Here is a 144,179-nt window from a genome sequence, read left to right as displayed (position 1 = left end):
TGTCTGCATCCTCTTGCTGTTCAGCACATGTCAAGACAGGCCCTGTTAAAAAGGAGCAATAATTTGAGTGTTTTAAATAGATGACTGTTTTATCAACAATAACAAAGAAAGTTGCGTAAACGAAGTGAAATATAATGAGGAAAAAATATATATATATATATATATATATATATATATATATATATACATATATATATATATATATATATATATATATATATATATATATATATATATATATATATATATATATATATATATATATATATATATATATATATATATATATATATATATATATATATATTGACTTGTTTTATTATATAAATTAACAATTAACGACAATTATCATGCATTTTGGGTCGACGAAAAATTCGGAGCAACTTGCAAGTGCGCGATCCTTCTATTGTAATTATGTTGCATCATGTTACTAATATTTGAATTTGAATATGAAAATTAGGTTTTTGCCGGCTATAAGATTTGATGTTAATGCTCTTTCTACACTTTAGAAAATATATTTAGAATGAAAACACTTTCATTGTATTTACCTATACTTTGCATGATCTTAAAATGGCCACAGAAACATTTAAAAGGAATCGAATCTATAAAAGAGTTGTTTTTTTCATTCAGCTTATATGTCTATATAAAAATTATTGCAAGTATTCTGTAAGATAATGTGAGTCTGGCTTAAAAAGGAAAGGAAATGTTTATCGATGGCAAACTGCTTGCCGTAATATCTTAAGAAGTGTACTATTTTCTTACTTATATGCGCCACTCGTGAAATATACTTTTTTTTTGATCACTCGAAGAAATATTATCCGATCTTACACTGAACTAAACAAATTTCCTCTTTTTCCTACTATCTGTTATATGTATGTTTGACGAATAATGATAAATATTTTAAATATCACACACCTGTGCCAATTTTGCGACTCCGTAAAAATGATATTGCACGGCCGTGCATATATTTTGACGTGACGTCATTACCATAGTGTCAAGACGCGCTAAATGTTAGCGTTATACTTTAGGCGCGTCAATGAAAAACGACTTTTATTTAATTTAATCGGTCTTTATTTGGGTATGACATAAATAGAATATTGAATTCGTGTAAGTTATTGAACTCGTTGAATAAAATAATATTATGCATGCCAGAAGCTCGCATTATATAATTTTATTCAACTCGTGCATTGAACTTACACTCATTCAATATCCTCTATGTTTCAGAAAGACAATATGCATGTAATATTTACGAACCGTAGTCGGGTGATGTCTCCTCTTCATCAGGGAATAATTCATTGCATGAGCTGTAGCAGTCATCTTCTCCCGATGAACCAGAATTATCTGAATCTCCTAAAGTAAAGAAAGGAAATTTTAGAACTTTATATTAGATTCAACAATCTGTGCCCGACACGCTCTATCAGAGTGCTAGTATTTTTATATTCAAAGGGCCGTATTAAAATTGAAATCCGCGCCAAAAGTAACCGCTTATTTTTTACATTGCACGTGCATTTAAAATTGGTAAAAATACACTGCACTTTATTTTAATCGAAAATATCGTCTAAGAGAGAAAATGTTATGTATCAGGAAGTCTGACTTGCAGAGACACTGAAGCCATTCTCGTCTGCTGATTATTTGTTAAATGTATTCGTTCATTCGAGTCTAGCAATTGGTAAGTATGCTCGTAACATTTTTCAGATTTATTTACTGTTTTATGGCGCTTGTCTATTATCCAAAGAACTGGAAAGAACTGCAATGAGTGAACTAAAATTAAGAGAGAAAATCATCTAACACATCTCTTTTCATGATGATAACAGGTCGGGTGATCACGTGACTTTCATTTACTGTAATAGTTGGTCACCGCTACTGGTATTTCCTTATATTTCTATCAATATTCATTACACGTCCCAAATTTAAAAGGAAATATTTGGTGTTTTGTAATTAAAATGCGCCGTAAAATTTTAATATTAACTGAAAAGGTACATTATGCCTCAGAAAAGAATTTTTTCCTTCTTTAGAAAAGACAAAAAAATAGTTTTATGGCATTTAAAAAAAAATGGATTTAAAGCCTGTGTATTAATTTGCCATAAAAGTATCGCACTGTGAACAAAGAAGTATTTTGACTTCCGAAAATACTTCTTTAACACTATAATTGTACTCACTGGCAAGGGTCATAGGTGCAAAAGATGGCTCCGTAATTGGCCAATTAGTAATTTTTGGAAACTATAACAGGACCTAAAAACAAAATAGAAAATCTAACACAAATTAAGCAATTCTGAGAGCCATATGAGCCTTTTACATGTTTGCCATGTTTATCTTTTCTAACTGACCTTTTATACTATTAATTCATTTCAATAATTCATCATATTATGTTATTTAAAATTTGAAATACTTAAAATTATGCCGACAGACGTCAACCCTCTTACCTGATCGTTTCCAACTTTGTAGTTTGCCAGCACCGAGTATTCTTTTAAGTAATGAAGCTAACTCATTTTTCTCCCCTGTAATTCAGGTGTAAAACATGAAAAGGATGTATAATAAATTGTGACCAAAGTTCTATTTATGAGTAATTTTTTTTTACAATTTTGTAGTCTAAGTTTTAGACACATCTTTATTAAAGAAACCAATGTAATATGAAATTGATTGATTAAAATGATAAAACTTTCGGATCATCTTGTTCAAGTTCGCGAACAAACATGTTTAAATTCAGTTTTACTTAATTTAAATAATATCAAAGTAGAATTGGATAGTAAAAAGTAGAATGAAATGAGTCGTGTCACGACAAAACCAACATAATAGGTTTGCGACCAGGATGGATCCAGACCAGCCTGCGCATTCGCGCAGGATCCATGATGTTCGCTATCAGTTTCTCTACTTGTAATAGGGTTTGTAAGCAAACAGCATGGATCATGATCAGACTGCGCCGATGCGCAGGCTGGTCTGGATCCATGCTGGTCGCAAACCCATTATGTTGGATTTGTCATGACGCGGCTCAAATAGTATAAAGCTATATGTAATGAACACGTTTTATAAGATAATATATAAACGGTAAATGTTTCTATAATCTATTGGTTGATTCTCGCAAATTTTGTAAAATAAAATGCTCTATTATAAAAGAGACGTTGATATGGTATAAAAAAAACAGAATAAAGTGTTCCATAACAAAGTACTATGCTGCAGTGTTAGATAGGGTTGTAGCCGTTTGACAAAGATTTTGTGCATCCATCATTAAAAAATAATTTAAAAAGTTTCATACACGTATTTTTATTGTATTTTTTTCAAAACTCTTATGATAGTTTTATATATAGTTAAATACATCTCAAAGAATTCAATATATTTACCATTCGTTCTCTTAAGTCCGAATTTGGCCTGTCGTCTAGAATGGGCCGTCCTCAGGGCATCTGAAATGTAGAAAAGGTTGACATACAAAAACAATAATGGCTTATAAAAAGGATAGAAATTGTTTTATAATTAATGTAAAACATTCGTGTATAAGAAAAAAGAAATGTGGACTATTGTTTTATTTGTTATGCGTTTTCGCATTCGAGTTTAAATGTTAGTATATTCTCTTTTGAAGGTGCATCGCTGCAGATTGGTAACGGCAAATAACCCCGAACCAATGGTCCCTAATCTGCGTGAATTCGAATCCCACTGGAAAACATGTACATGTTTATTTAAATATACACCTTATATAAAATTTCATATACAGTTATTGGCCTGACTCGAAACCCAACCAAATCAGAGTTTAGTGCTGATATTGTGAATGTTAAAAAGAACTCATTCACGAACGCTGCGGTTTTCCAATTTTTAAGCATTCAATTCATTATTAAGCACCACTAAATATTGTACTATTTTAATTTTTTTTAACAAAAGCTACTTACTTATCCGTTCCGAAAGAGCTCGATCTAAAATGTAGAGAAATATATTTTTTATGGAAACGTACAGGAAACTCCGCTTATAACAATATCGGTTATTATCATATACCGTTTATAAAGAAATAAGTTGCCTCCCGGATATAACGATAACCGGATATATTGATATAATTTTGGCGTTCCCCTGAATATCGTTGTAACACATTGATTACAAATCATCGCGTAAGTGGAGCGATGCTCTAAGTTAACAAAAAAGATCAAATATAGTTTAGTGCTCTAGCCTCCACTTCTAACTTAGTTACAATTAAACCAATTAGTGTTAAGGTTTTACAGATCTATCTAGTACTTTCTGACGACAGTGGCCGAAAATCAACTACTATATTATTTATTTGTGCTTAACTCGAAAACATACGATTGTTTTATGTTTAATTTGGTTCATGGTATCGATGTTTGTGTGTTTAGACTTGACAATAAGTCAATTTTTATTTTGTATAAAATTATACTGCAATATTTGTATTCTTAATGTGTTTAAAGAAGAGAGCGGGGATAGAGCACTTAAAGATCAAATACATTTTATGATGTTATATATCGGTTTACTTTTCTCAAATGTACACGACAAAAAAATGAACGAATTATTGTACAAATTGCGATGTCCATGACGAGCATTTTTGTACCATCTTCATTGTCTGACCACACAAATACATGTAACAAGAAAAAATGCTCTGTTACAAAGACCTTATATTGAGGTACGTTTTGTAGTAAAGCCACCACTAACTGATCAAACTTATGTGGAATTGTCACGTGAATACTGCTTGTGAATGTTCCATTGATGTGATGAAAATCTCCCCAACGTATCCTAATAAAATATATGAGCCGTGTCATGACAAAACCGACATTGTGGGTTTGCAACCAGCATGGATCCAGACCAGCCTGCGCATCCGCGCAGTCTGATCAGGATCCATGCTGTTTGCTGACAAACCGTATAACAAGAAACTGATAGCGAACAGCATGGATCCTGATCAGACTGCACGGAAGCGCAGGCTGGCTTTGATCCATGCTGGTCGCAAACCCATTATGTTGGTTTTGTCGTTACGCGGCTCATATGATATTATAAAAATTACAAGGACATATAACTTATTATAAAGGACATAATTACTTATAAGGACATATTAACTTTTTATATTCTATCTTGGTAACTATTTTATAAAGTTATAACTTACTGTTCAGCGCTTTTTTATGCTGAAAAATAAACACAAAAAAAAACATTATATGTGTTTTGTCAAGGCGCTGGTTTTGTTAATTATTCCATAAGAGTAAAATGTTAATGGTACATAAATTCGATATATAAATAGATTATATTAGAATTTGAGCTGTTGGAATTATATACCCTTGATAAGGGATAATTCTGTTAATCTATTAATTTTATAAAAAGCAGTTTAGTAGTAAAAGTTTTTAAACTTGAAATAGTGTCTAGTTATAGCTATTAAACTTGTGCCTTCACGTGATTCTAATGTTGCTTGGCCTAATTTTCAGTTTCCTAACATCGCAAAAATATATTTTTAGAATAAAATAAAAAGCACACTGTATTATATAAAGAGGAAAGATAGAAAACAAAACATAGGTTGCAATCAGAGGATCTGAAGAATACAATGCATAATTTGGAGGAAAAATCGTGGCCAGTAATTATAGGGGATAAAGTCATTTTTGACGACGTATGCTTGACATACACCTTTCTTTTCGCCTTACCGTTCTGCTCCGTTTATATCATCCCATTTTACATTAATTTAAAGCACCATTGAATTCATTTGCAGGGTTTTTTTATAGATGTTTACTTATAGAATCTCACACTTTAAAATTATCATGATATAGTTTCAATAAATTCATTTTCGGTCAGCATTCTTTTCTTTTCTTTATTGGTTTTAAATATGCATTTATGTTTTGACAATATATACCACTATAATGCGCATTCCGTTATATCTTTCTCTTTGTTATGATTCAATAAAAAAAAGGTGAAGAAGAATATTTAATTTAAGTCTCAGCACTTTATTTCATAGATAACCCTAAAGAACACACGAAATGGCAAAGTTGAAGTGATACAGGCTAAGTTTAATTGAGACTGTTCACAGACGGTATTAGAAAGTCCAAGCTAACGCCCGCGCCCTATATCATCGGCTTTAACAGAAGCGAAAAAGTCAAATTTTGAATTTTGTAACATCCGTGTGATGAATATATTAGGAGGTTATCACGGAACCGTCAATTTGACACATTAGGGCCATTCCAAGAAAAGAGGCGTATGGTCCCCAAGAAAAACAATGCCTGTGTGCTAATTGAAAAATTAATTAGTGAATCTAAATGAAATGGAATTTTGAAAGGAGAAATGAAGAAATTATAGCGGCATAGATAAGTTGTTGAATTTTAAAAAAGAGTCATTCATAGCAATAACTCGCACTAGAGTTAAGATTTTAAACACAAAACTTCACTTATTTCTCAACATACCAAACAGCAAGTAAAAGAGCTTTACATGACTAAAAGCCCGTCCAAAAATAGACGTCGTAATTACGATCCGGGTAGTTATGATAGTAAACATTTCTAATAAATACTCATAATCACCACACAACCATGTACAGTATGTTGTTAATTGCATCAACAAACTAAAACTAAAGGTTGGCTAATGCCAAATAATGTCACAAGCTTTGAAATTAAATTCCTTTCAACCTAGTACAAAATTGTATATTTCATATTTATAATTTTGTATAACAAAAGTCATGTAAAATACCAAAACGTCTTCATAAAAAAATGAAACATTTTATGAAAATATCGTTATTGTTATCGTGCCTCTGTAGTACAATCATAAAGATCCTTTCATGCAGAAAAAGCAGAAAAGAACAGGCACAAACGTTATATCGAAACTATTATGAAATGTAATAATAAGAAGAATAAACTTACATTAAACTGCGATGGTTTTGCAACAGCAATTGCGACAAGCGCAAGTACGAGAACTGCCAACACAATACGCATCTTGATGTCGAAATATCTTTTTTTATGAAACGAAGTGCCCACAAAGAAAATGAAATCAATGTGATCCAAATCTGATATTGGAGTCCTATATAAATATGTTTTTGGAGAAAATATGGATGGTGTCTATGGCAGCACGTTATGTTCATTGTCCGGATTGTCGATGGCTTAAATTATACGTTAATCCTTAAGGCTTTTGCATATACCTAATTAATTTTTTGTACATGTAACATCGACTAACACTTAAATACGTTTAAGTTATAGTTTAAATAGATACAAATTGCATTACTTATGATTGTGTTCAAGGTGTAGGTAAAGTAGCAAATATAAAAACTAATAACTCTCTGTTACTTTCGTTGTATTTGACCCTGGAACCACATTTCTACGGTCATTCGCGCTCTACTTCTGCTCTTGCATAAAGTAATACAAGTTCCTTGCGAAAGAGGCAGTAGGAGGAGTAAAATGGTTAACAACTTGCCCAGGAACAATGCAGTTGAACTGTGCTCTTTTGAATTCTAAGTGATCAAGACTACAAACTACAATAAAAGCACAAAAGGCGCTAGGTTTGTTTGGGTCTCAGAATTTCAGAAATGTGAAGGTTGTGAGATAATAAACCAATTTGTTTTTGTATAGTGCCACCAATGCTGTTTTCCAGTGTTATTACTGTAGTAAATTAGCTATAACGCTAATTGCAACACTGATATTCATATCAATGTTTATTTGGCTTAAAAACTTTAAAAAAAAAACAAAAAAAACATGAGTTGCCTAAATGGGATTTGAACCCTAGACGTCTCGCTTCCTAAAGTGGAAGTTTTGGAATCATGTATTCTTGATTTTGTTTTGTGACTTCCAAAATATAATGTTTTCCGTCTTTACTTATACTACAGTGTGATTTCCAATATCAGACGTTTTGCATTCTCTGATTTCCAAAGTAATGAAATTAATGGAAGCACTGCTCTGTATACTGAAATTATTGGATGCATACTATAGACTGATGGCTGCCATGTGAATGTCACGTGACACTACAAATGATATCACAAAATAATCTATGGATATAGATAACTCTTCTGACGTAATATGTTTTCAAATATACGGCTGCAAGTATAGTCATTTTTTTCCTTTCTGTGCTGTTATTTATAATTGCTATTACTAATCGAGAAATCAAATTTCACATTTCTTTCATCTCAATCTTTTTTTTTGATAAACTTCATCTATGCGGTTTTCGTCTACCTAAATCTTTATAACACTTATAACTCATCTCAAATATAGCTGAATAATTAGTTTTTAAAAAAGAATGAAAAGGTTTTATTTAAAGAGTATATCTCAATAAATCATTTACCTCAAACCAATACTTATTATAATTAAGATAGGCCTTGTACTAGCTTGTGAACCAAATTAGGACAATACAGGGAGGTTCACCATTGACTAAAACGTAAAGTAGTGTCAATAATATTCTATTTCAGTTCGTAACCTCTAGGTGAAAAAATATCTTTACAACAATAAACTTTCAAGTAAGCTCCCGAATATCAATCAGCGCGATCAGCGCGATTTTCTATTGTAAATATTCAATAGCAGTTAGGATAAAAGACTCTTAGTAATTTAGGATGTCATTATTCATGTAAAGAAGTGAATTTGATAATTCTTTGGGAGGAATTGTATAGGGTTAGGTCAACTTACAGACCCCTTTAAAGATTTTTAAGTAGGTTTCAACTACCTAAGATTGTGAAATATTAACGGATCAGGTATTCAAGATGTCACCTGATAATTATTAGAGCTATTACATACGTTGATTTATTGCGTCCAGTCATGTCAAAAACAAAATTGAAAACATGGGTTATTTATAAGTCAGTGACAGTAATTAAAATTGATTGCTGTACTTAAGAAAAAAGTAGTTCAAATTAAAGACAATATCTATATGAGCCGCGTCATGACAAAACCAACATAATGGGTTTGCGACCAGTATGGATCCAGACCAGCCTGCGCATCCGCGCAGTCTGATCAGGATCCACGATGTTCGCTTACCAACCCTATTACAAGTACAGAAACTGATAGCGAACAGCATGGATCCTGATCAGACTGCGCGGATGCGCAGGCAGGTCTGAATCCCTGCTGGTCGCAAACGCGCTATGTAGGTTTTGTCGTGACGCGGCTCATATATAGGTATATGTTAGCCAGTTTCTGTTGTTAGGGTAAAATACCTTTGTATAACAATAACAAATTAAAAATATACGCGTCTTCTTAAATAATGTCATGTACATAAGTCTAAGTCTTACAAAGGGGCCTCATAATTTAAAGTTATTTCAATATAACCATTTTCATTATCCTCCTGACGATATTGTGAAACCGGTAGAGGTATAATTAGATTTAATAGCTCTAAATTAAACAAATTATTATTATAATTTTTACTGTTTTATTTGTCCGCTCATTTATTTACATTATGTTAATGCAGGTGATAGTGTAAAGTCACGTGGTTTTAAAGTCTTTGGAAAAATAGGAAATAATCAAATGATAAAGGAATATTCATATTTTAATGACTATTAAAGGTGCATATTCATTAAACGTTCAGTATATATTATTCTATATTTTTTGCCATAATAATATTTGGGTAATTAAAACGTTACATACTTTAAAATATCATGAAATGTTTTAAAAAGAAAATCATCTCTATAATTTGAGGGTACACATCGATCCGCCCGTTCTAATAGATCTTTTTAACGCTTCGATTCACATACCTATACATTTTATTTTTTGAAATCTTTTTAAATGAATTTAAATGAAATGGAAATTGATGTCAAATTCAATGACAAGAAAACCGGAGGTAAAGTAGGTCAATCGTCAATCGTACGAATATTATTTATTTACCTACTACAGTTTATATTTAGTTTCAATGTCAATGAAGGTTATTATAGCGTCCTAAAATTTGGTCCATAATGTCCAATTATCTACCTGTTTGAAATTGTTTTGGTAAAAGACCTTCATAAATATTTTTTAAAGTACATGTTCCATTATTTAATCATTTTAAAGCTGTTCTACGCATATATATCTTTTAACTCATATGCGGCATTGGTCCAAATATGCGACAGAAAAGCAGTTAAGCACAACTTTAAACATTCGAAATCGTAAAACATCAACTTTTCCCGTTTACTTCGGATAAGAAGTTTCGTATTTACGCACACTCACGTAATTCGCCCGGGTTATAAGAATGTGCGAGAAAGTAACAATTAAACCACATATCCCTTAGTATTTTGAATTTTTCACTTCGTGATACTTGTTTCTATTATTTTTCTCAATTAATATCTTCAATTAGCCATTAGCCTCCTAAATTTTTTATGGACAAGTCTAGCTCCTACTGATCAATTATCAGCATTGGTAATAGCATGTAAAAATTTAAAACGACTCGGCCCTTTCTGTCAGGACCTCGAACTTAATAGTATGAATGCACAGAACGGATGCGGTATTTCGGTCTAACCTACGTTAAGAAACTAATCATGTAAACAAATAGTAATTTAATACTGGAAGTTGTTGACAAGTTTATTTCAAATATTTGTTGTAAAAGTCCACCTAAAATAAGTAAATTCATATAGCTACAAAGGCAAACAATACATTATTTCTATATTTATAATTATGGTTGTAGAAACCGAAAGTACAAACAGCCAATCTGTTGACATTAAGTCGGATTTGTTTAAAATTGTACAATAGAGGGCATATGTAAATTACAAATTGTTGTAAGACATATTTTCAATCATAAGTGTACCAGACAGACTTTACTTTTCTTTTGGATGTCAAATTTATACGTTCGTTTTACATTATCTCTGTTTCTGTTTACATCTGAAACCACGCGGTAGAACTACTTTCACTCCGTATTGTTTCCGAGGTTATTATGTGTCAGGGTTAAATCGTATATAATGTATTCATGCACAGTGCGTCAACGAGTGTGCAGCACTCCAGAGCATGCTTATTGATTGGCTCATTTTTGCTGAAATTTACTTATTGTAGGGACAAAGAAAGGGTAAACGATAGAAATATCATATTCAGATGCTCATTTATTGGTTACTTTTTCTGGACAACAGGGAACGGGTATTTTTTATGTTTAACTGTGATACAAGAGAGAAAGAACATCGAAGCACTCGGCAATCAGATTTATACTCGTGGGCTACGTCCCCTCATACAAATCAGATAGCCTCGTGTTTTGATGCTTTCTATTTCTTTGTTAAAATCTATAGCCGAAACGAGCACCGTGATATGTAATTAAGATAATACATATAATAATAATTTAAATGGGAAGAATTGAATGAGCGCATACGATTGCTGAGACATTCCATTTTAAATGTCATACAAATATCTGCAGGACAGTGTTTGTTTCTCCCGTTCATTAGTATGAATGACGACCTGGCTAGCGTTTTGAAGGCGAGCCTTGTGTTCTGTCGATATAGAATAAAGTATATATGATACATTATTGTTTTGTTTTTGATTCGGTATACCTCAGACATTGCATTGCCAAACTACTCGTGTCATATTACACTGAAAATAGGAGGTAAAATATGACTGATAATTTCTTACAAAGTAACGCCGATTTCTTCGATGATGTACCGAAGTAACACCAGTTTCCTCATACAACTTACCTAAACCAAATTTTATCTGCTTCCTTTTAGTACTAGTTGACACTAGTAGTGTCGCAAAGGTCTGAGGTATATGCATCTGCTATTTGTAAATACTATGTGTTGACATTATTGTATTTATCAAAGACTTCCGAAAATAGCATATGCTCGATTTATCTAGCACTGTCTCATATATGTTTAACATATATAAACATGTACAGTGTACAAAAGCCCTCTAAACAGCAAAAACGCTCTCATTTTACAAGTTTTTTCCGACTAAACAGCAAATAGAAATTTATCAATTACAAGACAATAGTTTAATCTCATCAATTCAAAGGTATCCACATCAACCGTGTGCATTATTTTCGCACTATTTCTTTAATGTTTTTTTCTTCAATAATGCTCATGATGAATATCAATGTCAAATACATGTAAATAATGTTTCTATCAAAGTCATGTGTATAAACCATTATAGAGAGAGCTACACTTTCAAACATGAATGACGCCTAAACTCGTCTTTCAGTTATGACTTTGTATGGTTTATATGAAAGTCCAAAAGCGGCGCCAACACGTGTAAAGTCTGCACACTTCCCTTCAACCATCTTCCATTTATACCGTTGCAAAAGGCTGGCAAATATTAAAAGCAGGTTCGGTTTTGCTACAAACTCTCCGAGACAACTTCTTAGACCAGCGGAAAATGGCAACCAATGCTTAGGCTTTAGACAAAGTTGTCCGTGTTCGTCCAAAAATCTTTCTGGTTTGAAGCGGTGTACATCTTCCCATAATTCTGGATCATGATGCAAACCCCATAAATTTACAGCAACCATTGTTCCTTTTGGAATCTTGTAATTACCTACATAAAATAAATGATGATAAGTGAAGTGAATTAAAAAAAAAACATACACTGTAAACAAATTGTATGTTTGGGTGACTTTTGTAATATCAAAATTCTTTAACAGTCGTGCGGAAACTTTCACTCTACGCAATTTCCTTGCCATTGTTGTCACCCTAATTCAAAATTAAAGATACGTACTATGTATAGGTACTACATGCATATAACAGATAATTCACGTCTAAAGACTAGTCTAGAACAATATGTAGGTGAAACCATTGTGCGCGAATATATATATAAAAAAGTTAGTAGTCACAAAAGGTGGAAAACTCACCAATACTGGTATCACATAAGGTCATGCGCTGTATGCCCAATGGTATTACTGAAGCAAGACGCATGCTCTCATGAAGGACAGCTTCCGAATAGCAAAGTTTCGGTCTATCTTTCAATGATGGAAGACGATCCTTCCCTGAATATTTGAATAAGAATTATTAAACATAGTTAATGGTATTTCAAAGTAAACAGGCACTTCCTGTTTAATGTTGTCTTATTCCCTTTTTATACCAATATAAATGCGGAAATTGAATTTTTAAGAACGTTTTAGAGTTGACACCTAATTACAGGATTGGAATCATGATTGAGCAATTTAAAGGATTTAAAAGAAATTTAAATATTTTTACATAATATTTTAGAGTAATAACGGATGTCGGTTATGTATGGAATTCCATTATTTACTGCTTCCTTAACCATATCGACCGCCTTTTTTCTCCGCAAGGAAGTGCATAATATCCACAATGCCCTTTTTATAACATATTTAGTATCATCAACATAGCTTTTAAATTTTCGAATTATAGCAGAAATTTCTTCGGACAATCGGTCTGGCAGAATAAATAACGATTGGCTGACAAAAATAATTTGCATAATCTACATATGATCTTCTATTTACATACTTATCAGCATCAACCTAGCTTTAATAACAGTAGCAGATTTCATCGGACGGACGGAATGATAGATAAGAGGACGGTCTTGACAAAAATGAAACAAAGTGTATCAACTCCATAAAGTCAGTCCTCTATTCAAAAACTAAGTATCACGATCATGATTCAATACCTTTAATAAACCATTTTGTAAAATAATTTTAGTAAGTTAACGTTTCTCTACTAATATTTTTTCTAAAACTATACTGAATCATTTATTATTTTTGTCCATACTGTATAGTCAATTTATTTATTTTTTCTTTGGACGGATGAAATGTCGAACGGACGGAGATTAAACTTGTAATCCTTGCGATAATACTTGTAGGGGACTTTTTAAAACGTACAAAAATGGTAACAGAGATAAATTAGAAAATAATAAACCCACAACTACACATACATGTTATTTAAATTTCGAAAGATATCAAAACAAACAGTGATGCCGTGAATAATGAATGATTTTATAAATTTTAAAATCATTTCGAAACATTGTCAAGCCGTCTTTAATTTAAAAGATCTATGTGTAAATTCTAATTATAAAGACAATATGCTTTTGTAGATTCTAAACTCAAATTTCATATGTGTTCCAATACATCGCAAAATGTCAACATTTTTTCTTATACCTACAACTCTGTCAATCTCGTCCTGAACTTTATTCTGTATATCTTGGAAAGCAACCATGTGTAGTAAAACACTCTTTAATGTTATCCTCAACGTGTCTGCACCGGCTGCAATAATAAAAAATAATTGTGTGGGAAGTAACTGGTTATGCTTTTTGTCACTTTATTTCCTTTCCGTTTAAATTAAAACTGAAACCATGTAGAAAAACAGTTAACATAAGAGATATACGTGTATACTGACTTAAAAGGGGGAAAATGTTGGTGATTATATAACTTACATACTACCATATGACCTGCTTTTTTTCTTTTCCTTCAACTGTTAGTGTCCCATGATTATACAGTACAATTAAATTGCTTCCATTTGTAATGCAAAGCGCGATATAATCGATAAAGAAATCGACAAGATGATTTAACTAGAAATTGAAAGAAACACCATAGTTTGAAAGCATCATTTTAGTGTCTTTTTATATTTGAGAAACAATAGTGTCAGGTTGAAACATTTCATGGTATTTAAAATTTTCACATAGAGAGCATTGTTTCATGAAAAAAACATGATATATGGTAAACTATCTTAATGCCTATTTGTGCCAACAGTAAATTAAACAGACTGTTTTTGACGACTTTATGAGTGTTTCAACTCAACACGAACGTCACTGAAAATTATTACAAACCAAAGAATACATCGGCTATGATTTGGACCAGATGGTCGTCAGTCAACTCATCTTGTACCAGTTCAGGGTTTTCCTCTTCTGCCTCGAGTCTTGCAAAAAGAAGAGAGTCTCCGACGTGACGAATGTTATCTATAACAGTAATAAATGTGACAATGTTTGTAAGATAATGCAAGATATAGAAACACCTTTAACTTAAACAGTATATTTATCATTGGTATGGCAACAGTTCCCCAAAAACAAATTTAAATGATTGTTATATCAAATACAATGCACTATTCTTTAATACTTAAGCTGGACTGTTATCAATTATCTAAAATCTGGAAAAGAGGCCCTCGCAAGGAATGAAAACAAAATTACATAAAAATTGCAGACTCGATTGATTGAATCTTTCATGGGGAGGGGGGATGGAAAAAGACTTTTATATATACTTCGGTATAACTGTACTATTTTTTTTTGTTTTTTGTTATGTACTACCTTTTTACCGTGATATTCCCGATTCATTCTCGGGAAAAGGTCCAAACTTTCCGGACAACCCACGTATATTACGCTCCTTTATCATGTCAATTAAAAAATAACCTTTACTCCAAAGTAAGACCGAAACAAAAGTGACTGAATGGTAGTGAAATATTCAACTGGTGCTATGGAGAGTATAAATTATGATATAATTATTTAAATGATGGAGGTGAAGTGACTAATAACCGGGAGAAAAATTGATCCCTCGGAAGCATTAAAAACAGCGTAATTACATGAAAATTGCAGACTCGTTTCGATTGAGTCAGTACATGAGGGATAATGAAAAAGTGCAACACCCCTCAAGCCCCCTAGCACAGGCTTAAGAGGTACTCAATTCTCAACACTTAAAAGTGCTGGACTCAATGTTACCGAAGGACAACACTGAAGTGAAGTACGGGGCAACTTTTTACGGCTGCCACACAACACACAACACTTGACACCTGCTGTTGTGGTGTATAAATATCTGGTAAAAAGTTATTCCTCAGAAGCATTAAAAACAGCAAAATTACATGAAAATTGCAGACTCGGTTTGATTGAATCTGTACATGAGGGATAATGAAAAAGTGCAACATCCCTCTAAGTGACTAACCTTTATCAAATGTTGACTGAACCAATTTTAGTTTTCGTCTTATAAAGCGATTCATCATATCGTCTGTAAAATCCTCTAAGAGTTGGAAACCTTTTGTTTTGTACACATACTTGAGACCTGGAATAAAGTCTTCCCATGGACCTATACCATATATTTCAATGAATTTGTCTCGTTTATCCATGACTTCAGATACTTCGTGGTCTTTGAATGCATATCTGCAAGATGTACATTTTACGCTATATATGAACATATCTGCGAATGTTTTTTTTGTTTTGTTTTTTTTTAATTTCATATTTAACAATATTTCATATTTAAGTGAGAGTTCTGCTCAAGCCGGTGCTGAAGGATGTTAATCAATAGGGCATTCAAACAAAGCTTAAACATGTTCAATTTTGCATTAAAGGTTCAAGTACATACGACATTATGAAGGACTATGTTTTATAACAAGGTGAAATAATTTTACTTCAAAGAATGACTGGTGTCAAAAACGAACCAGTTTGTAAATAAAACAAATGTTTATACGTATTAAATCAACTTGCATAACTTATGAATATTTTTCAATGTTGTCGTTTATGGAGTTCTTTAGGGATTCAGTTTTTCTCTATTTCGATAGCAATTACTTTCTTACGTTTTTTTTTTTGTTTTTTTGTTTGTTTGTTTTGTTAGAACGAACAGTCAGAAAGTCGTACAACTTTTAATTGCAAACAGCAAATGAGTTGTGGTTCAGATACGACAAAAATATCAAAATGATATTGCCATCGTCGTAATTTGACAATTTTTTAACGATTTCTGACTTTTAGTATCAATAACTTAATGTACGCTCATCATATTGTCAAAATGTGTTTGCATAATATCCGTCACCAATTGATCATAATATATTATATATCTTACTTTCCACCAAAGCATAAACTAGTCAACATGTTTCCTACGATAAAGTTAATATAATCATGCGGATCAAATTCTCCAGCAATGGCGTCTACTTCTTCGAATACTGTTTTGACGACGTCATGGATCATCGTCTCTAGTGCAGTGCCTTGCATGTAATGCCTGATAAAAAAGATTGCAAACTTATACTATACTCATAGACTAAAGACATACGATGCAAGTTTTTTCATTCGTTACTAGTGATGTAAACCTGAAGCGTTCTTGCGAAAGTACATGTACAATTTTTAACATCAGAAATGTATGAAGATTATATTTATCACTTATCAAAAACGACATGTCAATGGCGTTGTTGTTATTTAAGGTGACGTTGACACTTTGAGGTCCTTTTTAAGTTTAAATAGAAAAAGTGATAAGAATTTGGGGTCCCCTTTTGTTAGAAGAAAAATATGACATAAAGTGTTTCCTGTTTTAGGACACCTTAATATTTTGAATATGACAAAATTACCTTATAGCTTTTGCTGCAATACTTCGTCGAAACACCCATGAAGGGCGATAATTGTCGAAAGCAATGTCCTTTCCTCCGAATGTCAGTTCATTAACTGGTAACAATAGATAAAAAAACATATATCTGAGAAGTCATGACAATGGTATTGGACAATCGGAGAAGAACATAGTGTTAATTAAAGAGTATGAAATATGAAAATCAAGATAAACAAGAAAGTACAGCATTCAGTGAACGCAGGACCACCGTAAAGGAGCCCAGAAGGACACCCGACAGGGCAGGGCACACGGGCAAAATCCAATGACCATACCAAAAGTACTCAATGTCCTTCAGGAAGACAGAGCAGCAAAAATGTCACATACAAGGGTCCGACGAAACAAGGCAAAAGACGAAAATTAAGACAATTCAGTCCCGTTGGGTTTTAAGAACTGTCTATCATAGTCTCCAACTTGGTCCGTTATATGTAATCAGAGAAGAAAGCGTAGTGTCTAACTGTAAATGGGTTGAACACTAGGCATGCGGTATTTCTTAAAATAGTAGGGTCGTAACTTCTTTTGATAAAAAGTTTAATTGTTTTAGTAAAGACGGCAAAAGATTTCTATGACCCAAGATCACACGGAGTTTGTTAATTACATCCCCATAATTATCGAGCTTGCTATATTGAATGCTATAATATCATCTTGTTGTGTATATGGATAGAGACTAAACATAAAGTCTCTTGCATAGCAAAATAAAAACTAGAAATGTCCATAGGACACGGGTGCCCCACACATTCGACCGATTATGTCTCTAGGTCATTTTTTTTTTCTTTTTTGGCTACATGAGCCCAAGTTGAAAACTAAAAATCTTACATTAAGTAAAGGGCAAACACTACAAATACTGAATAAATCCACAAGAAAACCCCAAGGTGCATAAGTCCACATGCGGATCAACATTCTTGTAAACTTTCAGGCCTTCAGGTCAAATACTTTTTGAGTTACGTGCAACACAAGTTGAATATTGTAAATTTTACTAATTTAAGGGCAATAACTCTAAAATTACTAAAGATATCGACACAAAAATACCCAGATGTACAACTACACATGCTGAGCATCATTCCTGTAAGGATTCATGACTCTAGGTCAAATACTTTTTCAGTAACGTGCGACACAAGTTGAAAATTGGAAATTTTTACTAATTCAAGGGCAATTACTCTTAAAATACTAAATATTTCCAAACGAAAATACCCAGCTGCACAACAACACATGCTGATCACGATTCCTGTAAGGTTTCATGACTCTAGGTCATATATTTTTTAGTTATGTGCGACACAAGTTGAAAATTGCAAATTTTCACTAAGTCAAGGGCAATAACTCTAAAATACTATAAATATCCACACAAAAATACCCAAGTGCACAACTACACATGCTGAGCAACATTCTTGTAAGGTTTCATGACTCTAGGTCTAATATTTTTGAGTTAAGTGCGAAACAAGTTGAAAATTAAGTGCGAAACAAGTTGAAAATTGCAAATTTTTAATAAGTCAAGGGCAATAACTCTAAAATACTAAAATAATCAACACGTAAATACCAAGGTACACAAATACACATGCTGAGCAACGTCCTTGTAAGGTTTCATGACTCTAGGTCAAATATTATTTTAGTTATGTGCGACACAAGTTAAAATTGCAAACTTTTACTAAGTCAAGGGCAATAACTCTAAAAATGCTAATTCACACGAAAATACCCAGGTGCACAATTACACATGCTGAGCAACATTCTTGTAAGGTTTCATGACTCTAGGTCAATTACTTTTTTAAGTTACGTGCGACACAAGTTGAAAATTGGATTTTTTTCTGATTCAAAGGCAATAACTCTAAAAATACTAAATATATCTAAATACCCAGGTGCACAACTTCACATGCTGATCAACATTCCTGTAAGGTTTCATGACTCTAGGTCAAAACTTTTTGAGTTACATGCGACACAAAAAAGAGAACAGACGGACGGACGGATGGACGAACGGACGGACGGACAAGGGTAAAACTAAATGCCCCCCCCCCCTTATAGAGGGGGAACAACAATCGGCGAACAGGGGTGGGCAATAAGTATACATAGGAATTGCTATAATTTGTTTCAATGGCGTATTACCAAACCTGAGAAAAATATTATCTAAAGGAAAGCCAAAAGGAAACACTGAAGTGAGGGTTAGAAAGATGACAGATTTTATGCTTACATAACAACATTATATAACACGTGACATTAAGGCAAATGTAACAACTTTAAGATGTATAGTACACTTTTAATTCAAGCATAGTAAATGTTTTTGTTTTTTTTGCTATATGCTAATTAATTATTATAATACGGATTTTGCTGTGAACTCGACAATAAAAATGTTTTTCAGGTCGCAGATTTCGTGGTATTTAACATCATAACTTTTAATATCAATAGCATATACTTGAAACTTTATTGGATTATTACAATTAAACATAACAAAATGCCTTACATACCTGATGGTGTTATCATGCGACCTGCAAAGTCTGTAGACTTTGTTACAAGCACTTCTAACGCTGGTTCAATCTTGTTTACTATTATAAACGGCATTGGTCCTTGAAAGAAACGACAAGTTAATAATGAATGCATTTAACAAAATAATTTTTAATGTTATTACTTTTAATAAAACCATATTATTGTAAAACGTGCTGTATCTAAAGAAAAAGACTTGTTACGCCATATCATTTTAAAACATAATTATTATATTATATTATTCAATATAAACATCCACTGTTAGTAATGATTTCATGTAAACATTAATCTATGCCTATACATGTATAAACAGGTAATCTATGCGTATATAATTTCTTAGAGATAATTCATGCAAATATAATTTATTTTGTGTCATGCATTGGTAAAATCACTTTATAAATACATTTTTACTTAAGTATGAACACTGTTTTATGTTTTCATTAAAATCAAACATTAATATCTTGGTATGCTAGCTTAAGTATGTTTTACTATAATAGAAAAATCATACCTATTCGCACGGTAATCACAGGTCCATACTTCTTCGACCATTCAAACGCTTGCTCGTGTAAATTCGTCATACTTATTTCTAGATAAGACATCATGCTTTTAGTTTGTAATTTTACATATTATAATACTGATTTCATCTTGATATTATTTTCATTATCGGATAAGGAAATGTTCAAGAATTTTACATTAGTGATACCTTGGAAATGGATATATTCTAGTTAACAGAAATATAGGAAATTCATCATGGGCTACGTAATTTTTTATTCCAAATAATTCATTTTCTAAACAAGAATGATAGTTAATGGTATATTGAACATAAGCTATGAAATGGAAAATTTTGAAAGAATAAAGCAAGAGGCAAAATAGAAGTGATGTTAAATAGTTACAATGTATATGGTTTAAATGACCTTTAAGTGTCTTTATTAAATATGTCAACAAAGAAACAAGTCGTTGTTTCCTTGAGCAAGACACTTTACACTCATTGCTGGTTGCTTCCAGGAACGGATTCGAAAATGTGCCTATATGCTTATAGCTTCCTACACAATCGAACTAAAATAAATTCTGTATAAACCAATAAATATTAACATACGGAAAGCATTTCCAAAGAGAGGTAATCCGGGTGGCGATGGCGGTAAGTTGTATTTCCATCTTTTTATTAACCAATAAACAAACAGGCAAGTTACGAGACCAATAGTCACTGTAGCTAATAATGACCCGGATGCAAAGACGTCAACCAACATAGTCGCTTTTCATAAAATAGATGGCCCAATATCCTGAAAAGATTAAATCTGCAATTATTATTATTATTATCATTATTAGCATCATCATCATCATCATCATCATCATCATCATCATCATCATCATCATCATTATGTAAAACATAATAATGTTAATAAATTATCAAAAAATAGATATCATTTTAATTAAGTTTTGTACAAGTTTTTATTGTGACGTCAAGAACTTTTTGCTTATTAGTTTTCAATTTCATTGTACTCGTTGTTATTTACTTTGATACTGCACAGCCAATAAACCTGTTTGTTTACAATTCTTCCCAAAGTAAGACCCCTCTCAACTAAAATCTTTTGTCTCCCTGTGTTGAGGTAGCTCTATATTTTATTGATTTGTGTGTGTTTGGGGTGCATTTTAGTGTTGTTTTTTTTATTTTTTACGTTATGATGATGATAATCATAGCCATCTTTAGACCTTCAGAGATTTGCAGCATCACATCTACTTAAGTAACTAATAACAGTTTGTAAAGACGCTTTCAACTATAACGTTTAATTTTTTATATATTCGGCTATTTATATATTCGGCTGCTGTTAATCTAAAGTTTAACCCGTCAGGAATATTTATAACGAATTAAGAATACTGCAGACTTGACTTCCTGTTTTAAAGAAAAAAGTGAGATTTCTGCAAAAATTGACAGCAGCCCTGTATATTATACTATATAAACGTCACGATTATTCAATGAAAAGCGACGTTACAAACGTGCAGTATTATAATTTTATTAATAAGAAAACCAAAAGCACTTACCTTGTTTATTAACTCAACTGTACATGTAAGATATATAATCTTATCACGTGATCCATATTACCACATATATGTAGCTATGCAGTAAAACTGACCTAAATTTAAAACTAGTGTTTATCATTACATGCACCTTTATCTTTCTTTCGGTTTAATGAACCTAGTTTGTAAATGAATATAAATTGAAAGGCCCATAATTATTCAGATATACTCATACTCTTACTCCTCAAAAGCTTTTTATTAGTGATGTACTTTTATAAGTATCCAAAAAATTACTCAGTGGTTAAATATCAATTTTTTCTTCATCTGTTGCTTTTTTTACAATTAGTACAATAGTAATGATTTAGTTTTATGTATGGATGTCAAATACTACTTTGTTTACATTTTGCTACCTTTATGACAAAGTAAATAACTGCTCAGTTAACATTTAAGTATCAGACATAACAACATACCAGGTGATGTTGTTTGCAAGTGTGAGATACATGATCCGATATCACATATATTTACATAGCAGATGATAAACTGTTTCAGAAAAAAATATTATTATTCAATGTTTTATAGGCACAATATACCTCAGAAACATTTTTTTCCTCTATGGAAAGGGCAAAGATGGGTTTAATAACCTCTGATCCCCTTTCAAAATTCCATTTTATTTAGTTCCGCCCATTGTTTTTCTCGTTTAGGGCACACGCATTTTATTACTTGGGGACCATACGCCGCTTTTCATGGAATGGCACTTACGTGTCACATTGAAGGTTCCATGATAACCGCCGTATGAACACATCTGCGGATGTTTCTAAATTCAAAAGTTTACTATTTCACGTTTAAATGTTGAATTCTGCTTAAGCCGGTGCTAGGGGGCGTGGACGGTAATTTGCACTTTCCAGTACCGTCCATGAACAGGCTCAATCAAACCGAGCCTGCAACATTTTCAATTTTGCCGTGTTGGGCTTTCTTTAGGGATTTTGTGTTTATCTATTTTATGATCACATCCGTGTTGTTTGTGCCGTGTGGCGGCTGTAAAAAGTCTCCCCGTACATTTAATCAATGATGTTATATTTTTTATCCTTGAAGATTGTTCAGCACGACATTATTGTTATGCTTTTGGTATTTTTTGTTTCAACTTTTCGGCATTTTCTAGTTGGGTGGTTCCAATATTCCTACTTGAATAATGTTGAATCACCCTTAGGATATGTTGCCTGCTTTTTAAATTTGTCTTTTGACGTCTTATCTGTGATACGCAGGCTTCTAAACCTCTGATCCCCTTTCAAAATTCCATTATATTTAGTTCCGCCCAATGTTTTCTCGTTTAGGGCACACGCATTTTATTACTTGGGGACCATACGCCGCTTTTCATGGAATGGCACTTACGTGTCACATTGAAGGTTCCATGATAACCGCCGTATGAACACATCTGCGGATGTTTCTAAATTCAAAATTTTACTATTTCACGTTTAAATGTTGAATTCTGCTTAAGCCGGTGCTAGGGGGCGTGGACGGTAACTTGCACTTTCCAGTACCGTCCATGAACAGGCTCAATCAAACCGAGCCTGCAACATTTTCAATTTTGCCGTGTTGGGCTTTCTTTAGGGATTCTGTGTTTATCTATTTTAAAGGTTAAGTAATGGTTTCAGAGCATTTTAGATGCTTATAGTCTGAAGAATGAAGTGCTGATTTTTTTCACATAGAATTAGCAAAATTTAATTTGACACAATAAATCACTAAAACTGTACTAATTACCAAAGAGCAATAAAAGCAAAAGATGGTCCATTAAGGTGGTCAAAAATCTGTTAAGATAGAACAGCAAATATAATATGCTTTTGACTAATGAAATTAAGAGCGTTTTTCGGGCATAATTGGCCTTTAATGAAAAGTATACCTCTAGCATATTTTTGGAAGAAAAGAAAAAAAGCAAACAGAAATACCGTACATGCATATGGCTATAAATATATGCATGGACTATATAAAAAAAAGCTTGTAGGTTACCCCGGCGAAAATCAATCAAAATGTAATACAACATGGCAAATTTTTCATCATAAAATAGAGTCCCAAAAGAAGTTTATAGAACATGAAAATTATAAAATAGATAATTAAACGTGGAAAAACTAAGACCCTAGATAAATAAATGTGAAAAACTATAAACTAAGATAAATAATCTCAAATTCAAGATTATATATAATTAATACGATACATTGTTTTATTCACGCATCAGAACTAATAACCTTGTATGGTATTTCAAGTAAAATGGAAAAAAATATATTTTTGATAAAAACATTCTATTTTCACTTATACATTATGATGCATATTACTGACATTTCAACCAAACTATTTACTTTACATGAACTTTGTCTCCCTGCATATTTTTCTGGTTCTTTAAAAACATAGATTGAATACTGCTTAAACAGGTGCTGGGGGGCATAAGATACATTGAACTTTCCTATATCTTTCTTAAACAGGCTCAAATAAACCAGCATTTTACCTATTTGTTTTCGTGTTTCGTTACTTTTAATCAAAGTATCTTTCTTTTTTTTCAGAATATCTATTTCCTGATTTATCCATCATTTGTATCTTCTGGTGGAATATTTCATGTTGGCAGCTCATTACCAGACATGACATCGTAAATCATGGTAATCAGGTCGTCTTTCTGTATATATCATTTCTTGTAGGGGCTATCAAGATATTACCCATGTGCAGACAAAACTGAATTTGAATTGCAAAATCGTCAGACAATTCATAACACGAAGATTGTGTATTTCCTTATTGGCAACTCATATAAGCTAATGTTAGACAAAAATGGAAAAGAATATCAAGATTCGTAGAAATGACAAACGAACATATCTGACAGTGTAATTTCAGCTTGGAAATAAATACTATTTCTCTAGTTTTAAAAATTGATTAAGAAGGCCATAAATACATATAAATACTAGTGCAAAAAAATAACAATCAGTTTTTATTAGAAGCCACGTGACAATGATAACAATATGACTGATTGAGGGTGGGTCATAATCATACTTTAAACGTTATATTCAATACATGATAAGTATGTTATATAAATATTTATTTCTTCACATTCATTGCTTTAATATATACCATAAAAATAATCTGTCACGAGTCATCAGTCTAATAATCCATCATTGTCATTCATAACATTTTAAAGTCTTTTTACAATGCATAATTAGAAATTGGATTCTAGAACAAATCAGACATTCTTTAAATATTACAATTGTTCAGGTCTTGTTGAATTCAAACGAATTCTAAATTATAAATACCTCTTTGATATACAAATAACGAACTATTTAATTAGTATTTGTTGTAGGACACTGTAAGCGTTCGAAGAAAGAACGCACAAAAAAAGAAAAAAAATGTGTTTTTTTACTGTATTTCATAGAAACGTTTTGTTTTTGTTTTTCATACTATATAGTATGTGTGTAGCAAACCAATATGATGGTCTTCAAGACTATCCAGAATTTGAAACTTTATTAAACATGTAAAATGCAAAAGTTAGCAAAATGCTGCCTTAGTTAAATGTCAAGGAATATATATAACAAACTCGAACAAGCCAAACAATTTCTGGTAAGTTTAAAAGAAGTACAAATAATAAAAGCAGACAAATACAAATTTTGAAGACTTTTTGAATCTAGCATATCAAAATATCGTCATACTTATACATAAAGAAATACAATAAAATATCTCATAAATCGGAGTCGAAAATGTTGTCTGCTAAAGAGTAAATGTTGTAAATTTTGTGGTTCAAACATCTTTGTTCTTCCATTTTGCTTGTGTTATTGACAAAAGCAATCTAAATCACAGACAACTTAATTGTATTTGAATTGTTTATCTTTTAAAAATGAGAAATATCAAGCGATGTCTCTATTTGTGTTGTGTTGAAACTGAAATGTATCAGACGTTCATATTTGTTGTTTTTTTTTAAATATAATAAAAAAAATTTCCGTACTAATCAATTTCACACACGAAACTTATTTTGGCAACAAACTGTCCACTCTTCAAATTTTGTAACAAATATCATACTCTAGACATTTGGAGTATGCCCTATTAGGCAATAAAATAGAGAAAAACAGAATCCCTAAAAATCGTCCAGAACGACAAAATTGAAAATGTTGCAGACACAGTTTGACTGAACCATTTCATCCCCCGTTCATTCCCCCCCCCCCCCCTAGCACCTGCTTAAGCAGAATTTAACATTTAAACGTGAAAATGGTGAAATTTAAATAAAGAAACATCCATTTGTTCATAGGGTGGTAATCAATGGAACCTTCATTGCGACACGTAAAAAAAAGATATATGGCCTAATATGAAATAAAAAATAAGGCTATTATTATTCATGGGTACACCAAATACATTGTTGAAATACTCATAAATATCTAAGCAAACATTTCTATTAAAGCATTAGAAAATAATCAAATTCAAGTTTTGCCAAGAATGCTCTTAAATCAAAAATATGACACCTATCTTAACTAATTTACTTTACGTTTGGTACATCCGAGGTTAACCAAAATCATCTTTCCTGTTTCGGCGCCATATGACCTCAATTGTGTTGGTACGCCGTTAAACAAAACTAAACAACATATTATAACTGTTATTATAACAACTGATGTATTTAATATTTAGATGTGATTCCGGATTGCAAGATCAATTGCTCAAGTTAATAAAAACTGACTATTACCAATGCGATAATTTATAATGATATGATTAAAACGCTATAAATAAAGGTTCTGCTTTGCAATGCACGTTCAAGAAAAGATGATTATCCATCGCAGATTCTGTAAAAGTGTATAAAAGATAACATACACATCATAGTGAGAAATAAATTATTGCAGCGTAACGATACTGGATGCTTTTACTTTTACTTTAGGATTAATTTTCTTTATGGCGAAGAATATACATAAATTACTTTCTTGGCATCAAATATCAAATGGTTATTGTGAATAATAGCCCTATCATAGACATACGGTAAAGGGAGAGTGTATAAAGAACAACTGATTGTCGTAAAAATATCAATTCACTTTACGGCATTATTTTAATATATTTATATCAGTTTTGCATGTCAGGAAAACAATATTTTATATTTCAGTTGGCAATTTGATATAATGGTTATTCACTGATTTAAATATTTTCAAGTTTAAAATTCGAAACAATTACATCAATCATATGCAACCTAGTTTAACTTATATAAGAAATCTATGGTTTTCATGTAAAACAGGTCTGTTTTTCTCTCCAGAAATAAAAGAATGCAAGATCACCATTTTTTACTTCTTCTGCTTCTTTTATTTAGGCCATCCTCGTGCGTTACTCCTTATTTCATCCATTGATATTTATTAAATGTGTTAGATTTTCTTGCTGACGAGAATGAAAACTAAGAGAATGATGTCTTCTGGGTTCAAAGGCGGGAGTGGGTCGGGGCAGGACCCCCAAAGAAATAACGGGGATTTCAAAAAAATTAAGAAAAAAACAAAATTTAATGCGTTTTGAAGGTGAACAATGAATTCAGTGTTTTCCTTAGATCCCTTTTGGTTTTTCATCAGACAAAGGTTTTCTTCTAGATCCCATAATTATTTTTTTCGTAAAATTTTGGTTTTTCCAAAAAATTTCTAAAAACCCTTTATATCAAACAAAGGCGTTCAAAAAAAAAACGTTTTTGTTTACCATCTTTTACACTTTTTGGAAATTTTTTTTTTATTTTTCTTTTTTCATTTTCACCCCGTTTTTTTCATTTTATCAGGACCAAATTGTACACTAGAGACATCTGTTTCGTTCCTATATATGACATGAGTTACTTGCTGAATAACATCTATAAAAATCTTAAGTAAGTAAATATCATATACTATTGAAATAAAATCATAGCTAGGTTTTCATTTGTTCGTCCCTCACGACGCTTTTGTACTGTTTTAGGAGAGTCATTTCTAATAGATGTACGGCCACACAAAACCATGCGCAAGAATCTAAATGGTGGACTAGTTGTGAGTCCGTGAATTGCATGTAATAAATTATGGACCGAACCTTTGATCTCCCTGGTCCGCTCGACGTTTGTGCTTTGAATCTTGATCTTGCTTCTGGCACATGATATGTTTGTTAAATTGTTTGCTTTCAGTATGTCATTCAAATTTTGGGTCGGACACACACAACTGTCTTCGTTTTAGATGGTTTTTGGCCTCTATGTGTGGTCGTAATAACAAAAATATCTAGGACAGCCAACGGCTTCTGAAAAGGTGAAGCAGAAACAGTGTGTCTAAGTCCTAGCCCGGAATAGACATTAGTCGGATAAAAGCCTTTTTGGTCTAGGCTAGACAAAAGAGCGTTGATTTTGAAGTCATCATTATTTTTCTATATACCGTGGCGGTAAATATCTAAAGGCATTATTTATCAAAATCCTAGGAAAAAATGATGTCTCTGGTGAACACTTCCTTGTGTCTCTCTAAAAAAAGAAGGGCAAAAATATAATTTTATTAGTTTCATATAAAATATACACTAGAGAGTATGATTATAGTCAGACGCCTTTATCGGCTTTTTACAGCTTTAAATGATACTGTATATTTCAAACGTCCATTTTTATGATTACATACACGAATATTCATTTCCTTTGTATTTTGCTGTTGCAAATGTAATACCTAATTTTATTCTTGTCCAAAAAACAGCTGTGTAGTATTATAATTCCGCAATGAAGAGTTTGGACATTTGACAATTTTATGTGGCTGTGTCCAAACAGATAAACGTTTCCCTCGCCTTACGGGTGGGATGAATCGTTTAAACTGAGATTGTATTTACTGTCTCCGAAATTGGTGTGTTTGAATAAGAAGCAAAGTAATATTCTTATAAAAGCAAGACAATGATGAATGACTGGCCAGTGTTATGTTTACGTGATTGTAGGTTACTGAATATTCAAATGCCGCAGGATAATATTGCAAAAATACACAGGTGCAAAAATTGTAATTTTAAAAGACAATAATAGCATGTAAATGTAAGGTATTCCCGGTATAAAAAATAAACTGTGATATGGAACATGTACACCCCTAATAAACAGTGTGTCTTTCACATTTTGGTGAGAGCCCTCGACACTTCCATTGTAGAGCCATCGAATAAAAAAAAACAAAGCTGTTGTTTTTTTTTTTGGTTGTTGTTTTGGTGTTGTTGTTGTTGTGGTTGTTTTTGTTGTGATTTTTTTTTCAAAAATCAAAGAATATTATGCTACGTAGAAGACGTTGCTTTAACTTTCAGTAAATATCAACTCGTGTGTTTTCTTTCACGATGAGACTAGTCTTGAGTGATTTCTCTATCATAAAGATAATATTGTTCCACACAATCTTGCATGTAACATTGTGCGTATCTCATCATTGGCTCAACACAAAAATAGTTCAACCTATTTTGAACTTGAAGCTTCAACGATTAAATCTGATTATTCTGGGGCATAAGCTTGGGAAAAACACATTTGCCAAGTTCCGGATAATAACTATTGTTTTGCCTTGAATTAGTTTGAATTTTAGGGGATCAGTTAGGAAATACCAAATTAAGAAGAACCTAGTCAGACTGCACGGATATGCAAGCTTGCCTTGCTCTATAATGGTGATAAAAGCTCGTAACTTTAGATTACAGAAGGGTGAAGGTTAACTGTTGGCTCTGTTGCATTTATACCATTTGTATAACATAAAATATCAATTAATCTACAGAAAAAAATGCAGATTTTTCAAAGCGCTTCTCGTGCTTAAACACATTAATTCGGAAAGCTCTACACATTGCATTTCCGATTTGTATAGAATATTTAACCTTCCAGACTGAAATTGTCATGAGAAAACGATTGGCTTTGTATGAGTGTTACGATTGTATATCGTCAAGAACATGCATATGATAAATCCAACGCTATTGTCTGTTTCCAATATATCCCAAGATACCTTATTATACCAGTTATAAGCAGACGAAATTCGTTGTTTACATGGGCAAATGAAATCATAAATGTTATATGATAACGCAATAAAACTTGTGATAAATAACTTTTGACAGCAATATTGATGTTCACATATTTCCAAACCAAGTTTATATAATAATGCAGATACGCATTCCTTTGAATTAAGTTTATCGTCGATAAAAAAATCTTCAATGTAAGCAAATGATAGGGGCAGATATATAGAACATGAACAAGGTTTCTAATCCTTCTTTCCGTTTCTTATTAGGCTACTCAATAGACAATAGTTGTTATTCCAAATAGCGAAAACTGGGCAAACGTAAACATACAATTATCGAAAAATGACAGAAATAAACATACAATTAACGAAAAAGGACAAAATTAAACATGTAAGTAACGAAAAAACGAAAAAGTTAAACATAGAAGAAACAAATAAGACAAATATAATCATAAAAAATGCGAAAAAAGAACAAAATGAAAAAAGGACAAAACTAAACATATAAGTAACAAAAAATAATATGATACTAAATACTGTTTGCACATATCAAGCTTAAATAATTTCACAGAAGCATTTCAATGAAGAAAAAAAACACATTTTCATTGTTGAAATAACAGTTACATTTGTCAACAATCATCCTGCAACGTTACGGTCATGTACCAATGCTTGGTCAGAGTAGTTTACCTTTTAAAGCTTGCACAAATCTTAACCATATTCATTGTAAATTTTCATAAATGACCTGTAATTGAAAATTGAAAATGAAAACTCGTGGTTTAATCAAATTGTGCGGATTAAAAGACTGGTAATCTGGTTTTGTTTCAATTTTTTCCTAACATTTTTTGCTAAGAGTAAAATCATGGCAAAAAACAAACTCCCATTTGAAATGTTAGCAAATGGTTTTGGCTTTGGTTTTGATTTTTTCGACAGTTTGCGAGGCGACTAAATGAGCGAGAATCTTTCGTCTGCTTAAAACGTCTGGGTTTTTTTTTCTTTTCATTAGACCGAACATATCTGATATTGTATTCCTCTGGACATAAAGACATGATAAAAGAGTAGTTTTCTTGAGTGCCTTTTTGTCATAATTATCAGACGTATACGTTAAAGAAGTGTAAAAAAAGACATTCTGTTGCCATAACGACAGAAACATTATTACAAAAGATTGGTACTTGATATTCTTATAGTCTGATTAATATGTTTTATTACTCAAAACAGTTTTATGATCTTCTGGAAAAACTCATTTGTCATGTTACATCAGATTATTATGTCGTAACAAGATACTGTATTCCTAATTTATGATATTTATGACTATAGTTAAACTTGATTAAATCCATAGGATAGCCAGCAACAGGGTTTGTCATGTTACTGTACTATAACTTTGAATTGTTATACTTAACTAAAAACAACCGTGCTTTGAACAATTTGACACTCACTCGTATAGTATTGAAATGGAAACTTTTGCTGACCACGAAATTATTGTTGTCTTATGTGTACATTTGTTTTGGGTTTTTTTTCTTTGCGGGTGTTTGTTTGTTGTTTGTTTGTTTGTTTGTTTGTTTGTATGTTTGTTTGTTTTTATGGGGGATTGTGGTGTTGTTGTTGTTTTGTGTTTTGTGTTTTTGTTTGTTTGTTGCTTTTTGTTTGTTTTTTGTTGTTTTCTTTTGTTATTATTCTTCTTTAATCGTATTTTGGTTGTTGTGCTCTAATAATATTATAGAAAGGTAATTCAGTAGGTTAATAAATAATAGTTAATAGTATTTAGGACCGTACGATAATATGTTATGCCATTGAAAATTATGTATTTCTGGAAATAACATGAAAGATATGGTGCCTGGATAATGTATTCGATTTTTCAATTTATCTGAATAAATCACTTGCTACGAAATGAGAGTTCAAATGGATTCGATGTATTTCTCTTGTCCCAAAAGTTATCAATTTAATCCAAACCGGAAATGCAAAGTGTGAAGCTTCTAACGTTAATGTGGTTTAGCACTTAAAGCTCTGCATTGTCTTGTCGGGGTTAATTGATGTTTCACGTTATACAAGTGTTTTATTGTAACCGTTGATCGAACTAGAATGATCTGGGAAGATAATACTAGTCTTATACGATTTTGTTCTTATATTTTCCCTGCTTTAACATGAATAACAAGAATATATTGTGTTATCGTTCGTTCGTTCGTTCGTTCGTTTGGAGAGGGGGTTACATTTATGGTATATCAGTCATATACTGACTTTTATGTATACAACGTTTTGTCAATATTTTCAATAGTTTAAACATAGTTTATTTCAAACAAGTAAACATATTTCTAATATGCAAATAAAACTTAACAACAGATGAAAGGCATGAAAACAGATGGTGCTTATACAGTTCTTATCCTAGCATTTATTTGTTAAAGAAAAGTTTAAAAATATATGATGTAAAAAACGTTAACTATCAGAAAAAGAGTAGAAAAGAATGAGTAAGATAGCAGAGAAAAGAAAATGATTCCAGACGGCACAAACTGCACGACATTGATAAAAGAGATTTTACAATGGGATACAAGTATAAATGTTGCTGCAATACAGCAATTGAGAAGCTACGCGCCAAAAATGCGCTCATTACAAATACCTTAAAATATCAGGTCATTGTCTATTTAGATTAAAGGGATACTCAGGCAAAATAATGACAAAAAAATTAAAATGATCTTGTGTACTCAAATCACGTTAAAATAACATTTCTTAAAGTCCAAGCATAAATTTCTGTATTAATTCTACATATTTTGGGTTTGAAGTATAAATATATCTATGTATGTTGAACGAAATCTAGACGCCAACAGAATCACCGAATACTGTTAAAACAAGTCATGTGACTTGAATAAACCATTGAAATTAAAATAACAGATATTGTGGATATTGTATGATTGAAACAAGTCTAACTCATTCATTTTGACATGTTCTTTAACGTTTCCAGAGTTCACTGTGACAACTATTGTGAAATCTTAGCGCTCTAACCTGACCCACGCGGGTCAAATTAGAAAACTACAATTTTATTCTTTATATGGAGAAAAGTTTTGTTCCCTTGACTGCCTAGTGTATTCATTTTGAGGATATTTACAGCATAATGAATAAACAATTCAAAACTAAGAAATGAAAATTTTGCCTGTGTCTCCCTATTTTGTACTAGTGTACATAATAAAAGGGCATCCAAGTAAGAAATGCAGCAATAAATTATTGACGATGACCTAGTAGACATCTGATGACAGATATTCTTATAAACTTTTCAATGGTTAATTGGATTTTACCAGAATATCGTACATGTATATCATAGATGAATGGGCGGACAAAAGACATTGTTCATCATGAACTTTGGAAGGCTTGCTAGAGATAAGAATATTAAATGTATTTTCTTTTGAACATACAAAACAGTAGTCAAAATGAACAAAGTCTGTTTTTTATTAAAATTGTAACAAATAAACAAAAATAATATAAAAATTGCAATAAAATGGATTAATATAGTAATATTACATGCATTTTTTCATGTAAAATTCAGAAAAAAATGTTTTTTTTTTAATACCTGGGAATTAAGATACAGTAGCTATAGTCTATGTCCCAGATAAATACTGGAAGTAGAACACACACTGGAATGAAAATTTGGAATGAATTTCAAAAAAAGACCAAATTCAGGATTTTTTTTGTTATAAGTGTTAACAAAACATGATGGTACATTAAAAATCATTTGATAAAAATGGGGTCCATGGACAAAAAATAGTCAACACAAATAGCCCCGCCCCGCGCCTGTGAGCGCGGAGCAATTACTATTTTTAAAGAGTTTGGCTACTGTTTCATCGGCTTATTTATTGTCGTTTTTGACTAATATTAAAGTATGGCAACAGTGCCAATAAACACTACATAATTACGTTGATATTACATTGTGTTTCACTGTATAAAATATTTCTAAAATGGCAATGATTTGATACCATTTCGTTCGGACATTAAGAAAAGTGATGATGGTAAAATTGATGATGAAATAATTATTGATGATTTCATTATATCATTAATGATGATAATGATGTAGTTCATACCATGTTTATTAAATACTACATTGCATTGCTACAAAATTATTAAATCTTACAAATAATATATCATACCTAAACAAACATATCAATACAACATCATCAAGTTTGTTTGGCCATTCGTGTTAGTTTGCACCATTTTCAAGAATGGTATTATGGAGATCAGTTTTGATTTTATGTCTGTTGATAGGAGACCATATGATATATTGGAAATGGGCAATAGTATTGCGTTTATTATGCTCTTCATGACGCAAACTAGGAAAACTCATTTAAATCCAAGGGTTTTCTCAATATTTCCTCATTGTCGGGGATTTAAAGTCGGAAATACGACGAGTGCAGCTCTCAGAATTAATGCGCTTGACCAAAATATCTGTATTGTCTTCTTTAGATTAATTGATACTTTATGTTATGCGAATGTTTTATTACTACTGATTCACAATATCAATTGGCTTGAAAAGATTATGTTACTTCTAATTTGTTTCATTTTACTACGAGCTGAAAGGGAGATATCTTTCATTTGCATATCTCCACTGTCTTTGACATTGCAATTATGCATGTATGCGTTTTGGATGAAAAGTTGTTATTGACAAAAGCAATCTAAATCACAGACAACTTAAATGTATTTCAATAATTCATCTTTTTAAAATTAGAATTATCAAGCAATGTCTCTATTTGTGTTGTGCTGGAACAGAAATGTATTAGACTTTCTCATTAGTATTAAAAATATCCAAACTAATATATTTCACACTTGAAACTGATTTGGGAATAAACTTTCAACGCAAATATTGTAACAAATATCATACTCTAGACATTTTAAGTATTTTCTACAAGGCAATAAAATATAGAAAAGCAGAGTCCCCAAAGAACGTCCAGAACGACAAAATTGAAAAATTGCAGGCTCCATTTGATTAAGCCTATTCATGGACGGTACAGTAAGTGCAAGCTACCGCTCATGCCCCTAGCACAGGCTTAAGAGGAATTCAACATCTAATCATGAAAAATGGTGAAATTTTGAATTTAAAAACATCCGCAGATGTGGGCGGTCATAGAAGTACAACCTTCAATGTGACACGTAAACAAAGATATATGATCGGAGGGGAAATAAAAAATGATACTTTTATTATATTTGTGTCCACCAATAACATTATTGAAATAATCAACTCATAAATATCTAAGCACAACTTTCTATTTACAGAATAATCAAATTCGGGTTTTGCAAAGAATGCTCTTAAATAAAAAATATCAGTAAAATATGACGCCTACCTTATCTAATTTACTTTAAGTTTGTAACACCGAGGTTAGTCAAAATCATCTTGCCTGTTTCGGCGCCATATGATCTCAACTGTGTTGGTGCACGATTAAATAAAACCAAACCAACAAAGAAATAACATATTATAACTAGTATTATGACAAACGCATTGACAATTCAAATCATCTAATGTAATAAATGTTTTGAAGTATTTCAGATTTTTGCAAGATCAAATTTTGTTTAACATTGAATATTACTATTGCTTTTAATTTATAACACTCAATTTAATTAAACACGCTAAGCTAGGGTTCTTTTGCAATTTATGCTCAAGGAAAGACGATTATCCATTCCAGACAAAAGTTATCAACTACTATAAAAGTGTGCAAAAGATAATATAAATGTCATAGCGAGAAATCAATTATTGCAGCGTAACGATACTTGATGCTTTTACTATAACTTTAGGATAAATTTTCTTTATGGCGAAGAATATACATAAATTACTTTCTTGGCATCTAATATCAAATGGTTATTGTGAGTAATAGCCCTATCATAGACATACTGTAAACGAGGAGTGCATAAAGAACAACTGATTGTCGTAAAAATATCAATTCACTTTACGGCATTATTTTAATATATTTATATCAGTTTTGCATGTGAGGAAAACAATATTTTATATTTCAGTTGGCAATTTAATATGGTTATTCACTGATTTAAATATTTTCATGTTTTAATAATCGAAACAATTATGTCAATCATATGCAACCTAGTGAGACTAATTTCAAGAAATCTACAGTAACTTATACAAGAAATCTATGGTTTTCATATAAAAACGGGTCTGTTTTTGTTGACAGAAAAAAATGCAAGGTCGCCATTATTTTCTTCTACCTCTTAAACTTAGGCTAACCTCGTGCGTTACTCCGTATTTCATCCATTGATATTTATTAAATTTGTTAGATTTCCTTGCTGACGAGAATGAAAACTAACAGAATGATGTCTACTTGGTTCAAAGGCAGGAGTAGTCTGGCAGGACCTCAAAGAAATAACAGGACCTCAAAGAAATAAGAACAAACGAAATAATGCGTATTTGAAAGTGAACAATGATTTCAGTGTTTCTTTAATACATTGGTATTTCATCATGACCTGCATAATTATCTTTTCGTATATGTTGGTTTCCAAACAACTCATAATAACCATATATCAAAGCGAGGCGTCAAAACAACGTTTTCTGTTTGCCATCATTACACTGTTTGGCATATTTTTTTATATTTCTTATTTCATTTTCCCCCGTTTTATTTCATTCAATCAAGACCAAATTGTACACTCGGGACATCTGTTTTGTTCCTATATATGATATGAGTTTCTTGCTGAATAACATCTATAAAAATCTTAAGTTAGTAAATATCATATACTAATGAAATAAAATCATAGCTAGGTTTTCTTTTGTTCGTCCCTCACGACACTTTTTTACTGTTTTAGTACATTCATTTCTAATAGATGTACGACTTCAATTTAAGTAACAGTAAACCACATTAATCAAAAACAGTTATTGATTAACCCACCAGACAAAAAATAACAAACGGTTAATATAATTATATTGGCGCCACACAAAACCTTGCGCAAGATTCTAAATGGTGGACTACTTGTGAGTCCGTGAATAGCATGTCATAAATTATGGACCCCTGGTCAGCTCGACGTTTGTGCTTTGAATCTATATCTTGCTTCTGGCACATGATATGTTTGTTAAATTGTTTGCTTTCAGTATGTTATTCAAAGTTTGGGCCGGAAGCACACAACTGTCTTCGTTTTGATGGTTTTTGGCCTCTATGTGTGGTCGTAATTACAAAAAATCTAAGGCAGCCAACGGCTTCTGAAAAGGTGAAGCAAAACCAGTGTGTCTTAGTCCTAGCCCGGAATAGACATTAGTCGGACAAAAGCCTTTTACATCTAGTCTAGTCAAAAAAGCGTTGATTCTGAAGCCATCATTATTTTTCTATATACCGAAGCAGCAAATATCTAAAGGCATTATTTATCAAATTCCTAAGAAAAACAGAGGTCTCTGGTGAACACTTTCCTGTGTCTCTCTTAAAAAATACGGTAAAAATATCATTTTATTAGTTTCATATAAAATATACACAAGATATTATAATTATATCTAGCCACTTTTGTCAGACGCCTTTATCGGTTCCTCTATTGCTTTGTATGATACTGTATATTTCAAACGTCAATTTTTATTTTTATTACATACACAAATATTCATTTTCTTTGTATTTTGTTGTTGCAAATGTAATGCTTAATTTTATTCTTGTCCAAAAAACAGCTGTGTAGTATTATAATTCCGCAATGAAGAGTTTTGACATTTGACAATTTTATGTATTTGTGTCCAAACAGCCTTGCGGATGGGAAGAATTGTTTAAACTGAGATTATATTTACTGTCTCCGAAATCGGTGTGTTTGAATAAGAAGCAATGTAATATTCTTATAAAAGCACAACAATGATGACTGACTGGCCAGTGTTTTGTATTTACAAGATTGTCGAGGAGGGTATGAACTAATTCGTGATTGTAGGTTACTGAATATTCAAATGCCGCAGGATAATATTGCAAAAAATACACATGTGCAAAATTGCAATTTTAAAAGACAATAATAGCATGTAAATGTAAGATATTCCCGGTATAAAAAATAAACTGTGATATGGAACATGTACACCCCTAATAAACAGTGTGTCTTTCACATTTTGGTGAGAGTCCTCGACACTTCCGTTGTAGAGCCATCGAATAAAAAAAACAAAGCTGTTTTTTTTGGTTATTGTTTTGTTGTTGTTTTTGTTGTTTTTTTCAAAAATCAAATAATATTATGCTACGAAGAAGACGTTGCTAGAACGTTCAGTAAATATCAACTCGTGTGTTTTCTTTCACGATGAGACTAGTCTTAAGTGATTTCTCTACCATAAAGATAATATTGTTCCACACAATCTTGCATGTAACATTGTGCGTACCTCATAATTGGCTCAACACAAACAAATATTTCAAACTATTTTGAACGTGAAGCTTCAACGGTGAAATTTGTTTATTCTGGGGCATAAGCTTGGGAAAAATACATTTGCCAAGTTCCAAATTATAAGTATTGGTTTGCCTTGAATTAATTTGAATTTCAGGGGATTTCAATTAGGAAATACCAAATAAAGAGTCACCAAGAGTATAGAGCCTAGTCAGACTGCACAGATATGCAAGCTTGCCTTGCTCTATAATGGTGATAAAAGCCAGTAACTTTAGATTTCAGAAGGGTAAAGGTTAACTATTGGCTCTGTTGCATTTATACCATATGCATAGCATAAAATATCAATTAATCTACAGGAGAAAATTATTCGAAGCGCTTCACGTGCTAAAACACATGAATTCTGAAAGCTTTACACATTGTCTTTCCGATTTTTATAGAATATTTATATTTATATTTAACCTTCCAGACTGAAATTGTCATGAGAAAATGATTGGCTTTGTATGAGTTTGTATGAGTTTTACGATTGTCTATCTTCAAGAACATGCATATATATGATGAATCCAACGCTATTGTCTGTTTCCAATATACCCCAAGACACCTTATTATACCTATTATAAGCAGACGAAATTCGTTGTTTACAAGGGCAAAATAAATCATAAATGTTATATCATAACGCCTTAAAATGTGTGATAAATAACTTTGGCAGCAATATTTATGTTCATATATTTTCAAACCAAGTTTATATAATAATTAATGGAGATACGCATTCCTTTGCATAATGTTTATCGTCGATAACAAATCTTCAATGTAAGTAAATGATAGGGACTGATATATAGAACATGAGCAAGGTTTCTAATTCTTCTTTCCGTTTCTTATGAGGCTACTCCATATACAATGTTGTCATTGCAAATAGCGAAAAATGGGCTAAAGTAAACGAAAAGTTTTTAATTAAACATACAAGTAACAAATAAGAAACAATTAATCATAAAAATTTGCGAAAAAAGGACAAAACGAAAAAAGGACAAAACTAAACATAAAAGTAATGATAAATAATATGAAATTAAATACTGTTTGCACATACCAAGCTTAAATAATTTAACAGAAGCATTTCTATGGAAAAAAATTTTTACTGTTGAAATAACAGTTACATTTTTCAACAATCATCCTGCAGCGTTACGGTCATTTACTATAGCTTACCTTTTAAAGCTTACTACAATTATGAAAACAAATCTAAACCATATTCATTGAATGTGATTTTTTTTAAATGACCTGTAATTAAAAAGTTGTTGTATAATCAAATTATGCGTATTAATTAACTGGTTATCAGTTTTTGGTTTAATTTTACCTGACATTTTTGACTTACAGTAAAATCTTGGCAAATATCTAACTCCCATTTGGAATATTAGCAAATGGTTTTGGCTTTGGTTTTAACTTTTTCGACAGTTTGCTAAATTAAATTATTGAGAATCTTTTGTCTGCTTAAAACGTCTGCTATTTTTTTTCCTTTTCATTAGATCGAACATATCTGATATTGTATTCCTCTGGACATAAAGACATGATAAAAGAGTAGTTTTCTTGAGTGCCTTTTTCTCTTTCAGACATAATTATCAGACGTGTATACGTTAAAGACGTGTAAAATAAGATATTCTGTTGCCATAACGACAGAAACATTATTACAAAAGATTGGTACTGGATATTCTTATAGTCTGATTAATATGTTTTATTACTCAAAACATTTTTATGATCTTCTGGAAAAACTCATTTGTCATGTTACATCAGATTATAATGTCGTAACAAGATACTGTATTCCTAATTTATGATATTTATGACTATAGTTAAACTTTATTAAATTCATAGGATAGCCAACAACATAGCTTGTCATGTTACTGTGCTATAACTTTTAATTGCTATATTTAACTGAAAACAATCATGCTTTTGGACAATTTGACAATCATTCGTATAGTACTGAAATGTAACCTTTTTTTGCTAACCACGCCATTATTGTTACTTGTGTGTACATTTGTTTTGGTTTTGTTTTGTTTTGTTGTTTTTTGCGGGGTTTTGTTTGTGTGTTGTTGTTTGTTTGCCTGTTTGTTTGTTAGTTTGTTTTATTCTTTTTTAATTGTATTTTGGTTGTTGTGCTCTTATAATATCACAGAAAGGTAAATCAGAAGGTTTATAAACTAGTTGATATTATATAGGACCGTACGATAATACATGTATATTATGCCATTGAAAATTATGCATTTCTGGAAATAAAATGAAAGATCTGGTGCCTGGATAATGTATTCGATTTTTATTTGAATAAATCACTCACTAGGAAATGCAAGTTCAAATGGATTCGACGTATTTCTCTTGTCCCAAAAGTTATCAATTTAATCCAAACCGGAAATGCAAAGTGTGAAGCTTCTAGCGTTAATGTGGTTTAGCACTTAAAGCTCTACACATTGTCTGCATTGTCTTGTCGGGGTTAATTGATGTTTCACGTTATACAAGTGTTTTATTGTAACCGCTGATCGAGCTAGAATGATCTGGGAAGATAATACTAGTCTTATACGATTTTGTTCTTATATTTTCCATGTTTTAACTTACATGCTTCCAAAGAATTATAAGAATATGTTTTATTTGTTCGTTCGTTCGTTTGTTTGGAAATAGTGTTACCACATTTATGGTATTTCAGTCATATACTGAACACATCTGCGGATGTTTCAAAATTCTAAATTTACCAGTTCATGTTAAATGTTGAATTCTGCTTAAGCCGGTGCTAGGGGGCGTGGACGGTAGTTTGCACTTGACAGTACCGTCCATGAACAGCCTCAATCAAACCGAGCCTGCAACATTTTCAATTTTGCCGTGTTGGGATCTCTTTAGGCATTCTTATTTCTTTCTATTTTATCGCCACATCAGCGTTGTTTGTGCCGTGTGGAGGCCGTAAAAAGTCGCCCCGTACATTCAATCAGGGATGTTATATTTCCGATCCTTGGGGATCGTTCAGCACGACATAATTGTTGTGCTTGTGTTATTTTAGTTCTTTCTATTCGACATTTTTCTTGTTGGGTGGTTCCAGTATTCCTAACTTGAATACTGTTGAATCACCCTTAGGATATGTGGCCTGCTTTTTAAATTTGTCTTTTGACGTCATATCTGTGATATGCTGGCTTCATAATCTCAGATCCCCTTTCAAAATTCCATTTTATTTAGTTCCGCCCGTTGTTTCCTCGTTTAGGGCACATGCATTTTATTGCTTGGGGACCATATGCCGCTTTTCATGGAATGGCACTAACGTGTCACATTGAAGGTTCCATGATAACCGCCATATGAACACATCTGCGGATGTTTCACAATTCTAAATTTACCAGTTCATCTTAAATGTTGAATTCTGCTTAAGCCGGTGCTAGGGGGCGTGGACGGTAGTTTGCACTTGACAGTACCGTCATGAACAGGCTCAATCAAACCGAGCCTGCAACATTTTCAATTTTGCCGTGTTGGGCTCTCTTTAGGGATTCTTATTTCTTTCTATTCTATGTGTACAACGTTTTGTCAAGATTTTCAATAGTTTAAACATAGCTAGTTTATTTCAAACAAGCAAGCACATTTCTAATATACAAATAAAACTTTACAACACATGACATGCAAGAAAACAGATGGTGCTCATATAATTCTTATCCTAGTATTTATTTGTTAAAGAAATTTTTTTTTTAAAAGTATGATGTAAAAAAACGTTTGCTATCAGAAAAAGAGACGAAAAGAATGAGTAAGGTAGCAGAGAAAGGAAATTTTACAACAGGATAACACATTTAAATGGACATACTTGGACTTGGACTATTTTAATGAGTTTTTTTCTACTGATTCATTGGGCTCACTTATTGTTGTTTTTTTTAACCAATATTAAAGTAAACTAACAGTGCCAATAAACACTACATAATTACGTTTGATATTACACTGTGTAAAATATTGCTAAAATCGCAATGATTTGATATCATTTTGTTCGGACATTAAAAGTAATAATGATGATGAAATTGATGATTTGAATGAATCATTGATGATGATGATGATAATGTTGTTGTTGTTGTTGTTGTTGTTGTTTTTGTTTTTGTTGTTGTTGTTGTTGTTGTCGTTGTCGTCGTCATTGATGATGATGATGATGATCCTATTTATATTTTTTACCATGTTTATTAAGTACTTCATTGATACAATTAAAATCGGTAAAGCTTACAACAATATATCATAATCATACCTAAACAAAAAAAATATCAATGTGACATCATCAAGTGTGTTTGGTTATTTGATTAGTTTACACTATTTACAAGAATAGTATTATGAAGATAAGTTATGGTTTCATGTCTGTTGATAGGAAACCATGTGATATATTGAAAATGGGCAATAGTGTTGCGTTTCTTATGCTCTCTATTACGCAAACTATGAAACTCATTTAAATCCAAGGGTTTTCTCAATATTTCCTCATTGTCGGGGATTAAATGTCGTCGGAAATACGACGAGTGCAGCTCTCAGAATTAATGCGCTTGACCAAAATATCTGTATTGTCTTCTTAACATTAATTGCTACTTTATGTTATGCAAATGTCTTATTTCTACTGATTCACAATACAATATCAATGGGCTTAAAAAGATAATGTTAATTTTGAATTGTTTCATTTGGTACGAGCTGTAAGGGAGATAACTTTCATTTGCATCTTTTCACTGTCTTTGACATTGCAATTATGCATGTATGCGTTTTGGATGAAAAGTTGTTATTGACAAAAGCAATCTAAATCACAGACAACTTAAATGTATTTCAATTATTCATCTTTTTAAAATTAGAATTATCAAGCAATGTCTCTATTTGTAATGTGCTGGAACTGAAATGTATCAGACTTTGTCATTAGTATTAAAAATATCCATACTAATCAATTTCACACTTGAAACTGATTTGGGAATAAACTTTCAACGCAAATATTGTAACAAATATCATACTCTAGACATTTTATTTAATAAGTATTTTCTACAAGGCAATGAAATATAGAAAAGCAGAATCCCCAAAGAACGTCCAGAACGACAAAATTGAAAATGTTGCAGGCTCCATTTGATTAAGCCTGTTCTTGGACGGTACTTGTAAGTGCAAGCTACCGCTCATGCCCCTAACACAGGCCTAAGCAGAATTCAACATCTAAGCATGAAAATGGTGAAATTTTGAATTTAGAAACATCCGCAGATGTGGGCGGTCATAGAAGTACAACCTTCAATGTGACACGTTAACAAAGATATATGATCGGAGGGGAAATAAAAAAATGATACTTTTATTATATATGTGTCCGCCAATAACATTGTTGAAATAATCAACTTATAAATATTTACGCACAACTTTCTATTTACAGAATAATCAAATTCAAGTTTTGCCAAGAATGCTCTTAAATAAAAATATCAGTAAAATATGACGCCTACTTTATCTAATTTACTTTAAGTTTGTAATACCCGGGGTAAATCAAAATCATTTTGCCTGTTTCGGCGCCATATGATCTCAACTGTGTTGGTGCACCATTAAATAAAACCAAACCAACATGGAAACAATATATTATAACTAGTATTATGACAAACGCATTGACAATTCAAATAACCTAATGTAATAAAAGTTTAGAAGTATTTCACATTTTTGCAAGATCAACTTACTTTTATTTAACATTGAATATTACTATTGCTTTTGATTTTTAACAGTCAATTTAATTAAACACGCTAAGCTAGGGTTGTTTTGCAATTCATGCTCAAGGAAAGATGATTATCCATTCCAGACAAAAGTTATCAACTACTATAAAAGTGTATAAGAGATAATATAAATGTCATAGCGAGAAATAAATTATTGCAGCGTAACGATACTTGATGCTTTTACTATTACTTTAGGATAAATTTTCTTTATGGCGAAGAATATACATAAATTACTTTCTTGGCATCTAATATCAAATGGTTATTGTGAGTAATAGCCCTATCATAGACATACTGTAAACGAGGAGTACATAAAGAACAACTGATTGTCGTAAAAATATCAACTCACTTTTCGGCATTATTTTAATATAACTATATCAGTTTTGCATGTGAGGAAAACAATATTTTATATTTCAGTTGGCAATTTAATATGGTTATTCACTGATTTAAATATTTTCATGTTTAAAAATCGAAACAATTACATCAATCATATGCAACCAAGTGTAACTTATACAAGAAATCTATGGTTTTCATGTAATAACAGGTCTGTTTTTCTCTTGAGAAAAAAAAGAATGCAAGGTCACCATTTTTACTTCTTCTGCCTCTTTTATTTAGGCTAACCTCGTGCGTAAATCCTTATTTCATCCATTGATATTTATTAAATTTGTTAGATTTCCTTGCTGACAAGAATGAAAACTAACAGAATGTTGCTACTTGGTTCAAAAGCAGGAGTAGTCTAGCAGGACCTCAAAGAAATAACAGTACCTCAAAGAAATAAGAACAAACGAAATAATGCGTATTTTAAAGTGAACAATGAATTCAGTGTTTCTTTAATACTTCGGTATTTAATCATGACCATCTTCTTCTAGCTGCATAATTATCTTTTTGTATATCTTGGTTTCCAAACAACTCATAATAACAATATATCAAAGCGAAGCGTCAAAACAACATTTTCTGTTTGCCATCATTACACTGTTTGGTATATTTCTTTATATTTCTTATTTCATTTTCCCCCGTTTTATTTTATTCTATCAAGACCAAATTGTACATTCGGGACATCTGTTTTGTTCCTATATATGATATGAGTTTCTTGCTGAATAACATCTATAAAAAATCTTAAGTAAGTAAATATCATATACTAATGAAATAAAATCATAGCTAAGTTTTCTTTTGTTCGTCCCTCACGACGCTTTTTTACTGTTTTAGGAACATCATTTCTAATAGATGCACGGCTTCAATTAAAGTAACAGTAAAACACATTAATCAAAAACAGTCATTGATTAACTCCCACTAGACAAAAAATAACAAACGGTATATATTTTTAAATTTGCGCCACACAAAACCTTGCGCAAGATTCTAAATGGTGGACTACTTGTGAGTCCGTGAATTGCATGTAATAAATTATGGACCGAACCTTTGATCTCCCTGGTCAGCTCGACGTTTGTGCTTTGAATCTGACACATGATATGTTTGTTAAATTGTTTGTTTTCAGTATGTAATTCTAATTTTGGGCCGGACACATGCAACTGTTTCCGTCTTGATGGTTTCTGGCCTCTATTTTTGGTCGTAATAACAAAAAATCTAAGACAGCCAACGGCTTCTGAAAATGTGAAGAAAAAACAGTGTGTCTTAGTCCTAGCTCAGAATAGATATTAGTCGGACAAAAGCATTTTACATCTAGGCTAGACAAAAAGGCGTTGATTTTGAAGCCATCATTATTTTTCTATATACCGTGGCAGTAAATATCTAAAGGCATTATTTATCAAATTCCTATGAAAAACAGAGGTCTCTGGTGAACACTTTCCTGTGTCTCTCTTAAAAAATACGGCAAAAATATCATTTTATTAGTTTCATATAAAATATACACTAGAGAGTTTAATTATATCAAGCCACTTTTGTCAGACGCCTTTATCGGTTCTTTTATCGCTTTATATGATACTGTATATTTCAAACGTACATTTTTATGATTACATACACAAATATTCATTTTCTTTGTATTTTGCTGTTGCAAATGTGTTGCTGAATTTTATTTTTGTCCAAAAAAAACAGCTGGGTAGTATTATAATTCCGTGATGAAGAATTTTGACATTTGACAATTTTATGTGGTTGTGTCCAAACAGAAAAATGTTTCCCTCGCTGAATCGTTGTATTGTAATGTAATATTCTTATGAAAGCAAGATAATGGTGAATGACTGGCCAGTGTTTTGTTTACAAGATTGTCGAGGAGGGTATGAACGAATTCGTGATTGTAGGTCACTGAATATTAAAATGCCACAGGAATATATATTGCAAAAAATACACATGTGCAAAATTGCAATGTCAAAAGACAATTAAAGCATGTAAATGTAAGATATTCCCCGTATAAAAAAATAAAATGTAATATGGAACATGTACGTCTCTAGTAAACAGTGGTTATTTTACATTGTGGCGAGAGCCCTCGACACTTCCGTTGTAGAGCCATCGAAAAAAAACAAAGCTGAAAAAGGTAAACACAGATTCTAAGAAAAGCCGATTTAAAAGAACATGGTTGTTTTTGCTTTTTGTTTTTGTTCTGTTTTTTGTTGTTGTTTTTTTTGTTTTTTTTTTTGTTTTTTTTCTTTTCTTTTTCAAAAATCAAAGAATAACATGCTACGTAGAAGACGTTGCTAGAACTTTCAGTAAATATCAACTCGTGTGTTTTCTTTCACGATGAGACTAGTCTTGAGTGATTTCTCTACCATAAAGATAATATTGTCCCACACAATCTTGCATGTAATATTGTGCCTACCTCATCATTGGCTCAACATAAAATATATTTCAAACTATTGTGAACGTGAAGGTTCAATGCTTAAAGTTTGTACTTTGGGATAAGCTTGGGGAAAAACACACTTGCCGAGGTTCGGATAATAACTATTGATTTGCCTTGAATTAATTTGAATTTTATTGGCTCTCAATTAGGAAATACCAAATAAAGAGTTACCAAGAGCATAGAGCCTAGTCAGACTGCACAGATATGCAAGCTTGCCTTGCTCTATAATGGTGATAAAAACTAGATTTCAGAAGGGTAAAGGTTAACTATTGGCTCTGTTGCATTTATACCATTTGCATAACATAAAATATCAATTAATCTACAGAAGAAATTGCAGATTATTCGAAGCGCTTCACGTGCTAAAACACATTAATTCTGAAAGCTTTACACATTGCATTTCCGATTTGTATAAAATATTTAACCTTCCAGACTAAAATTGTCATGAGCAAAACGTTGGTTTTGTATGAGTTTTACGATTGTCTATCGTCAAGAACATGCATATGATAAATCCAACGCTATTGTCTGTTTCCAATGTATCCCAAGATACCTTATTATACCAGTTATAAGCAGACGAAATTCGTTGTTTACAAGGGCAAAAGAAATCATAAATGTTATATCATAACGCCTTAAAACTTGTGATAAATAACTTTTGACAGCAATATTTATGTTCACATATTTCCAAACCAAGTTTATATAATAATGCAGATACGCATTCCTTTGCATAATGTTTATCGTCGGTAAAAAAATCTTCAATGTAAGTAAATGATAGGGACTGATATATAGAACATGAACAAAGTTTCTAATTCTTCTTTCCGTTTCTTATGAGGCTACTCAATAGACAACAGTTGTCATTGCAACAGAAGAATTTCTATGAAGAAAAAACAAACATTTTTACTGTTGAAATAACAGTTTGATTTGTCAACAATCATCCAGCAACGTTGAGGTCATGTACCAATGCTTGGCCATAAAAGCTTACTATGAACTATGAAAACAAATCTAAACGATATTCATTGAATGTGAACTTTCATAAATGACCTGTAATTGAAAATTGAAATAGAAAAGTCGTTGTATAATCAAATTATGCGTATTAATTAACTGGTTATCAGTTTTTGGTTTAATTTTTCCTGACTTTTTTGACTTAGATGTAAAATCATGGCAAAAAATATAACTCCCATTTGGAATATTAGCAAATGGTTTTGGCTTTGGTTTTAACTTATTTCGACAGTTTGCGAGGCGATAACTAAATTAGCGAGAATCTTTCGTCTGCTTAAAACGTCTGTTATTTTTTTTTCTTTTCATTAGATCGAACATATCTGATATTGTATTCCTCTGGACATAAAGACATGATAAAAGAGTAGTTTTCTTGAGTGCCTTTTTGTCTTTCAGACATAATTATCAGACGTGTATGTTAAAGAAGTGTAAAATAAGATATTCTGTTGCCATAACGACAGAAACTTTATTACAAAAGATTGGTACTGGATATTCTTATAGTCAGATTAATATGTTTTATTACTCAAAACATTTTTATGATCTTCTGGAAAAACTCATTTGTCATGTTACATCAGATTATTATGTCGTAACAAGATCTGTATTCCTAATTTATGATATTTATGACTATAGTTAAACTTTATTAAATTCTTAGGATAGTCAGAAAAAAGGGCTTGTACTTTTACATTGAATTGTTATTCCTAACTGAATACAGTCATGTTTTGTAGATTGAAACAAATCATTTTGCAAGGATAACTTCACACTCACTCGTATAGCGTTGAAATGCAACCCTTTTTGATGTCCACGACATTATGATTCTGATAAAAACAATGCATTAATCAAAGAGGACATTTTCGCAAGCAATTCAATTGCATAAAACATGTAAATATAATGCCTATAGCACAATACAATTATGGAGCAAAGAGAGTACATAAAATATTCCAGAAAAGACAATAATATGTGTATAAATAAATTGAATTTTAACACAATAATTAATTATGTTTGGTTTACACTATAGTCATATCATACACATAAAAATTAAACGCACTATACATATGCTAGAAATGATGTAGAATATGGTTTGTTATGCGTTTCTTTTTCTCATTGCTGAGTAAATTTATTTGGATAAATCATTCAAAATTTCACTAGATGTTTGGCCAATGACAAAACTATAGTTTTAAACAATCTCAATTCACGATATACTTGTGAAAAATGATATTCATTTTCCACCTGGTTCATATAACAAAAGTAACGCAGTCTGTCTGCTCTTATTAAATTTTCATATTTTTCTTCCTATTTCAATGCGTAATATATGGGACGACGTTCTTAATCTGCAGAGTGCATTACTATATTTATCTTCTTGAATTACACTTAAATACTTTTCTAATTCAAAACTATCTTTAAAAAGTGCATAAAACTGCAGTCTACCAGAGAAATTTATGTCAGAATACCACGTTTGTTTGTAATAATCATATATATTCGTTGTTTAAATATTGGGATTGGAATATCTCAGTAATCCATGATTATCAAGGAGCCGCTTTATATGATATGCCCAATTATTATTATTATTATTTTTATTTTTATTATTATTATCATCATCATTTTCATTATTATTATTATTATTATTATTATTATTATTATTATTATTATTATTATTATTATTATTATTATTATTATTATTATTATTATATGTTCTATTTAAGTCAGCATCTTCTTTAAGAAAACAAAACGCCTCTTTAATTAAAGAAGTGCTATCTTATGCTAAAAGTTTTACCCAGAATCTTTACATATTTATTTTGCTTTGTATTCCTTATAAACTTTGTGTGTATTGCTTCTATATCTTTTGCTAAATGAAATCCCTATATTTCTGATCCGAAATTCAGAACAGGGCCGACGAGTATATCCTGTATAGTGTTTTCGCAAACACTAGTACAACAACAACAACAACATTTTATTTTGTAAAGTACAGTTAGAATATTAATTGACTTCTGTACACTACAACAATGGATTTTGAAAATCTTTGGATAGATGGATTATTATATACATAAAGTTGATCGACAGCATTAAAATTTTGCACTTAAAACTCTCCTTTAAATACATGTATAAGGATTGCATAGGTATATGCCATTATTTTCTTAGTCAAATCTTCCTCGTGCAAGTAATGTTTCCTTGTTGTTGTTGTTTTTGTTTTCTTTTTTCAAGAGGGGTGTTCTTTTTATTTATCTATCTATTTTTTATCATTATTATTTTATTTTATAGTTTGGGGGGGTAAGGGCATGTGTTGTTATTGTTCATATAAAGTCATAATTCATATCATGTATGATTTTGTGTTATAATATTGTTTATGGTCACTGGCAATCATTTTGCCGTTTTGATGAATGGAAAACTTGAAACTTGTGGGTAGTGTTGATTAAAGGTGGTAATTTTTATTTGTTTTACGGAATTCTTATTGTTGTTTGGGAGAGGGGTACATTTTTTCTATGGAGAGGGTTTTTTGCGCTTTTATAGACTAAGTATAAAAGGAAGAAAACTCATGTTTTAACTACCAATTTTTCCTGTCATTCCGAAAAGTGTATATGTTTTATATTTATACTAAGCTTAAAAATAATTAAAGTCATTTACTGGCCATTTAACCACAGCTTCTGTTTGCTTGTTTCTTACAGCGGTAGTCATAACTACATTATGTCAGACCGCACGTCAATACGTTATGCCATTGAAAATTATGCATTTCTGGAAATGGAATGAGAGATATGGGGCCTGGATATTATATTCGACTAAATAAATCACTCACTAGGAAATGCAAGTTCAAATGGATTCTACGTATTTCTCTTGTCCCAAAAGTTATCAATTTAATCCAAACCGGAAATGCAAAGTGTGAAGCTTCTAGCGTTAATGTGGTTTAGCACTTAAAGCTCTACACATTGTCTGCATTGTCTTGTCGGGGTTAATTGATGTTTCGCGTTATACAAGTATTTTATTGTAACCGCTGATCGAGCTAGAATGATCTGAGAAGATAATACTAGGTCTTATACGAGTTTGTTGTTATATTCCACGTTTCCAAAGATCTACCAGAAATCCTTGTACAGCTTTATTATGTTTGTTTGGAAAGAGTGTTACATTTATGATATTTCAGTTATATACTGACTGCTTATGTACGAGTATGTGTACAACGTTTTGTCAATGTTTCCATTATAGTTTAAACATAGTTTACTTCAAACATTCCAATATACAAATAAAACAGATGGTGCTTATATAGTTCTTGTCCTAGTATTTATTTGCTAAAAAAAGTTTGGAAAAAAGTATGATGTAAAAAACGTTTGCTATCAGAAAAAAGAGAAGAAAATAATAAGTAAGATAGCAGAGAAAGGAAAATGATTCTGCACGACATTGAAAAGGGGATTTTGAAATGGGATAACACATTTAAATGGTCATACTTGGACTTGGACTGTTTAGCTACTAGCTGTTTTATTGGGCTCACGTATTGTTGTTTTGATCAACTTTTAAGTATACAAACACTGCCAATAAACGCTTCATAATTACGTTTGATATTACAATATCAATTGGCTTGAAAAGATTATGTTGATTCTAATTTGTTTTATTTTAGTATGAGCTGAAAGGGAGATATCTTTCATTTGCATATCTCCACTGCCTTTGATATTGCAATATATTGCGTTTGTATAAAGCGTTGTTTTGTAAAACTTAAGTCTTATGTAAATTGTTATGCAGATGACTAGTTTTGCCCAGTCAGTGTCTCTAGATTCACTCACTTCTCTGCAAGGAACTGTACATTGACATCACATCTACTTAGAACAGAACAGTACATATACTTTATTTCTGACTTGGGCTCAACACTTATCATCATAACATACAGATACATGTATATTTATTACAATGCAGACATCAAGATGTCAATGTACTGCTTACTTCTCTGCAAGGAGCTGTACATTGACATCACATTCAACAATTTAACTCAACATCTAATGTAGAAATATACTCATATTAGCTTATTATCAAATCGGATTATATTTTACCTTGTATGAGCCTTGAAAAACTATTTCATGTTGAAGGGTGAATAGATCTACATATGAGCCGTGTCACGACAAAACCAACATAGTGGGTTTGCGATCAGCATGGATCCAGACCAGCCTGCGCATCCGCGCAGTCTGATCAGGATCCATGCTGTTCGCTATCAGTTTCTTTACTTGTAATAGGGTTTGTAAGCGAACAGCATGGATCCTGATCAGACTGCGCGGATTCTCAGGCTGGTCTGGATCCATGCTGGTCGCAAACGCATTATGTTGGTTTTGTCATGACGCGGCTCATATGAACAACAAATAATATGAAAACGAAATCGACATCTTAGACGTGCTTTAAACATTGGGCATTTTTACTTTTGAATATGTACAAGGCAATGTTGAGCCATTTTAGTTATTATTAAGTGTTGTTGTTTTGTTGTTGTTGTTGTTTTTTTTTTTTTTTTTTTTTTTTTTTTTTTTTTTTTTTTTTTTTTTTTTTTGCTGCCTGAACATTTTAAGTAATTAAAATTCCTTAAAGGTCTTATGCGTATGAAATGAAAATGGACGTTTCTATAAACGATCGTATAAACATATCATTTAGTGTATTATATAATTAAATCTTCGTGTATATATTTATTAATATCACAGACAGTTAATGAAAATATATTTTTGGACACATTTTCCTGAGAAATACTGTTTCTTTTCTCCCTCCGGGATCGGATAGTTATGCAAGTAAAGACTTACTTCGTTTGTATTCAAGAAAATACAATCACGAAAAATAGACAATTTTGACGAACGATGTTATATCTTATTCCCAGGCTGCTAGGCTGCTAACCTCACAAATTTCGAAGTGTCAAAAAAAAAAGTTCAATATTTAAAAAAATAAAGTACGCGATACTGAAATAAGACGTGGAATGGACTAAGTATGTGCTACCGATTCATTTCCGACGGGTTTCGTGTTTGTACTATCCTGATAGGCTGCTGACTTTACAAATTTCGAAGCGTCAGAATGAAAAAAAAATATGTTAAGATAAAGTTCAACATCTTAAAAAATAAAGATCACGATATTGAAAAAGGCGTGGAATGATCTAAAGAAGTGTTACTAATGTATTTGCGACGGTTTTCATGTTTGTACTATTCTTAGTTTTCTTTAGGCTGCTAGGCTGCTAGGCTGCCAGGCTGCTAGGCTGCCAACTTCACGAACATCTTATTCCATGACTTTAAATCAGAGATGTTTTCATTCTAAATATGGTTGCATTAAAAGTGATATAAACGCATTGCTGTTTAAGTAATCGGGAAAACTTTTTTAATACGTTTTGAGTAATGTTATTAGTGATATTGCATACCGCAGAGGTATTTATATAAAGTCACATTTTGAGAACTATATACATGTATATATGTAAATTTCAAATGTATACTTGTAACGTATCTTTAAGAATTTATGTCTAGCAACAATATTATTGTTTAAATTTATAAAATTATAGATCGAATATGACATATGTTTCACTTATTTTCCAATAAAGTCATATTTTGTTATAATATGTCAATCCTTATTTGCTTATGCTTTACATTATTGAAATGTATGCAATCAGCAAGCAGTTAAGTGAAAGTTTAATTTTTCTACACAAATAATGATGTACATAACCACATATCAACATATTTCTATTATGACTTTCTCGGTAATTTCTTTTTGTAAATAATACACGTCGGTAGATTAAAAGAATATTATGGCTGTCGCTAGACTAAATGGGCAAAGGGAAAAAACAACAAAGTACACATTATAACAGGTTTGGTGTACATTACTTCCCTTAATTTCTGTAACTTAACATAACCAAATGCAAACTCCTCACAGTGATTACCTCCCTTGGCAGAATTGTACTGATAAGGGGAGATCACTGCGTAGGAAATTGGGATATTTTAGCGAGGTGAGAGGAACGAGACATATAACGTGAGTGCTGAAGATTGTGGAATGTGTGTGACACGCCCTATTTAACAAATACCTTACTTTGAAATATATTTTTTTAGCTCACCTGAGCATAAGCTCAGGGTGCTCTTCGTCCGTCGTCTGTCGTCCGTCGTCCGTTGTCCGTTCACACTTTTCAAACGACATCTCCTCTGAAACCATAAGGCAGTTCATAATGAAACTTCACAGGGATGTTCCTTGTGTGAAGCCTTAACAAACTTGTTCAAAGAATTTCATTCCATGCAGAACTCTGGTTGCCATGGCAACCAAAAGAAAAAACTTTAAACATCTTCTTTTAAAAAACCCAAAGAGCTAGAGCTTAGATATTTAGCATGAAACATCTTCTAGTGAGTGTCTACCAAGATTGTTCAAATAAAAGCCCCGGGGTCAAAATTGGCCTGCCCCAGGGGGTCATTGATTTTCCCTATATGCATATAGTAAAAACTTTTATTACCCTTCCAGATTTGTTCCGCCTTTTTGATTGGATATTGATCACCCGAAAGAAATTGATATAACCGAGCCAGACGGGTAATATACACACTAAATTTCCCCGTTGGATACCCAACGTTGTAAACAACATGCGCTGAAGTGATGCGCGTACGGTTCGATTTTACGCGGTGTAAATTCCGATTTAAAAGCACTTTTTAACTGTCAAATGATAAATATTTACCAAAGTAGAGTAATGATACATATTACCATCAGTATCGAAAACAAATATGACCTTGTGAAAGCTTGATATTAATTACAAAAAAGTGCGATTAATAGACTATTCCTTTTCTCTCGTTTACATTTGTTAGGTACGGGAAAAATACGTCATGTATTTATGTGACGTCATGTTGTGACGAAGAGGTACCCTAAAGGGAATCTAATTTCGACGAATCATTTGAAACAGCAATGATTTTTTAAAAAATCGTCTAAACTCGGCAGGGGAAGGGTAAAATTATTATTTTGGTTTTGGAGTGATATATGTGGATATATTACCTGCCAAGATAAAATATCACCCTCGCCTAACGGCTCGGGTGATATAAAATCTTAACAGGTAATATATCCACATATATCACTCCAAAACCAAAATAACATATAATATAAAAAAATCTTCTTTTAAAGAACCCAAAGAGCTAGAGCTAAGATATTAAGCATGAAACATCTTCTAATGAGTGCCTACCAAGATTGTTCAAATAAAAGCCCTGGGGTCAAAATTGGCCCCGCCCCAGGGGGTCATTTATTTTCCCTATATGCATATAGTAAAAACTTAAAAAATCTTCTTCTAAAAACCCAAAGAGCTAGAGCTTAGATATTTGGCATGAAACATGTTCTAATGGATGTCTACCAAGTTTGTTCAAATAAAAGCCCTGGGGTCAAAATTGGCCCCGCCTGTGGGGGGTCATTGATTGTCCCTATATGCATTTAGTAAAAACTTTAAAAAAAATTCTTTTAAAGAACCCAAAGAGCTAGAGCTAAGATATTTAGCATGAAACATCTTCTAATCGGTGCCTACCAAGTTTGTTCAAATAAAAGCCCTGGGGTCAAAATTGGCCCCGCCCCAGGGGGTCATTGATTTTCCCTATATGCATATAGTAAAAACTTAAAAACAATTCTTTTAAAGAACCCAAAGAGCTTGAGCTAAGATATTTAGCATGAAACATCTTCTAATGGCTGTCTACCAAGTTTGTTCAAATTAAAGCCCTGGGGTCAAAATTGGCCCCGCCCCAGGGGGTCATTGAAAAATTAAAAAATCTTCTTTTAAAGAACCCAAAGAGTTAGAGCTAAGATATTAACCATGAAACATGTTCAAATGAGTGTCTACCAAGTTTGTTCAAATAAAAGCCCTGGGGTCAAAATTGGCCCCGCCCCTGGGGGTCATTGATTTTCCCTATATGCATATAGTAAAAACTTAAAAAATCTTCTTCTAAAAAACCCAAAGAGCTAGAGCTTAGATATTTGGCATCAAACATGTTCTAATGGATGTCTACCAAGTTTGTTCAAATAAAAGCCCTGGGGTCAATATTGGCCCCGCCTAAGGGGGTCATTGATTTTCCCTATATGCATATAGTAAAAACTTAAAAAAGTTTCTTTTAAAGAACCCAAAGAGCTATAGCTAAGATATTTAGCATGAAACATCTTCTACTTGGTGTCTACCAAGTTTGTTCAAATAAAAGCCCTTGGGTCAAAATTGGCCCGCCCCAGGGGGTCATTGATTTTCCCTATATGCATATAGTAAAAACTTTAAAAAATCTTCTTTTAAAGAACCCAAAGAGCTAGAGCTAAGATATTAGGCATGAAACATCTTCTAATGAGTGTCTACCAAGATTGTTCAAATAAAAGCCCTGGGGTCAAAATTGGCCCCGCCTAAGGGGGTCATTGATTCTTCCTATATGCATGCATGTAGTAAAAAGCTTAAAAATCTTCTTCTAAAAAACCCAAAGAGCTAGAGCTTAGATATTTGGCATGAAACATGTTCTAATGGATGTCTACCAAGTTTGTTCAAATAAAAGCCCTGGGGTCAAAATTGGCCCCGCCCGGGCTGACATTGATTTTCCTTATATGTGTATAGCAAAAACTTAAAAGTCTTCTTTGAAAAAACCCGAATAGCTAGAGTTTAGATATTAAGCCTGAAACATTTTCTAGTAAGTGTCTACAAAGATTGTTCAAATAAAAGCCCTTAGGTCAAAACTGGCCCTGCCCCAGGTGTGTCATTGTTTTTAACTATATGTGTAAAGAAAAAAACTTAACCAGCTAGACCTTAGATGTTAAGCATGAAATATCTTCTAATGGGTGTCTACCAAGTGTGTTCAAATAAAAGCCCTGGGGTTTAAACTGGCCCCGCTCCGGGGGCCTATATACAGGTGAGCGACTTCAGGGCCATCATGGCCCTCTTGTTATTTTGAAAGTTTTTCTAGAGGAAAGTCTCCGTACTGTATTCAACTATTTCATTTTTCATTTACATTATATTTTCTTTTATTTCAATGTCATCCTATATTTTATATCTTGTCATAAATTATCAATACAAAATCTTCGTGATGCTTAGATATTGCTTATTCATTGTTTTTGATAAAAAATGTTTGAAAACTTACTCAATGCTAAAGCTTATCAAATCATAAATTCAAAAGTCTTTTCAATTACTCACGCTTTTTGATATAAATAGAACAGGTATGGAAGATCGACATGGCTAATAGCTATTTTACTAATTAATGAGGCATATATCGTATTGCACGTAACATCAAAAGAAGAGGCCGGTTGGAACTATGCCAAAAATAATTTGCGATCTTCCGTTATACAAATTTGACGATACTCTGTTTTAAAACAACAAAATATGGAGTTCTTAATTCTAAATTTGTTTCTACTGGCGATTTTCTGTCAATGTAAGTACTATTAATGATATTTGATTTATTCTTTAATTTTAACTATGCTCGCAATTTACTTCCTGCCATGAATAAGTGCCATGAGCCAGAGGCTCGCATAATATGATTTTATTCAACTCGTTCAATAAATTTAGTATTAAACCTACACTCATTCAATATCCTCTATATATTATTTAACGTATACATACAAAGCATGCATATCTTCAGACACAATTACTTTGTCATGTATGCTTTTTTGGAGAGTTAATACCTATATATGTAAACTTATTGTCCTATACATGGTTGAATACACGTATTGTCCTATATACATGTACATGTATATGTTAACTGATTGCCTTATATAGGGAAACTAAATGGCATATATAGGTAAACTTATTGCACTCTGTAGGTAAACTGATTGTCCTATAAAGGTCAACTAATTGTCCTTTAAAGGTCAACTTATTGTCCTATATAATAAACTAATTGTCTGACGGTTCATTAAATGATTTTTGTATTTTCTGATCGAAGATCAGTAAAAAACAAAGCGGACATTCAATCTCTGACACAGAATTTCACGACAGACCTAACAACAAGTAGTTCTCAAAACAGCTTAAAACTAGCGATTTAAAAGAAAGAAATATTTTTATTTTGTTACAAGTATCCAACAAATTACAACGCATTCAAAGTTTAAAAGTAGCGTTGGCTTATAGAATTGTCAATAAATGCACAATCACAAATTACGCGGATGAATATGATTTTAATCAATGAAAATGCTATTTTTAGCGATGTCGATTACCGAATACTACACAAATAAATCTGACTGCCGAGTAGTGGAATATATAGATTCTACATGTCGGACTGTTTGGGCGAGAAGATTTTCGCTAAATTATTTACTTCAATTTTAAACAACAGGTTTATCCTGAACAAAATACCTCGAAATTAATAAGGATTACAAACCCGAAATGCAATGGAAGTTCTAAATTTAGAATGACTTGATTTTATTCAGGCATTGTTTGTATAACTTCTTCGTGGTGCAGGGGTAACGCGCTCGTTTCGTGTGTGAGAGGTCTGAAGTTCAAATCCCAGTCGAGGCAATTTTTTTTTAAATTCTTTTTTAAGTGTCTTTGTTAAAGAAGTAGCCATGATATGCAAGGATAAAGTGTGGCTGTCATAAAAAATGAACATAAATGATTTTTTGATGCAACTCTAGTTATGCAAAATTCCGTATGTATCAAACTCTGGTGCCTTGCAAGATGAATTATAGTACATAAAAATAAACTAATACAGGAAAATACATACAGATTTACAGTACGATTTAGATTACAAAGATCAGAAAATACCACAAAGCTTGCAGCCCTTTGATTGTTATAGTGTTCGCTTTCTTTAGATGTTGATGCATCATCTTCCTTTTGCTGGACTTTGAGCTCCCTTCTTTGCTGTTCCTGTCCGAATCCATTCTTGCATACATATTTATTAACTCATATAGATTGATTGGGGTAGAGGAAATGACGTCAATATTTTCGTGTTCATTTTGTTTTGATTTTCGAATTTTTTCAAGTCTTTGACTTTCCGTTAGCTTGTATCTGGTGTCTCGTTGTCTCCTTTTCCGACTTCGAATCATGCATATTACAAAAATAACAAGAACAATAACCAGACAAATAGGGACAACAATTTTAGATAGCTAAGTCGTGGCCACGAGATACTATGTCGTGTCCACGAGTTACTAAGTCGTGGGAACGAGATAGCTAAGTCGTGGCCAAGAGATACTATGTCGTGGCCACGAGTTACTAAGTCGTGGGAACGAGATAGCTAACTCATGGCCAAGAGATACTATGTCGTGGCCACGAGTCACTAAGTGGTGGCCACGAGATACTATGTCGTGGCCACGAGTTACTAAGTCGTGGGAACGAGATAGCTAAGTCATGGCCAAGAGATACTATGTCGTGGCCACGAGCCACTAAGTGGTGGCCACGAGATAGCTAAGTCGTGGCCACGAGATACTATGTCGTGGCATAGAGTTACTAAGTCGTGAGAACGAGATAGCTAAGTCGTGGCCACGAGATAATTAACTAATCAGAACACACTATATATATTATGATTTTTTATAACGTAATATGATAATAAAAAAGCGAATTTTGCATTCTGCCTTTTAAATGAAATAATTTTATGACAAACTGAAAATGTGGGTACTAAAGTGGAAAGCAAGCTATAATTGTGTTTTCAGCTGTATACGTCTATAATGAATTATCTACAAATAATTCATACATTAATGAGGCATGTTTAGCCCAAGCAATGAATACATTTTTCTTCTTTAGAAAACATATATATATATATATATATATATATATATATATATATATATATATATATATATATATATATATATATATATATATATATATATATATATATATATATATATATATATATATATATATATATATATATCACGTAATATTGTTATAACGAATTTAAAGCGTGTAAATTGCCTATCACCTGTAAGTAGCGCTGACTGCTAGGCATTATAATGTGCCATATAAGTAGGAAAAATTGAACAAAATGGCCCTAAACCTCCATACAAATAACTAAATTGGCAGTTTTGGTCGAATGTTTAGGGCCAATGACTTTAAAACACTTACTTCGTACAACTTTGCCTGGGTTTTGAAATCTATGACATAGCTATCCCCAACTACTAGATTATTGAATATTGGTGTTTCGACGCGCTTAAAATAATACTTAAGACACATTTAATGTATTCCTTCACCAGTAAAGTTTCGAAACACGTGTTCCTCACCGATGTGGGTTTGAATCCTGCCAGGGACTTTGAATTCTTTCAAATATATAATTTTATTTTGTGTTCCAATTTCCTAGTGCGTAAGAAGTTTCCTGTGTGTCAGTGTATGAGTTGTGTCCTTTTCAGTTCCCTGCGTATCAGTGTTTAATAGTGCCCTGCGTGTCAGTGTTTGAGAAGTATCCTCTTGGTATCAGTGTTTTAGCAGTGCCCAGTGTTTTAATTATGTCCTGCGTATCAGGGTATGAGTAGACCTGTGTTTCAGTGTTTGACACGTGCCCTGTGTATCAGTGTTTTAGCGCTGCATCTGCGTGTCAGTTTGAGTAGTGCTGTGTTTCAGTGTTTTAGTAATGTCCTGCGTGTCAGTGTTTGAGTACCCTGTGTTCGTGTTTGAGAAGTGTTCTGTGTTTCAGTAGTGTCCTGTGTGTCAGTGTTATAGTTGTGTCCTGTATGTCAGTATTGTCTTGTGTGTCAGTGTTGCAGTAGTGTCCTGTGTGTCAGTATTGTCCTGTGTGTCAGTGTTGCAGTAGTGTCAGTAGTGTCCTGTGAATCAGTATTGTCCTGTGTGTCAGTGTTGCAATAGTGTCCTGCGTGTCAGTTTTGTCCTGTGTGTCAGTATTGTTCTGTGTGTCAGTGTTGCAGTAGCGTCCTGTGTGTCAGTAGTTTCTTGTGTGTTAGTATTGTCCTGTGTGTCAGTGTTGCAGTAGTGTCAGTAGTGTCCTGTGAATCAGTATTGTCCTGTGTGTCAGTGTTGCAGTAGTGTCCTGCGTGTCAGTTTTGTCCTGTGTGTCAGTAGTGTTCTGTGTGTCAGTGTTGCAGTAGTGTCGTGTGTGTCAGTGTTGCAGTAGTGTAGTGTGTGTCAGTATTGTCCTGTGTGTCAGTGTTGTCCAGTGTGTCAGTATTGTCCTGTGTGTCAGTGTTGCTAGTAGTGTCCTGTGTGTCAGTATTGTCCTGTGTGTCAGTAGTGTCCTGTGTGTCAGTGTTGCAGTAGTGTCCTGTGTGTCAGTAGTGTCCTGTGTGTCAGTATTGTCCTGTGTGTCAGTGTTGCAGTGTGTCCTGTGTGTCAGTATGTGAGTTGTGTCTCTTGAGTTCGTGTTGTGTGTATAGTGTTATGTGTGTAAACATTTGAGTAGTGTGTGAGTAGTTTTATTAATTAATTTACGAAAGATTGTTAGTATTTTAGTGAAGTAGAAAGATTGTTTGTATTTTAGTGGAGTAGCGGGGGGTCGAACTCGCAACCCCTAGATTTGTAGTCAGACAGTGTTACCACTGCACTACAGCGCCCGCTCTGATTTATAACCATTTTGGAAGTCCCTTTATACTTGAAATTGAGTAATGCAATTTAATATAGCTCTAAAGTGTTTAACAATGGCTGACATTCGTATCCTTGCTCGAGGGGTTATGATAAAGGATTTTACAAAAACGAGTAGTAAAAAGAAAATAAGTAAGACTGTTGACAGGCAATAAAAAATGCCAGAAAAAAACATGTTTTGTTAAATAGAATCGCAGTTCTAATATTGACAGTAAGTAAGCGAAATTACTAGTAATACTTGTTGTTAATGATAAATGATGGTTTGAGACAAGTCTTTTTAATCTTATTTTCACATGTTAAAGATAACAATGTTAGTGGAAATTATGTGAAAAATGTATGTTAAAGCAGCAAAACTCCAGCCTCATACTAATTTTTATGAAAATTTTAAAAATTTAATGTAAATTAAAGGTAAAACAAAGGAGGGAACAAAGAAACTAATTTACATATTTCGAAACAGCAAAAAAACAAAAAAACAAAACAAAACAAAAATATTATTATATGACACGTTAGATGAATTCTACCAAATGGTATTAACCCGCACTCTACGTCGACCAAGGCACACAGTACTGTTGGTTATTCGCGTGAATCCTCAGCTACCTACCAGAATGTGGTTGGTAATTCGGATATTGCATGGATATTAACGGTTAACAAATGTTTCGGTTATATAACAAAATATGTGTTTCCATAATAATTATGGTAACAACCCTTCACCATACATCGACCAAGGCACACAGTTGGTTATTCGCGTAAATCCACTACTACCTATCAGAAGGTAGTTGGCAACTCGAACTTTGTATGTTTAGTACCCATGATAACAGAAAGTGTTGTTTTTTTTCCAGAATAAAATATAACTGGTATATAGCAAGAAATAGATGTATTCTTCAACATTGAAAACCCTGTCTCCCTATGTCCTCCAGGGGACTCAGTTGGTTTTTGCTTGTATACTGGAAGGTAGTTGGCAATTCGGATATTGCATATACTCCTCCGAAAACAAAGTATTTTTCTGAAACAAATGTTACCGTTATATAACTAAATATGAGTTTTCTATATGTATAATATGGTAACACACCCTTCACTATAAATCGACCTGGGAACTCAGCTGGTTATTAGCTTGAATCCTAAACTGTCAACCAGAAGGTAGTTGGTTATTCGAACTTCTGGTAGGTAGTCTCTAAAAATAGCAAAAAAAATCACAAAAAAAGTTACAGATATAATTATGACAAGATAGAGGAAATCACCCCGTCTTCATACGTCGACCAGGGGACCCAGTTGGTTATTTGTGTGAATCTCCAGCTACATACCACAAGGTAGTTGGTAATTAAAACTTCTGCTGTTAGATAGTTTGGGATTCGCGCGATAAACAACTAGGTTCCCTCCTTTATTCTGTGTTTAAAAATGTATGATGTGTTCTAACATTTCATGCTGGTGATAGTGGATTGAATTGCCAACTACCAGCTGTTGAATAGTTGGGAATTACGAATAACCAACTATCAGCTAGTAGGTAGTTGGTTATTCGAATATCCAACTACCACCTACCAAATTGACGCTCATTCATTTTTGTATCTTTAAAGGGACTCCACTGAGGTTTTTTGACATGATGGTACTGAAAATATTTATTCCAGATAAATGAACTATTTGATGTAGGTTTAGACCAGTAATCTTTGCGCAAAATTTCAGATCATTCGCGCTCTTTGTTTTTTGTTGTTGTTTTTTCAGAATAATTATTCAAATTGTAAAGAAGACCCAAAATGATAAGCGTTTAAACACTCAAATCGGGCTTAGAAAAGCATAAAAACACGATTTTTCATTTTATTTCAAAGTATTTTTCTTAACTATCTTTGCATAATTTATATTTCTGTTTAAATTCCCCCAGCTCATTTATGTAAGAAATTCAAATATGTTTTAAGGCTTTTAAACCTTAGTGGAGTCCCTTAAACAACATTGCGATTAATATCTATTTTTATTTAATTGTACCCATGAAATATGGTGCTATATATCAGTCAAATATATTTCTTTTCTTTTTTAAATAATATGAAATATAATTATGAAAGTGGGCGGAGTCAAAACTCATATCTATTATAAGGGACTTCTTTCGCCATTTTGTTTTACGCCAGCCCGCATAGCTCAATCGGTTAGAGCGCGAGACTTGTAATCTCGACATTGTGGGTTCGATTCCCGGGCTGGCCAACTAAAATTACTAATCAGTCTTTCGGATGAGACTTTAAATCGAGGTCCCGTGTATGGGTGCTTAAACACTTGGCACGTTAAAGAACCAGGAGAAGCTTCTGGAATTGGGGCATCTTTCTGTATCTGTAATTGCACTATCCTCCAAAAAAATAAAATGACTAATACTCTTCTGGAGGACTCGCCCATATGGGCAACCGGTGGCGAGTATAAATAAACGCAAATACACACACATTTTGTTTGAAAAATCTGATATATTGAATACAAAACAACTTTTGTTGAATTTTGTTTTGAAAACTATCTAAAAAGATAGAATATGGTCTAACTAAGAAAATAAATCCGAATATAAATAATATATTGCTGCGCGCTGTACAATTGCAGTTGCGTGGCAAGCAAGGGGTTCGTAAGCATTTTTCTTTGATATTGAAATTAAATAAAAAGGTTATTTTTTCGTTTTATCGTTAAATATGGTCTATATATTTTCACTCAACATGATAAAATGCCGTGCCGGCTCGTAAAAAATATTTGGTATTTTATCATGTTTCGTGAAAATGTATTCAATATTTCACTCAAACGAAAAAAATATCCTCTTACCATTCTAACACGTCAAGAAATATATACATGTAACTATTATTACATCTTTTCGATGGTTTATAGAAATATATCAGTGAATTAAAACTGATAATTTCACTGTTTTGAATTTTAGCCCCTTACGTTGTTTCAGTGAAATACCAGCGTACACAGAACTTGAAACCAACTTAATAAGGTGACGTCGCAAATGACGTCACGTTGTATAATTATTTGGCGCGTTATTCATTTAGTATTAGGTAAAAATGTCCTTTTTAACGTTTGTTTAAGAAATAATATATCCCAAACAGTGATTTTATCGCCCAATAACATCACTGTTTGGAGTTCGGATGCGACGAATTATATCACGAGGGCGAAGCCCGAGTGATATAATGATGCGCATCCGAACGACAAACAGTGATGTTATCAAGCGATAAAATAACCGATTTGGATATATTATTTCGATTCTAACATGACATCAACAAATAAATGCTGCTCTACCTGATATTAAGCAAAATTCAGTCTGATTTGTTTCCGTACTTATTTTCAGCGCGTCACATTTTCAGTGGTTACGTCACGTGTATAATGATTACGTCACAAATCTAAATATAGAACTTCAAACAGTGACTTTATAGCATAATAACACACACTTTCGGTTCTTCTATGTTCAATAGGGAAAAATACGGGTCGTGTTAGAATTGCATATAATAAAAAGAAAATTTGTTTAGTTTAGTGTAGATCTAATTTTGATCGAAATATATTTCACCTCGTGAACACCAAAAGTTAACAATTAACTCGTGGCTGCGCCACTCGTGAAATATACCTTTTGGTGCTCACTCGGTTAAATATATTCCGATCTTACACTGAACTTAACAAATACCATCTATATAAGTTGGACTTTATGTTTTCGCCAATGGAAACGTTCTTTAAAGGCTGTTCCAGTGTGTTGGAAAAAAAACTGTCGTTAAATCTACTATAGAACTGTAGAAACATTTTGAGAATTACGAATTTTGAAAACGTTCGAAATTAATAAGGATTACAAACCCGAAAAGCAATGGAAGTTCTAAATTTAGAATGACTTGATTTTATTCCGGCATTGTTTGTAAATTATCTTCGTGGTGCAGGGGTAACGCGCTCGTTTCGTGTGTGAGAGGTCTGAAGTTCAAATCCCAGTCGAGGCAATTTTTTTTAAATTCTTTTTAAGTGTCTTTGTTAAAGAAGTAGCCATGATACGCAAGGATAAAGTGTTGCTGTCATAAAAAATGAACATAAATGATTTTTTGATGCAACTCTAGTTGGCAAAATTCCGTATGTATCAAACTCTGGTGTCTTGCAAGATGAATTATAGTACATAAAAATAAACTAATACAGGAAAATACATACAGATATACAGTACGATTTAGATTACAAAGATCAGAAAATACCACAGAGCTTGCAGCCCTTTGATTTACTGATGATCATGTTGGAGTTCTAATTTCACAACTACGCTATAACACTCGGCACAAACATAATATGCTCTTATTTTGTCTTGATGAGGTTTTAACATTGAACTGGGAAAATACTGAAAGCGAGATTCACTTTGCCATGCGGCGCACCTCATTTTGATCTCCGAATACTGACGGAAAGGGCCGAAAAGTTGCAATTGTAACTCGTTTTACATATAACACCCGCTGCTATGGCATAATGGACTTCCGATCTATAAAAACTTTGCAAGCATTGCTTATTGTTTGATATCACACACTGTGCATAAATTATCACAGCCGCTCAAGAAGTGGGAACTTCTGGTCTATAAAAAAAACGTTGCAAATATAGCTTATTGTTTATTCTTATCACTCATGATACATAAAACACCCGCACAAGAAGGAGGAACTTCCGGTCTATAAAAACTTTAAAATTGTTGTTCTAATATCAGATCATAATCAGATTTATATAGCTGATTTCATAAACTTATTGTCACGATCATTATTCAATGATTATAATTGGGCTGTCAGAGTGCCAAAAAAGAATAAATGTAGTCATAGATCTATGTCCGTGAGATTTGAATTTGAATAAATATTATACAACGCTTGTATAAAACAAAATACTTTTATATTTACGCATTTTGTCCGCTCTGACATTCGTTTTGTAACAAAGTTTTTTATAAAGATTAAATAAATTTGTTTTTAGACATATTGGTTTAATAAGAAACATGGGTTAATCTATGATATACCTTATTACCTGTGTTGTTGATTTATTTTAAATAAAAAACAGACTACGAAATTGATTGACATTTTTGGCAATTTTTGTGGAAGAAAAAATTAAAATTTGAAGAAAAAAATGTTACATTCAAGAGTTAAAATATTTTTCAATTGTATTGTTATTTCTGATTAATAAATAAAGTATTTTGTCCGCTCTGACATCCGTTTTGTAACAGAGTTTTTTATAAAGATTAAATAAATTTGTTTTTAGACATATTGGTTAAATAAGAAACATACGTTAATCTATGTCTTTTTATGATGTACATAAATACGTGCGTGTGTGTGTTGATTTAGTTTAAATAAAAACAGACCACGAAATTGATTTTGAGTTTTAAATAGGACAAATGTTGGCAATTAAACAAAACCTATTCATTTCATCTAATTTTGCGTTAAATATTATTTTACAATGTATATCTGGATGAAATTTTAAAAAATCTTTCTATTTTTTTAGATGTTTTTATTAAAAACGATTTTTTTCATTAAAAAAGTTGGCCTGAGCATGTACATGTACACTATCCAAGCCAAAACACCGACTGTCTGTTATATCGGCATTTTAAATTCTCTGTTTGAAGAATGTGGCTATAAAATTTCAAGGTCAGTGATAAAAGTCAATAAAAATACAAATGAGCCGCGTCACGACAAAAATAGTGGGTTTGCATCCGCGCAGTCTGATCAGGATCCATGCTGTTCGCTATCAGTTTCTCTACTTGTTATAGGGTTTGTAAGCGAACAGCATGGATCCTGATCAGACTGCGCGGATGCGCAGGCTGGTCTGGATCCATGCTGGTCGCACTCCCCATTCTGTTGGTTTTGTCATGACACGGCTCAAATGTGCTTGTCTCATTCACTTTCAAATGATAACAAAACAGATGATCTTCTCTATAGCCGTCCTGGAATATATAACTAATTTAATTGCAGACGATAGGACTAAATTTTTAAAAGTTTAGACGAATGTGTTAGTATGTTTATCAGTAAATTGTTCGACAATCAGTGAAAGGCAGGGAAACCAGGGGAGAATAAGCTGATGTTACAACTTTCGTCCGTCTGTCCCCGCATTGATCAACGTGGTAGTTCCGGGATGCGCCAAAGTTTAAATCAGGGACATATCAAATCGCAACTCGCGGACTTTATCAGTGGGGACTTTCATTTATGAATGGTGCCTTATCAAAGTGATCGAAAATCGAAAAGTGTAAATTCCTCGGTTTTCTCGGGAATAAGGACCCTGGTTTCAACTGATGTGGAATAGGAAACTGAGTATAATAATAGAATATTATTCACAAATTATATATTATATAATATCTAATATCAGTAGACATTAATTATTCGCATATTTTTATATATTCGCATATATTTTTTTTTTCAATCATAAATAGTGAATAGCGTGGTGGGAAGATCCCGACACGATGACCCTTACGATAAAAGCGGAGAGGACCAGAATGATCTCGCCGATCACTGCATACATATTCGGATGGATCACGAAACCCGGCTAACAGACTATCTGATATGTCCGTTCGGTTGCTGTGGATCACTAGACGACCAGAAATGTTGTGATGATCCCGAAAAAGAGAAACACGAAGAGGAGTAAGTCAAAGCATTTTATGCGCCAAATTTTATCACTTAAAAATGATTAAATTGTTTAACTCACGTGACTTTTAAACAAATTGCACGGGGCAGTAAAAAGCCCCGAATATCGTAGATATTTTTTGAATTTCAAGTTTAATAAGTAATTTTTTTTTTACTTTTTTGTCTCCATATTCTGTTTACCAAGTATTATCATAGTGATTGCTGATACGGTCATTCGTGGGACACTCATTCATTTTTACTATTACTGAGATAGTATTCGAAGGGTCAACTCAAATGTTTTGTTAAAACGTGTGGTCTGTCCTTGACTCCTTTTTGACTTGTGTAAGCTTATTCTTTATCTGTATGTTTTATGTTCGTAGGTGAAATTGTAACTATTTTTAATAAAAAAAATAAAAATTATTTGATTAAATTAAAGACGATTTGATTAAGTGGAATTTTAAGGGGGTTTTTTGCCAAAAGGCATGCGGGTTCGCCACCTTGTTTGTAACTTTCAACAATTTAAAGCCGAAATACGTACTTTCGCTTTTGACCATATGACAACAGTTGTGAAATGTGTTATTTTCCAAAGAAACTTGACATTAATGTTAAAAAATGCGGGATCGTGTTTAAAGAAAGAGTGAAAAGAATTTTCGTATTGATGTATATATTTTATACTAGTGACACGACTGCTTTGGTGCAGACATTGTTTCACCATTTTAGTGGCACCAGAAATTGTAAAATACGTACCTTGACACCCGGAAGTGAATAAATAATAAAATCATTACAACCCTACTTCTATAAATGGTATACAATGTATATAAGAAGATCGTAAAATTTTGTGAAATTAGTGATTTAATATAAATTGATTTACATCTGAGCTTCGATGATTAAGCTTAAACATACATGAATATGTTCAAAGAAATTTAAACAAGCTTAAATATGTTTAAACATGTCTGACTCTGTTTAAACATTTAAACATACCTGAATATCTTTAAACAAACTTGAATATGATTAAACAAACTTGAATATGTTTAAACATTATTTTATTTCAGAGGGAACGAGCATCTGGTCCGTGGATTGCTGATATTTGCTGCTGTGATGCTGATTGTCGCATTGTCCTGTTGCGTGTTTGGTGTGTACAAACACAAGAAAGCTAAGTTGAGAAGGACGTCTCCAGAAAAGATATATGCGGCACAAAGTAAGTATTTGAGCCGCGTCATGACAAAACCAACATAATGGGTTTGCGACCAGCATGGATCCAGACCAGCCTGCGCATCCGCGCAGTCTGATCAGGATCCATGCTGTTCGCTTACAAACCCTCTAACAAGTAGAGAAACTGATAGCGAACAGCATGGATCCTGATCAGACAGCGCGGATGCGCAGGCTGGTCTGGATCCATGCTGGTCGCAAACCCATTATGTTGGTTTTGTCATGACGCGGCTCAATTTCAAAGATCTCCACTACAGTTCAATAGCCTTAAAATTGCGATCCTAAACCCGGTTTGCGTTAAAGCGTGGTAACAACCTTAATTACAACATACAGTATATTTAACGCTTTTCGTTTGTTTTTTTGTTTGTTTTTTTTTTTTTTTTGTTTTTTTTATTTCTTTTTTTTTCTTTTTCTTTTTTGTCTCATTTTGCACAATTATATCGATAATCCTGAAAATCAGACTGAGCGAATGGACACAAGAAACGGATTGGTCAAGACCTACATCAAATGGTACGCAAAACCTCTGAACTGGTCAAGTTACAAGACCACAGCTGAGACTATTTAAAAACCATAATGTTTAGTTTAAAGAACTGCCTGTAATTTTGAGGGTGAACGTTTCTGTATTGATTTAATACAATCTTTTAGGAATGCTCGTGCATAAATTGAAAGAATAATGTTTGAAAATATCTGATAAAAAACTTAGCGGAAGGTGCATAGTGTTAAATCATTGCCAAACCGGCTAAAATTGCTACTTTTTTTAGTTTTTTTTAAATGAACAATTTATTTCGATTACAAATACATGTAGACATAGGTAAACTTTATTCAATTAATCGTAATGTATCACTTTTTAAGCGCCAGTACAGAGAACTTCCCCTTACAAGAGGCCTATCGTCTACTACACGGCAAGAAGTGGAATGAAACTCGACAACGACAATACGAAGAAGACACGCCCTGAACGCAACACCCAACCAGAGAGAAGTGCAGCCAGTGCACCCACCCATGATACAACTGCGCCGACGGAGTATTCAGAGAATGCCTCCGCAGACTCGAACCTTCCGCCATACTTGGACCAATCACCGCCTCCCCCGTACTCGTTTGGCAAACCGCCAGTGGCACCAAACTTAAGAAACTGAAGAAAAAACCTTTTTTACTTTTATATTTTTTTCATGTTGTACTCTTTGAAAACGATTACAAAATGTAATATACCAGTAATGATGATATATTTGAAAGAGTCACCATTTACCTCACCTTCATACTGCTGAATATTGGAATTTTGTGTGATGAATTTTTTCAGCTGTCTTTGTGAGACTGTGGTGTTAAGATATCAAATTTATTTCAACTATAAGCAGCCAATCGTATTGAGCCGTATTAGTAGTTAGACTGACCACGTGTACTACTAGCCTGTTTAATACACAATAATCATTATTCCAATTTGTACCAATATAATTAGTTTTAGAAAATAACTAGTGGTCTTAGAATGTAAACAACAACAACAACAACAAATAATGATAAAAGTACATGTATGTAGTATGTATTTTTTTCCACAATGACATTCACGGCAAACAGCGAGCGTTTCCGTAACAAACAATTAGATATATTGTTATTAATTTTTTATACTAATGTTATTTATTCTAATTGTGCATTTCATATATTATATACTCGGTTGCTGGCGACCATATGTAAGAATTTTATGCTTATAATGCAAACAAAATACGGTATTTTTTTTTGAAAAAGCTGTTCGTTTATTTACTTGATTTTTTTTAATTTCGTTTTAAATCATTAATTCGTGTATTTCCCCTTGACCTAATCTTGTTCGTTCATTTCTTCCAATTCGCGTAACAACTGAGCTAGAGCATCGTCGAATGTTCTCCCGGGTCGTCTTCCTCCGCCTGGGGGTGGGCGATTGTTGGGTGGACGCTGTGTTGGGCGGTTTGTTGCCGGTGGTGCAGTTGTGGTTGTAGTCGTGGTGGTCGTGGTAGTTGTGGTAGTCGTAGCTGGTTTGAAAACGTCTATGTTTAATTGGGGAATGTTGCGACATGAAGTTCTAGTGTCCCTACAAGTTTTAAATAGTAAATAAAGCTTGGGTTATGTGTTCTTCGTATACTGTTAATTAAAACATTTTTGTTGGAAAAAATATTTGAGAGCTACACTTGATATTTCTAACAGTTTCTGAATTTCGTTACTAAATCTGACCAAAAAAATCATTGAAAAATCATTGTGAAGTCCGTGTTTTCTTTATAATAAATGTACATGAATAATCGTTAAAAAAAAGATAATGCTGGTAATAACAAGAAATCTATTTTTCATAATTATTTAAAGGGTTGAATCGATCAAATTATCTATAAAAAAAAGATGATATAATTGGATCTGTGGAATCGAGGTCCTCGACCACAGATGTATTTAGCTTCATGCCTCCACTGAGTGTTTATTCAATATTGAAATTTTACTTACGTGGCCATGAAAGCACTCGGGTATTGCACCTGATTAAAGTTGAAGTTATCGCACATGATCCTGGATAGCGTGTGATTTCTAATTGCCGACTGTTGATCTGTAAGATACAATGAAAAAAGGCTAAAGAATTTAAAAAGGAAATCTAAAAATATAAAATTTCTTTCAAAATGACTCTAATTTCGGCATATTTTTTTTGAAAGTGTATACCAAATACTACTAGGTCTAGGGCAGCTATCACCAAAACGTTGATTTGAGGAAAACTCCATGTGCGAGTCTATATCTGCAAATATTTAGGTTGATAAGTTTGTTTTAAGTCACAATGGGAGTTTTAAGATATATAGTGACATTTTATAAACTAAACTGGCAGAAGGAAAACATCATTTGTCTTTAACACCAAAATAAGACACTTAGGTAGAACCACAGAACTGGATACGGCCATACACGCGAGAGTCACACGCCCGTTGCTATGACGCGACAACAATTGTAAGAAAACGTATAAAGTCAATGTGACTTTATATGGAACAAGCTTGAAAAATTAAGTTTTTTTCATGAGACATTGTATACTAAAATATGTTTGTATACTAAACCTTTGACATGGTAGCAACGAAAGTTTACGAAACTAATTACCCATTGTCACCAATATATAGAATTTTACAAGGCTCTATATACAGTTGATGTATTTTAAATCGAAATCCCTTAAACTTAGAATGGACTGTTCCAAATTAAAAACTGGCAAATATATTTCAAATCTTCAGATGAATTAAAAAAACGACAGTTTTACCCGTTTTGTACCACGCTATCGATGTGTGTTCTACCATAACACTGTATAAACATCTGGTAAAAAGTGATCACTCGGAAGCATTAAAAACATCAAAATTACATGAAAATTGCTGACTCGGTTTGATTGAGTCTGTACATGGGGGATAATGAAATTGTGCAACATCCCTCACGCCCCCTGGCACCGGCTTGAGCGGTTCTTACCTCCACTAAGGCCTACATCAGATCCCTGGTACCAGAACCGGTCCCCAAACTTCAGACGCATGAACTGCTCACCGAGGATACATTCCAAGGTGGGACCACCTGTACCTGCTGTCACAGGAACCTCGGTAAGTACTCCGGTAAACAAATCAATGTCTTGGGGTGATCTAAATATTGTGTAAATATACTTATTAGTTTTAGATGTAGAAAATTCCGACAGATCCGATTTAAATACTGATATTTTCTTTATATTCTTATATTGGACATACAATCATCCTAGCATATGCATTTCAATACAGTACATGTATATTGTTCAGACAATTTTCATTTGATAAACAATGCGCCGCGGATTCTAATTTTCTATAGCTGACAATATTTGCATAAAAAGTCCATACGCATACTTGTGAAAAAACAAACAACATCCGTCTGTCTGACAAAGCTGTATATTGATTGACTGACCATCTTGGTATCTCAAAGTATGATAATGTACAGCTCCAAAAATGTAAGATGGGCAAGTCAGGGTATTTTTGGTTAAGAAAGTAAAATGCTGAATGCTGAATTTTTAGTTCAGTTTGTGGTTTAACTAAGCCTAATGAAAAGTAGGAAAATAAAAGTCTCAGATACAGTACTTACTGATATCCTGCAGATTGAAATCTAGCGATGGTATCAGCATCATGGTCAACCAAATCAGCCCAGTCAGTCACTTCAGACAGACCACAGTTTGAACGGAATGCCGCATACGGTTGCAGTCCGTGATCCCGTCCACGCTGGATATTCAAAGCAACGAGGTCGAAAGCGATATTGTTGGACCGGTCAATAAAAAGGCGACTTCTGGCTTGCTCTTCGACAATACGATCAGTTTCAGGCGAGTTCTGCCCTGATAGCCAGTATGCCAAGCCTTCCATGCCATTAGGGTCTCCAGAGATGTAGGTCAAGAAGGGCTTGTTGTAGGTTTCGTCTGTTTCGAACCGCATGTTGATAGGGCCAAGGTTCCGTCCGAATAATGACATGTCACGTGGAATCCATGTATGTCCCATTCTACGGGAAGTAAAATGGATGCATGAATAAATTTCATCTATAAAATATTGGTGTGTAACATTTATAAATGAATAGTGGAGATAAAAACTGTCATGGAACTGATTTTTGAGTTTAGTTTAGAACTTTATATCGTGTTATATGTACCTGATGAACTTTCAGCATGTGAACAAACAGTCGCATATATACGCATGTAGTTTGATCATTTCATATAATATGTACTGTATTTTTATCATTCATTTCAATAAGATTCTAAAATATATATTTTAAGACAACAACTCTCAGTCGTCTAGTTATCGGACAAACTATGTTATAGGAGGAACAAATATCACGTCTTGAAGAATCGAAGGATCGAACAATCCCTGGACTGAGGGGTTGACAAGCTAGATCTTTCCCGATATATAAAGAATATACATGTCTGCATTCACCGATTTTTTGATAGAATAGATAAATTTCAATCATTTGAAACTGGAACGTTGTGGGTTTTTTTTTACCTGAATGCGATTCCAAAACTGTTGGATATTGTTGGATCTATTGTCGGGTCATACTCGTATGGCGAAGTACTCAGAAGCTTGTACTTTGCAAGCGCTGTAGGTGAAAGGAATGATGGAAGAAATTCGTCGTAAACAATCTTCTGCATGATCCCGATGAGAATTTTTCTGGTTTCCTGAAAGAGAGTATCCGGATCTGGATAGGATGTCTGCAGAAGACCAGCGATTCTGTTGTGTTCAAGGACAAATACGTTGTGGTAAGCAGTCAACGAAGGTACAGTATTGACGCGATGGTCACCTGTAAAAGAAATGACCGTAAATCAATTTAAGGTGCTACATAAATTGAAATATCAAATGTGTGTTGCACGGAATTAAAATTCAATAATATGGAACCGATAATACGTTATTAGTGTCCCTATTGGTTGAATGCAATCCATCTTAAAGAATAGGGTAAAGTTATGCACTTTTGTATTCAAAAAGTTTTTACAGTTTCAGGCACTAGTATTATTCAAGCACGACTGTCAGAAAAGTTTTACACATTATATTGCTCATTTTAGTGCGTTTCGAGGAACTGGTATCAGATGAGAAAACCTAAGCATCGCCTTGAAAAGTCTCGAACCCGTGATGCTTAAGTTAAGAGGAAGGAAGACAACTTGACTACACGGTTTCCGCTGTAATTTTATTTACTTCATGTCTTGATATTAAAATTAAACATCTGTTATGTCTTAAAAATTCTCCCGGACACGAACTTCTACGTAGGTTTGTACCACCGACTTCTCATACCATACTTCCGCACTATTTCATTGTATAAATGAGGACATACGCAGTGATCTCCCCTTAAAAGTACAATCTGCCAAGGGAGGTAATTACTGTGAGGAGTTTGGTAGTTTAATCAACATACCAGCAAGACTGCAGGCCTCTCCACCAGCTGTGTTTGCTTCGCATGCAGTGTTGTCATTTTTGTCCGGAAGTCTAAAACCATCCTGAGTCCTCAAAAAACCTAGAATTTAAATCAACTACATTTTGTATATGTATATATGTAGATTAAAAATATATATTATAGATCTACTTAAATACCATAATATCAGTACACTGCTTGGTTTATATATATATTACAATGAATTATTTTACCTATTGATAGTAGTGCAGCTTCCTTTTTGGCCTTTCAAGCAAAAATAAGAATAGAAAAAATAATAAAAATGTCCTGTAAATTCCAATTATCCCCTGAACATATTCATTTCACTACATATTTGCCAAAACTTACCCCTGACCATGTAGAGCAAACATTTTTTAACGGGCGCATGCCTCCAAACCCCCATTACATGCCGGACTACGCCTCTGATAAACTTGCCAAATGACGTTCATTTTTATGAGTCAATGGGTTCTCGTGTAGATCATTTTATAAATTGTGCGTTTTTCAAACGGTATACATTTGTATAAACTTAACTAAGGGGAGCAAAAAAGTAAATAATTTGTGACGCCTTGTTTAATTCTTAAGTTATATTAATGTTTTATACGTGAAATATCTTAGAGTGAGATCAATTCAATTAGTATTGTTCAATCAAGAAATTGTTTGGTTTATACATATTTATTTAAGCTCGATTGCGAAACAATTCCTTGCAACTTATATTTATCACTTTTGAGGTCGCTTCCTGGAAACAACCAGTATCATATGAAGTAACAGATAGTTGTGACCCAGTAAGGGCTATAACCCCATGCTCCATGGGTTGAGAGGCAGACACCAAGAAATAGTTTAACTAGTAAGGGTTTAACACGATTTGTCTTTCATTGACACATTTTTCCACGCCTTTCCTTTGCCACCAAAATAAATCAAAGCCAGTCTTCACTTCCGTGAAGTCTTTTCATGCTTTATATTTCTAGCAGCTTTTGATTCTAGACTCCTTTTAATTTTGAATGCACTGTTCAAAGCAGGGTGATTCCATGACACTATTTCGGGAGGTTAGAAGGTTAACTCGCCTTAAATTAATGGAAATCTTACCTGTTCCGGCCTGCCTAAGTTCTTGTAATTCCGACTCTGATGAACCATACACATTAGAGGCGTCAATAAATGACGTAATTTCATTCGTCTGCTGTCGGCGGCTCTGTCCGTTAGAAAACGCTGAAAATAGCGGACAACTGATCATAAGAGTGTAATGTTTTGCTAATCAATCTACATATGAGCCGTGTCACGACAAAACCAACATAATGGGTTAGCGACCAGCATGGATCCAGACCAGCCTGCGCATCCGCGCAGTCTGATCAGGATCCATGCTGTTCGCTTACCAACTCTATTACAAGTAGAGAATCTGATAGCGAACAGCATGGATCCTGATCAGACTGCGCGGATGCGCAGGCTGGTCTGGATCCATGCTGGTCGCAAACGCACTATGTTGGTTTTGTCGTGACACGGCTCATATTTGATTTATTTGTCACGCCGACACTGATAAGCATATTCACGTATTTATATTACTTGTAATTGAGATCCGTGGTATATCTGGAGACTTTCAAGCTTAGCTGATGTCATTTCGTACATCATCCGAGGTACACAAATGGACACCATATACTAAGACCACTGACCTCCTGTAAGCTAGCTTGATATAGCCTCCTAACATGAAAGAAGCTTAATATACGTATAAGTCCTCGACAGGATTTGGTAAATGTTTTAGTTATTCTTCTATAGATTCTATATCCAGCAAGCATCGTACTATGGTCTAAGGCATACATGAAAAGAAGCTTTTTACAAGATCAAGTAAGTTTAATAGATTATATAATTTCAGTAATATTTAAGAGTGAGTCATTCCAAAATAGAGAGACAATGATCGAGTTCATTAAGTGAATTCTTTTTTCTAATAATTAAAGCCGAGAAATTAAGACTTGTACGCATTTCACTTACCATCTGGGCAAAACACAGGTGCTGATCTCGCGAACTCCATGCAATAACCTTCGGTGAAAATAGGTTCGAATGGATCATTTCTTCCTTGAATTAAGATATTCAGACAATTCTGTGCACTGGAAAAAAAACGCTAATATTATTTATTGAAATTTTGTACTATAGCCTATAGGCGTCTATACGGAAAAAAGCATAGGTCAAGCATGAATTTTATAATGTTTAAATAATGGTTACCTTAAAAAGTTCCACTAAATGTTAAATAATCTATCATAAAAGCAGCAAAATGTAAACCTCCATACAAAATACTAAATCACTATAACTGTACTAATAACCAAAAAGCAACAGGAAAAAGGTGATTCAGGTTATTGGCTTATTAGTATTTTTTTTGGAAACCGAGAAAGTACACTAAAATAAAGTAAGAGAAAATATTAATTGGTGATAGTAAATTCAAAGATCACATGCTCAAGCTTTATAGTCAGTCCATGAGAGATAATTATTGATTCACATAAATTAACAATGTTTTTGTTCAAATGGAGAATTTATACATGCAAAAACTTACTCATTTTGGGCTGAACAGCAGTCGGCAATGTCTGGAAATACATTTAAAAAAAAATCAATAATCAATATTCTTCGACAACTCAAAATTTAATAGTTGCTCATTTCTTAGATGCTTAAGCAATAAAATCGAAAGAAGAAAAAAAACTTGAAAAGTCGGGTCGATTTATCCAGAGCATCGATTTTGAACTGCACAATACGGTTCCATTCCTAAAAGTTACGTATTTTGTATAAAACATATTTGTTCTTAATCTTTTGGGAAGTCTTTAAATAATCTTTAATAAAACTGAACAAAATCTCTATATTCATATTTAGTCAAAACTAAATGGTAAATACTAAGTATTTTTAGCGTATGTAAGTTTATCAATCAAGGGAAGTAATACCCGCCAAACCGATAGCATTCCCGAGAAAAATGTACATAAAAATGCATTTGAGCCGCGTCACGACAAAACCAACATAATGGGTTTGCGACCAGCATGGATCCAGACCAGCCTGCGCATCCGCGAAGTCTGATCAGGATCCATGCTGTTCGCTTACAAACCCTATAACAAGTAGAGAAACTTATAGCGAACAGCATGGATCCTGATCAGACTGCGCGGATGCGCAGGCTGGTCTGGATCCATGCTGGTCGCAAACCCATTATGTTGGTTTTGTCGTGACGCGGCTCATTTGGATTCTTACTTCCTTGTACAGGCGTCGCAATTAAATCATGATCCAAGAACTGTCCCATCTGAAATGTATGTAATGTGATAGTTGGGCTTCTGACCTCTCGTCCTCCTCTGCCACGATGGACCTCATTACTGATCCTCCGGGGGTTGGGCAAAGCTCCTCCGTTTGGTGTGACGGAAGTAGACCTGGCCTCTCCAATGCCATCCTCTTTAAAATATAATACAAGAGAACGTTATTGTCGAGTCAATTTTAAAAAAAAGAACAATTTAAATTCAAATACTGGTGCGGGGTTATTAGCCAATCGCATCATCTCGGCCCTTTCCGTCAAACTTCGGATAACTATTGGTAATAATCGAGATAAGCCGATTCGGTATTTAGCGGTACGGTAGGGAAGACAAGTAAGCCTTCTCCGGGAATTTTGATATTAAAGAGCGGAGATTCGAGTTTATAATCAACTGGTGCATTACCGTAAGCGGGTTCGAGAACACGTCTCTGTGGGACCCCTGCCATTCCCCATCTTGGCTGCTGCAAGTTGTTACAACTACCGTCAATACGCCGGTATTTCTCAGTGCCACATGCCGCGACCGGTGGTAGTGGACAAGTTCCCTCTTCTTGTCGTAAAAACTCCGCCCGTACTTGCTCGTGCTGCAGATCTTTCAAGGAAAATCCCCTGTAAGCAAAATAACCTTGTAAATTATGTTATTGCCATTTATGTTATATTATACATGTCATGTAGTTCAGACATGACGAAAATAAAAAATTATCTGAACCAGATATCGATAAGCTTTAGAAAAGTTTGCAAGCTATTTGTAAGATGCTTATGTTGTTTCATCGTCGGATACGCACGGCCGAACCATTAAGATTTATGATAACATGTTAATCAGCCGTGGGTATCCGAGGATGATGTTGTTTTAATAGGTTAAGTTCTTTATTTAAGCGACAAATAAATAACAAAGCCGTACCACGTACAGAGCTTTATGTAAGTAAGCCGTACCAGATAGCCTTCGGTTATTCTTATACATCTTTCATATAAATAAATATGAAAATTAGATTGATAAAGAATTCGGGATCCTGAGGGTATAATTATTTATAAATGCAACACATAAAAACTTTGTAGAAATAAATTGATAGAGGTAAAAGGTCATTACCAAAATAAGTATCATAATATTAATAAGACGTGACATTAATTACATAATATTTTAGTGATACACATTAATTATATTTTCTTTCTTACATAGCTTTAAAAAATTGACATTGTTTGTTATAGAAATCCGAAAATATTGTTATGAAAATAAAAGTGCAGTCTTTGCCAATGGCAGGATATGCAAATAATGTTTGTTCAGGCAATTTACAGACCAATGCACTGCCAAAGGCATTGGTCAACTAAGTCCGTCCCAATTTTTCACACACACTACCTATATTTTGACCTTCTTCACTGTACACTATTCAATCAGGACTTATTTCGAAATTTTCCCATACAATAATGAATTGTTTAGTCCAGATTAAAAGATGGACAAGTCCATTTAAGATACTCAGGGTGGTAATGGGTTAAGATGATTAGTTCTATAACAATTAAGTTACAAAAAATCGATTGGATTTGTTTTGTTTTGATCCTTTAAGCAGATTTAGATTTTAACCGAAGATTATCTTAAGTGTTTTAAGTTACATCGACACTTTAAGGGCACGTTACGAGTTTTCATAATACGTACTCATTGAGAAGAATTCTGGCTGCATTCAACATAACATTAGCATGTCTATCCTGTTCTTTGTCGGCACTGGTCCGGCGCCCATGAAAGTTTGCCATCATTGGACATCCTGACCTTTTAGAAGACCCAACTGAAATAATAAATCATATTTTACTTCCCAACGTTTTTCCCTCAACAATACCACGATTTGTCGGGGGTTGTCTAATACTCGTAAAAACAAATGTTTTACAGAGTTAAGTGATTTACTGTTCTCCACTTGCAGCATGCAATTTCTCAACGTGAAATTTTACCAACAAATGAAACGAAAAGTTATTTGTCTTGAAAGAGGATTTACATGTATGTGGAGCACGGCAAATGTTCGCATCTCCAAAGTGACAGCTACACTTTGCACCACAGTCAAATTTCAGGTATCATCTTGTTTCGGTATTTGCCAATTAAATTTTATAAGTGCAATACCATGAAAGTGTTGTATTTGTGTCGAAATTTCAAAATATTCGTATTTCCAGTGAGCAAATATGAAGCGCAATAAAAAAGTTATAGACCAATGTGAAATGTCAACATTTAAGCTGTTGTAAGTAAATAACAAAACTTTTATACTGTAATTACGTGGCGAATCAAACTTTTAAATAACAAATTTAACTTTTAATTGCGCACTTTTTTCATCTTACTGTATATTTACAAAACTAAAACGTCTATTTAAAATATAGAGAGAAAAAAGAATCCCTACTGTAGAGAATGCCAAAAACGACAAAATTGAAAATGTTGCAGGCTCTATTTTATTGGGCTTATTCATAGTAGGTACTAGAAAGTGCAAGTTACCGTTCGCACCTCCTAGCACAAGCTTAAGCAGAATTCAACATTTAAACATGAAAAAGGTGAAATCTTAATTTAAAAACATTTGCAGATATATTCATACGACGGTTATCATGGCATCTTCAATGTGGCACTTTCGTATAATTCCATGAAAAGCAAGTAAATGAAAGCGGGTGCCCTAAACGAGACAACAATCAACGGAACTAAACAAAATGGATTTTTAAAAGGTGATCAGAGGTTATGAAGCCTGCATATCACAGATAAGACAAAACAAGTACGAACCTGTCCGTTCATCAAGCTGCTGGAGTCCCCTTTTAAGAATATCAATTTCCTTAGCCCTCTCAATTGCTGATCGTACCTGGTGGGTTGTTGGCACACAATGAACCCCGACTGTCAGCAGCAGTAACCCAAGACTCTTCCACAGCATCTAAATATTACATGTTTTACAATACAAAGGTCATATACTTTGACTTTTTCCACCTGAACTCGAGGAATATGTCAGGTGCATTTATTTAGGTACGGGTGGAAGCCTTAATAACATAAATAGGATCGGACCCATATCGGTTATGGCTAAGAAGTTAATTCACTGGACCTTTCGGCTTGTTTGAAATCCGTAAAGTTTTTAATAGGTATACATTCTTTTAACCTTGCGTAATTTAATTGCATTAACTTTGGTTAATTATACATCATGTCTTCCTAAAACCGTTTTGCTTTTAATTAAATTATCACTTTTGTTTCCTTCAGTTAATCTATATTTTAAAATCGGAAAGTACAATTTGTACGTAGAAGAAGCCCGTGCACGTATGTGAAAACGTTCGTTTGTGCGAAATAGATAACATAGTATTTATCGTTCGAGCGAAAAGAAATTCACATGAATTCAACAAATGCAACATCACTTCGACACATGCATACATTGCAAATACACATGTAGTACGAGTACATTTATCAGCTTGAACACAATCAAATAGGCCACCATTAAAAACGAAATTTTGATACGTTTAGTGATAAATCATTTTTGAATTACTAAATAAAAGTTCCTCTTTGTATTTAGTCTTGCAAAATAGTATTTCTGAGTATATATGAGCTTCAAAATACGTGCTTCAAATTACGTGCTTCAAAATACGTGGATTTTTTTTTAATTTAAAAGATAATTTTTAAAAACATTCATAATTTTAAGCACTTGTACAATTAATACTGATCAATTACATGTGTAAGCATAAAGCCTTAAACAAAATATTATAAAATCAAAAATGTGCTAATTTAAAACAGCATTGTAATAAAAATTGTGTATTGCCTTATTCTTTTTATCCAGAAAGGTAAAGTTTCGTACAAAATAATATTACATCACTCGTTGACGGGAAATACAGATACATGTTAATGTATAAACGTGTTCCAAACAAATATAAATTCACGTAATACACACGTACACGTAAATTGGACAAAATATACACCCTGGAATTATTTTTTAAATTTCCAATGGTATTTGCCGAAATAAAAATATTGCAGAGCTTCAAGAGCGTACTTTTTTGTGGAGACGCACGTGCGGGTGCGTGCACGTGTGTGCATGTGACACACAAAATGCAAATAATTAGAATTGGCTGTGGGTTTAAAAAATCTGAAAGCTAAAGCAACACTTACGGTTATAGATCTGGCAATTCCTTCCGCGTTTTCTCTTTATTGCCACAGCTAAATAAGAACACTTTTTGATCCGTGCTCTCCTGTTCACGCAGGAATCTGAATCGGGTAGTTGAGGCTCTGTGTTTATATAGCTTTTAGTATTTGAACATTTTCAAATTTCTTTTGTATTGTCACGGTCAATGCACATCTCAAAAATCAGAATGTATGTATACAGTGGGTGGGGATAATAACTTTATATCACGATTTATTTTGAAATTCGTTCTAATGTACCAGATATAAGCACTGATTATTTTGTCAAATAGGATTAAAGTGGACCAACGACAAGTTTATTTTCTAATGTGAACATAAAGACTTTTTTAATAATCAAGGGTAGATAGTAATAAAAAGATATCTATATGCATTTGTTTTTCAAGTAATATCTTTCGAATGCCCAGTTTAGATTATAACTTCAAAATAAATTTCAAAACAAAACTAAACTTGCTAAAGGGGCAGACAATATTATCGTCGCATTCGGAGCACACCAACGATTGGATTCGCGGCATACTGGCTATTTAAAAAGGATGGAAAGGACCGAATAGTTGAGGAAATTTGCAAATATATTTTAAAGAAGTTCCAATGAGGTTCAACAGCTTAAAATATGACATTTGAAATTCTGACATATATCAACTGAGTTAAAACAGAAAGAAATTATTAGATGTATTAAAGAAATTTACTGAGATTTATTGCTCTTCAATTTACGTCAATTTGTGCAATAAACATGGTTTTTCTGGGAAAAATGATATCTGTGAAAGGTCTGATTTTTTTTGCACACGTTTTTAGTATACAGTAGACCTATATCAAATATTGTAAAAATCCTGTCATGCCAAAAAACCTCAGTGAAGTCCCTTTATGTTGTGAATTTTGCTTAAAATAAAACGATCTGGTCGATTGTTTATAAATACATACATGTTTAACAGTTAAATGATACCGATCATGCATACATGCATAAAATTGATAATGCATTTTAAACTCATCTTTTGATAAACCTACAACGTTTGCTTTTGTTCTTTTTTTTTTCTTTTTTTTTTTCACTCAATAAGTAAAGCGTGTATCCCAACACTAATTTTCGCCCCTTTCCTCCAACAATTGCATTTTTTTTTGGCTATTTCTGTCGCTCTACGTATAAATAATTGGCGATGTGTTCAAAACGAAGGACCTTTTGCGCGAATAAAGCATCGGTTGGCTCGATAAGCATAGGGACGGACGGGGAATGTCACCTGTTGTAACTGATAATGGCATTAATGTTTTTCACTTAGCCAATTGTGTTACGTACTCGGTGCATTATCTTGTGAACCTTTAATGTACCCTGCGAATAACATTTTTTTAAAGGTAGCGATGGTATGTCATTTAAATAAATCATACAGCTTTGTATATGCCAACCTTCAACGATTTTTCATATTATGTTAAATAGATGCTTGCTTAAAAACTGTTTGCACCATAGTCTATGTTGTGCCTGGTTTAACTAACATGCGGCGGGGTATAAATTAAACATATGTCTGCGTGATTGTCGAAAAATTAAAATAATAGTACCAACACGATTTTAATATTAAAAATAAAGTGTGGGTAGTCAATCTTTTTGTCAAGAGTTCTTAAGTGGGCGTTGTGTAAGCACGTTTTAATTTTTTTACCTGTTCGGCGGCGTGACCGACAAGCGGATAAATAAATAATCATGTATTATTGACATAAATACCACAAAAGTGTTTGATTTCGGTCATATATGGTTTTCAACCAACAATTACGTAAACTTATTGTAAATTTCATTATAAGATTGAAAAATCGTGTCGGTATTCCGACTGTATCAATGGCAAAATGCTAAAAATAGAATTTAATTGGACTGTACAACGAAAATAAACTTTAAACTATAATAATAGCAATAATGTTACAGTGATGTTTCTGTATAGCAACTTACTAGTACTTCACCCAACCGTTAAACACTATTTTAGTTAACAATTAAGCATCGACTTTGATGAAGATTTGTAAGTTTTGCAAACAGTGCAACGCCTGGTTATAATGGTAAAATTTAAGATAATTTTATTTTCGAATGTCAGCTTTTGGGATGTTGCATCAATTGTCCAGAAATAAAAAGTCATTTTATTGCGTTTGAAAAAAGGCGAAGATAAAAATCCTAAGATTTTTTTATCCTTAAATTGTGTTAGTGAAGAATCCATTGGTTCGCTTTGGTTTTGTTGTTGTTAGCGTTTTGTTGTTGGGTTACAAACAGAAAATTAACATTTTTAATATTTTTCGACATAGGATTATCGCTTTAATTAACGCGTAGAAGAATTAAAATTTATAAGACTTTGTAATTTTCATCAGAAATAATTGGAATTCCTTATAAGATGTGTTAAATATAAATGAGCCGCGTCACGACAAAACCAACATAGTGCGTTTGCGACCAGCATGGATCCAGACCAGCCTGCGCATTCGCGCAGTCTGATCGGGATCCATGCTGTTCGCTATCAGTTTCTCTACTTGTAATAGAGTTGGTAAGCGAACAGCATGGATCCTGATCAGACTGCGCGGATGCGCAGGCTGGTCCGGATCAATGCTGGTCGCAAACCCATTACGTTGGTTTTGTCGTGACGCGGCTCAAATGAATACGGTTTGGTTGGTATCTGGACAAATATAAGCGGTTTTGTAACATTATTTTTTGTTTTAATCTTTTAGCAGAGCGTATAGAAATATACAAAGTTATACGATGTTTAATTGTTTTATTCTTACACGTTTATAAAGCTGCACGCCTCCAGATGAGCCAAAATATTTCAAGAAAATAAAAAAAGTCTTATATTGGTAGTCAAAAATTTCGACCACTGGGCCCACACTTCTTATTTTTGGTGCGTTTTTCTTACAATTATTTTCTATTCATTTATGAGAATTTCATATGATAGAAATAAAATAGGTCTACATAATTCCTTTTACAGTATTAAACAACATTATATTTTCATATTGGTTATTCCATCATGAGTAATACATAAAATTTATGACTTTTGAATCAGCTAGAATATTTAGACTTGACTTAGCTAGAATCTTAAGACTTGATTTAGCTATAATATTTAGACTTGATTTAGGTAGAATATTTAGACTTAACTTAGCTAGAATATTTAGACTTGACTTTGCTAGAATATTTAAACTTGACTTAGCTAGAATACTTAGACTTGACTTAGCTAGAATATTAAGACTTGACTTAGCTAAGCTAGAATATTTTGACTTGACTTAGCTAGAATCTTTTGACTTGACTAAGCTAGAATATTTAGACTTGACTTAGCTAGAATATTTAGACTTGACTTAGCTAGAATATTAAGACTTGACTTAGCTAAGCTAGAATATTTAGACTTGACTTAGCTAGAATATTTAGACTTGACTTTGCTAGAATATTAAGACTTGACTTAGCTAGAATCTTTTGACTTGACTTAGCTAGAATATTTAGACTTGACTTAGCTAGAATCTTTTGACTTGACTTAGATAGAATCTTTAGACTTGACTTAGCTAAAATCTTTTGACTTGACTTAGCTAGAATCTTTTGACTTGACTTAGATAGAATCTTTAGACTTGACTTAGCTAGAATCTTTTGACTTGTCTTAGCTAGAATCTTTTGACTTGAATTATCTAGAATCAATAGACTTGACTTAGCTAGAATCTTTTGACTTGAATTATCTAGAATCAATAGACTTAACTTAGCTAGAATCTTTTGACTTGAATTATCTAGAATCAATAGACTTGACTTAGCTTGAATCTTTTGACTTGAATTATCTAAAATCAATAGACTTGACTTAGCTAGAATCTATTGACTTGAATTATCTAGAATCAATAGACTTGACTTAGCTAGAATCTATTGACTTGAATTATCTATAGAATCAATAGACTTGACTAAGCTAGAATCTTTTGACTTGAATTATCTATAGAATCAATAGACTTGACTTAGCTAGACTCTTTTGACTTGAATTATCTAAAATCAATAGACTTGACTTAGCTAGAATCTATTGACTTGAATTATCTAGAATCAATAGACTTGACTTAGCTAGAATCTATTGACTTGAATTATCTATAGAATCAATAGACTTGACTTAGCTAGAATCTTTTGACTTGAATTATCTAGAATCAATAGACTTGACTTAGCTAGAATCTTTTGACTTGAATTATCTAGAATCAATAGACTTGACTTAGCTATAGAATCTTTTGACTTGAATTATCTAGAATCAATAGACTTGACTTAGCTATAGAATCTTTTGACTTGAATTATCTATAGAATCAATAGACTTGACTTAGCTATAGAATCTTTTGACTTGAATTATCTAGAATCAATAGACTTGACTTAGCTAGAATCTTTTGACTTGAATTATCTATAGAATCAATAGACTTGACTTAGCTAGAATCTTTTGACTTGAATTATCTATAGAATCAATAGACTTGACTTAGCTAGAATCTTTTGACTTGAATTATCTATAGAATCAATAGACTTGACTTAGCTAGAATCTTTTGACTTGAATTATCTAGAATCAATAGACTTGACTTAGCTAGAATCTTTTGACTTGAATTATCTATAGAATCAATAGACTTGACTTAGCTAGAATCTTTTGACTTGAATTATCTATAGAATCAATAGACTTGACTTAGCTAGAATCTTTTGCCTTGAATTATCTATAGAATCAATAGACTTGACTTAGCTAGAATCTTTTGACTTGAATTATCTAGAATCAATAGACTTGACTTAGCTAGAATCTTTTGACTTGAATTATCTAGAATCAATAGACTTTACTTAGCTAGAATCTTTGGACTTGAATTATCTAGAATCAATAGACTTGACTTAGCTAGAATCTTTTGACTTGAATTATCTATAGAATCAATAGACTTGACTTAGCTAGAATCTTTTGACTTGAATTATCTAGAATCAATAGACTTGACTTAGCTAGAATCTTTTGACTTGAATTATCTAGAATCAATAGACTTTACTTAGCTAGAATCTTTGGACTTGAATTATCTATAGAATCAATAGACTTGACTTAGCTAGACTCTTTTGACTTGAATTATCTATAGAATCAATAGACTTGACTTAGCTAGAATCTTTTGACTTGAATTATCTAGAATCAATAGACTTGACTAAGCTAGAATCTTTTGACTTGAATTATCTATAGAATCAATAGACTTGACTTAGCTAGACTCTTTTGACTTGAATTATCTATAGAATCAATAGACTTGACTTAGTTAGAATCTTTTGACTTGAATTATCTATAGAATCAATAGACTTGACTTAGCTAGAATCTTTTGACTTGAATTATCTATAGAATCAATAGACTTGACTTAGCTAGAATCTTTTGACTTGAATTATCTAGAATCAATAGACTTGACTAAGCTAGAATCTTTTGACTTGAATTATCTATAGAATCAATAGACTTGACTTAGCTAGACTCTTTTGACTTGAATTATCTATAGAATCAATAGACTTGACTTAGTTAGAATCTTTTGACTTGAATTATCTATAGAATCAATAGACTTGACTTAGCTAGAATCTTTTGACTTGAATTATCTATAGAATCAATAGACTTGACTTAGCTAGAATCTTTTGACTTGAATTATCTAGAATCAATAGACTTTACTTAGCTAGAATCTTTTGACTTGAATTATCTATAGAATCAATAGACTTGACTTAGCTAGTAGGTGTTGTATGATATGAACTGCATTTCTACATGGAAATTACTAGCAATTTTATTAGCAAAGCTACGCTCCAAAAGTCTGTGAAGCCAAACGAAAGTGGAAACACTGCATCGGAGTTGGAAGTTGAACATGAGTTTCACGCAACTGTTCGGACCTTCCCGTCACTTTTCGAATACGATCGTATCTTTTCGGCCCTTTCCGTCAAACTTCTGCAACATACGCAGATCTTATATCTCACTTCAGGCCATGAAACAAATATTTACATACAAAGCGGCACATTTATGGAATACATTTCCAACTGACATAAAACTACAAAGTAAATTGTCATCTTTCAAGGGTAAACTAAAGAGTTATTTAATAAAAAATACAGCTTAAAGCGCTAAAAACTTTAAACTGATTTTAATCAGAAATTTATATAGCTATCTATAGCGCTTTGTTTGTTAACATTGATTGATGATTGTATGTGCATACGAACTTAAATTACAAATTTCTATAAGTTATTATTTATAATCCTTAAAGATGCTATGTATTTTGTAAGAGTGTTTGTCGTCTTTATATTGTTGCTTATTGTTGTTTCTGTTTTCTGTTTATATATTTATATTTATGGCCATAGGAAATAAGTTGTATGTTTTTTATGCACTCTTAATATGTCACCTTCTCAGAATAAAGTTATTATTATTATTATGATTATGATTATTATGATTATTATGATTATTATGATTATTATTATTATCATTATAACGGATACGGTATTTCGGTCTTATACCTACGCTGAAAAAGTAAACCAAACTAAACTAAGCAAATAGTATGTAAATACTGGATTTTATTGACTAACTTAATATTCATAATATTGTGTAAAAATGTACATGTCCGCTTGAATTGAGTTAATTTATGTATTTAAAAGTAAACAGTACATTATTTATATGCTTATTATTATGTTTGTAGAAAAGGAAAGCTGTTGAATGGGTAATGAGTGTACGTCAATCGTGCTTAAATTGGTTCTAGTTGTCAGACATATTTTACCGAAATATGTATTATTATCATATATATCATTATAAAATATATTTTTTCCGCTATGTCGGATACATTAGTTACTTTATATACAAAGATTACATCCTCTGTTTTTGTTTACATCTGAAAACACGCGGTTGAGCTACTTTCAATCCGCATTAACTCTGAGATGATAATGTTCATTAGCCGAGGTGTTCCAAATGGTTTCACACATGCATGACGAAAATTTAAATGAAGATTTGGGTTGTAATGGCAATAGAAGAGTTAAATATTTATTAAAATAAGAAAACGTCAACAATGTGACACATGTGTTTTGTAAAATTTAATTCCTTTCGATAGAAATATATTAAATATTTTTTAAAAAAATAATTTATTTCAATAAATAAAATACAAGTCAGTTGATATCATACAGTATGTTAAATGCCCGATAGTTCAACTTTTTCTTTTCAACATGTAATATCTTTTATCAAGATGAACTGGTGCGTTTTCTTGGTCCCGAAATGAACCAGCAATTAATTCCCGCGTGCAGGGAAACACAACGCCGTCCCTTAAACAAAATAGTCCGCTGGAGTTCCGGCGAAGATGCGCTGCAAGAATACCGGTAGGAGACTCTGCTGTGATGAGGACATCGCATATTGAGAGAATATAAATATCTACCATGTTTATGAACGCTTTCAGTTTTTTCGGTGACTCAATTTCATCTTCATCTGCTTTATATAGCTTATCGAATTCTATGTGCACAAATGCTTCGTTGTTATCAATGACGTCATTGAACCTTTTCTCGAAACTGTCTTCAGAATGTTTGTTAACTCTATATATTTTATAACCGGAGTAGTTGTAGTTAGATTTAATAAAGTCTAAAACCCCGTTTGTTTTGATATCAGTATTTGCTTGCCCACTAAAACATATTAATCTATTATCACCGACCTTTTCTATTAAATGAGAATGAAGCATGTCTTTGAAGGACTGTGGTATCCTGAACAAACCCAAATGCACCAGTCTGTTGACGTCACATGCATGCATTCTGAACAGCCATGGCATCTTTGTATATGACTGACGATGCCTACGAATGTCTTGTATCCAATTCTGGTTCCCTGTTGATGTCATGAAATCCCTGTCAAAGGCTTGATTAAAGTTCATTTTCTGAAGCTTTCCTTCCAGAATATGCAAATCAGTCATGGCTCGATTCTGATTGGCTGTCGGAGCAACTATCATTCCGCCCGATTTGTTTAAAATCTCAGACATGTTCACCTTCCATTTGTAGCCGCGTTCTTCGTAAAGATCGAAAACTCGTGTTGATAAGACAGCAAATTTCCTCTCAGAAAGAACAGACAGAAGAAAAGCGGAAGTCAATCCGTATTCGTGCGCATTTTTGCGCGCGCAGCTTTGGTCACACATATAGATTATAGACCGATTGTAAACAGTCGAGAAGTTCGTAAAGTTATTAAAGAATTTGTTAAATGTTTTAACAATTGAATTTTCCAAATTTGTTCGAATTTCAATGGCACGTGCAATGCTATGGTTTGTCGCATCCACGTTCATTTCCTCTGTAAAATTTGATCCTTCACTGGCCTGCATAATACTGATTAGTATAAACATTGAAAATAGCCTTGCCAATCCGCAGCTGCCATGTTGAAACTGGAAAAAGGTAAAAAAAACACTAAAGAAGCAAGCGTCGACTAATGCTTTTATAATAAGAATCAGATCATGATCATCATCCTCGTATGCTCTCATTATAAAACTCATATTGATGATGATGATGATGATGATGATGATGAGTTTATGATGATGATGACGATGATGATGATGATGATGAGTTCATGATGATGATGACACAGGCACGACTATAACTGAAAGGCACAGGGGGGCTAAAGTTCCCTTGAAGCTCTGGCCTATTGAATTATTTCCTATCAATACAATTTAAGTTCTGGAAAAATGTTGATTTTTATTAACATATGCAAATAAAATGCATCAGTGGTCACCATTTAACATATAGATTTCATCTTTTGCAGAGAGCTCCCCCACCCCCCGCCTTTCCTCTGCCATCCCCTCGCTGCCGTTAGTGTTGTTTTATTTTAACCAGCCGAATTTTTTAAGTTTTTATTTATCCGTGCCTGTGATAATAATACAATGTGTAAGTAATATCTATAACTTGCATCATGCAAAAAAAAACATAGAAACACAAGAACAACGAAATACGGGATCTTTGCATCAGTTTAATGGTACATTATGCCTCAGAAACTCTTTTTTTTCTCAATTCTTTAGAAATGTCATGTGTCCAATAATGTTTTATCAATGGGTGTATAGAGCATATTAAATGTTAAACAACTGAAGAAAGAAACGCTGAATGTGCAGTAATGTGTGATGATGGCATCAAAAAGTTAACAAAGTAGTATTAATAGACTTCTATACAAAATACTCAGTCATTATGTTTTATACACATTGCCAAAGCAAAATAGTTTATCTTTGTGGCGAATGAGTATTTTTTTTTTTGGAAACTGTAATAAAATACCAAAAATATTTTTTTTTTTTTGAGAAATAAAAATAATGGAATTTCTGAGACACAATGTGCCTTTAAATTACGTAATAATTAAAGGGAACTTCATGAAAAATATGTCGGTTTTAATGATCATAAATACCTTGAAATACAATCTATGCATTATTTTGCAGTATCCACAATACAAAAAACTCAATGATATTAAAAACAAAACAGTTTAACTGAATTAAAAGTATATTAGTTTAAAAAGCATCCAGGAAGTTGTGGATGTACCCCGTCCCCTCGGGCTTTATGTGTGTCAAGCTGACATGCCATTGAATAATGCAAGTAACTGAATTAAATAAAATTGAAAAGCTATCATATACATTTGTATATACATAATTGAAAAACTTGGATGCCATTTTTTCAGCCGTTTCATTTATCTCTTAGGTTTATGGCAAATTACATAAAACATTGTGGTGTGAGAAGGGGGCGTGGTACGGTGGGAGAGCTAAAAGGGAATAATCAAAGTATGGCGTTTCGTTTCCTATTTTTATATTAAAATTATGCGACAAATGCCTAACGCATGCTTTTTTAAATTAAATAAATCCACTTTAAAGGCAAACTAGACTTTATTAAATTATCACTCATATATTTTATAAACGCCCGGCCTTATATAAGTTATATATAACCTTTATCAAAGTACAACCACGGATTTATATTACATGCATATTATATTGTAATATAAATCCGTGGTATAACGCACAATTCCAGTACAGTTACATGTACTACATCGTTAAGAAATCTTTTGATTTTAATTTGGTTCATTATTTTCTAGGCCTATATCAATTCACCTATGTGCGTTTTGTTTTCTCTTTTTATGAATAGAATTTATAAGATTGTTGAAATCAAAGACATAAAATACATTGGTTTAGTAGTTCATTGGTTTAAAATACTTGTAAGATAATTTGTTAACAATAACGTTTAATCGATCCTCGGACTTAAATTACATGTAATTTTATGTAATTATACCTCTGGCATAGTTGAACTATGTTACAGTATAGACATATCTATACGTTTTGCGCTATATGCGCGTTGTGACAGCGACGGATAGATATATTCGCCATTGTATTACATTTTTAAACTTCCGGTATTTTGACCAATGATATTGTAGAATTTTAGAAGTAACCAATCAAAACAAATTGATTTTTTAAACACCTGCGAAGATTCCGAGTGAAGGAGAAATCTAGAATTTTAAACGCTTTTCTTCTCGTTAGATATTTCCACAATGTCTGCGAAAAATATTTACTATTCTGACAAATATACAGACGAAGCCTACGAATACAGGTATTTTATCCGCACAGAAAAAAGCATGTGTTTCATCTTTGGTTGTGCCTTCGGCATGTTTTCAAGCTTTGTGTCTGGACGAGTTGATTAATAAATATGCTGTCTAGTCTAGTATGTTTGATCATTAGTTTGTTCTAACTAATCACTGATGATGACCGATAAAAGCTCGTAGTGAATCAGCTACAAACTCCTGATTCGTAGGTCCTGTGTTCAAAATCGGTAAAGGTTAACTCCAGCAGTGTCCAGTAAATTATGCACAAGTCACTGAATGACTGATTAAGCTGAATCAGCCAGGCTTTAAAACATTCAGTCCCAATAAAATCTTCCATGGCCTTTTAGTCTACACGAATTTGGCCTTACTCGGAGTTTATTTAGGAAAAATTATGGCAAAAATTGCTATATTTGAAAGTAAGAACACGCTGTAAGGAGGCGGAAATTCATGTCGTTTAGTTTCCAATTTGGACAAGTGGATTTCTAATTTACTAATAATTAATACGGCAAGTAAGAAATCTTCAAGTACATCAACGAAACATGTAAGTACAAAAGAAATACTATTCCTTGTCATCATACCTTACTGTGGTGGCTGATTTGGAATGTTGGCACCAGCGACAACAGGACAAAGCGCCAAACAGCACGTTGTCGGACTTGCGTCTTCCAGGCTTAGCGAAACTGCTGAAAAACTTTCGATTCTTGTCTGACCGAAAGAACTTTTGTCTGACAGAATTTTTTTTCCAAATATCTATGTATATGGTAATAGTATATTTATACCTTTGTGTTTTTTTTTAAAGACATAGCAACTTTTAAAGATTTGCAACACAATTTTATTCTCTTAAATAAAACATCAGTTTATCCAGATTGATGGACTCTGTCTGAAAATCGAAACATTCATGATCAAAATCATCATTATCATAATCAGAGTCCTTATCACACAGCATGTCAATAGAGTAAGTGCCATCGTAATAATGCAGTAACACCGACATTTTCTTCCGAGTACAAGGTCGTTGAAAGTGGAATGTATCTAGAATTTGATTGGACACTTATATCAAAACTCGTTTTACATTTTTTTTATTCAAGGGGGAAACTCGGTCTTGATCGGTATTGGATATATCCCGGTATACATACCAGGCATAAGGTCCGGAACTCAGAAAAAATATCGGACCGGGCTGATTTTTGCCGGCATGTCCCACGGTCCGGCAACTTTCGCGAAGCCTGGTCTTCTCATTCTGTCCCTAACGATGTCACATTGTCACTTGGTTCAAATCGAAGGATTGGCTTATAAGCCAAGCGACCGAGTGACATCACAACAATGGTCCGTTTGGCGTCCTTTGCTAGTAACAAGACGACAGCATGACAACTTGCCGTTTGTCGTGTTGTCCCTAGGGACAAGACGATGATGATAATGATATAGGGTGCGTTGTTGCTATCAACAACATAACACGCAATGTACCAAATCAGCCACCATACCTTACAGACCTCTGAAAATTAAATCTAGTGTTCAAACTAGGGCTGTCATTGAATATCGCGATATCGATATATCATCGATATTCATCATCCGATACAACATCGATACACACTTTCACATATCGATACAAGCTAAAAAAAAATTATTTCTGGTAGTTAATATACCTCTCTATTTTGGCTTATAAGAGAAGTCACTTATTTCTAGCTTTCTTGGCTAACTTGAACTTTAAACTCCATTTCAAATGTCAGTGAAAAAAACAAACTCTGTAGTATTTGTAAAGTGTAATTGTAAAGTGTAATACAAGCATGCATAACACCATGATCCCAAATTATAACACATATATAAATGTTTTTCATTGAATCTACTGTCAAAGTCGATATATAGATGTATCGTCGATATAATTTGTCTATCGATATATCAATACAAAAGTTTCCATCAATGACAGCCCTAGTTCAAACTAGGCAAGAAAAGGCAGAAAAAGTCATTTTTACCTCCAAAAATAAGTTGTGTGATATTTTTACAAGGCATGATGATGAAGAAATTAGTTTTGAATTATATCAAATTTCAATATTATAAATTGTGAATCAATATTGTATTGATTGCAGACTTCCCGAAATACGTCGGTCCGACGGACATGTCCGATAAATTTTGATCAGGTCCGACAATTTTTTATTCCGGATCGGTCCGACTGTCCGGCTTTTATCCAAGCCGCATGTATACAAAATGGCGTCGCTAAAGGTGCCAAACCTTGGAAAAACCGAAAACCTACGTCAGAAGAGTGCACAGAAAAGCAATAAAATGATGAAAATATTAGACCTGAGACAAAATTTAATGAAAAATGAAAGCAGAACCATGAATCATTGGTGTATGACAGGGACGAGATGAAAATGCGATGTACGGATTGTGCCGATTTTTACGGCGAAAAAGTAAAAAACAAAAAGTGTCTTAGAAATACAAACACAAGTTTTTCTTTGATTTTGATCAATTTTATTTGGTCCGACAGATTTTATTTCGGTCCGACAGATTTTCATGGTTTGTCAGACCGAATGTCTGACAGTTTTTTTCAACTTTCAGGAAGTCTGTGATTGTTGTATAATGATGATATATCTATAAGGCGATCCAAAATTAATTGACATGTTAGTTTAAATATGTTTATTTTCTACATCTACATTGTACGTCGGCGCAATCACACTTGATTATGACGCGACGGGTGGTGCTAGGTCAAGAAAAAGAAATATACAAGAAATGATAGAAAGTAAGAAGAGGTTGGATAGTACAAAGATAGAGATATAGACAAAAGTATGGCCAGCTATATTTCGCCTCTTTAACCCAACCTCTCCGGTTACGGTGGCCGCTGCCGGCACAGCCTTGGGATATCACTAGTGGGTACTTGTAGCTGGGCCCCTAAGGCGACTTAGAATGTGAGGGCTGATAGCCCCTGCTTGAAGGATACCAAGTCAGGAGCCTCTGCAACGGAGGCAGGTAAGCTGTTCCATATCGTGGCTGTAACGAGGGAAGAAGGAGTTCTTGTAGTACGATGTAGATGTGATGGTAGATTGAACTTCTTGGAGTGGTCACTTCTAGTGCGGCTCGGGGCAGGGGTGAGATAATCGCTGACTGGTATGTTCCCACAAGGTCATTGGTGATCTTGAACATCATGGTCAGCTGGGCTTGTCCGTCGTGACTCTAATGTCTCCCACTCCAAGTGTTGGATCATTGAGGATACGCTGCTTGTGTTGTGGTACGGTTCGTCACATTATCTTGCAGCTCTCCTCTGGACCATCTCGAGCTTGCGTGTAAGGTCCTTGGTATAAGGGTTCCAGATGGTGGAGCAATATTCAAGGCCTGGTCGCACAGTGACATGTAGGCTGCGCTCTTGACCCTGTTCATCAAGTGCTGATGGCGCCTCATATAACTGTTGTGTCGAAGGAGCCGAGTGTGCTGATTGCCCTTCTTGATGGCACGATCTTGTCCAACACACTGTTGATTGCCAGGAGAGGTTTCCAGACATATGGAGCTCAAGCAGAGGACTTGGTGGGACGCGGTCGAAGGCTTTGCTGAAGTCCAGCACAGCGAGGTCATGTTGTTTACGCCTGTCCATGGACTTGATGAGCTCGTCTGTCAGCGTTAGTAGCTGGGTTTCGCAGCTCCGCCTTCTTCTAAATCCATGCTGGCTGTCGGTGACAATATTTTAATTGTCAATATGGAAGGCATTCAATTTGAATTGTTATGATTTATAAATAATCATATATTTTATATAATTAATAATTTGACAAAAGAGTAACATGCACAGGTTTACTATTAAATAACTATTTTGCATTGTAGTGCATGTGGTGTTTCTGTTGTTGTTGTTTGTTTTGTTTTTTCAGACAAGAAATATTAAAGATGATTTATATTTCCTAATTTCATTTCAGACATGTGATGCTTCCTAAAGATATAGCAAAGCTGGTCCCAAAGACTCATCTGATGTCCGAATCTGAATGGAGAGATATTGGTGTACAGCAAAGTCATGGATGGATACACTACATGAAACATGATCCAGGTTAGCTTAATTCATTAATTCTTTAAGCATAACAAGGCTTCCATAAGTGGAACTTGCAGGGCTTCCATTAAGTTGCTATTGAAGTCAGGGACTGCAATCTCTTGATATTGGAAGTCACATTTTATAGGTAAAGAAGGAAAAGTATTAGATTTTAGAAGTCACAACAGGCATCAAAAAATATTTTCAAAGTCACTCGTCCTGCAGGACGAGTAGTTTCTAAATCCAATGTGCAGGCAACATTTTTCTACTCGTCCTGCATTAAGTTCTCTTAAATTCTACTCATAATTACGAGCAGACAAGTGGAATTTTCGATTTCTGCACAAGCCAAAATCAAGAAGGAGCTTCCATTGAAGGAGCCCTGCTGGAAGTTTGGGAGTCATTTACCCCTGATTTAGGCTTGTGACTTCCAAAATATAATCCTTTCCTTCTTTACCTATATAATGTGACTTCCAGTGTCCCTGACTTCCAAACTTTGGAACTTAATGGAAGCCCTGCATAAGCTACCCTTACCTTGCTTGTGGTAACAGATTGTACCAGCGTTACCAGTACAGACCAACCAGCATTTCCATCTGATCATGGTCTCTGTTATTTAGTCAATTTAATTTTGAAATTTTTTCTTAAACTGATGGAAGAGTTTAGTCTTGATCAACATGTCCATTTCACTTTTTATACACCCGTTTAAAAAATGGGTGGTACTATAGTTTTCCCCTCTGGCGGGCAGGGGTTCAGGTAGTATTTTGACTTCCATACAAAATACTATATCACTACGATTGTACTAGTCGCCTAAAAGCAACAGAAGAAAAAGATGGTTCAGGTAATTATTAGTCAATGAGAAACTATCAATGTACATGTACACTGAAAATTAAAAAAAACTTCTGTGAAATAAAAGCATTTTAGGGTCATAATGGACCTTCAAAAAATATGTACTGGTATACTTTCATGCATTCATGGCATTGTTTATTATAATATATGTCTAATATCATTGTTTCTCTTTTCTTCAGAGCCACATATTTTACTATTCCGACGTCCTTTACCTCAGTGCCAGCAATAAAAGTCATAAAAACATTTTATATACTCTCTGATTCCAAGAGCAAGTTGTGATTTTAAAGTTTCCATCCAGTATACAGAATCTTATCCCGCATATGTCATAATATTATTGTGTATAATATTATTGTGTATTTAATATGTGTGTGTATGTGTTTTGGAAGATACGATTCAGGACTTGGCACAAGATCAAATATTTTGTTGAATCACATGCAATCGGAAATATTTCACCTTTGCATGAAGTGATAATGGTTTTCAATGTTGAATCAGCAAGACAGTGTCATTAAATCTGTGTTTAATAGTTAGTGTTGGAATAAATATGTTTGGAAAGATACATGGAGATCATGTTCAAAATCTGGCAAATAGAGCTTCAATATAGATATAGATGACTTGAAATTGGATTGGTTACAGTAATAATGAGTAAACAGCAGCATCCAATCAGAATGCATGACACATTGGTTACAGTAAACAGCAACATCCAATCAGAATCCAAGACAAATTAGTTACAGTAAACAGAAACATCCAATCAGAATCCAAGACACATTGGTTACTGTAAACAGCAACATCCAATCAGAATGCATGACACATTTTTCACATTTGACATCCTACAGGGATACAATATTCAGTGCCTTTATATATATTTTATTGCATATGTTTAGTCATTCAAAGATGAAATATTTCTGATAATTATTATTTTAATGATTGTTTTTTTCTTTTCTTTTTTTTTCTTAATAAAAAAGAGATGACTACATTAACTGTAATCAAGAATGCATTTATTTTTATTATGAAACTTTTTTAAGTCACCAGATTAATTAAATTTTCAATAAAATGAATTTTGTAGTCACTGCTTCAATATAGCTTTGATTTGTTTACATGCAATTGTTTTTTTAAATGTGGTCAACTTAAGCGAGTTTTTTTTTTATTTTTCCAAAGAGTTTTTTCTCCAAACTTTATATTGCTTGTAAAGTCATAAAATGTGCATAAGTGTGACAAAACCAAAAGTATTGTAGCATATATGAAACTATGCTTGAATTAAGATGTGCAGGTCTAGTCTTTTAGCTAGTATCATTCATTCCATAAGTATTCTTATTTTGACAGGGATCACTGTTTTCTAAATGAACACTGTTTATCAGGAATAATGTGAATAGACAGTGCTCTTATGCAATAGAAATATTGAAAAAAAATTACGCCAGTTTTCTATTTTTCGTTTAAAACCATACTACATGTATTTACTTGAGGTTTTGATTTATTTAGTATAACCGCATGACAATATAATGTACTCATCAAAAATCTCAAAATTTATATTTTGTATAGTGTTATAAAGTATAGATTCAGTCATTTTGTTTTTCTGTGTACAGTATATTTTAAGCCATGCAAGTTATTCATTCTATACATCAAAATAAGAGGAAAATGGTGAAGTACAACATGTATGTCAACTCGAGAGCTGGTTGGGGTTATTTATTCTCTACCGGTTTTCGGTTCTATAGAACCTACATCAATCTATTCTTGTATATTTAGTTAGGCTTATAATATTGTTGAGTGTTGTTTGTCCATAAAGAATTCTTCTACGATTATCAAAATTTACATAATTTAGTGCTAAACTTGTTTAGGAATAATTGGTTTATATTTTTATAAACTTAATTGTAATGTCTGTATATAAATTGAAATTGATGTTCTTAAAGCTCTAAGAATTATCCATGTAACCTATGAGAATGCAGGAACAGAAATTTTTGAGTGTCGACAATATGCCTTCACAATATACACCAGCTCATTATGCAGTTATATTCAGTTTGTTACTAGGTGTTTTACTGTCAGATGACAATCTTCTAAAGTTTCCTGTGTGATAATTTGGGTTGTCATTTACACTCATAGAATCAACCACTTGTCCCTCACCGCTGTGGGTTCGAATCCCGACAGGGACTTTGGATTCTTTCATGTGAGGAAGCTATCCAGCTAGTTTACGGGACGTCGGTGGTTCTACTCAGGTGCCCTTTCGTGCCTCGTGCCTGAAATAATGCACAGAGGGGCACCTGAGGTCTTCCTCCACCAGTAAAGCTGGAATGTCGCGATATGACCTATACTGTGTCGATGTGACGTAAAACCCAAAACAAACAAAATACCCATAAAATCAGAAAGGGTCATATTTCTATAAAGATGCTAGTTGGATAAGTCCATTATGCAAATTCAGGGCATTAAAGACGCATTATGCCTCAGAAATGAATACTTTTTTCCTTTGGAAAGGGCAAACATGAGTTTTATAATGATTAAATAATCGTTTTAGAGCATGTTATTTGCTTATTACTCAAAGTAAATAGCACTGAATGTTAAAATTTTTGTCATTAAAGTAGCAAAATGCAAACAAATTTGTATTTTGACTTCCATACAAAATGCTAAAACACTAACTATATTTTATCCCTGAAAACAGCAGAAGCAAAATATGATTCAGGTTAATTGGCCAATTAGTAACTGTTTGGAAACTAAAAACTGAACATCAAAATATAAATTAAAATCAAAGCATTTCTGAGGAATAATGGACGTTTGAAATGTTACTTTTTACAATTTTGAAACAATGATGATATGTAACTATTATAGTTCACTTGAAATAATATTATGTATATATATTTTTCCATTGTCAGACCAAGAGTTAAAGGGACCAATATAAAAAGTTGTGATTATATTTGTTTCGGAAGCTCTTAAAAAGTGAGAGCTTATAAATGCATTGTATCTAACATAAAAAACTATATACTTTCAATGTATATATTGTGATGTTACATGCTTATCTTGTTTTCTCCCTAAGTTTCTGTCTTCCTCGGGATTTACTCTAACTCTCTGTTCAATATTTTATGTGTGATTCTTTCATATGTAAGTAAAATGTATGTAGTAATAGGAAAATATATACTCCGTCTTACCTATTTTCTGTAATTTGTACCCATATTTTTCTCTCTTTGAGGAACATTGATTATTGTTCAATTTCTGTACATAACCACTGGACATAACCATATGTACAATTTGTTTTATTTTTTGCCAAGGGAAGCAACTTCTACAGTAGAATTTTGTTATAAACCATATAACATATAACAACTAAGAGAAAACTCAATAGAGTCAAATTGTGCTAATATTTCATTGTAAATTTAATGATTTATTTTTTAATCTCAAAAGGTATATGCTACTGTTGAGTAAATCATTTATAATCATTATTCTATCTCAGTGTCTCTGTGATACTACTGTAATAGTAAAATTGGACATTGTAAAATTTGACAAACTTCTAAGTGTTTATGTTTTCGTCAGATTTGTTTTATTAGTTATTTGAAATATTCAAGTCAGCTATTTTGATATAAATTTGTAGGTATGTCTTTTTCATAAGAAAAGATCCTTATTCAAAATGTTTTGAATTAAGTATGAATTAATTGAAATTTATCCTGAGGAAAAAGGACTGCTTGCTAAGGTGTATTGAATTTAAATGATATATCTTAGACTTTGTTAATTCTTTTGGTATAGTCGTTTCATACATCATTATGTATTAAATCATAGATGCAAGAATGGCAAATTTGTCAAAACCCCAAAGATATGTTCAGCATTTTTTATGTATTGATGATTATTACACAGAATGATGATGTCATAGATGACATCACATGTTGATTTGTGTACCACTGAGTAACTTTGTATTGTTACTTAATGGACAAAGTTTATTATTCTATTCAAATACTGTTTGTATATAAAACATTTCATTTACTTTATGTCTTGTGTTTGAATATGTGAAATAAATTTTGTTTGCATTAACTATGTAGTTATTTTATATGTTATTGTAGCAAGTCTTTGGTATCAAGCTGGTAACTTTATGGAAGGCCAGTGTTTTTTACTGGGTACATGTCTATGGCTTGAATTATATATACTACAGGGACATGTGAAGTTTCCTCATCAATAAGTCTGTATTTTTGCCTTGTAAAAAGTATACAATGAAGTCAATTACATGTAAATCATGACTGTCATAGAAAGAGAATGATGTTCAAAGAATAATGAAGATATGATTTGTTTAGGTCAGTGTAAGATCAGAATTATTTCACTGAGTGAACATTTAGTGCTCAAGGTGAAATATATTTCGATCTTACACTAAACTAAACAAATTTTCTTTTTAGCTCACCAGAACCGAAAGTTCAGGGTGAGCTATTGGTATCAAAGGGGAATACTCACGCATCTGGCGTCATGTGTCAACAATCGTCTTCTCTGAAACTACTGAGCAGATTTACATAAAATTTGGTCTGTAGTATCCTTGTGACAGTCACACTTAGACTTGCTCATGCCATTACAATTGGTCCCTTTTAGGGATCAACAGAGCTAAAAATAGAAAACCTTTAAACATCTTCTAATAAATTAAATGATGGATGATCACCAAAATGTCTGTAGCATTCTTAGGTAGTCTTGTATCAAATTTGCTCATTTTAATTTGATTGGCCCCTTTTAGGGGTCTCTAGAGACATCTTCTACAGAACTAATTGATGGATGATCACCAAACTTTGTAGCATTCATAGGTAGTCTTTTATCAAGTTTGCTCATATTAATTTGATTGGCTCCTTTCTAAAGCTAAAAGTAGAAATACCTCTAAACGTCTACTTCTACAGGACTGAATGATGGATGATCACAAAATTTTGTCCGTAGCATTCTTAGGTAGTTTTTAATCATGTTTGCACATATTACTTTGATTGGTTCCTTTTAGGGGCCGCTAAAGCTAAAAATAGAAAACCTTTGAAAACCCCTTGAACATCATCTCTTACTGAAAAAATTGATGGATGATTACCAAACTTTGTAGAGTTCTTAGGTAGTCTTTTATTAAAATTTGATTGGCCCCTTTTAAGGGTGGCTAAAGCTAAAATTAGTAAAAATAGAAAATTCTTTGAACATCATCTACTGAAATAATTGATGGATGATCACCAAACTTTGTAGCATTTTTAGGTAGTCATCAAGTTTGCTCATATTAATTTGATAGGCCCCTTTTAGGGGCCGCTAAAGCTAAAAATAGAAGTATCTTTAAACGTCTGCTTCTACAAACTAATTGATGGATGATCACCAAACTTTGTCTGTAGCAATCTTAGGTAGTCTCTTATCTTTTACTGAAAAGCAGTTGTTTCTGATGAGCGACTCTGGGCCATCATGACCCTCTTGTTATTATATGCAAAGAAACATTTAAATATACCTATTTAACCTATTTCTAAATGAAAATCTTTTACGAAATAACATCATAAAGTTGGTTTCCAGTACTGTGTGCGCTGGTATTTCACTGAAACAACGTAACGGCTTAAATTCAAAACGGTGAAAAATATCAAATTGATATTTTCACTGTTTTAAACAGTGGAATATCAGTTTTATAATTCACTGATATATTTGTATAAACCACCGAAAAGCATGTAATAAGTTTAAGTACTATTTTGTCAAGAATTGATGGATGCACAGTTTCCTGATAAATGGAATGGTGACTCAAGTTTAAATAAGGGTATTTAGGGTCTAGAACTAGGTCACACGACCCAAATACACTCTAGAGGTAATTATTTTCAACCCAAATATCCTGAAAATTTGTGAAAAAGGCTGCTTTGATCATTTCTAGGTCAAGTTTGAACATGGGTAATCTGGGATCAAATGGGTCATCAGGGGTAAAAAAAACTAGGTCACAGAGTCCAATGAAAAAGCCGTGTTAACACTAAAACACTATTTTGTAATATTTTCAGCCCAACTATCCTGGAAATTTGTCAGCAAGGTTGTTTAAATGATTCCTGGCATAAGTTTGAATATAGGTCATCTGAAATCAAAAACTAGGTGACAGCCCATATATGGAAAAGCCTTACACATGAACGTTAAAATATCCGTTTAAAATTAAGACATTTTATTTCTTTTCCATTCATTTCTAACAACATTAATTAAGAGCCTTAATAATCAGGTGAGCGATATAAGGTCATCATGACCCTCTTGTTACACTTTTGATTGGTTAAAGGCCCACCACTGCATCTCTAAAATGCTATTTTTATTTTTCAAAAGCTCTTATTGTCGTTGTCCCGTTACAGTTATTAATTAACATATCCTTAACAGGTCTGTTTGCATAACAGGGACGTTCAAAATTACAAAAAATAAAGTCAATGCATCTTTTCGGCCCTTTTCGTCAAGCTGGGATAAGAAATAAAGATCACTGGCACGGTGTCCCATAAAATTTCTTTAAGTAATCTGAACCAGTAAGGTAGATTGTAACTAATTATTGAATTTATTACTTCACAACACATTAACAAGTGACTAATTGTCTCAAAGTAGTCAAGCGTAAAGCAAGTTGTTATCTTGATACATACCGTATTTGGTTTCAAATCGAATCCATTTTCAAAAGCGTTTTAACACATTAAGTAGAATTTTATCTATAAGTGTGCAAACGGCATTACAAATGCTTTTACATAAGTGAAATATATTTTTCTTAAATAAGTCTTAAATTATGCGTTAACTTCGTAAAAGAAAACTTCATAAAAGACAGAGAAAAATTCTTTTGAGTGTAATATAAAAATTGGATATGTTTAAAAATGGGTACATTTAAAGCATTCGTTGCCATAGATTTTGGCACTTCTAACACTGGCTTCGCATTTTCATTTCCGTCAAATAAGGATAAAATATTTCTCGCAATTGAAGAGTCACCGGAAGGAAATACACCCGCGTCTGAAAATGCTGATGGTTCCACGATTCCTGATGGTGAAGTGGCACTTTCATCTATCCATGTTATCAAGCTGACAGAGAACCGGGTACCACCCGTGTTATTGTTGAATGCAGACGGAACCATAAATGCGTTTGGAAAACCGGCGGTAGACAGATATGCACAGCTCGTTCTAACTCATAGACACCAAGGATATCGCTACTTTCACAATATCAAAATGGATCTATACAAAATTGATGACTTGACACACGAGTCAGAAATTCAAGACAGTCAAGGAAGAAAGATTCTCGCTATAGAACTATTTTCAAAACTAATCCGACATATTGGTAAACTTGCTTTGAGGTCTATGCGCGAGCGACTGCCAAAAGGCGTGAGGATTATTCCTACATCGGTGAATTGGACTGTGAGCATTCCAGCAATATGGTCCGACTCGGGTAGACAGTTCATGCGCGAGGCTATTGTTGAAGCAGGTATCCCACGTGACAGAATTCGATTGGTTCGCGAACCGGAAGCAGCAGTTATCTTTTGGAAGTCAAAAATGCTCAAATCACAAGACGAAAGCGAAAGGAAGAAGTTTTCTGTTGGAAATAAGTATATCATCGCGGATCTTGGTGGAGGAACAGTCGACATTTGTGTTCATGAAATTCTTCCTGGAGAAAGATTCAGAGAACTCCATCGAGCGACCGGAAATGACGTCGGTGGAAATTCGGTTGACTTTATGTTCATTCAATTCATGAAGAAAATAGTAAGCGAAGAGGTTTGGAAATGTTTCTATTGGCCAAAATATTTTGACTTTGTTAAATTAATGAGAACATTTGAAGTGATTAAAAGAAACATTGCCCATGAAACCAAAGAAATCGTTATTGAGATTCCGTCATCACTTATTACAATCGCAGAACGTAATTCAAACCTAAAATTTTCTGATATGATAAATGCTATCGATGAACATGAATTCGTAAGTTTAGAAGGCGAGGCAACATTGCATATTAAAAAAGAAATTATTGAAAGTTTCTTTAAACCATCTATAGATGGCGTGTTGCGCATGCTCAGGGATATTGTTACAGGAACCGGAAACCAAGTGAGCAATTTATTGCTGACTGGTGGATATTCGTCATCAAACTATGTTAAAGAAAGTATCCAAAGAGAAATGAGCTCGATGGTCATTTCATCCGTACCAGAAAATGAACTGGCTGTACTCAAAGGTGCTGTTTTGATGGGTTATGAACCGGATGATATTATAGAACGAAGATCTAGGTTTACTTACGGATTTGCCGTTGCGACGCCATTTAAGGAGAAAGAACATCCGAGGAGTCTGCAATTCTTCAGAGATGGTAAAATACTTTGCAGAGATGTTTTCCAAAAAGTTATAGACAAAAATCAGCTGCTAAGAGTAGGTGACAGGTTCAGAATGGAGACCAGAAATAATGACCGGAAGTTCTTTCAGTTCAAACAACGCGACGCATGCGCGCAACTATTTCGTTCTACTGCAGACGATCCAAAATACTGCATCAAAGAGGAGGGGTGCACCGAGGTGTTCACAACTAGAATTAAAGCTCCGGTGAAGGGATGGTCGGAAAGGCTGTGTACAGATTACGTTCTTGTTGTAGGGGATACAGATTTCGAAGTTCAAGCCTATGATATATTTACTGGCGAAAAATACTCAACAAAAGAAGAAAATCGAATGATGAAGCCATTTCATTTAGCTTAGCACAAAGATGCTCTAATCACATTCATTTTGTAACATGAATTAAAGCTTAAATTACTTTTAACTTCATATATAGTCATGTATGATTTCTGGCAAGTGCTATAATAAAAGTGATTTATTTATTCTTTGAGTTTTGACTGCATCAATTACATCCAATCGGTTTTCGACTTTATCTTTATTTCGAAAGCATATGGTCGACAAGAGGTATGGTTGCGTCCGATCTTACGCAGACCTGACACCGGAGGTGACGAAGAAATCCGAATTATAATAAACTTCATATATGCATATACATGTAATTTTATGTATGCAAATTAACAACTCTAGGACATGTTAGACCGGTCTCAAACTTGAAGGTTTGCACGTTTTCCATGTATTTCCAGACATCTTGGAGACACTATACTACTATTATACGTGACGTGTTGTAAATGGTGCGCTTATAATTAACACGGGAATCTTGTAAGACTGATAAACCATTTTCAGGTTCGTTTCTATGATACAGGGTCTTTCTTCTTTGTATTATATTAGCAATCTAATGTCCAATACTTATTCATGTATCAATTCAACTTATACATAATTAGTCATAATTTATACATACTTAGTAATCAGTTCAATAAAGCATTAGCTTTCGACATTTTGTCTTCTTAAGAAAACTAAAATTGACGTTTTTTGCTTACAAAAATTATACATGTATCTAATACACGTGTTTATAAACGAGTGGCACATAAAAACAAATCATAATAACAAAATAAAATAAACAAAACGTGTATTTATTATTCTTTCGTTAAACTTCAGCTATGCTATAAGGGGACAAACAAATTCTGCGTGCCTAACGCCGAGGGAATAGCTTGGTGCCTTGGCTCTGCTTATCTCGACCTTTTCTGGGTAATGAGCCCCGGGTCCTGGCTTTTTCACGTTGTCTTGTGGCATGTAGCACCGATTCCTAAGTGAGTAGTTGGGTGCTCTGGACATGTAGACGTCGTTTTCAACTTTTTTGGTATGACCCGGTCCTGGAGCATTCGCCAGATCTTCCAAATAACATCCGATCTTTGAACGACCTTAAATGTATGAAAAATCATTCAAATAAAAACAAAAATTAACAAATTTCTTTGATTTTTGAAAGTCATTCATTTTTACATAACTCTTAAATAATCTGGTGGATTTGCGTGTTAAATGGATTTAGGACAACAATACAGATGCAAATGGTTCAAGCAATGGCTTTGTAATGGTGGCGAAAGCTAATCGCTATAGGTACAAGTGGCTTTGCGATGGTATATGACCGATCATTTTTGTTTCCTCTTTTATTGATGGGGAATAAATACATCGGCGTGTATGTCTATAGACCTTTCAGGAAAAATGCCCAAACATATCTTGCAAGTGTAATAGTAAAATGTTTATGACACTGTCCCTTTATCAGTACATGTATACATATACAGTGTATTGTAAATGATTTTGGAAAATTATGATCAATAACTAATTAAGCATAATTATTTAAATGTTGAATGATAAATATAGATAATCGAACAGGACATTTGCACTAGCAATAGAAATTATGCTATTTTAAAACAAATATGGACCTGGTATTGAATAAGATGGAGTCGAGGTCTTGCTTGGTTGTGCCGGTCCCAGCACAGTTGGCAGCATGTAGTTGCTAGGCGACGGATTATGATCCAACTTCCGGAATCTCGTCCTTAACCCGATGGAATATTTAGGGGCAATCTTTTCACCTTGAGGATGCACTTTTTCTGGGTAATAAGCCGAAGATGCCGGTGTCTTGAATTTTCCTGCTCAATAAAAAAACCCACACATTTAATTCATACAATAAAGTTAATAACAATTTCAATGATTGACTGAAATAAATATTCGTGCCAGTAGACCTGTGCATAAGGCCTATAGGTTTAACATAAGAAATTGCCGTGAATAATTAGAATTATCAAACTTTGGATGAAGAATATATTTGAGTGTACATGTATAACATTTCATCGCACCAATGAATGAAACAAAAGGAAATTAATATTTAGAGGATACAACACTGGCTGGGGCGACATCGAGGGATGTTTCATCTATAAAAATGTCGAGGCCGTTAGGCAAAGACGATTGCTCGAGATGTGGCCTAGCCAGTGTTATAGCCCCGTAACTAACTTGTTTCATATATAATAAATGTTTTATCGCTGTTTTTGTAACAGAAATCAACAAAAAATATTATGTTCAGTGCTTTTCCCTCTCTTGTGCTCTTTCCCTTTTGTTTTAAATCTTAGAAAGAAAAGAACCAATACCACCACTCTGTTTTTGCTACTATACCACGCCCCATTTCAACATCTGTAAAAAACTACATGCATAAATGTACACTGCTATAGAAGAGGTGCATAATTTTATATTAGGCACGGTTTTTTTTCTATACGAATAAATAAACTGCACTGTTATCAATACAGTTTTCAAATCCTCATTGAAAGTGTACTGAATATTATGGGTTAGTATTAAGAACAAAGAAAAAGTCCCTAGCCATGCAATAATGAAATGATATAAACAAACTTACGTAATTCTGAATGCCTGGAAAGCAAAGAATAGCTAGGTGTTCCATCTTTGCCATTACGGGTCATCTGTGGGTGTACGAAATAAGCTGGACCAGGACTGGCTTCTGCGAAAGAAAAGATTTGCTTTGATATCCAAAATAAAACTACAGTAAAGGTCAATAGTATCGCTCACTTCTCTCACCCGGCATTCTTCCCTGCTACAATTTATAAATACTATGCAAAGAAAATCGTGAAAATCGCATACACAACTTTTCGGCCCTTTTCGTTTCACTTCAAACAAGGAGTAATCGGCGAGATCATGACAAAGCACTTTTCAAGTTTTGTAGCGATGATAATCAGGCTGAAAACGATACACCCCGAGCCTAAGCAGCTATACAGCATAGTACTAGAATATAATTAATAATTAAATGTAATTATTAAATGAAGAAACAAGTACAAGAATGAAAGCTTCTTTACAACTGTGAAAATATTCTTACTTTTTTCGTCTGCATAATGAAGTCGTCTGCCAAATGAGTAGGCTGGTTCCATTCTTTTGGTAGCATCATGAGCCTCATACCCGACCGTTGATGGAAGACCATATCTGCCAGGCCCTGGCCCTAAATATAAATAGAACAAAAAAGGAATCTGAATAGCCTAAAGAGAAAAAAAGGAAAATGATATACTAGTATCTAAAATCTAAATATAGCAAGTCTCTCAAAGTTAAGTCATAATATTCCCTATCACGCTTCAAGCGAGTTAAGCATTTTATTTCTGGCCGGAACAATGGAGACTGTGCAGTCAAATAAACAAGATGGTTACAAGAAGCACGCGTGACCTCGGCGTCAGGCTTTCCTGCGTTTAGTATACCAGTATACATTTCCATACGAATTTTCGTAAAATAGCACCATTTTTGGAAGCCCACGGTGACAATTGTTTCCGAATTGGCAAGTGCAATAGCTTTGGGGGCCTCTTTACGGCATTATGAGACTCATAAAGCTCGCCCCTAGAAACCTGACCGCAAGATGCCCGAGTATATTAGAATACAGACATTTGAATTTTCGTATAAAACACCAATTTCCGGAGCTTTCATTGGTTTTCTTATCGGTTCGATTTCTTTGCAATTTACAGATTTAGACAGTGCAAAAGTTGAGGACCTCTTTGCATTAATGTAAAACGCATCGCGTGACATGGGCGGCGTTAGTAGGTGTGCCCTATTTTCGTCAAACAGCACCATTTTCAGGAGCGCACAGACAGTGACCTATAATTCGTTCTGATTTCGTTGCGAGTTAGAGACAAGGCAACACGTCAATAGCCTGGTAGGTTCCTTTTATATAAATTAAGACTCAAGCTCGTCCAAGAAACACGGTCGCCAGATACCTGTAAGTTTGAAAGAACCTGCTAATGGGAACTATCACTGGAGAGGTGGGGGGATAAATTTATACCTTTATAGCTATATAGAGGAAGTAGGCACGAATGCTAATTTTAAGGATTGAAATGATGCTGTTTTTTTAGTTTTCAACCTCATTTAGATAGCTCCAATTGGGTTACCTAAGTTTTTGCTTGAAAATATGATTAGGGTGTCAAAAGCTAGTAGAGTTAGGCTTTTTTAATAGCCATGGGTGGCCATTATTCGTTACCCTAAGCATTTTACAGTGCTACTTTGATATACCATATTTTCTCATGGTCCGAGCCTTTCAATCCCCTCTCTTTGTGCATGTCGCAATTACCCTGCCCGTTATCAGGACTGTCAACAACTGGGGAACAGCTGCCGAAGTCCTGACTTCAGAGACGATGAGGATGGTGTGCGTGAGCCCCTAGCACAGATCGATATCATATAGATCTACGGCTTGTAAGGCAGGCCCTTTATATATATATTCAACAGTCTTTATGATAGAATAGATGACACAGATCTTGATTGTGACGTAACAGACGATGAAATCATGATAAGTGTTAATTCCTTGAAAAATAATTGCGCAACAGGAGTGGATGGAATATGCATAGAAATGTTCAAAAGTACTATATATTTAACAATACCATACTTGAATAAATTATTCAACAATATACTACATACGGGACATTTCCCACCTACCTGGGCAGAAAGCATTGTTACCCCAGTACACAAGAAAGGAAATAAATCCGATCCGAATAATTACAGGGCAATTTCTGTAGGAAATAGCTTGAGTAAAATTTTTATGAAAATCCTCGCAAATCGTTTGACCAAGTGGGCAGAATTGAATAACATTATAGATGAATGCCAAGCTGGTTTTAGGAGTAATTATTCCACTATTGATAACATTTTTAATCTTCAATCTATAGTACAAAAATATATTAGTAAATCAAGAGGACGATTATATGTGTTTTACGTTGACTTTCTTAAGGCCTTTGACAATTGTGTACATTTCAAAATATGGGAAAGCTTAGAACGGAAGGGAATATCCCCTGAAGGCAGATTTCTAACGTTATTCCGGAATATTTATTCTCAACTTCGGTCATGTGTAAAAGTATCAGGACCTACGATGAACGGGCTGACTGATTTCTTTGAGTGCGCCAAAGGAACAAAACAAGGTTGTGTGACGTCATCAATCATTTTTAACCTATACATAAATGACCTTGTGAAATACTTAAATAATAAATGTCAAAATGGAATCACTATCTCACAACATACAGGAGAGCTGTATTGTTTATTATTTGCTGATGATGTCTCCAGTTTTGCCGACACGGCTATAAATCTCCAAAGACAAATAAATGAAATAAGTAATTATTGTGCTGAAACTGGGATGTGTATAAACCTTGATAAATCTAAGATAATCGTTTTCAGAAATGGCGGTCCACTAAGACAATATGAGCATTGGATGTATAATGAAAATGAAATAGAAGTTGTCAATTGTTACAAATACCTAGGAGCATACTTTACCCCGAAACTCTCATGGACTAAAACGAAAGATGTACTAGCCATACAGGCGACCAAGGCTGTTAATGTTATTTATGCTTATCAGAAACATTTTGGTTATTTTAGTGTTAATGATGCTTTCAAACTATTCGATGCTATGGTAAAACCCATTTTGACTTACTCATCAGAGATTTGGGGATATAACACATGTCGACAGATCGAAAATGTGCATATATCATTTTGCAAAAGGATAGCATGTTTAAATCAAAACGTTGCAAGTTTCTTCGCCCTTAGTGAATGCGGACGCCTTCCAATTAGTGTAACATATATGTCTAAATGTGTTAAGTACTGGCTGAAATTAACGGAAATGCCACAATATCGGTTACCAAGACAATGCTATATTATGCTTAGAAACTTAGATGAACAAGGACGAATCACATGGGCAACTCATGTTAAACGCATGTTATTTCAATTAGGCCTTGGTTACGCATGGACAGCGAACGGAGTCGGAAATGTTAATACATTCATGCAAGTATTTAGGACACGAGTCTCAGACTGCTGTAGACAAGAGATAATGTCTGACATTAATTCATCGCCTAAAGCAATTAGTTACAGAATTTATAAAACATCTATTTCTGACGAATGTTATTTGTCACTGAGTATGCCTTATAAATATAAACGCGCATTAGCAAATTTTAGATGCAGTGCCCATGACTTGAAAATTGAAACAGGAAGGCACTTAAATATTGACAGAGAATTTAGATTTTGTTCATTTTGTCTTAAACGTAATGTGTATGTTGTGGAAAATGAAGTGCATTTTTTGATTGACTGTCATCTGTACAACGACCTTAGACACAAACACTTAAACTTTTGTAATTGGAATGTGATTCTAAACAGTAATGAACGCTTTAATACTATAATGTCAGAAACAGCGAAAGACAATATTAGAAAACTGGCAAAATTTATCTATGAAGCAAATAGTTTAAGAAAACTTCAAATAACTGAACACATTTAAACATATATATTGTAATGTTTTTAATTTATTTATGTGCCATGAATTTGTTGAAACGACTGTTTCTCTATGTAACCAATTACCTTTATGTTTAAATATTATATATAAATTAATAGTTACCTCTTCAACACTGATATTAATCATATTGGCATTTGTACATTATATGTTTAATTAATATTACCTTTATTTCAACTTAAATATTCAATTACCATTAAACTAATTACTTGTAAATATACTCATAACTATGTCTATTATATATATTTATATCTCACTCTTTGTTAAATTAAAATTCTGAATGTATTTTGGGCTGAAGGCCTTATATTACTAATAAACTCATTGTCATTGTCATTTGCTTGGCACCAACAGCCCTTTTAAGAGCTATCTCGCTATCTCCTTTCATAGTTGTATCAAATCACTACATACATTGCCAGCCGTCCTACAGCTCAAAATTCATATCATGGGAAGTAAATTATCACCACTTTGTGCCTCAAAATTAGATCTACCTCTTTAAGGGCATGACTGGTGACATGTCCGGGGTCCGTACTCGTCAGCAGATGCTGCTTGTTATGCCTCAACGGGCGGACATGGACCCTTTATTAAACAGAGACCTGTGTCCCTACATACAGATAATCCGAGCTTTCTATGTTGAAGCTCTCTGATTTACTGTTCAGTAATTATAAACGGTTAGATCTTAGGCTACCTAACACAATGGTCAAATGCAAAATCGAATAACTAAATAACCTTTACCTCTTACTCTCCCTTCAATCGGTCTATATTTAGACTTCGGTTGCATTTAAAACAAAAACAAAATTTGAAAGCTGGCGGGAATTTAACTATTCCACATCACGTGTTACCAAGGTATTCATTCGGTGATGTTTTGCGGTTATCAATTCACAACGAAGTCACGCGAAATCTCGTTAGACCTGCGAGTTCAAAACACTTCCTATTTTGCCAAGTTTCACTTTATATTCTGTGAATTTTATTGCATTTTAACAGGTATTTCTCAAAGAAATGGAGCGTTTTGTAGTGCATATATTTTAGATTCGTCATTACAGTAGAAACTTTGCGTGTCATTCGTGCATTATTTGTAAAACGACCAATCTTTTCCAACGATAGCGACATGATCATCTGACCAGTTGGTGGGTGGGGTAGACACTCTTAGACATTTACCAGTTTACAGGGATTTATAAAGTGCAGTATTAATAATCGATAAGTGGAGATCGCACCAAGTCTGATTAAACTTAGTTTGTAGGATGTAGTTATGTTGGAGACTTACTTAAAGTTATGAGATAGTTAATGATGGAAATAATAGATTGCACTATTTGCGCAATTGTGTGTGTTTTTTTGCCATGTTTGAGCAGAGATGTAGATAATTTATTTTGAATTATAGAGTAGACTTCAATTCACATTTATGGTGTCAAGACATCAATCATGTAAATTCGACTTGCATAGGAAGCTTTAAGCATGTAGACACATTGTTGAACAGGCTAGTGAAAATTCCCGATCGGGCTTGTGACAAAAAATAATATTTATATTTATAATGTATAATATCAACAGAAAGAAAAATAATAGGTTACTGTCACTTTTGTGAGAATTATTTCCCCTTTTTCATGTTTATATGACACATAATTTTTGAAGTCCTTAAAAAATATGTTGCAATGTAAAATTCTTAACAGAAATGTGTCCAACATCTTTATTTTGCTCAAAATTATTGCGCCAGTACCTCTTTTCTATATATTTTTAATTTAATATTCTGTTTCTTGCATAAATACTTTGATGATTCTTTGACACTGAACATTATTCTTTGAAGTTTCCTTTGAAAACTAAGTGAAATGTATGCTGACAGGTGTTGGTGCAATGATTTGGATCATAAATAAGTTAACCCATTTTGTTTTATACTTTGTATATGATAATATATAATATATATTTTTAAGGACTTTGAAATATATGTTATGTAAAGATGAAAAAGGGGAAATAATTCTCACAAAATTGACATTCACCAAATATTTTTCTTTCTGATTATGTTATACATTATGTTCAATAAACAAACAAAGTTTAAAAGAAATCTCTTCATTATTTTTCTAGAAATATCAGGGTTTTACGGGACGGAATATTCTGCGTCCCTATACGCATAAATTTTGACATGTACGCATGTAAGTTATCCACTTGCGTCCAAGTGTACGCACAAAAATAATCCTAGACAGTAGATATTATTGTTTCTGACCAGACATGATTTTATCTGCTTTCTTCTCGAAGCTCACAAAATTCCAGTTAAAACATAATACAGCGAGCAGAAAATGCTTGCATTTGTTTATTTTGGAAGTTAACATAATTGAAATCTACTGCGCATGCTATTGGCATTATAAGTGCCCACTGCAGAAACTGATGACATTTACAGTGCAAGCTACAGTTACTGATGACGTTTACCGTAAAATCTATTTTAGTTAGCTGTTTTTGGTTTTTCTGTGGCTATATTTAGACGGACTATTTATAACAGGCAATTACTGTTGGTTAGCGTATCCAATGTCGACGAATGTATTTTGTACAGGAACGGCGATAATAAAAAAGGCAGTGTTTTTTTGCAAACTTATTTTCATAGTGTTATAGAAATTAAGTCACTGGGTATGTAATTATCGGTGGTGTTATGAATATAATGGTTTTGGCGAACTTAACTTATGAGGAGGTGCAAAAGTCGTTTTGTCAGCCTTGTGTTATATGATATTTTTTAAAAACACAACATATTTGGCTGACTGGTCTGTAAAGACATTAAATGTGAGCTAAACTATTTACAAATAGATCAGTACAATTTTCAGTCTGTTGGTGTAATCACCTTATCAATAACAAAATATGCTACTTAAACTTGACACTCCAGCCACTGAAAGACTAAGCCTTGGAAATAGCACATGATATTATTGTAAAGGGGCTATAATTAAAACCTAGTGATAACAGATATTGAAATTACATACTACTTATGAGAACAGTACAATATACATGCATATTTCTTACAGGGCAAATAAATGATTTTAAGCAAAATTGAGTGGTTTCATAGCCTTTTTAGTGAATATAATTTTGGACCCCTAAAATTTAGGTCATGGACCCCTACTTTCGCAGGCTGTGCATCCACTGGACCCCTAAAATTTCAAAGAGATGTAAAACCCTGAAATATGATTTTTTATGTCATTAGCCCGATCGGAAATTTTCACCAGCCTGTTGACTACGTTCTATGTAACACCTAGTACTGAGTAATGAATGTATGGTTTCTTGATTAAGGAAACCAGTGCTTGTCCCTGACCGGTTTGAACCCACACAGCTAGAAATCCTAACAATTCTTCCGAAGCATGATTTAAGTATTGTCAGTCTTCAAGGTTTTGTAGGCTAACTAGACTTTTAAAAACCTGGTTGCAGACCAATCAGTAATCTTGCCAAGTGCCTCAAGTTGGATATGAGTAATAATAGTACCTGTTTTGAGTTATATAATATTTCTTATATTTCTACCTGAGTAGAACCACCAACGTTTCGTAAGCTAGCTGGATAGCTTCCTCACATGAAAGAATCTAAAGTCCCTGTGGGATTTCGAACTCACAGCGGCGAGGGGCAAGTGGTTTCAAGTCAACAGCCATAACCACTCAGCCACAGACGCCACATTGCCCAATTCATGCACCTGCATGATCAAAGGCCTAGTAAGCCTATAAAACCTTGAAGACTGACAACACAGTTTTTTACACTTAAATCATGCTCTGGAAGTATTGTTAGGTCAAAGGATTTTGTTGGTGGCATTTCAAAATGACCTGTTGTGGATTGTTCCATAGTAATATATTCTTTTTTATTGCAGGTAATATCAATAAAGATGCAGATATGAAAATGATCAAACTATAAGCATGGGAGAAATACAAAATTCACAGGAATACCAAAGCTTTAGAAGCTCTGTGCCACAGAAAAAGGTAGATGTTGTAATTTGTTTATCCATTATAGACAATATTTTTAAAATATTCTTTAAGAAGTCAGTTTCTATTTTGTATTTTTTTTAACCAAATATTTTAAATCATGTAATTTTCTTTGCAGGGTTTTTTCACAGCAGCCCTGCCCTAAATTTGGGGTATATTTGCAAAAGGGGAAGAAAAAAACTTTATGTAAATTCAATTATTTGGAAAACTGCATGATTTTAAAGAATTTTTTTTGGGGGGAAAACAGCCCCTGCTGTAGAAGGAAAGTAAGCCGTGCTTGGATTTGTGTTAAAGATTTATCATGCTCTGGAATTTTGTAGTTTAATTATTCCTTTTCATCACGATTCTTCTATAGTTTTTAACATTTTTACGTGATTTGGAATGAAATAAAAATATATTTTCTCTTACGACAGGAAACAATAAATTCATTATTGAACCTACGCTCATTCATTATCCTCTATTTATATCACAGCTTGTGGTAGATGATGATGATAAGAAAGAATGGACGATGTATGACACAGGGCCGAGACATATAAAATGTCCGTTAATTTGTTTACCTCCGGCTAGCGGAAAAGCGGAAGTGTTTTTTAAACAGTTACTGCAGCTGTCGACAGCAGGATTCAGAGTCATAGCAGTAAGCTTTTTGTCTTTTAGATGTACCTGATTTTTACTTTTGTCCTTCGGCTTGAATTTATTTATATCACAACACTCATAGTAGTAAGACTCACAGTCAAAATTTTGTGAGCTTTTCGAGGTTGTATTTATCTTTATTCTACAATATAAATCAGGGAGTTCTTTTCTTCGATCAAAATAAAAAGCAATATATGAATTTGCAATGGTATTTAGATACATTTATGATATACATGTAAACATAATTGTCCAATGAAAACGAATTTTACAAAATGTGCAATATTATTATAAGAATGATTATGCATGAGAACAAATTTGAGAACAAATTTTCTGTAAAAAAATGCCAAAAACACATAGAAATAGTATGTTAAGTTTAAAACATTTGTATATTAATCAGAATATACATATCAGACTCAAGCAATATGTGTTAAATATATTACCATACAATATGTGTAAATATCTTATCATACAATATGTGTAAATATCTGATCATACAATATGTGTAAATATCTTATCATACAATATGTGTAAATATCTTATCATACAATATGTGTAAATATCTTATTGTACAATAAGTGTAAATATCTTATCGTACAATTTGTGTAAATATCTTATCATACAATTTGTGTAAATATCTTATCATACAATATGTGTAAATATCTAATTTTACAATATGTGTAAATATCTTATTGTACAATATGTGGAAATATCTTACATATGCTACTTTGCAGGTGGAATATCCAATTTATTGGACAATGAAGGAGTTCTGTGAGGGCTTTAAGAGATTGTTAGATCATTTACAGTTAGATAAGGTGAGCTTCTATAAATCTATAAATAGATTCATAGTGGGATATATGAAATAATTCAGTTTGTATGAGAAAATTGTTTAGTCTGATAATATGCACAGTCTGATAGTTTCAAACAGGGAGATCTTTTCCCCCTAACTTGCTGAATGCAATGCAATGGACTAGACTCCACTAGTTCTGCTTTGAAATTGGCAATGTCCATAGAATAGTGTTCTGATATCAAACTTCTAAAAATTAAGCAGGAGATAGTATAGATCATTCTGTACAGAATGTGAAGGTTGACTGTGCTCTATGCTAGTGACATCTGGGGGTTGTTTTATTTTCATCGGCATGGGCGCTCAGAAAAAAACACCCAAAGAAAAACATCCCAAAACAAAAAAAAATACTAGAAAACACAACAAAAATAAATTAAATTGTTGGTTTCTGAAGTGTTTTTTTTTTTGCATTATGAACGTGAAATGCATTTAATTACCAATAGACATTTTCAAATTTAACCTTTTCCCTTATATAAGCGTGTTTCGAAGGCTTTTTGCCCCCCCCCCCTTTTTGAGGCCTCAAACAGTGAAAAAATGTCCTATTTAGACCCCAAACACTTTTTTTCGTTTGAGATATATTGTTAAAAAAGTGACCATTTTTTCGGCGCCGTCCCCCATCCAAATAATACATCAGGGGGTTGCCAGAAGGGGGATGTGCCCCCTTCTGTTTGGGGGGTTTGAAGGGGGGCGGAGTCCCCCTCATCGCCAAGAAAATTTTGGACTTGTGAGAGGCTTAAAATGACCCCAGGTTGATCATAAAGTAACGTGTAACCAACGCTGAAAAGCCTTTGACTCTATCTCAATCCATTGAGAAGTTGCAGCACTTTGAAATAAATTTTGATGGAAAAAATCGAGGCAAAATAGTGATTTTTGGCAATTTTGAGATGTCCCCTTGTTGCCATGGTAACAGGAAATTTAAGACTGAGCATGTCGTTACAAAGGCAATGGTCCAGTCAACATTTGTGCCAAGTTTGATTAGTATTGAAGCATTTTTCATAGTTTCATAGCAGTTTGAACTTGTAAGAGGAGGCTTTTCAGTTAAAATGGCCATTTTTCACGATATGCTCATGGGGGAAAGGGTTAAAGCAAAACATGTCCATGGGAAGGCAAATGGTTAAAAGGTCATCAGCCAGTATTACTGCTAAAATTAATATGACTAAAATAATTTGATGTAGACTTGAGTATAAGTGACAGGTAATTACTGTTAATTAGCGGGATAATTGATTACTAGTATTGTTGTAACAATGACAGTAATAGTAAAATCATACACCTGCACATTAATAATAGGTAAAATAAGGCCAATAATATACTATAGTGGTGTATAGTTTCATTGTCCTATTCACATGAAGTAAGTGTGATTGAGTTACTGGTAGGCAAGAGTTATTTATTATAGGAAGTAATGAATAGATCGTCATCTTAATGCAATAACTAGTTAACTCCTATTAAATTTAGGAGGACTTAACCCTTTATTGCACTAAGGTGACAAAATGTTTTTGAACCCTTAGCCGGGTATGATTAAATCATCAATTGAGACCACTGTCTGATCATGGTCTGCACTGTTTGCTATTCAGTCAGTACTTATTTGGAAAATTTTCCCAGAAAATAATGAATGGATTTGTCCAGATTGGCAAGTCCATATATGATTTAAAATATTTAGTATAGTAAGAATTGGAAACACAGTAAGTTCAAGACTAATGAATACGAATTGAAACAGACTTTTGACTGTATGCATATTACCATATTTAGTTTAGTTTAATTTGATATTATTTTGTGATAGGTTCATTTATTTGGTGCTTCTCTTGGAGGATTTTTGGCACAGAAGTTTGCAGAATACACCCACAAGTCACCTAGAGTAGCTTCCCTTATTTTGTGCAATTCTTTCTATGAAACAAGCATTTTTCAACAGACAAATTCTGCTCCAACGTAAGTATATAAATCTATGGATTTATGTAAATTTTAGGTAAATTTTGTTAAATGTTTAAATGGTATAACACAATGTTTAATAAAATATTTTTATAAAATTTATAAACTGTAAAATTGGGATGTTTCCGTAAAAGACTAAAATGTTGTAATATAGAAAGTCTCTGTTAATTAAGTTATTAACACACGAAAATGGTTTAATTTAACAGAGTAAGATGTTTAGGAACAAATATTATGCTACTATTTTAAGTACGCTTTTTGTGCACATGCCATTTGCTCTTCAGGAAATATATAGAGGATATTCAAGTTTTTTCTATAAATACATGATTTATTTTCATCGAGTGGTATGAAAATAAATATTTCATGAGTGGCGGTAGCCACGAGTGAAATATGATAATTTTCATGCCACAAGATGAAAATAAATCATGTATTTATAGAAAAAACTTGAATTTTCTGTTTATTACATACATTTCTCTTTTTTGACATTAAAATTTGAAAAAATTTCCCTTAAATTTTGCGTATTGGCAGAATTTAATAGAAAGTAGTCCGGCAAGACACCAGTGAAAATACGGAAAATATGTTTCACTGCAGTGAAAAATAAATTTTTACAGTGAAAATACGGAAAATGAAAATACGCATTTTATTTAATTAATATTTCTCAATATTTCATTTATAAGTATATAATAAACAAATATATTTCTTTCATACAGGTATTTTGGAAATATTCGTTTTCAAAATTTAAGCAATAACTTTGTAATCTATAGGTAGCAGATATCTAGCTTGATACACTTTAAAGCAGTTGAAATAATGAAGTCATTTAAGGAAGTGTAAGGTACAAACATTCTTCCCTATCAGGCAGGATATTCTGCTGTTTACACCTGTGCTAGAAAGACGTGTCTTACAGACAGGACCGGACAAGTCCTGTCCTTTAAATTATGTCATTCAAGGGCGTCTTTTGTGAATTAATTTAGTTTAAACGTACACGTATTTTATTCCTTTAAATTTTTACAATAAGTACAATGCAAATATATAGAAAGAAAAATATATATAAATACATTTTGAAAGAAAAAGGGTTGAACCACAAGTTCAAATAACATTAGTAAATCGGTCCGTCCCTAATTAATTAATTAATTGAATTAATTGCTTGCTTAGGTTGACAACAATTTGTCATTATGAACGAAGTTGTAAATTCATAATTTGCTACTATAAGGAAAAAGTGTTAAATGAAAATATTAGTTTTTGTAATATGTTTTATATGTAATATGCAAGAAAAAGAATGAAAGACTGGCTGTCAACACAGGCTGGAATATCTAGATGCATTTGACTGTTTAGTGGTTGTTATCGCTGTAAACAGTTACCCTCTGGTTAGATACACCGGTCTTTACCTGGAGCTGGCGTAAGATTCTTATAGTCTAGGACACTTTAAGCTCAACTATACAAAGTATATGGAGAGCTGTCTTACTCAACGCCACTTCCATTTTCAGATTTCTGATTAAAGTTTATCGTCATGGTGAATACCTATTGAACATTTGAGTTCTTTCTTGATAGTGATACAGGAATACATTTATATCAAATTTTTTTTTTTTCCAGTTATGTCTTTTCACTGCATCCAGTATTTAATTAGTCCATAGTACTGTCTCCTCTGACAGCTCTTGGAGAATTAAGGTGTATTATGTTTGAACCACTGTTATCATTTATGCAGTTAAGATATTTTGATACTGTCACACAGGTTTTGGATGATGCCAGCGTTGTTTTTAAAGAAGATGGTGATGGGGAATTTTGACAAGAGTCTAATGGACCCTGAAATAGCTGATTCTATTGATTTTATGGTAGAAAAGGTTTGTATTTGTAACACATAATCCCCCTGTTGTGCATTAAACCTTCCCTTACTGATTTTATAAAATGTCTCTGTAGTTAATGATTTTTGACATTTATTTACATGCACTTGTGACAGATCTTGGTTCGGGGCGTCCGTGGCCAAGTGGTTAAGGTTGTTGACTTCAAACCACTTGCCCGTTACCGCTTTTGGTTCGAATCCCGACAGGGACTTTGGGTTCTTACATGTGAGGAAGCTAGCTTACGGAACGTCAGTAGTTCTACTCAGGTGCCCGTTTTTGCCTGAAATAATGCACGGGAGGGCATCTGAGGTCTTCCTCCACCAGAAAAGCTGGAACGTCACTTTATGACTTATACTGTGCCGGTGTGACGTAAAACCCAATCAAAAGAAAAAGATCTTGGTTCAGATTATGTTTAAAGAAAAGAATTTGCCTAGTATTTGTTGAACAATTACATGCATATACCTGGGTGGAAATAACGTTTGGTTGAGTTGGTTATGGTTTCTATCCAAAAACCCAGGGATCATGGGTTTTGAGCCCTGCCTAGGATATACAATGTAGGTGATTTTGTTTCCCCGAGTTGACACCAATACTGGTAAGTTATAGGAAACAAACTTGAGAAGAGTGGTTCAAAAAAGCTTTCACACAATATTGAAGATTGTCCAGATTGAAAAATGGACAGATCTAGACTTGTAGCAAACAAACATTATTTGCTGATTTGGATTTAAAAGTGTAAAAAATGCACATTTTCTGTTTGTTACAGTTGGACAGTTTAACGCAGCAAGAGTTGGCATCTCGTTTAACCTTGAATTGTATGAATTGTTATGTTGAACCACAGAAACTTTCAGGAGTAGAAGTTACGATAATGGATGTAAGTATGAATGTTATCTTAGTCTTACTGTCCGTTTTAAATTTACCTCAATTTGTTTCAATTTTTCATGAACAATATATTGAGTCTTCTACTGTAGGTCATTGGGTGGTAATTGTTACCCCTGATTTCTTAAATGTCACTAGAGGCCTTGAATTTAACCTTTAACTTAGATATCTAGGTATTTTAATGTTGGTACTTCAGTCAGCTTTATGGATAATTAACTTGAACAAACATTTCTCTGTAGCATGCCTTGAACCAACATTTGCAATGTGCAAGTGTGTGTTGCAGGCTTTGAACCAACTGGCAAATGGAAACTGTCTGTAACAGGCTTTGAACCAACAGGTCCATTACTGTCCTTGGTGGACTTGAAACATGACTTTCTGAAGCAGGCTTTGGCAATCAACATTGGCAAGTGTCTGTGACAAGCATGTTTTAAACTAACAGTTGCAAGGAATGACAGCCAGTGGCAGGCTTTCGGCCAAAATTTGTTCCCTGTGTGGCCTTGTAAATAACAGTACACTTGTCATTAAGCCAATGGTTTGAATGAAAATATATAAACAAAATAGCCAAAGTTTTTTTATTTTGTAGATCATGCAGTGATATATCTGTCTATAATTAGATATCTGTCTATATTTAGGTATTTGATGACTGTGCCCTGTCACAGGAAGTAAGGGAAGAGATGTACAAATGTTATCCCAATGCTAAACGTGCTCATCTTAAACATGGCGGAAATTTCCCGTACCTTAGTAAAAGTTTGGAAGTTAACATATTCATACAGGTATTATATGGTATTCATTGTTATAAAGATTTTTGACAAGTTATATGATGTAATAAATGTCAGGTGATCATCAGGTATGGCGGAATTTCTTCTTGACAGTTGATCTTAGACATTGAGTCCAATGGTTTGATTCAGTAATTATGTGTGATTAGAACTTGGTCACTTTTGGAGGATTGGTTATGATTGGTTAGTTTTCAAGGCAAGCAGGTTAGGTATACCGACCCTAGAGTTATGATCAAAGATATGATACCAAACAGTTTGAGTGAGATCATATTATAATTCTGTTTAAAAACTATAGTGATTTATAGAATCTCCTTTCTGTACTATACAAAGAAATATATAGCAAAGACAAATGCACAACAGAACAAGAATTTCAAGATTTCACCCTAATGTTAAACTAATAAGTGTCATTTGGCGCAAGTGTAAATGCCTGATAAACAAAAACCCCTATAAATATGATGTAGCTTTCTGCTTAAGGAGTTTAGTAGGTCAAAAAGCCAAAAAACATAAAATTTGAAATTCTTACATAGATCAAGCAAAACACTTTAAATGGATAGGTCTGGAAAGGAAAATTAAGAAATATGTAAGGAAAATTAAGAAATATGCTCAGAATTTAATTGAAAATTGATTTATTGTGTGATTATAAAACTAATTCCGAAAAGCATTGCAACGTTTAGCACTATAAAAACGTGATGATGGAATGGTCTTGAAATTTGCTTTTGGTCAAGACTTACATTCAATGGTACATACAACCAGTCTAGTCATGTCTATAAAGCTCATCAGTGAATTGCCTTTAAATGTAGTCTTTACTTTTCCAGATTCATTTAAAAGTGTTCGACGACACACAATACAGTGCTAAATCTGTGATACAGGACGAGAACCGACCGGGGTCCAGCAATAGTGTAGAATGATAAAACTTGTACTTGCCGGGAACCAAAAATGAACAAACATTTATATAAATATATGTATCAGATAACAGGCAGGGTGTAAATATACAAATGTATCTATTTATTTGATATGTCACATGGTACAATACAAGAGTACCTTGTATATGTGTGGCAAACTGGCACTAGGTGCTGACTTTTCATTCAGAAGACAATGTTTAACAATTAACCTACTGAATTTTTGTAATGGATTTGCCCAGCTTTGAATTTGGAACAGTCCATTTGAATATTAAGGGGTTTTAAAGCTGCATGCCTCCAGATGAGCGAAAATATTTCAATAAAATCGAACTTGAGAAAAATGTACCAAGATTTTAGGAAAAATATTAAAGATTCAAGTAATATTTTACATGTTATGTGCGATTAATGACTGATTTTTCAAAATTTATAACTTTATTTCTACTGCGTTACTAATGCAGTAGGTGCTATTTTTGTATATTTTGTCCTTTTTTTAGTAATTTACGTGGATTTTAAGTGCCATTGATAATGTGTAAATTGCTTTTTTTTTGGTTATTTCACTAAATAATACTTTTTAACACATTTTCAAAATTGACATGAAAATTAGCATGAATCTGGAGGCGTGCTGCTTTAATGTCAAAATACAAAAATGGAGCTACCAATAGTATACAGTCTGGTCAGACGTCAAAGATGTGTCCCCTGGCCTGGCTTGATACTGGTGGAGTATGGTTTCATCAGGGTAAGGGTTAAAGCCTTCTGATTTGTTTGGAGCAACATGTTTAGAGCTTTCATTCTTAGTTTAAAGATATACTATGCTCTAAAATTGATATTAGAAAATATTGATAATTGCTACAAAGTATCTTTGTACATATAAAATAAACAGGTTTTGACATCACACAAAGTAGATTATGTTTTGTTAAAAATTCTACGCACCAAGTGGTCATAATATGAATATAAAGTGTCATTTGAAAAACTTGCAGCTTTTTAAAGAAAAGACCAACTTTACTTGACTTGTACTAGGGAAAGCAGCTTCTCATACATAGTTTATTCATTCTTTAATTCAAATGAAACATATTCAGTAAGAATTTCAAAGATTTCAATCAAGTTTCTATAATTAAAATTTTTTACTCAAGGATGAGCATAGTATATCATTAAATACATAAGTTTTGAAATTGTTCTGCCTCTGAAATCATACATTCACTGTTCATTTGCACATCTATATTTATAACCTTGGATCCAGTTCATACTTAAATTAAGAAACAGGAAGTGAAAGAAAGTTACACGGCATTTTTGTTCGTTATTTTAGATTTGTCCTAAAGGTAATTGTATGAAAGTTTTATATTACACAATATTGTGCACTACAGCTTTTAAGAACTAAAATCTGGTGTTAAATGAAAAAAGAAAAACTAAAAATTTGGTATAATTTGTGTAGTTTTATGAAAATGATTAAGTTGATTCTATATGATAGAAGTGTGTTCATGTATATTCATGTATCATAGATGGTACATGTAAATATATTTGATAAGAGCTATTCATGAGTGAAAAGAGTGTTTAAGCTCTTGATATATTTTCTGAGCATTATTTAAAGTTTGTAATCCTTAAGTGCGGCTTTAAACAAGGAAACAGTAATGATCCACGCAAGTAGCATAACTGTGTCATGCATTGTATCCAAGTTACCTCCCATTAATGTACTTCAATAATATAGTGCTTTTAGGGGCATGTGTGTTGATCAAATGCAAGATATTTTTAAAAAATATCTGTTTTTTCCCCCATTGTTTTAGTTTAGTTGATATTTTTGGAAAATACTCATAGGATAAATATTATTTTTTTGATTAAGATTTTTTTTCTTTTCTTAACTCCTTTTCTGTTAATTTGAAGGTATTCCACTTCTGGTGCATTTTATGCTTCAGATTTTTGCATTTCTAACAGAAACAACCCTTTACATTTGTGCCATTCCTCCTGGTGTGATACCATATTTTCTCTAATAAATATCTCTAATAAATGTCCCTCCCCTAATAAAAGCCCCTTGCCCGTTTTTGACATAGGAAATGTAAATGATAGAAGTTTATTATAAAACCATTGAAATAAACAAAAGTATATAATTAAAATCTGTGGAAAATGACACAAAAATAGTAAAGATTCTTTTTATGTTGATGATATATAACATTTTTCCTTCCTATTTTAATTAATGCCACCCTTTTTAGAATATGTACGCCCTTCAGGGGCTTTATTAGAGAATATACTTTAGATATTAGGTTTTGTAAAATAGCTATTTATTCTCACATAAGTTGTAAAATAGACCAAGTAATAGAGTAAATTTCATCTTTTCTATGACCTTGAGAAAGAGTTTTCTTAGTTATTCCTTGATAAAATTAATGTATATTGGTCTGTGGGCTTTTACAATTCTGTGAAGGGAACCAGATATTACTATCTTGTAACTGATTGGTTGATTCAAAATTGTTGTTTTTGAATCTGACCAATGACAAGAAAATTTACTGTTTTACTTTTGTTGCGTGAGAATTCATGAGAATTCACTTTTGAAGGATCATACTTTTGAACTTGAGTTAAATGCCTGTTAATGAACAAAGTTACATGTTTTTTTTCTGTTTATTAGTGCAATATGATGTTTTATTTTTCTGTTCATAGTAAGATGCTTGCAAGTACTGATGATGTGTTATATCATCGCCTTAGTGCAGTAACAGGTTAACTCCATTAAACTATGTAAGACTTTAACCCGTTACTGCACTAAGGTGACAATATGTTGTTTTTAATGATAATTATGATTTTTGTCACTGGCATTCCGATGTAGATGTATGATTTTTAACTTGTTTTATTAAGTTTATTTATAATGCCCTTACATCAATAGTTTGGTGTAGGGGGTGGGGCCAGGGGGCCTGTTTTTCTGGACCTCTTGTCAAGACATCTGCGAAATCTGCACTCTGGATGCGCCTTTTGTTGTTCATTTTCTATTCTTAGAATGTCTGATGTTTTAAAATGATGTGTACCTTCATTGAACTTGAATTTGAAGTACAGAGATTTTTACTCCCAAATTCTAGTATAACAGAAAGTTAAACTGTTTGTAACAATACAATGAAGGATTAAGAAGCTATTTTAGTTTTTATGTTGCTATTTTGTTTGTTGTTATTGTTTGTTTGACAAAAATTTGAATGCCCATTATATAATCTTTATTTTTTCATGCCTGTAAATTGTTAATAACACAGCTTGATTCTACATATGTATTATCAAAATTGTTGTAAGAAGAAAAATGCAAGCCCTTTCTTTTAAGCTCACCTGTACACAATGTGCTCATGGTGAGCTATTGTGATGATACCCCCTCCGTATAATATTTTAAGTCAGATTTTTAGTTTAGTATATGTACACAAATACACTGGAGATTACAGAAAACCAACTTTCTGGAGGTTTTGTGTGGCAGAAAAATCCAAACTTTCTGGCAGTTTTGTGTATAACAGAAAACCAACTGGAGATTTTGTGTAACAGAAAACCAACTGATTGGAGATTTTGTGTCACAGAAAACCAACTTTGCAGAGGTTTTGTGTAACAGAAAACCAATTTTGTAAAGGTTTTGTGTAACAGAAAACCAATTTTGTAAAAGTTTTGTGTAACAGAAAACCAATTTTGTAAAGGTTTTGTGTAATTTTCAGTGGTTTTGTAAGGCAGTCTGTTCAAGTTTGACTGTTTCTGTGATTTATTTTAAAAATTAAAGGAAATGATTTTTTTTTGTTGATTTTGTTGTGATAGAGACAAATTTGTACAGATAATTGCTCATGCATGAATAAATGTTTGATAAAAGAAATATAACATATTTTTACAATAAGATATTTATTGTTGGTCATTCTTTGACACTACTTTTAACATTGAAAACATACTGTGGGTTCATACATATGTCAAAAATATAAAACCACAAAATTTGTTAAAAAAATGTGGCTGTACTGATAAGGAGAGATCACTGTGTAGGACATTGATATATGTGACCTATTTGTTGTCCAATCAATAACTTGGGAAAGGAATAAGCATTGGTTTAATATCACTTGGTAGGGACATTAGTCATGTCTAGTGGTGATCCTTATTGATTTTGAGGTAAAAAAACTTATGATTTAGTAGGGACCTTGCTTATGACCAGTAGGTGCTATCTGTTGATATGATAAGGTCAGAGTCATAATAACAGTGTTTAATTTCCTTGTCTTAGAGCTGAAGTTTATGAAACTTAATAGTGTCATAAAGTAGTTTGGCCTGAAGGAGACTTACCGCTATATAGGTAAATTTCACAGTATATCATGAAATACATACATGACATATGTTCTTGTCGTTTTCCTCAGTCATAAGTCTGTGAAACTTGCAAGTTGTAAAACTTATATTATTAAAAAAATTTTAGTATGTTACTTTGACAGCAAAAAGTGGGCATAAATTCTTACGGACACATTTCCAGTTGTATATTTAACAATTTTAGCCAGTATACATGTTAATTACATGTAGCAACTGATCAAGCTTACATGAAACAAGGTCTTGCAACTATTAATAGTATTAATAGGGTAAATCTACAAAAATATGTTTGGGCCCCGTACACAAATAGCTTTCCAGGACATGACTTTCTGGGACTAACAAGCACTGTGGTGTCATATGAAGTAACAGGGTAATTACTCAAGTGAGTAACTATAGGGCTCTAGGTCAATAAGCTTCCAAGGTTAAATTCTTAATGGCTAAATATACAAAATATATAAAAATAACGTAAAACAATAACTGTCTTTAAAGTGTTTAAAGCTATAAATCTGCTACCTGCAGTCTCAAAAAATATTGTTCTAGTTTTAAATAACTCCAAAATAGCTGTATGAAAAAATGATGTTGGTATTTTTTCTACAAAGCTAATAGCATATGCACGAAATCATTGCTAAACAGTTAAAAAGTGTGCCACAGAATAATGTTTTAAAGCGGAACGTTCTATTCTGATTACATACAATATTAATTCATGTGTGCTAAATAACAGAAACATTCTATGTTAATACTCTTTCAAGAAACCACCACACGATTATGGAAGCAACATAATTTTATTTTTATGAAATTTTATAAAAAATTTCATCGGTTTAAGATAAAGTTTTATGCCCTTTTACTTAATATGGATAAAATTGAAAAGAGTTAAGACGTGAAGTTTCACATTTTTTTATTATTTTGCACATGTCATAAACAGTAATTATTTTTCTTTAAAAAAAAAAAGCATAAAATTTCAACATAGATAAAAATGCAATAATGTATACATAGTATAAAGAAAATACTCTTTACCTTTATACGTTTTTTTTTTACTTTCATGTCAAAGGAAAATTGCTGGAAAACATATATATCTGGTTTTAACATTTTAGAAATTTATAACAGAAATAATCCATTTAAAAAGTATATGTAATTATTGTAAATCAAAACAGTGCACAAAATAAGAAACTAAAGCATGGTTCGTATGAAACAAATTTATTTCTGAAACAAAAATTTAAGGCTTTTTCAAGGGGATCTGTAAAGTCTTAACATTAAAAATTAAGAACTTCCATGAGTGAGATTTATTAAATATTAATCAAAAATACATTTCTTCAAACAAATTTATCAAACTTTTTTTCCAATTAATTTTAAGGGTTTTTCCAGACCATTCAGTTAATTTCTAGTGTTTGTTTTTCCAGAGGTTTCTTAGCAAAATGTCAGTTTTTTCAAGGTTTTTTAAGACAGACATCAAATTCAAAAGGGTATTCAAGAACTGCGTGTCAAATCATATGAAATTATGTTATTACAGAGTACAAATGTATATGAATTTCATACTGTAAGCTTATCATTATTACGTGAATAGAAACAAAACCTTTTTGAATCAAAAACAAAAATTTGGCCTCGATTTGTGGGAGTTTTTGTGTGAAGTGGGGGAGGAATCCTGTAAAAGCACAAGGCACTAAAGCATATAACATATAAAATTTACTTAACAATAAATATAAATAAAATATCACAGTAAGAACGGAAGTGATGGCTGTAAGAAAATATTTTCATCAAATTATTACATGTTACATATAATATGATACTACATGTAAATGCAAAATTTTATTACGTACTATTTTATATTACATGTATTTGATAATTAAAAAATGGCCAGTCAAATGACAATAACTCTACCATTTTGTATACATATTCTGACACTTAATAATATGATGTGATGAAGCAATGAAAACCTTATGATACTTTAAAGATAGTTTGAGATAATTTTCCATGAAATTAAAAAAAATCTACATAAAACAAAAATGGAGAACTTCTGACAAGTTCGAATAAATTTTTTTTAATGATCTAAGTATAATCACAGTGTTATTAAAATACTGAAGTCACCACATCAACAGCCTATTTTAATATCTTTTTCAAAAGGAATGGACCATATAATAGTCACTCCAGAATTTGTGATAAAATTATTAAAATTATTCATTGCGTAACTGGACCCAAAACCTGTCGAATTTGTGTAATGGATTTGCCCTCCTTTGAATTTGGAACAGTCCATTTAAAGCTTAAGGGATTTTAACATCAAAATACAAAATATGCATGGATGTGAACGCTTGCCTGGCTCTAAACTTGTGACAAAGGGTTTATTAGGAACAATTATTTTTAATAAACATGTGCTGTATATCAGGTTATTTTTGCGTATGTCAAATTTTGCAAATTTGGCAGTAAAATCTTAATTAAGCAAATCTAATTAAAGCAATTTTGATGTATATATTTCATTTTTTCACGGTTTTCTGCCAGTCTTTTTGTCAGAGATTTATTGTTTTCACAATTTGCAAAAACCCTGTATTAAAATGAAGGAAAATTCAAGGCAAATCAATTATTCACGATATTCACTGCATGCCAAAATTAGATACTCGCAAAAAAAACCCCTAATATACAGTATTTTTATGATGATTAATATCTGACTTCCTTTTTAATGTAAAAAGGACCTTAATCTTTGTTTACAATCAACCATGGAAATACATAATTATGTATAATTTGTTTACTTTAAATAATAGTAATTTTTTCAAGCTCCAAGTTTTGCAATTTGTATCAATTATTTCCAAATTGCTACTTGGAACTTACCAATATAGTACTGGTGTCATTCAAGAAAATAGGGTCATGACCCCCACTGTCTCCGAGTGAAGAGCCACAAATTAATCTTCACTGGTGACTCATCTTTAATCATGTACGTTCTATGAAAATATTTGATAAAAGGTAGATTTCTATGATCATTAAAGAAAGACAAAGAAAATACCTTAATTCCAATCAGTTTTCAATTACATATATACAGCATTAACAGTAAAATTTCAGTTATATATACATTAACACAGTTTTTCTATTTTTTTACATTTACAAATGTGAAAATTATTTACAAATCACCTAACATACATACACATTATTTTGATCATTCATGATTAGTCTATAAAAATCTATAAAGTCTATTTACACACATTAGGGTCACTACTACTGACAAATCATGGCGGTAAATGCATATTCTAATAATAGTAACATCATAATCTATTTATAGTAACAATATAGTCTATTTATAGTAACAGCAGGATTCTCTATTTTGATTCATTTGTTTCCTCTGTATCTTCGTCTGCTTCATCAGCATTCTGTATTGTAGTTCCCAGAATTCCCTCAATATCAGCTATTGCACGCTGAAACACAAATACATAAAACTTATTAAGTTAGGTATTGTGGCGAAACTTATCAATATATTATAGGTAAAAATTCTATACAGTTGACAGATACTGTGCCACAAAATAGTTGCAGCAGACACCATGATCAAATTTGTCACAAATGCAAACATCATAAAGTCAGTCTCAGTGCAGCAGGTGCAAACTATCAAATTTATCGCAGAAGCAGATACAGTGATCAAATTTGTGACAGTAGCAAAAGCAATGATCAAATTTGTACTGACAGTAGATCAAATTTGTACTGACAGTAGGTGCAATGATCAAATTTGTACTGACAGTAGGTGCAATGATCAAATTTGTACCGACAGTAGGTGCAATGATCAAATTTGTACTGACAGTAGGTGCAATGATCAAATTTGTACTGACAGTAGGTGCAATGATCAAATTTGTACCGACAGTAGGTGCAATGATCAAATTTGTAACAGCAAGAGAAACAATAAACAATTTGTCACAGCAGTAGGCACTGATCAAATTTGTCACTGTGAGGCTGAGCAGCAAAAAGAATGATCATATTTTGTAACAGTATCATAATAATATCATGATTTAAATGATTTCATAATATTATATAAAGAAATGGTTTGTTATTGTTTAATTAATGCTTGGACAGCTGAAATTGACAGCCAACAATGTTTTCCACTACTGAAAAGCAAAGCCAATCTGCATGTGTGTTTAGGCTCTGTTCTGTGGACTGACCTGAACTTCAAACCTTTATCCTAATTTCCCCAAAGCTGATAATGGATCATTTCAAAGTTGGAAGTCAGACATGTCCATTTATGAAATTTGGAAATATTCTGCTTGTGTGATAATAACATTGAACAAAGTACATGTAAATCTGTTAAGACATATTATAAATTGAGCCACTGGAGTAAGCTGACTATACATTAAATAAAACAACTTAATAAAATTTCTAAATGTACTTACACTAAAGTTTGTGTCCCCTTGCATATTTGGGGCGGAAATTTCTTGGTGTATCACTGACATATTTCGGGCAAAACTAGCTAATGCACCTTGCAAAGTTTCACCTATTGCTCTGAAATAAAATAAAACCATGCTTGTCTTTTATTTCAATTCTATGCATCAATCATTACACTGTTTCCTTCAATTATAAAGGTATCATTAGATACCTGCAGCTGACTATCCTATCACTTCATTAGTAAAAAAGTCCCTAATAGGGCTTTTTTGCACAGGTAAATTTGCAGAAAAATAATACACTATTTTCAAAAAAGGGAAATTAAAACTCAATTTAAATTGAATTATAAGGGAATACTGCATGACTTAATAGATTTTTCCTAAGGGGCCTGGCGCAAGCTGCCCTTGAAAATGCCCTTGCTATCAAAGGATTAAAATAAGCCCTGCCATATAAACTTTACAGTTAGTTGTTTGACTAAAATCCCCTTCTTTCTGCTAAAATAACAAATTCACCAGACCAGTTTAAAAATGCTTAATAATTCATGTACATAGTCATTAACAGATAATATTTATTGTAAAAACTTATGCATTTTCACAGATTTACATTAAAGCACTTACAACATGCCAAGTTTTTCTCTGTTAAAACTGTCTATCAACATAAACACTGTTCCTTGCTTTTCCTGAAAACAACAATAAAATCAGTTTATATCATGCTTAACTTGACCATATACAGTATATTCTCTAATACACGCCCCTCCCCAAATAAATGCCCCTCCTCCCAATTTTATCAAAGAAAAAGAATGGGCTGTTCAAAATTCAAAGTTGGCTAAACCCATTACTTAAATTCAGCAGGTACATTACTTTATGGTATTAAATGAGTGGCAAATTTTATGGTTTAAATAAAAGGCGTTATTGACAACAACATGTATACCTTTATATCATATCCTATACCGTGGGCACGGCACATCTGGAAGAACACACTGTAATGTACTACAGACAGGTTTGTATGTAACAGTCGTGTACTCATTACACCAAATCTGTTAGTGTTGGGTGGTTGCTGAAAAGAAAAAAAATAAAAAAAATAATCATGAGCACAATTCAAAATATACTTTTATTTTTGTAAATAAAAAAATTCCATTATAAGTTTGATAGAAAAATGCTTTTTTTTCTAGTAAGAAGACTGTTTTCATAGTTCATTCTTGCAATGTGGTAGATTATCACATACCAATGCCGGATTTTGCGACTCTGTAAATATGGTTTTGTACAGTCATGCATATATCTTTACCTGACATCATTTACGTTAAACAAACATAGTCTAAAGACACGCTACAAAAAAATTTTGGGACAGATTTGTTCAGATTTCAGAAGTTCTGGAATTTAGAAGTTCCGGAATTCAGAAGTTCCGGAATTCACAAGTTACACTGTCCAGTCATTAAATGTAGAAGATATGTACAGGTATGTAATAAAAGTATTATCTACAAATGTGTATTAACTTTAATAATATGAAATACAGTACAGGTTTCACTTACAAATAACTATATAAATTCTACGTAAAACTTATTACGCAGTATTGTATCATCATAAAGTTCGATATATATTGTGTGAACTCATCTTAAGGTGTGCAGCTTTTAAATACATGTGCATTTATTCAAATTCATACAAATGTGATTTGATTCTAAAATTTTGGCAGAATTTAAAAAAATTCTAATTCCAATGTCATTTTTCAAAATAAACCAAAAACAATTTTTTAACAACAAATCGTCACCTTAGTGCAATAACGTAATAAGTGCTTCTAAATTTAATAGCAATATGACACACTTACATCTTCATCAGTTCCATGTAACCTTCGCCTTCGTTTTTTGGCCTCCTGTTTCGGTGGTGGAACGTCAAACACGTGTGAGTTTGTGTTCAAAGTTCCGTTACTGACAAATGACATGAGATAAAACATGGCTAGACTGTCGCTATATTGTAAACTGATATCTAATGCCCATAACTTCTGTTCCATCTGAAATAAAACAAACAAATCATGAAGAATTCTATATATACAACACAGAACATCTGATAAAACCCTCACCTTCTTGCGGCAACTGATTCTACCTATTCGATCAGTGCAGACCATGCCGTCTGATTATGGTCTGCACTGTTTGCTTTCCAATCAGTACTTGCTTTTGAATTTTTCCCTAAAGATTATGAATGGTTTTGTCCATATTGAAATATGGACACTCCATTTTTGGTATTTTGAGTGATAAGGGTTTAACACCATACAAAACAGCGTTGTTATAGAACTCAAGTAGCAGTTGTTTTTTAAAGGTTAAGATATTTACAGTTGTAAATATGACAGTTGAGATTAGGTTATCAATCACAGGTATATAAAGTCTGCCTGACTTAGTTAAATATAGAGAGCATCATATTTTGTTATCAAGGGGTCACTGGTATGATCCTTACGCATGGTGAAATTTCTCCTGGACAAATTGTCTATAGTGGAACCTTTACAATACTGCAGGAATGCTGGACAGTTGTTTTGTTGTTTTTATATTGCAAAAGAAATATTTATACATGGTCATATTACCTGTCAAAAATTTTTGTAACAAATTCATGATGCAGCAAAATTGTTTTTTTTGAAGAAAAAGAATATAATTAATGTATATACATTAAATAAATCTTACAAATGTCCAATGTAAATCTACGTTAGAAATGTTCAGTATTGTTAGAAATATAAACACAGGAAGGCTTGATATGTCTCCACTTACTGTAGTAGGATTTATAAATGTGACAAAATCAATCGCAAAGTATCCCATAATTCCCCTTCTCTTACATGCTTCTGCTATGCTGTAACATGCTACATTTAGACTATCCGGTTCTACTGAGGATTGTGGGATAGACACGCCCCAACAGGAGAATGGAGATTCAGCGTGGATTTGATCTCCGCAGCTTACGAGACTAACAACTCCGTTTGGCTCTATTAACATGTCAACTGTCAGGGTAGTAATACTGTCTGAAGGTGGACACGCCTCAATTACACCACCTTGAATAATGTCATACAATAATAGGATTGTGCATCTAATTATAGAATCATAATCTAATTATAGAAACATATATCTAAAAATAGAACCATATATCTACTGATAGAATAAAGCATCTCACAACAGAGTCATACATCTAATAATAAAATCATACTTGTTTATGTAATTATAGAAAGATACAAATAATAATAAAATGACACATCAGATAATACATGTATATTGAAAATGATGATACATCTAATAATAGAACAGAACATCAAGAAAAAGTAAATAAATCTCTAATTTTCTCTAAAAAAAATTTCATTAATTGATAATGGAAATGAAAAAAATTTGATAGGAATTTCCTGGACATTTATCAAATTAAAAAAAAATCTGATAATTTCCAATGAATGGTGACTTGTCTGGTACTAAATGTGTCTCCATACATAACACAAACACAAGTCATTTATTACTTAAAAAAATCAGTAAACCATGTTGAATATAAACTAATGAATACGTAACAAATCCTGATGTTTGGAAGAAAATAAATATGGTAACCAACAAAAATGTATACAATATAATCCAATAATTACCTTGACTAAGGAAGCACTGAAGGAATTTCTCCCATGTGGGATAAACTTTTGTATTGACCGGACAAGCATGTTCTTTCAAAACATCTTCTATCTCGGCCAATATTTTAATAAACACTGGTTCCTGAAAAAATAAATGATAATAACCATAAGAACTTAATTATCCTTTATCCTTCTGAATCAATGTAACATAATTATTCTACTGAATCAATGTAACAGATTTATTCTACTGAATCAATGTAACATACAATGTATTTATTCTACTGAATCAATGTAACATATTTATTCTACTGAATCAATGTAACAGATTTATTCTACTGAATCAATGTAACATATTTATTCTACTAAATCAATGTAACAGACTTCCTAGTTGTCAATGTAGGGTTTAGGGAATTACTATACAAATAACAATTCAGCAGCCAATGTTGCAGCCGTTAGGGATATTAATATCTTAATAGTAAATTGAGCACCCAATAGCAGGCTTAAACTCTTTGCCTACAACCCCAACTGCTCCTACCAAAGGGACATGCAGACGTGTTCTCTATTCAGACACAGTAAACATTTTAAATTTATCCCTGAAAATGATCAATGGTTTGGTTCACATTAAAAAGATGGACAAATCAATTTAAGATATTTAGATTGGTAAGGATTAAACATCCAAATAATAAATCAACTTCAAGTATCAATCATAACAAGAGCTGTTCATATGACAGCGCGCTCAACTATTCTCTTTTCTGGACAGTAAGAAAACAGGAAAAATGGCATAACTGAGACTGTAAAAAAGTAACTGTCAAGTTAGATAATCACAGAGAACAAGCTGTGAAGTTTCAACCCATTCCCGTCAATAGTTCTGGAGATACCAATTTGCACACAAAAAGCAAATCTTAAGTGATACACCAACACTGACACAATGCTGGGGTGAATATAAAAGCTCTCCCTATTCCTCGAATAGTCAAGCTAAAAACAATAACATACCTGCGCCCATTTCTTAGACCATTTGTCGCCATATCTTTTCTCTTCTTTAAGTGCCCAGGTAAAACATTTAAGATGTTCAGTGACATCACAATATGCTATGCCACGCCCATCAAATTCGTCATCCAGTTTAAACAACCATCGTTTAACGTTAAGATTTTCTGTAATCAACTGTGCCAGGCATTCATGTAACTGAAAAACAAAAAAAAACCAATCTAGAGTAATCAGTGATATAAGTATATATTAAATTATTACATGTAAAGTATAACTATATAAGGGGGAATTGCAGGCACTGATAAGCATTACGCAAGGAGCCATATTGGTATTATTTGAAATAAAAATAATGTCACAATGGAATTTAGCACCCTCTTATCAGACAGAAATGTACAAAATCTATGTTAAGCGCAAACTGTTTACAATTTACCACTGTTACAGAAATTAACCTTTTACCCCATGAGCATATTGTGAAAAATGGCCGTTTTCATCTAAAAGCCTCCTGTTACAAGTTCAAACTGCTATGAATCTATGAAAAATGCTTCAATACTGATGAAACTTGGCATAAATGTTGACTGGACAATAGCCTCTGTAACAGCATGCTCAATCAAAAATTTCCTGTTACCATGGCAACGGGGCGACGTCTCAAAATTGCAAAAAATCACTATTTTGCATTGTTTTTTTTTCCACCAAAACTGATTTCAAAGTGCTGCAACGTACTTCTCAATGAATTGAGATAGCTTAAAAGGCTTTTCAGCGTCGGTTACTAGTAACCGTAAGATCGACCTGAGGCCATTTTTAGCCTGTCACATGTACAAAATTTTCTTGGCGATGAGGGGGACTACCACCCCCCTTAACAGAAGGGGCACATTCCCCTTCTTGCAACCCCCTGATGTACCATTTGGATTGGGGGCGGCACTGAAAAAGTGGTCACTTTTTTTAAACAACATTTCTCAAACGAAAAAAACAGTGTTTGGGGCCTAAAAAGGGTATTTTTTCACAGTTTGAGGCCTCAAAATAGGGGGGGGGGGGGGGGAAAGCCGTCAAAACACGTCTATATGCGGTAAAAGGTTAAGCACTTATCTAGAAATTCAGTACTATTTTACCTACTGAGTCAAAATTAGTAATGTTTTTGTAATAAAATATTGTGTAGCTTTTTGTTAATTTGTTCTGTGAATTGATGGAAAAGGGCATACTCTTTATCAAACACATATACGATTATAGGAAAAAACAATTTTATAGCTTTAACTAAATGGAAACCTTTATGGCATAGCCCAATCAAACTTTTTAAACTATCACTAACTGACATAAAATGCATACCAAAAGAATGGAAAATAAAACTAAAATGTGAAGGGATTCAATATAAAGCAAATAAGTACTTAATTGATAAATAAAAACCCCAAATTAAAACCTGCCAATTTAATTATACACACAATCACCAAGAAAACAAATGGGAAGCTGAACTCTCAGCCAACTTTGAATGGAAAAATATATTTCATCAAATTATAAACATAACAATTGATACCAAAGTTAGAAGTTTCCAGTATTAATACCTTTTGCATACTCTGCCAAACAATGAAAAACTTTTTAAATATAATATGGTGGAGTCAATGTTATGCGAGTTTGCAACACAGCATCAGAATCTTATGCACATATATTTTCGGAATGCTCAAAATTCAACCATTTTGGTGTAAAATCAGGATTTTTTACAAACAAAATGTTCTACAGACAAAACTTTTGGTATCATACAAAACTGTCAGTCTGTGTAATGTGGATATTCAAAATAATATGAAATCAAACTGCCTTCACTATATCTTACTCTTAAGTCAATATTTCATCTTTAGAAATATATACCAGAAAACTATACCAAACTTCAGTGAATTTTTAAATTATCTTAGATATGAACTTAGTTTAGAAAGAATCTGAAATGAAAAATAAGGTCAAATCCGTTCCTGGAACCAACCAGTACAAAGCAATGAGTGTAAAAGTTCTTTCTGTGATAAATAAAGGAAACAACAGCTTGCCCCTGACAGGGTTTGAACCCACACAGTCAGTCATCCTTTTAGAATTTATATTACTTAAGTGTGACGTGTTAACCACTCGTCCAAGCCGCCACAGCTATTAGCACTGAAATTCATATGCGCATGTCAGCACTACTGCAAAGTTCAAAGAAACAAAAGTCTAAACAAGCTTACCAGACCCATTGTGTACACATCATGGTCACCAGGTGGCGTCTCAACATTAGCACTGGCAAAGATTCTCTGGCAGCCGGATTTTGTAGAGTATAAATGCGCTACTTCTGGTTCCGGGGCGAATATAGGCACATTGAGATACTGAGCAATGTCAAGGTCATCTACGTGCGGAATATTAGTCATCATGTACGCTTCACGACCCACGATGAGGTTCTTTACACGTAGCAACGCTTGCGGACTGTACTTGAGTAGTGTTGAAAGACACATTCGGTGAGTCTGAATATAGATTTAAATAATTGTAAAACATTGAACCTTAAAATTTTTGAAAATATATACTGGTTGGGGACCACCAAAACCAGACAACCACCAAATCTGGACGGCCCCGAAAATGCTTAATTTAGTATTTTCTTTATTCAGTGGTTGTCAGTCACTTTCTTATCAACAATAAGTGCATGTTTCTTTTAAAATTAAGTAAATAAATTTATTTCAACCTTCGTAAATGGTAATATTTTAATGTCTATTTCAAGAATGTTGACGTTGAAATTCGGGGGTCAAGAAAGAAATGCCTGACCTCATATACCAGCTATAATCATTTGCAGAGTAAACAATAGAATATCCAAAACTTCAGCATTTGTTGCTGAAATATTGTATATCATGTTAAAAATCAAAACACCCAAGCTTTTATCTGAATAAATCATGTCATGTACATATCTGTCCGGACACATGGTACTGTAGTGTAGACAATTAAAGTAATTTTGATACCCTCTACGACAGGCCTCAGTTATAAGTGTCAATACAATCAGAAATAAACAAACTAGTTTGTTAGTTAGGAGAAGAACCTAGCTGTACTGTGTCAAATTTTTTGGTCTCTAGGTTTAAAATTATGAAATCTGTACGGAAAAATGTTCAAAAAGTGTCCAGTTGATGGTCCCCGACCAGTAAACTTCAAAAACAAATTATTTTGAATGACATGAAAGTTGTTTCATTAATATATATACTTTTGAAGTTTGAATGCCAGTGGCTAATCTTGGTTTCAATTTAGGTCGAATTGTAGGGCGTTTGTGGAGGTACTTGCATTACCGTAATGCTAGCTTTAACACTTTGAAAACAATGAGAGCTATGTGGTAAAAACATGTTAAGATGATAATAATAAATCCAGTACTTGTTGTGAAATGGTTGTAATTCCTTCTTTATGCCATAGGAGTTATAACCTTTTTGCACTAAACCTTCAAATATTCTCATTTGTGTCTATATCTCTTGTACTTACAGGAAAACTTTTGATTGCCTCTGGAACTATAATTTTATATCTCTCACTAAACTCGCCCTGATCTTCAACGTTTCCAGAGTCAATGGCCGACTTCAAACCGAGCAGTTTAGAATAATACTGTAATGTTTCTTCACTAAGCGGAACGGGTGATATAAATATCACGTCTACATTAGGATCTGTAAAATTAGAGTAGTAAAATATAGCAGGAGAAAAAATAGAACGAAAATATATATAATATATTGTGGGAATAGTAAAATATAGTACGAAAAATTTTAGATCAGTAAATTATAGAATATATTACAGGAATAGTCTGTTTGTTTTATTTTATTTGGTTTAAAGTCACAATGACTCTGTAGAGGTCAAATGGTGACTTTCAAGCTTAACAAGTGAAGTTAGACCTCAAGATCTCCTTCAAGCATTATTTCAGGCGCCTAAGTCGAACAATCAATTTTCTGTTAGCTTGCTAGATTGCTTCTTTGCATGAATTCAAGAATCAAAAGTCCCTGATGGGATTAAAACCCACAGTAGTGAAAGGCAAGTGATTTGAAGCAACCTCATGACCTTAACAGTCAAAGAGGTCCAGTACAAGAATAGAAAGATATAGTATGAGAATTATAATACCACAATAGTAAAATATAGTGAAAAAATAATAAAACGCTTTTATTTCATCATTTTTCCCAAAAATTATTTTTCATAATCACTGCTTAATAACTGGCAAATAATTTTAATTCCAAACAAATTTTGAATGATTTAAACTGGATATTTAAAATTCTCAAAAAAAGAAAAATTAAATTTTTTTAAATGCTTTATACCTCTTATATCACAGAGTCTGGACATCTGGGTATTTTGACGTATTCCAAAATCATGAATGCTGTCTCTTATATCCTGGTTCAAACCTAATGATGGTATATGAATTACAACCCTTTTTGATTTCTTTATACGGTCCCAAGACATCGAAAATTTCTGAAAAAGGAAAAAAAAATCCTTAATTTTGATGTCAAACGTGTAAATGGTTATTAGAAAATGTACATTAGACATATTACTTGGTTTAAAAGTTGCTCAATCAATATAAATTGAAAGTATAAAAAAGGTATAACAATTTAAAGTTACAACTTATAAGCTACACAACATTAAATATTTGATATAATTTTGCTACAGGGAAACTTATCTTAAAATAATTTCCAGCCATGTTCCTGTGAAATTACAATCAAAATGCATGCCTTTGTATTAAGAGTGTAAAATGGTTTGTTTGGTTGGTTGGTTGATTTTTAATCAAACCGCCATTCTCAGATAACAAACCTGAGAAACTATCAATTTTATCACAAGTAACCAACCACTATTCCTACAAGATTTCTGAATGAGCAGTGACAGACAAAAGACCATAAGACTCCTTGTATGCTATCAATAGACACCCGGAATTAAGAATATTTTCAGTTTTTCCCAGCAAATCCGAGGGTTCAAACAAAGTTTTACAGTAAACTGTTACAGCTTTGAAAATAAACACAACAGGTTGATTAATCTATTGTGACCAGTAGTTCACTGTGATGCTATAACTGAAAAAAGTTTTTTTGGGGTACCGGGGGGGTTTTTAGTTTGGGAAAAATCCGACGTTTTTAATAAAAAGTTCCTGTTAAAACATCTACTGTCAAAAGAAATAAGCCCGTTAAAAAATTCCCTCACCTTTGATCTCCTTTTTGGAAAGTTCTCGAGATTAAACCCCCCCCCTGCCCTGTTTAAGCTGCTCCCTGAGGGCTTGGACTTTTTAAAATGGCAGGGTTTCCACGATTTTGGGAAATTTAAACACCTCCCGGCCCACTTCCTGCGGCGTTTTCCCAAATACGGGGCTTTTTCCCTGGTACGGGTTTTTCCCATGGGGGCCTTTAAAATTTTTTTGGGGCTAAATGAAATACCCCCGACCCTTTTGGGCCCCCTTAAAAATCTCCTTCCCAAATATTTGTTGTTTTAAAAAAAAAAATAAAATTCTGATACAGAATTTCATGCACATAAAAAAGCAACTGATTAAATGATGTTTCTTTTCCACAAAAGTGGTATTTTCTTCAATTTCTTACCTATGTCATTGCAATATTTGTATAGTAATAAAATAAGAAGCCTTATGAAAATGAATTCAATTAATTTTTCAAGGTTGGTTCAACCTATATCACAGACATCTAAACAATAGGCATATTCAGTAAACACAAACCAACATCCAATTTAGAACAACAATTACCATTTAACAAGTATGTATTAATTGAGTGGAAACAAATCATTTCAATCCTTTGAGCTTAGGCAGGTATAAGACCAGACGTATAATGAAGTATTCCAAATTCAAAGGAAGGCAAGTTAAGCTGTGTAAGGTTTTAAATAAGTCAACATTGAGCTACACCTTCTAGAGGACGGGCTAAACTAAATTTCCTGCTTATATTAGGGGATGGGCTAAAACCTTTCCTCCTTCTAAAAGGGGATGAAATAAACCTTTCCTCCCTCACTAAACTTCCACACTTCTAATAGTAAATCAATTATAAACACCACATGTGAAAATCTGAATAGTGAGTTACCACCCAGCCAGGAAACTATTGGTTCTCTGTATGATTTTAATGATGAAACAACGGAAGAAATTTTAGAAAACAGTGACATACTTAATAATAGTGCCTGTGATAGTGAACACCTGTATGACATTTTTGATGATGTTAAAAACCTTAAAAACTTAAATAGGAAAAGACCGATAATTGGTCATCTAAATATTAATAGTATAAGATATAAATTTCAGGAAATTAGACCCATTTTTGATAATAATCTTGTTGATATTTTCTGTATTTCTGAAACCAAAATTGATCATTCTTTCAGTGATAACCTGTTCTCAGTTGATGGATACAAGTTACACAGATGTGATAGAGATGCCCATGGTGGAGGCTTGCTGACACTAATACGGGCTGATTTACCTATTAAACGCCGTACAGATTTAGAAAATCAAGGTCTGGAAAATTTATGTTTTGAATTGAATTTGTTAAAAAGAAAATGGGGAATTATTTTTATATATAGACCACCTTCAATGTCTGACCATCTTTTTGAATCAAGGCTATCTGAAACATTAGACAAATTATTCATTAAATTTGACCATGTAATTATAACTGGGGACTTAAACTATGATATGCTAAATCCTACCAAAAGTAAACTCCTTACAAACATCATGGATAGTTTCAACTTGGTAAATCTAATTGACAAACCAACATGTTTTAAGAATATAGACAACCCAACCCTTATTGATGTAATTTTAACAAACTCGTCGTCTTTGCTATGTAATTCATCAGTTATCAGTAGCAGCATAAGTGACTGCCATAGTATGATATTTACAACTCTCAAAGAACAGGTTAATACCGTATCTAAAAAGAGAATACCTTTTAGGAGTTACAAAAATTTTGATGAAAATGTTTTTAACAATGAACTAGACAAAGTACCGTTCCAAGTAGCATTTACTTTTGATGATGTTGATGACACTTACTGGGCATATAATAAACTTTTTAATGAAATTTTAGACGAACATGCACCTATAAAACAAAAATATCCTAAAAAGTCTTCACCACCTTATATGAACTCTAAATACAGAACAAGATTGCATTTGAGAAAAATGCTATGCCACCGCATTAATACAACACTAAATAGTAGTGTAGAAACAGATTTTTTTTGTTTCTATACAATTTTGAAGATTGTCATAATGCATAGATCCCTGACCTATCTAATTATTATTATCAGATTAGTG

The 144,179-nt window shown here is 33.0% G+C and overlaps 10 protein-coding genes across 11 annotated transcripts in view; 4 read left to right on the top strand and 6 right to left on the bottom strand.

Annotated features, from left to right (window-relative positions):
- LOC132751319 (uncharacterized) overlaps nucleotides 1-6,997 on the bottom strand; it is a 12,624-nt gene extending 5,627 nt beyond the window's left edge. Inside the window, exons 1-7 of the mRNA XM_060741482.1 lie at nucleotides 6,816-6,997; nucleotides 5,090-5,108; nucleotides 3,879-3,902; nucleotides 3,339-3,398; nucleotides 2,424-2,498; nucleotides 1,255-1,350; nucleotides 1-42 (exon numbers count right to left, since the gene is read on the bottom strand). The exon at nucleotides 1-42 is cut by the window's left edge and continues 27 nt beyond it. Of these exons, the coding sequence (XP_060597465.1) occupies nucleotides 1-42; nucleotides 1,255-1,350; nucleotides 2,424-2,498; nucleotides 3,339-3,398; nucleotides 3,879-3,902; nucleotides 5,090-5,108; nucleotides 6,816-6,887 (388 nt within the window). The 5' untranslated portion in view covers nucleotides 6,888-6,997. The remainder of the gene's footprint in view (nucleotides 43-1,254; nucleotides 1,351-2,423; nucleotides 2,499-3,338; nucleotides 3,399-3,878; nucleotides 3,903-5,089; nucleotides 5,109-6,815) is intronic.
- Nucleotides 6,998-10,475: 3,478 nt separating this feature from the next.
- LOC132751318 (steroid 17-alpha-hydroxylase/17,20 lyase-like) lies at nucleotides 10,476-21,687 on the bottom strand. The gene is made up of 11 exons (XM_060741481.1): nucleotides 21,613-21,687; nucleotides 20,669-20,852; nucleotides 20,081-20,158; nucleotides 19,557-19,655; nucleotides 17,072-17,165; nucleotides 16,573-16,728; nucleotides 15,682-15,896; nucleotides 14,580-14,708; nucleotides 13,912-14,016; nucleotides 12,649-12,783; nucleotides 10,476-12,335 (listed from the first exon to the last, which is right to left on the bottom strand). The coding sequence occupies exons 2-11, from the start codon at nucleotides 20,817-20,819 to the stop codon at nucleotides 11,989-11,991; spliced, it is 1,509 nt and encodes a 502-aa protein (XP_060597464.1). The 5' UTR covers nucleotides 20,820-20,852; nucleotides 21,613-21,687; the 3' UTR covers nucleotides 10,476-11,988.
- A 34,799-nt stretch (nucleotides 21,688-56,486) lies between these two features.
- LOC132751322 (uncharacterized) lies at nucleotides 56,487-69,601 on the top strand. Its single transcript, XM_060741485.1, has 4 exons — nucleotides 56,487-56,626; nucleotides 67,070-67,277; nucleotides 68,312-68,457; nucleotides 69,321-69,601. Exons 1-4 carry the CDS (start codon nucleotides 56,578-56,580, stop codon nucleotides 69,599-69,601), a joined length of 684 nt encoding a protein of 227 aa, XP_060597468.1. The 5' UTR covers nucleotides 56,487-56,577.
- A 609-nt stretch (nucleotides 69,602-70,210) lies between these two features.
- Nucleotides 70,211-81,827, bottom strand: LOC132751317 (heme peroxidase 2-like). The gene is made up of 14 exons (XM_060741479.1): nucleotides 81,695-81,827; nucleotides 80,339-80,483; nucleotides 79,247-79,373; nucleotides 78,005-78,207; nucleotides 77,550-77,744; nucleotides 76,873-76,903; nucleotides 76,317-76,432; nucleotides 75,423-75,542; nucleotides 74,325-74,423; nucleotides 73,427-73,721; nucleotides 72,531-72,935; nucleotides 71,901-72,064; nucleotides 70,920-71,016; nucleotides 70,211-70,521 (listed from the first exon to the last, which is right to left on the bottom strand). The coding sequence occupies exons 2-14, from the start codon at nucleotides 80,481-80,483 to the stop codon at nucleotides 70,272-70,274; spliced, it is 2,247 nt and encodes a 748-aa protein (XP_060597462.1). The 5' UTR covers nucleotides 81,695-81,827; the 3' UTR covers nucleotides 70,211-70,271.
- A 6,884-nt stretch (nucleotides 81,828-88,711) lies between these two features.
- LOC132751324 (uncharacterized) lies at nucleotides 88,712-91,170 on the bottom strand. Its single transcript, XM_060741488.1, has 2 exons — nucleotides 91,036-91,170; nucleotides 88,712-90,034 (listed from the first exon to the last, which is right to left on the bottom strand). The coding sequence occupies exons 1-2, from the start codon at nucleotides 91,054-91,056 to the stop codon at nucleotides 88,829-88,831; spliced, it is 1,227 nt and encodes a 408-aa protein (XP_060597471.1). The 5' UTR covers nucleotides 91,057-91,170; the 3' UTR covers nucleotides 88,712-88,828.
- Nucleotides 91,171-92,059: 889 nt separating this feature from the next.
- LOC132751316 (cyclin-dependent kinases regulatory subunit-like) lies at nucleotides 92,060-98,045 on the top strand. The gene is made up of 3 exons (XM_060741478.1): nucleotides 92,060-92,219; nucleotides 96,096-96,223; nucleotides 97,225-98,045. The coding sequence occupies exons 1-3, from the start codon at nucleotides 92,161-92,163 to the stop codon at nucleotides 97,272-97,274; spliced, it is 237 nt and encodes a 78-aa protein (XP_060597461.1). The 5' UTR covers nucleotides 92,060-92,160; the 3' UTR covers nucleotides 97,275-98,045.
- Nucleotides 98,046-103,818: 5,773 nt separating this feature from the next.
- Nucleotides 103,819-105,654, top strand: LOC132751311 (heat shock 70 kDa protein 12A-like). Its single transcript, XM_060741474.1, has one exon. The coding sequence runs from the start codon at nucleotides 103,819-103,821 to the stop codon at nucleotides 105,652-105,654; it is 1,836 nt and encodes a 611-aa protein (XP_060597457.1).
- Nucleotides 105,655-106,402: 748 nt separating this feature from the next.
- On the bottom strand, nucleotides 106,403-112,961 carry LOC132751315 (ciliary microtubule associated protein 1A-like). Its single transcript, XM_060741477.1, has 5 exons — nucleotides 112,811-112,961; nucleotides 108,659-108,778; nucleotides 108,185-108,286; nucleotides 107,226-107,432; nucleotides 106,403-106,706 (listed from the first exon to the last, which is right to left on the bottom strand). Exons 1-5 carry the CDS (start codon nucleotides 112,854-112,856, stop codon nucleotides 106,444-106,446), a joined length of 738 nt encoding a protein of 245 aa, XP_060597460.1. The 5' UTR covers nucleotides 112,857-112,961; the 3' UTR covers nucleotides 106,403-106,443.
- Nucleotides 112,948-127,618, top strand: LOC132751313 (maspardin-like). Of its 2 annotated transcripts, XR_009628667.1 has the most exons (10): nucleotides 112,948-113,059; nucleotides 115,896-116,004; nucleotides 116,480-116,641; nucleotides 117,369-117,449; nucleotides 119,256-119,401; nucleotides 121,128-121,236; nucleotides 121,997-122,104; nucleotides 122,742-122,882; nucleotides 123,701-127,200; nucleotides 127,330-127,618. XR_009628667.1 is itself a non-coding variant. In XM_060741476.1 (9 exons), exons 2-9 carry the CDS (start codon nucleotides 115,942-115,944, stop codon nucleotides 123,791-123,793), a joined length of 903 nt encoding a protein of 300 aa, XP_060597459.1. In that variant the 5' UTR covers nucleotides 112,948-113,059; nucleotides 115,896-115,941; the 3' UTR covers nucleotides 123,794-127,618. The 2 variants fall into 2 exon arrangements, 1 of the variants encoding a protein (XP_060597459.1); XM_060741476.1 differs by having other exon boundaries at nucleotides 123,701-127,618.
- A 2,901-nt stretch (nucleotides 127,619-130,519) lies between these two features.
- On the bottom strand, nucleotides 130,520-141,385 carry LOC132751312 (IQ domain-containing protein H-like; the record flags this gene model as incomplete). The annotated part of the gene is given in 11 exon segments (XM_060741475.1): nucleotides 130,520-131,457; nucleotides 132,418-132,526; nucleotides 133,024-133,085; nucleotides 133,337-133,462; nucleotides 134,228-134,410; nucleotides 135,156-135,430; nucleotides 136,001-136,121; nucleotides 136,973-137,161; nucleotides 139,159-139,431; nucleotides 140,423-140,598; nucleotides 141,235-141,385. Coding segments are annotated over 11 exon segments (1,761 nt in total), but the record flags the coding sequence as incomplete, so codon positions are not given.
- Between the last annotated feature and the right edge of the window lie 2,794 nt (nucleotides 141,386-144,179).

Source organism: Ruditapes philippinarum, unplaced genomic scaffold (assembly GCF_026571515.1).
Source record: "Ruditapes philippinarum isolate M1 unplaced genomic scaffold, ASM2657151v2 ctg3497_1_1_1_1, whole genome shotgun sequence".
NCBI lineage: Eukaryota > Metazoa > Mollusca > Bivalvia > Venerida > Veneridae > Ruditapes > Ruditapes philippinarum.
This window is presented reverse-complemented; position numbering and strand designations above follow the sequence as displayed.

Coding starts and splice junctions, on each gene's coding strand:
- LOC132751318 (XM_060741481.1), bottom strand. CDS start 20,819: ATGTTGGTTGACGTCTTTGCATCCGGGTCATTATTAGCTACAGTGACT. Junction 19,656..20,080: donor TGTGATTACCGTGCGAATAG/GTATGATTTTTC, acceptor GTTTCTTTCAAG/GACCAATGCCGTTTATAATA. Junction 16,729..17,071: donor ATTGCAGCAAAAGCTATAAG/GTAATTTTGTCA, acceptor CTTTTTTATCAG/GCATTACATGCAAGGCACTG.
- LOC132751322 (XM_060741485.1), top strand. CDS start 56,578: ATGGAGTTCTTAATTCTAAATTTGTTTCTACTGGCGATTTTCTGTCAA. Junction 56,627..67,069: donor ACTGGCGATTTTCTGTCAAT/GTAAGTACTATT, acceptor AATCATAAATAG/TGAATAGCGTGGTGGGAAGA. Junction 68,458..69,320: donor AAAGATATATGCGGCACAAA/GTAAGTATTTGA, acceptor TCACTTTTTAAG/CGCCAGTACAGAGAACTTCC.
- LOC132751317 (XM_060741479.1), bottom strand. CDS start 80,483: ATGCTGTGGAAGAGTCTTGGGTTACTGCTGCTGACAGTCGGGGTTCAT. Junction 73,722..74,324: donor AGAGGCCTGCAGTCTTGCTG/GTATGTTGATTA, acceptor TTTCTTTTACAG/GTGACCATCGCGTCAATACT. Junction 71,017..71,900: donor TGATGTAGGCCTTAGTGGAG/GTAAGAACCGCT, acceptor TGTATCTTACAG/ATCAACAGTCGGCAATTAGA.
- LOC132751324 (XM_060741488.1), bottom strand. CDS start 91,056: ATGCATAGATTGTATTTCAAG. Junction 90,035..91,035: donor TGCATAGATTGTATTTCAAG/GTATTTATGATC, acceptor ACCTTTTTCCAG/TTTCAACATGGCAGCTGCGG.
- LOC132751316 (XM_060741478.1), top strand. CDS start 92,161: ATGTCTGCGAAAAATATTTACTATTCTGACAAATATACAGACGAAGCC. Junction 92,220..96,095: donor GACGAAGCCTACGAATACAG/GTATTTTATCCG, acceptor ATTTCATTTCAG/ACATGTGATGCTTCCTAAAG. Junction 96,224..97,224: donor CTACATGAAACATGATCCAG/GTTAGCTTAATT, acceptor TCTTTTCTTCAG/AGCCACATATTTTACTATTC.
- LOC132751311 (XM_060741474.1), top strand. CDS start 103,819: ATGGGTACATTTAAAGCATTCGTTGCCATAGATTTTGGCACTTCTAAC.
- LOC132751315 (XM_060741477.1), bottom strand. CDS start 112,856: ATGCAACCGAAGTCTAAATATAGACCGATTGAAGGGAGAGTAAGAG. Junction 107,433..108,184: donor TTCCAGGCATTCAGAATTAC/GTAAGTTTGTTT, acceptor TTTATTGAGCAG/GAAAATTCAAGACACCGGCA. Junction 106,707..107,225: donor TCCATCTTATTCAATACCAG/GTCCATATTTGT, acceptor CATACATTTAAG/GTCGTTCAAAGATCGGATGT.
- LOC132751313 (XM_060741476.1), top strand. CDS start 115,942: ATGGGAGAAATACAAAATTCACAGGAATACCAAAGCTTTAGAAGCTCT. Junction 121,237..121,996: donor TTGATTTTATGGTAGAAAAG/GTTTGTATTTGT, acceptor TGTTTGTTACAG/TTGGACAGTTTAACGCAGCA. Junction 122,883..123,700: donor AAGTTAACATATTCATACAG/GTATTATATGGT, acceptor TTACTTTTCCAG/ATTCATTTAAAAGTGTTCGA.